General features: G+C 38.7%; 1 protein-coding gene and 1 pseudogene across 2 annotated transcripts; one reads left to right on the forward strand and one right to left on the reverse strand.

Annotated features, from left to right (window-relative positions):
• Window positions 1-30,738: 30,738 nt before the first annotated feature.
• LOC309815274 (heterogeneous nuclear ribonucleoprotein K-like) lies at window positions 30,739-32,596 on the reverse strand (annotated as a pseudogene). The gene has a single exon. The product of its transcript is annotated as a heterogeneous nuclear ribonucleoprotein K-like (transcript).
• A 21,671-nt stretch (window positions 32,597-54,267) lies between these two features.
• On the forward strand, window positions 54,268-112,406 carry RASSF6 (Ras association domain family member 6; the record flags this gene model as incomplete). Its single annotated transcript, XM_082639478.1, has 11 exons — window positions 54,268-54,456; window positions 66,200-66,298; window positions 85,202-85,280; window positions 90,024-90,163; window positions 96,843-96,940; window positions 98,273-98,457; window positions 101,634-101,735; window positions 102,070-102,121; window positions 111,921-112,039; window positions 112,136-112,233; window positions 112,331-112,406. The coding sequence occupies exons 2-11, from the start codon at window positions 66,234-66,236 to the stop codon at window positions 112,404-112,406; spliced, it is 1,014 nt and encodes a 337-aa protein (XP_082495604.1). The 5' UTR covers window positions 54,268-54,456; window positions 66,200-66,233.
• Between the last annotated feature and the right edge of the window lie 2,618 nt (window positions 112,407-115,024).

Raw genomic sequence — 115,024 nt, forward strand, 5'->3', positions numbered from 1 at the left:
TCCATGCCCATCCTGAGTATTGTAGGTAATAATTCCACTTACCAGTGCGGAATGATCGCAGGCTAACATCGTGTATGCTGCTTAAATCCCACAGATGCTATTTAAATCCACATCTCCCAGGGTGAGGGTTTGGGGGTTTCCCACCCCTTCACCTTCCTCCACAGATGAGGAAGCAGGATTTGCTGGGCACTCTCTCTCCTCCCTGAACAATATATTCCCTCTCTTATACAAAAGTGCCACCACCTAGGCTCACCCAATGGTAACTGTTACTGCTGCTTGTTAAGTTAGCTGTAACACAAAGGATTTGCTTGGACCATCTTGGAAGGAAGATGAGTTTGAAGCTATGAAGATGATTTTGAAGAGAGATGATTTTGAAGGGGAATGCTTTTGTCTTTCCAGAGTCCAACATTCCTTTAGAGAAAACAGCAGGTTCTCACCCTACCAATGTGTAATGGTAGCCAGGGGAATGTGAAAAAAAGAAGTGGTCTTTATCTATTTACCATGTCCACCTCATCATCTCATGGGCCACAATTTTTAACATTTTTACCAACCATTTGACATCTTTTTATTGTCTTCTCTTCTCTAAAACTGGCGAAATGCCAAGTTGATGTCTCAAAATTGAAGTGTCTGGATGTTGGCTTGCAGAGCTCTCAGAGGAAGGAACAACTGAGAACAAGGGCTTCAGTCATTTACCCACACAGGCAGCCCTGCTAGACAGCCTTCTCATGAACAAACTCTGAGCCCCGGGTGAAGAATTTTCTGGTCCTGAGAACTCAGAATTATAGACTAATAATATGAGCGCCCTGTGGGCTGGGAGAGGAGCTGTGTGGATCCCTCTCACCATAAAAGGATCTTCTTGCTGCTCAGTGTTATTTTCAACTGCATGATTAAGTCAACAGCACCCTTGGGCATAGCTTACCGTGAGGCAATGTTCAAGGTTTGCTTTTGTTTGTTTGCTTTTTGGAAGGGGGTCCCTTGCAAGTCAGCAGATGACCATTTAAGAGGAAATAAGATTAAATAAAATTAAATTACATGAAACTGAGGAAACTAACACAAATATGCAACTGAAGCATCCTTTAACAGAGAAAATGTTTATATTTATTGAATGCTAACCAAGACCACACTTAACAAAACCTTATGAGATAGATGTCGTTATTATATTAATTTTACTGAGGAAGAAACAGAGAAGGCACCGAGGGTTTAAATATTTTTCCCAAAGTCACACAGCACCTAGGTGGTGGGGCTTTGATTTAACCCTGAGCCTACAGGCTTAACAATTTTTTACCAGAGTTTCTCAAAACGCACTCCACAGGAAAGTAGTTCTACAAGATTCTCGGTAAAAAAATTATTCTAGTCATTTATCTTACCTTAATTCATTGCAATTCACCATTAACATTGTCAAATGAAGACTCTGAAGAGACCTGTTTAACTTAGTATTACACACACTTTCACAGACTTCCTTGAGCACAGCACACTCTTCTGCATAACCACCACTAACACCCCAGCAAACACACAGCTGCAGAAACACAAATCCACTGTGGTGGCAAAGGATAGGATCCCAGACTCCCTTCATGGTTTTTTTTTTGGCTTCAGATACAACATATCACAAAGAGGCTTGCTCCGTATTTCCCAAGTGAATCACAAAATAGAAACACTTTCAGGAGAATCTCTAAACATCTATGACAGATTTGTGTGTGTGTATCAGTGTATCTGTGTGGTCTTTAGCTTTACCTGGTTGGAACATCCTCCAGGATAGGCCAATCAAACTCTTAGTACATAGGATCACTAAGCAAAGTGCTAGACAAGGGTCATAACGGCTCTGTGGCTTCCTAAAAATGAAAAAATAAAAGTACAGCCAGCTGGCTGCCCTCTGGGGTCAGTGAAAGTTTCTATAGGCAGGCAACTATGAAATATTCAGCTAGTGAGTTGATAACAGGAAATGATAATATTTTGTGTTCATGGATTGGAAGAATTAGTATTGTTGAAATGTCCATACTCCCAAAAGCAATCTACAGATTCAGTGCAATTCCTATTAAAATTTCAATGGCACTTTTCAAAGAAATAGAAGAAACAATTCTAAAATTTGTACCATAAGAGAACTAAATAGCCAAAGCAATCTTGAGAAAGAAGGACAAAACTGGAGGTATCACACTCCCTGATTTCAAACTATACTACAAATCTTTAGGAATCAAAGCAGTATGGTATTGGCATAAAAACAGACACATAGATCTATGGGACAGAATAGAGAGCTCAGAAGTAAACCCACACATATATGGTCAATTAATTTATGACAAAGGAGCCAAGAATATACAATGGTAAAAGGACAATCTCTTCAATAAAAAGTGTTGAGAAAACTAGACAGCCACATGCAAAAGAATGAAACTGGAGTGTTACCTTACACCATACACTAAAATCAACTCAAAAATGATCAAAGGTTTGAATATAAGACCTGAAACAATAAAACTCTTGAAATAAAATATAGGTGACAACCTCCTTGCCATTGATCTTGGCAATTTTTTGGATTTGACACCAAGGCAAAAGCAAAGACAACAAAAATAAAAATAAACAAGTGGGATTACATCAAACTAAGAAGCTTCTGCAGAGCAAGGAAAATCACCAACAAAATGAAAAGGCAACCTACTTATTGGGAGAAAATATTTGTAAACCATACATCTGATAAGGGGTTAATATCCAAAATATAAGAAGCTCATATAACTCAATAGCAAAACAACAACAAAAACCCATCTTGATTAAAAATGGGCAAAGAACTTGAAAAGACAGTTTTTACAGAAAATACATGCACATATTCAACAGGTATATGAAAAGGTGCTTAACATCACTAATCAATTAGGAAATGCAAATCAAAACCACAATTAGATATTACCTCATTCCTGTTGGAATAACTATTATTCAAAATACAAGATGTAACAAATGTTGGTAAAGATATGGAAAAAGGGAAAGCCTCGTGCACTGTTGGTGGAAATGTAAATTGGTGCAGCCGCTATGGAAAATAGTATGGAGGTTTATCAAAAAAAATTGAAACAAAACTACCATATGATTCAGCAATTCTACGCCTATATATTTTTACAAAGAAAACAAAAACACTAACTCAAAAAGGTATATGTGGGGGACCTTCAAGATGGCGGAGGAGTAAGACATGGAGATCACCTTCCTCCTGACAAATACATCAGAAATACATCTACATGTGGAACAATTCCTACAGAACACATATTGAATGCTGGCAGAAGACCTCAGAATTCCCAAAAGTCAACAAACTCCCCACATACCTGGGTAGGGCAAAAGAAAAAAGAAAAAACAGAGACAAAAGAATAGGGACAGAACTGCACTTCTGGGAGGGAGCTGTGAATGCAGAAAAGTTTCCACACAGTAGGAAGCCCTTTCACTGGCAGAGATGGGGATGGGTGGGGGTGAAACTTCGGAGCCACCTCGGACAGCACAGCAACAGGGGTGCAGAGGGCAAAGTGGAGAGATTCCCACACAGGATCATTGCCGACCAGCACTCAACAGCCTGAGAGGCTTGTTTACTCACCTGCTGGGGCAGGTGGAGTCTGGGAGCTGAAGCTCGGGCTTCGGAGGTCAGACCCCAGGGAGAGGACTGGGGTTGGCTGTGTGAACACAGCCTGAAGGGGCCTAGTACTCCACAGCTAGTCAGGAGGGAGTCTGGGAAATTCTAGAACTGCGTAAGAGGCATGAGACCATTGTTTCGGGGTGCATGAGGAGAGGGGATTCAGAGGACCTCCTAAATGAGCTTCAGAGAGGGGCACAAGAGGTGGCTACCACTGCAGACACCAGAGACGGGCATGAAATGCTAAGGCTGCTGCTGTAGCAACTAGGACCTTGTGTGCAAGCACAGGTCACTATCAACACCTCCCCTCCTGGGAGGCTGTGCAACCCGCCACTGCCAGGGTCCCGTGATCCAGGGACAACTTCCCTGGGAGAACGCAGAACCTGCCTCAGGCTGTTGCAACTTCACACCAGCCTCTGCCACTTCAGGCTTGCCCCGAATTCATACCCCTCCCTTCGCCCTGCCTGAGTAAGACAGAGCCCCCTAATGAGCCACTCCTTTAACTCCCTCCTGTCTGGGTGGGAAACAGATGCCCTCAGGCGACCTACACGCAGATGCGGGGTCAAATCCAAAGCTGAACCCCAGGAGTTGTGCGAACAAAGAAGAGACAGGGAAATTTCTCCCAGCACCCTCAGGAGTGGATTAACTCTCCACAATCAACTTGGTATACCCTGCATCTGTGAAATACCTGAACAGACAACGAATCATCCCAAAATTGAGGTGGTGGATTTTGGGAGCAACTGTAGACTTGGGTTTTTTTTTTTCCCCTTTTCTCTTTTTGTGACTGTGTATGTGCATGCTTCTTTGTGTGATTTTGTCAGTATAGCTTTCCATTTACTATTTGCCCTAGGGTTCTGTCTATCCTTTTTTGTTGTTTGTTTAAGTATAGTTTTTAGCGCTTGTTATCATTGGTGGGATGGTTTTTTGGTTTGCTTCCTCTCTTTTCTTTTTTTCATTTTTATATTTTTCATAATTTTTTACTTTAATAACTTTATTTTATTTTATTTTATCTTTTTCTTTCTTCCTTTTTTTTTTTTTTTTCTTTTCTACCTTTCCTTCTGGGCCGTGGGGCTGACATGGTCTTTGTGCTCCAGCCTGGTGTCAGGCCTGAGCCTCTCAGGTCAGAGAGCCGAGTTCAGGACATTGGTCCACCAGAGACCTCCCAGCTCCATGTAATATCAAACAGCAAAAGCTCTCCCAGAGACCTCAATCTCGATGCTAAGACCCAGCTTCACTCAACGACCAGCAAGATATAGAGCTGGGCACTCTATGCCAAACAACTAGCAAGACAGGAACACAATCCCACCCATTAGCAGAGAGGCTGCCTAAAATCATAATGAGTTCACAGACACCCCAAAACACACCACCAGACACGGTCCTACCCACAAGAAAGACAAGATCTAGCCTCATTCACCAGAACACAGGCACCAGTCCTCTCTACCAGGAAGAATACACAACCCACTGAATGAACATGACTCACTGGGGGTAGACACCAAAAACAATGGGAACTATGAACCTGCAGCCTGTGAAAAAGAGAACCCAAATACAGTAAATTAAGCAAAATGAGAAGACAGAGAAATACACAGCAGATGAAGGAGCAAGGTAAAAACCCACCAGACCTAACAAATAAAATGTAAAAAGACAGTCTACCCGAAAAAGAATTCACAGTATTAATAATAAAGATGATCCAAGATCTTGGAAATAGAATGGAGAAAATACAAGAAACATTTTAAAAGGTCCTAGAAGAACTAAAGAGCAAACAAAAAATGATGAACAACATAATAAAAGAAATGAAAAATTCTGTAGAAGGAATCAATAGCAGAATAACTGAGGCAGAAGAATGGATAAGTGACCTGGAAGATAAAATAGTGGAAATAACTACTGCAGAGCAGAATAAAGAAAAAAGAATAAAAAGAATTGAAGACAGTCTCAGAGACCTCTGGGACAACATTAAATGCACCAACATTCAAATTATACGGGTCCCAGAAGAAGAAGAGAAAAAGAAAGGGACTGAGAAACTATTTGAAGAGACTATATTTGAAAACTTCGCTAATATGGGAGAGGAAATAGTCAGTCAAGTCCAGGAAGAGCAGAAAGTCCCATACAAGATAAATTCAAGGAGAAACACACCAGGACACATATTAATCAAACTAACAAAAATAAAATACAAAGAAAAAATATTAAAAGCAACAAGGCAAAAGCAACAAATATATAGAAGGGAATCCTCATAAGGTTAACAGCTGACAGTTCAGCAGAAACTCTGCAAGCGAGAAGGTAGTGGCAGAACATATTTAAAGTGATGAAAGTGAAAAACCTACAACCAAGATTACTCTACCCAGCAAGGATCTCATTCAGATTCGACAGAGAAATTAAAACCTTTACAGACAAGCAAAAGCTAAGAGAATTTATCATCACCAAACCAGCTTTACAACAAATACTAAAGGAACTTCTCTAGGCAGGAAACACAAGAGAAGGAAAAGACCTACAATAACAAACAAAAAACAATTAAGAAAATGGTAATAGGAACATATATATCGATAACTACCTTAAATGTAAATGGATTAAATGCTCCAACCAAAAGATATACACTGGCTGAATGTATACAAAAACAAGACCCATATATATGCTGTCTACAAGAGACCCACTTCAAACCTAGGGACACATACAGACTGAAAGTGAGGGGATAGAAAACAGATATTCCATGCAAATAGAAATCAAAAGAAAGCTGAAGTAGCAATTCTCATATCAGACAAAATGGACTTTAAAATAAAGACTCCTACAAGAGACAAAGAAGGTCACTACATAATGATCAAGGGATTAATCCAAGAAGAAGATATAACAATTGTAAATATTTATGCACCCAACATAGGAGTACCTCAAAACATAAGGCAAATGCTAACTGCCATAAAAGGGGAAATTGACAGTACACACTAATAGTAGGGGACTAGAATACCCCACTTTCACCAATGGAGAGATCATCCAAAATGAAAATAAATAAGGAAACACAAACTTTAAATGACACGTTAAACAAGATGGACTTAACCGATATATATAGGACATTCCATCCAAAAACAACAGAATACACTTTCTTCTCAAGTGCTCATGGAACATTCTCCAGTATAGATCATATCTTGGTTCACAAATCAAGCCTTGCTAAATTAAAGAAAATTGGAATCATATCAAGTATCTTCTCCAACCACAATGCTATGAGACTAGATATCAATTACAGGAAAAAAAACTAAAAAATACAAACACATGGAAACTAAACAATACACTACTAAATAACCAAGAGACAGCTAAAGGAATCAAAGAGGATATCAAAGAATACCTACAAACAAATGACAATGAAAACAGGATGACCCAAAACCCATGGAATACAGCAAAAGTAGTTCTAAGAGGGAAGTTTATAGCAATACAATCCTACCTAAAGAAACAAGAAAAATCTCAATTAAACAACTAACCTTAAACCTAAAGCAATTAGAGAAAGAAGAAAAGAAATACCAAAATTAGCAGAAGGAAAGAAATCATAAAAATCAGATCAGAAATAAATGAAAAAGCAATGAAGGAAATGATAGCAAAGATGAATAAAACTAAAAGCTGGTTCTTTGAGAAGATAAAAAAAAATTGATAAACCATTAGCCAGACTCACCAAGAAAAAAAGGGAGAAGACTCAAATCAACAGAATTAGAAATGAAAAAGAAGTAGCAACTGACACTGCAGAAATACAAAGGATCATGAGAGATTACTACAAGCAACTCTATGCGAATAAAATGGACAACCTGGAAGAGTGGATAAATTCTTAGAAATGCACAACATTCCAAGACTGAACCATGAAGAAATAGAAAATATAAACAGACCAATCACAAGCACTAATACTGAAACTGTGATTCAAAATCTTTCAACAAACAAAAGCCCAAGACCAGATGTCTTCACAGTCGAATTCTATTAAACATTTAGAGAAGAGCTAACATCTATCCTTCTCGAATTCTTCCAAAATATAGCAGAGGGAGGAACACTCTCACACTCACTCTACAAGGCCACCATCACCCTGACACCAAAACCAGACAAAGATGTCACAAAAAAAGAAAACTACAAGCCAATATTACTGATGAATATAGATGCAAAAATCCTCAACAAAATACTAGCAAACAGAATGCAACACCACATTAAAAGAATAAAAAAAAGAAAGAAAGAAAAAGAATCATACACCATGATCAAGTGGGGTTTATCCCAGGATTGCAAGGATTCTTCAATATACACAAATCAATCAATGTGATACAACATATTAACAATCTGATGGATAAAATCCATATGATCATCTTAATAGATGCAGAAAAAGCTTTTGAGAATATTCAACACCCATTTATCATAAAAACCCTTCAGAAGGTAGGCATAGAGGGAACTTATCTCAACATAATAAAGGCCATATATGACAAGCACATAGCTAACATCATTCTCAATAGTGAAAATTGAAACCTTTTCCAATAAGATCAGGAAAAAGACAAGGTGCCCACTCTCACCACTATTATTCAACATAGTTTTGGAAGTTTTAGCCACATGAATCGTAGAATGAAAAGAAATAAAAGTAATCCAATTTGGAAAAGAAGAAGTAAAACTGTCACTGTTTACAGATGACATGATACTATATACAGAGAATCCTAAAGATGCTACCAGAAAACTACTAGAGCTAATCAACGAACTTGGTAAAGTAGCCGGGTACAAAATTAATTACAGAAATCTCTTACATTCCTATACACTAATGTTGAAAAATATAAAAGAGAAATGAAGGAAACACTCCCATTTACCACTGCAAGAAAAAATATCTAGGAATAAACCTACCTAAAGAGACAAAAGACTTCTAGGCAGAAAACTATAAGACATTGATGAAAGAAATTTATGATGATACAAAGAGATGGAAAGATATACCATGTTCCTGTATTGGAAGAATCAACTTTTTGAAAATGACTATACTACCCAAAGCAATCTACAGATTCAATGCAATCCCTATCAAACTACAAATGGAATTTTTCACAGAACTAAAAAAAAATTATCACAATTTGTATGGAAACACAAAAGACCACAAATAGCCAAAGCAATCTTCTTTTTTTAACATCTTTTAGAGTATAATTGCTTTACAATGGTGTGTTAGTTTCTGCTTTATACCAAACTGAATCAGTTATACACATACATATGTTCCCATGTCTCTTCCTCTTGCGTCTGTCTCCCTCCCATCCTCCCTTTCCCACCCCTCTAGGTGGTCACAAAGCACCCAGCTGATCTCCCTGTGCTATGCGGCTGCTTCCCACTAGCTATCTATTTTACATTTGGTAGCGTATATATGTCCATGCCACTCTCTCATTTTGTCACAGCTTACCCTTCGCCCTCCCCATATCCTCAAGTCCATCCTCTTGTAGGTCTGTGTCTTTATTCCCATCTTACCCCTAGGTTCTTCATGACCTTTTTTTTTTCCTCAGATTCCATATATATGTGTTAGCATATGGTATTTGTTTTTCTCTTTCTGACTTACTTCACTCTGTATGACAGACTCTAGGTCCATCCATCTCACTACAAATAACTCAATTTCATTTCTTTTTATGGCTAAGTAATATTCGATTGTATATATGTGCCACACCTTCTTTATCCATTCATCTGTTGATGGACACTTAGGTTGCTTCCATCTCCTGGCTATTGTAAATAGAGCTGCAATGAACATTGTGGTACATGACTCTTTTTGAATTATGGTTTTCTCAGGGTATATGCCCAGTAGTGGGATTTCTGGGTCGTATGGTAGTGTTATTCGTGGTTTTTTAAGGAACTTCCATACTGTTCACCATAGTGGCTGTATCAATTTACATTCCCACCAGCAGTGCAAGAGTGTTCACTTTTCTCCACACCCTCTCCAGCATTTATTGTTTCTAGATTTTTTGATGATGGCCATTCTGACTGGTGTGAGATGATATCTCACTGTAGTATTTTTTGTTATTTGAAACCCCACATTTGTTTATTTATTTATTTTTGGCTGTGTTGGGTCTTCAATTCTGTGCGAGGGCTTTCTCTAGCTGTGGCAAGCGGGGGGCACTCTTCATCGCGTTGCGTGGGCCAATCACTATCGCTGCCTCTCTTGTGGCAGAACACAGGCTCCAGACGTGCAGACTCAGCAGCTGTGGCTCACAGGACCAGTTGCTCTGCGGCATGTGGGATCTTCCCAGACCAGGGCTTGAACCCGTGTCCCCTGCATTAGCAGGCAGATTCTCAACCACTGTGTCACCAGGAAAGCCCCTCATTGTAGTTTTGATTTGCATTTCTCTAATGATTAATGATGTTGAGCATTCTTTCATGTGTTTGTTGGCAATCTGTATATTTCTTTGGAGAAATGTCTATTTAGGTCTTCTGCCCATTTTTGGATTGGGTTGTTTGTTTCTTTGTTATTGAGGTGCATGAGTTGCTTGTAAATTTTGGAGATTAATCCCTTGTCAGTTGCTTCATTTGAAAATATATTCTCCCATTCTGAGGGTTGTCTTTTGGTCTTCTTTATGGTTTCCTTTGCTGTCCAAAAGCTTTTAAGTTTCATTAGGTCTCATTTGTTTATTTTTGTTTTTATTTCCATTTCTCTAGGAGGTGGATCAAAAAGAATCTTGCTGTGATTTATGTCATAGAGTGTTCTGCCTATGTTTTCCTCTAAGAGTTTGATAGTGTCTGGCCTTCCATTTAGGTCTTTAATCCATTTTGAGTTTATTTTTGTGCATGGTGTTAGGGAGTGTTCTAATTTCATTCTTTTACATATAGCTGTCCAGTTTTCCCAGCACCACTTATTGAAGAGTCTGTCTTTTCTTATTTTATATTCTTGCCTCCTTTATCAAGCATAATGTGACCATATGTGCGTTGGTTTATCTCTGGGCTTTCTATCCTGTTCCATTGATCTATATTTCTGTTTTTATGCCAGTACCATACTGTCTTGATTACTGTAGCTTTGTAGTATAGTCTGAAGTCAGGGAGCCTGATTCCTCCAGCTCCATTTTTCATTCTCAAGATTGTTTTGGCTATTGGCGTCTTTTGTGTTTCCATACAAATTGTGAAATTTTTTGTTCTAGTTCTGTGAAAAATGCCAGTGGTAGTTTGATAGGAATTGCATTCAATCTGTAGATTGCTTTGGGTAGTAGAGTCATTATCACAGTGTTGATTCTTCCAATCCAAGAACATGGTATATCTCTCCATCTATTTGTATCATCTTTAATTTCTTTCATCAGTGTCTTATAATCTTCTGATACAGGTCTTTTGTCTCCATAGGTAGGTTTTTTCCTAGATATTTTATTCTTTTTGTTGCAGTGGTAAATGGGAGTGTTTTCTTAATTTCACTTTCAGATTTTTCATCATTACTGTATAAGAATGTCAGAGATTCCTGTGCATTAATTTTGTATCCTGCTACTTTACCAAATTCATTGATTAGCTCTAGTAGTTTTCTGGTAGCATCTTTAGGATTCTCTATGTATCTGCAAACAGTGACAGCTTTACTCATGTCATTTGCAAACAGTGACAGCTTTACTTCTTTTCTGATTTGGATTCCTTTATTTTCTTTTTCTTCTGTGATTGCTGTGGCTAAAAATTCCAAAACTATGTTGAATAACAGTGGTGACAGTGGGCAACCATGTCTTGTTCCTGATCTTAGTGGAAATGGTTTCAGTTTTTCACCATTGAGGATGATGTCGGCTGTGGGTTTTTCATATATGGCCTTTATTATGTTGAGGAAAGTTCCCTCTATGCCTACTTTCTGCAGGGTTTTTATCATAACTGGGTGTTGAATTTTGTCAAAATCTTTCACTGCATCCATTGAGATGATCATATGGTTTTTCTCCGTCAATTTGTTAATATGGTGTATCACGTTGATTGATTTGCATATATTGAAGAATCCTTGCATTCCTGGAATAAACCCCACTTGATCATGGTGTATGATTCTTTTAATGTGCTGTTGGATTCTGTTTGCTAGTATTTTGTTGAGGATTTTTGCATCTATGTTCATCAGTGATATTGGCCTGTAGTTTTCTTTCTTTGTGACATCTTTGTCTGGTTTTGGTGTCAGGGTGATGGTGGCCTTGTAGAATGAGTTTGGGAGTTTTCCTCCCTCTGCTATATTTTGGAAGATTTTGAGAAGGATAGATGCTAGCTCTTTTCTAAATGTTTGATAGAAATCACCTGTGAAGCCATCTGGTCCTGGGCTTTTGTTTGTTGGAAGATTTTAAATCACAGTTTCAATTTTGGTGCTTGTGATTGGTCTGTTCATATTTTCTATTTCTTCCTGATTCAGTCTCGGCATGTTGTGCATTTTTAAGAATTTGTCCATTTCTTCCAGGTTTTCCATTTTATTGGCATAGAGTTGCTTGTAGTATTCTCTCATGATGCTTTGTATTTCTGCAGTGTCAGTTGTTACTTCTCCTTTTTCATTTCTAATTCTGTTGATTTGTCTTCTCCCTTTTTTTCTTGATGAGACTGGCTAGTGGTTTATCAATTTTGTTTATCTTCTCAAAGAACCAGCTTTTAGTTTTATTGATCTTTGCTATCATTTCCTTCATTTCTTTTTAATTTATTTCTGATCTGATCTTTATGATTTCTTTCCTTTGCTAACTTTGGGGGGTTTTTTTTGTTGTTGTTGTTCTTCTTTCTCTAATTGCTTTAGGTGCAAGGTTAGGTTGTTTATTTGAGATGTTTCCTGTTTCTTAAGGTAGGATTGTATTGCTATAAACTTGTCCCTTAGAACTGCTTTTGCTGCATCCCATAGGTTTGGTTCATCGTGTCTCCATTGTCATTTGTTTCTAGGTATTTTTTGACTTCCTCTTTGATTTCTTCAGTGATCACTTCGTTATTAAGTAGTGTATTGTTTAGCCTCCATGTGTTTGTATTTTTTACAGATTTTTCCTGTAATTGATGTACAGTTCCATAGCATTGTGGTCAGAAAAGATACTTGATACGATTTCAATATTCTTAAATTTACCAAGGCTAGATTTGTGACCAAAGATATGATCTGTCCTGGAGAATGTTTAATGAGCACTTGAGAAAAATGTGTATTCTGTTGTTTTTGGATGAAATGTCCTATAAATATCAATTAAGTCCATCTTGTTTAACGTATCATGTAAAGTCTGTGCTTCCTTATTTATTTTCATTTTGGATGATCTTTCCATTGGTGAAAGTTGGGTGTTAACATCCCCTACTATGATTGTGATACTGTCAACTCCCCCTTCTATGCCTGTTAGCATTTGCCTTATGTTTTGAGGTGCTCCTATGTTAGGTGCATAAATATTCACAATTGTTATATCTTCTTCTTGGATCGATCCCTTGATCATTATGTAGTATCATTCTTTGTCTCTTGTAATAGGCTTTATTTTAAAATCTATTTTGTCTGATATGAGAATTGCTACTCTAACTTTCTTCTGATTTCCATTTGCATGGAATATCTTTTTCCATCCCTTCACTTTCAGTCTGTATGTGTCCCTATGTCTGAAGTGGGTCTCTTGTAGACAGCATATATACGGATCTTTTTTTGGGGTCCATTCCGTCAGTCTATGTCTTTTGGTGGGAGCATTTAATCCATTTACATTTAAGGTAATTATTGATATGTATGTTCCTATTCCCATTTTCTTAATTGTTTTTTGTTTGGTATTGTAGGTCTTTTCCTTCTCTTGTGTTTCTTGCCTAGAGAAGTTCCTTTAGCATTTGTTGTAAAGCTGGTTTGGTGGTGCTGAACTCTCTCAGCTTTTGCTTGTCTGTAAAGGTTTTAATTTCTCCATCAAATCTGAATGAGATCCTTGCTGGGTAGAGTAATCTTGGTTGCAGGTTTTTCTCCTTCATCACTTTAAATATGTCCTGACAGTCCCTTCTGGCTTGTAGAGTTTCTGCTGAAAGTTTAGCTGTTAACCTTATGGGGATTCCCTTGTGTGTTACTTGTTGTTTTTCCCTTGCTGCTTTTAATATGTTTTCTTTGTATTTAATTTTTGATACTTTGATTAATATGTGTCCTTTCATGTTTCTCCTTAGATTTATCCTGTATGGGACTCTCTGTGCTTCCTGGACTTGATTAACTATTTCCTTTCCCATATTAAGGAAGTTTTCAACTATAATCTCTTCAAATATTTTCTCAGTCTCTTTCTTTTCCTCTTCTTCTTCTGGGACCCCTATAATTCGAATGTTGCTGCATTATTGTCCCAGAAGTCTCTGAGACTGTCCTCAATTCTTTTCATTCTTTTATCTTTATTCTGTTCTGCAGTAGTTATTTCCACTCTTTTATCTTCCACGTCACTTATCCATTCTTCTGCCTCAGTTATTCTGCTATTGATCCCTTCTAGAGAATTTTTAATTTCATTTATTGTGTTTTTCATCATTGCTTGTTTCCTCTTTAGTTCTTCTAGGTCTTTGTTAAATGTTTCTTGCATTTTCTCTATTCAAGATTTTGGATCATCTTTACTATCATTATTCTGAATTCTTTTTCAGGTAGACTGCCTACTCCATCTTCATTTGTTAGGTCTGGTGGGTTTTTACCTTGCTCCTTCATCTGCTGTATGTTTTTCTGTCTTTTCATTTTGCTTATTTTACTGTGTTTGGGGTCTCCTTTTCGCAGGCTGCAGGTTCGTAGTTCCTGTTGTTTTTGGTGTCTGCCCCCAGTGACTAAGGTTGGTTCAGTGGGCTATGTAGGCTTCCTGGTGGAGGGGACTAGTGCCTGTGTTCTGGTGTATGAGGCTGGATCTTGTCTTTCTGGTGGGCAGGACCATGTCCACTGGTCTGTTTGGGGTTGTCTGTGGACTTAGTATGATTTTAGGCAGCTCTCTGAGAATGGGTGGTGTTGTGTTCCTATCTTGCTAGTTGTTTGGCATGGGGTGTCCAGCACTGCAGCTTGCTGGTCATTGAGCAGAGCTGGGTCTTGGTGTTGAGATGGAGATCTCTGGGAGATTTTTGCCATTTGATATTACGTTGAGCTGAGGAGTCTCTTGTGGTCCAGTGTCCTGAAGTTGGCTCTCCCACCTCAGTTGCACAGCACTGACTCCTGGCTGGAGCACCAAGAGCCTTTCATCCACACGGCTCAGAATAAAAGGGAGAAAAAAAAAAAGAAAGAAAGAAAGAAAGGAAGGAAGAAAGAAAGAAAGAAATGAAAGAAGGGAGAAAGAAAGGAAGAAAGAACAAAAAAGAAAGAAAGGAAGAAAGAAGATAAAATAAAATAAAGATAAAATAAAATAAAGTTATTAAATAAAAAATAATTATTAAGAAAAAAATGTTTAAGTTAAAAAAAAAAAAAAAAAAAAACCAGATGGACAGAACCCTAGGACAAATGGTGAAAGCAAAGCTATACAGACAAAATTTCACACAGTAGCATACACATGCAGACCCACACAAAGAGGAAAAGGGGAAAAAATAATATATAATTTCTCCCAAAGTCCACCTCCTCAATTTGGGATGATTCGTTGCCTATTCAGGTATTCCACAGATGCAGGGTACATCAAGTTGATTGTGGAGATTTAATCCGCTGCTCCTGAGGCTGCTGGGAGAAATTTCCCTTTCTCTTCTTTGTTCGCATAGCTCCCGGGGTTCAGCTTTGTATTTGGCTCTGCCTCTGCATGTAGGTCGCCTGAGGGCATCTGTTCTTTGCTCAGACAGGACGGGGTTAAAGGAGCATCTGATTTGGGGGCTCTGGCTCACTCAGGCCGGGGGGAGGGAGGGGTACGGATGCGGGGCGAGCCTGCGGTGGCAGAGGCCAGCAGGATGTTGCACCAGCCTGAGGCGCACCGTATGTTCTCCTGGGGAAGTTGTCCCTGAATCACGGGACCCTGGCAGTGGCGGGCTGCACAGGCTCCCGAGAGGGGAGCTCTGTGGAGTGACCTGAGCTTGCACACAGGCTTCTTGTTGGCTGCTGTAGCAGCAGCCTTTCATCTCATGCCCGTCTTTAGGGTCCACGCTGGTAGCCTTGGCTCACGCCCGTCTCTGGAACTCCTTTAAACAGCGCTCTGAATCCCCTCTCCTCGTGCACCAGGAAACAAAGAGGCAAGAAAAAGTCTCTTGCCTCTTCAGCAGCTCCAGACTTTTTCCCGGACTCCCTCCCAGCTAGCTGTGACGCACTAGCCCCCTTCAGGCTGTGTTCTTGCCGCCAACCCCAGTCCTCTCCCTGGGATCCGACCTCCGAAGCCCGAGCCTCAGCTCCCAGCCCCCGCCCACCCCGGCGGGTGAGCAGACGAGCCTCTTGGGCTGGTGAGTGCTGGTCAGCACTGATCCTCTGTGCAGGAATCTCTCCACTTTGCCCTCCACACCCCTGTGGCTGCACTCTCCTCCGCGACTCCGAAGCTTCCCCCGTCCCCCATGTGCAGTCTCCACCCACAAAGGGGCTTCTAGTGTGTGGAAACCTTTCCTCCTTCACAGTTCCCTTCCACTGGTGCAGGTCCCGTCCCTATTCTTTTGTCTCTGTTTTTTCTTTTTTCTTTTGCCCTACCCAGGTACGTGGGGAGTTTCTTGCCTTTTGGGAGGTCTGAGGTCTTCTGCCAGCGTTCAGTGGGTGTTCTATAGGAGCATTTCCACGTGCAGATGTATTTCTGATGTATCTGTGAGGAGGAAGGTGATCTCCGTGTCTTACTCTTCTGCCATCTTCTCAAATCCCCCCCAAAACAATCTTGAGAAAGAAAAATGAAGCTGGAGGAATCAGGCTCCCTGACTTCATACTAAACTACAAAGCTACAGTAATCAAGACAGTATGGTACTGTCACAAAAACAGAAATATAGGTCAATGGAATAGGATAGAAAGCCCAGAGATAAACCAACGCACATATGGTCACCTTATCTTTGATAAAGGAGGCAAGAATATACAATGAGAAAAGACAGCCTCTTCAATAAGTGGTGCTGGGAAAACTGGACAGCTACATGTAAAAGAATGAAATTAGAACACTCCCTAACACCATGCACAAAAATAAACTCAAAATGGATTAAAGACCTAAATGGAAGGCCAGACACTATCAAACTCTTAGAGGAAAACATAGGCAGAACACTCTATGACATAAATCACAGCAAGATCCTTTTTGACCCACCTCCTAGAGAAATGGAAATAAAAACAAAAATAAACAAATGAGACCTAATGAAACTTAAAAGCTTTTGCACAGGAAAGGAAACCATAAACAAGATGAAAAGACAACCCTCAGAATGGGAGAAAATATTTGCAAATGGAGCAACTTACAAAGGATTAATCTCCAAAACATACAAGTTTCTCATGTAGCTCAATATCAAAAAAACAAACAACCCATCCAAAAATGGGCAGAACACCTAAACAGACATTTCTCCAAAGAATATATACAGATTGCCAACAAACACATGAAAGAATGCTCAACATCATTAATCATTAGAGAAATGAAAATCAAAAGTACAATGATGTATCACCTCACATCAGTCAGAATACCCATCATCAAAAAATCTACAAACAATAAATGCTGGAGAGGGTGTGGAGAAAAGGATACCCTCTTGCACTTTTGCTGGAAATATAAACTGATACATCCACTCTGGAGAACTGTATGGAGGTTCCTTAAAAAACTAAAAATAGGACTACCATATGACCCAGCAATCCCACTACTGGGCATATACCCAGAGAAAACCATAATTCAAAATGAGTCACGTACCACAATGTTCATTTGAGCTCTATTTACAATAGCCAGGACATGGAAGCAACCTAAGTGTCCAACAGAATAAAGGATAAGGAAGGTTTGGCACATATATACAATAGAATATTACTCAACCATAGAAAGAAATGAAATTGAACTATTTGTAGTGAGGTGGATAGACCTAGAAACTGTCATACATAGTGAAATAAGTCAGAAGGAGAAAAACAAATACTGTATGCTAACACATATATATGGAATCTAAAAAAAAAAAAAAAAGTGGTTCTGAAGATCCTAGGGGTAGGACAGGAATAAAAATGCAGACGTAGAGAATGGACTTGAGGACAGGCGGAGGGGGAAGCGTAAGCTGGGACGAAGTGAGAGAGTAACATGGACATATACACACTACCAAATGTAAAATAGGTAGCTAGTGGGAAGCGGCCACATAGCACAGGGAGGTCAGCTCGGTGCTTTGTGTCCACCTAGAGGGGTGGGATGGGGAGGGTTAGAGGGAGACACAAAAGGGTGGAGATATGAGGATATATGTATATGTATAGCTGATTCCCTTTTTTATATAGCAGAAATTAACACACCATTGTAAAGCAATTATACTCCAATAAAGATGTTAAAAAATAAATAAATAAATAAATAAATAAATAATGCAAATTTTTTTAAAAGATATATGCATCCCCATGTTCTTTGGAGCATTATTTATAATAGTCAAGATATGGAAACAACCTAAATGTCCATTTTTGGGTGAATGGATAAAGAAGATGTTCTCTCTCCCGCTCTCTCTCTCTCTCTCTCTCTCTCTGTATATATATATATATATATATATATATATATATATATATATGTGTGTGTGTGTGTGTATAATTATGGAAAATGGAATAGAGTATTATTCATCCACAAAAAAAGAGGGAAATCTTGACCTTTGGGAAAACACGGATGGACCTTGAGGGCATTATGCTAAGGGAAAGGCAAATACTATATGATTTCACTTATATGTGTAATCTAAAAAAAAACATAAGAAATGAAACAAAAGTCAAACAAACAGAGCTCGTGGCTACAGAGAACAGATTGGTGGTGACCAGAGGCAGGGGGTTGCGGAGTGGGTAAAATGAGAGGGGGCGTTAAAAAGTGCAAACTCCAGCTATAAAATGAATCTGTCATGGGAATATAATGTACAGCATGGGCAGTATAGTTAGTAATAATGTATTGTATATTTAACCATTGCTAAGAGAATAGATCTTAAAATTTTTCATCACAAGATAAAACATTTTGTAACTATGTATGGTGATGGATGTTAACTAGACTTACTGTGGTGATCATTCCACAATACATACCAATATCTAATCACTGTGTTGCATACCTGAAACTAATATAATGTTAGATAGCAATTATATCTCCACAACAACAAAAAGAAATAGGCCCTGTACCCATACATATTTTTTGGTTGTTGAAATAACATGTTCTTTCATACCACCTGGCAAATAACCTTCGCTCTTGTTCTCTGAGTGTTTCCTAGTCATCACAGAAACCTGAGTCACCCTGGAATTCCCCAGGATCCAGGAGCTAAAGGGTTAATGGTTAGCACAAATAAGCTCCAAGCCCTTGCTTCTGTATTTGGCCAGCATCTCTACCAGTTGCTAAATATTTTTAATATCAAACCTGCTCAGGATGTGAATTTCTTTTTGAAAAGTCTTTTGGGAGCCCAGAGGATGAGGTGATTAATTTCAACCCTGGAGATCTAGGAAGGCTATAGAAAGCAGTTGAAATGTGAGTTGAGTCTGTAAGTGACCAAAATAAACCTTTCTTCTTTTATCTAGTCGTTTTTGCTTTGATGTCTCTAATTACCTCTATATTAGAAAATAAAGCTATTACTTAGTTTTAAAAAATCATGTATAGGGAGCTTCCCTGGTGGTGCAGTCATTGAGAATCTGCCTGCCAATGCAGGGGACACAGGTTCGGGCCCTGGTCTGGGAAGATCCCACATGCCGCGGAGCAACTGGACTCATGAGCCACAACTACTGAGCCTGCATGTCTGGAGCCTGTGCTCCACAATAAGAGAGGCCCACGCACCATGGTGAATAGTGGCCCCCGCTCGCCACAACTACAGAAAGCCCTCGCACAGAAACGAAAACACAACACAGCCAAAAATGAATAAATAATAAACTAATTAATTTTTAAAAATGTATAAAGAAAAACAAAACCTAAGTGTCCATCGACAGATGAATGAATAAAGAAGATGTGGCACATATATACAATGGAATATTACTCAGCCATAAAAACAAATGAAACTGAGTTATTTGTAGTGAGTGGATGGACCTAGAGTCTGTTATACAGAGTGAAGTAAGTCAGAAAGGGAAAAATAAATACCGTATGCTAACACATATATATGGAATCTAAAATAAACCAAAAAATGGTCATGAAGAACCTGGGAGTAGGACGGGAATAAGGACGCAGACCTACTAGAGAATGGACTTGAAGACACAGGGAGGGGGAAGGGTAAACTGGGACAAAATGAGAGAGTGGCATGGACATATATACATTACCAAATGCAAAATCGATAGCTAGTGGGAAGCAGCCACATAGCACAGGGAGATCAGCTGGGTGCTTTGTGACCACCTAGAGGGGTGGGATTGAGAGGGTGGGAGGGAGACGCAAGAGGGAAGAGATATGGGTATATATGTATATGTATATGTATAGCTGATTCACTTTGTTATAAAGCAGAAACTAACACACCATTGTAAAGCAATTATACTCCAATAAAGATGTTAAAAAAATAAAATAGAATAAAAAGTAAAATTAAAAAGAAAAACAAAAAGTTCAACAGAAGTTAATCTTTGCCCTTCCAAAAATATATGTACCCTACAGCCCTCAGAGAAACAACAATTTTCATACACAAAGTCCTTACAGAGTATCAGAGCACACCCTGGTTTTTCCAAGTTGTGGGGATTTGGACAAATTGCACACCTCTCTTCACTTCAGTTTCCTTGTACTTAAATGAGATAATGAAAGTGCCATTCCAAATGGTAGTTATGAATAATAAGCAGGATAATGCATGTACAGTGCTTAACTCAATGTCAGTACATAGTAGATGCTCATTAAAGTTGGCTATTATTAAGACTGTCCGAGTAGTACTGCAGAAACCTGGCCTCAGGCAAGTCACTTCTTCCTTCCAAGAACCCTCTGTCATGTGATGACAGTTTTCTCAATAGGTCCTTGGCCAATTAAAGAAAGCAATGTGTGAAGGTGGCTTCATTAGGTGGGAACCATATAGGAATGTGTCAGGCAGCTAGTCTCAACCTGACTCAGGCTCTGACAGGAACAGGGTGGGTAGCCATTTACAGGACCTTCTGGTCTCACCAGTGATCAGATCATTTACTGAAACACAAATTAAAGTTCCCTGAATATGCAGGTCTCGGTACTAATCAGGAAGAGCTTTCTTCTCACCATTATGTTATTTACCAATGCAGCGGCAAGGTAGAAATTGTCTTCAAATAATAGTAAAAAATAATGGCTGAAATGTAGTGGATTCTTACTATACAGTCTGTGGGCTAAGCACTTCATTACACATTCTCAAATTTTATGCTTACAGTAATGAAGTAGTACTATTTTTCTATCAATTTTCTAGAAAAGAAAACAGATCTTTAGAGAGGTGAAGGAATCAGCCTGCGGCCGCACACCAGTTAGTGCATCTGTGCTTTGATCTGATCACAGGGAGTTTCAGAGCCAGTACTTTTGATAACTCTTCTGCAATGTCTAACTGGGTCAAACCCACTACCTTGCTGAAATAATTCATTTTGAGTCACCTACAAGAAGCTGTGTACATGTGATATAGATGCAGCTTTTCGATGACCAGAGAAATAACCAAGATGTTATCTTTTGGACCAGGACACACTGCTATGTTTCACCAACACTTTGCCTATATTTCATGGTTTCCAATGATCAGAAACTCTTGTGTTACTTGAGCAATGTCAACTGGATATTTCTTTGGTTAAAATATACTCTAACTGCATATGAACTGTTCATGAGCCTTCTATTCTCTAAATAGGGATTATTCCTCAATACTACAACCTCTGTCATCAACTAAACCATTAGAAATCCCAGTACCTCCTTAAGATGAGAAGCAATGATGAGGTCCAGGCATCCTAAAGTCATATGGATGTTAGGTGGGAAGATTATGTGAAAGGTAGTCAGATTATTACACTGAAAACAATGGAATTGACCCTAGAATTTAACAGTCCTAAAACTAAGAGCCTTGTGACTGAATTGGTTTGTTGTTTTGCCATTGTGAAGGGCTTGCCTCTCAACTGATTTTTTTTTTAATTTTGAAAATAGTACATTTTATATTTGACACATATGTAGCACTTCTGTATTGGGTATATGAAGAAATTCATAAAGAAAGTCCCAGCCCTTGAAAACTTTATATTTTAACCTGAAAATAAAGAAATTATAGGAAAGATATTTAAGAACATTTATAACAAAATACTGATGCAAAATGGTGATCACAACCACTGCTATACAGTTTACTTAGTCACCTATCTTGCATAGCCGAGAAATTTCTAAGTTGATGCCACTGGTGTACAGTCTCCATGTAGGATTGCTAAAGTTGTTATACATCTGAATTGGGATGGACACAAATGATGATACTCTTACTAACTTACACAGTGTTTTCTCTGTGGCAGACAATTCTTTCATTTAAACTTCCTTAAGCCCTACACCGTAGGGGAGGAAAGTGAGGCAGTGAGGTGAAAAGAGGTACAGCATCTGGGGTCATAGAACTTGCAAGTGGCAGAGTTGGGATTTGAACCCAGAAAATAGGACTCCAGAATCTTAGATCATCACTACCATACTCTGACTCAGTGTTACTCATAAAAGCTCAGCTTTAAGCCCAAGGCAATGGCTTCTCATAAGTAACCCTAGGGAGGAAGTTCGTGCTCTGGGAAGACTGCAAGAGCTACCCAAACTGAGAATGATGGAAGATGAACAAACTAATGGACCAGAATGACCAGCCCTCCTAGAATGGCCACTTACCAAGAGAGAGTGAGGGCAGGATGACCACCTAGGGACGCTTCTATGTGCAAATGCCCCTCTGGCCCTCAGTGTTCATGATTCGGGAGGAAAGAAGGGTATCTGGCACATGTGAACTTTCCTGAGCATTACACAATATAAAGTGTTGTAGCAAATCACCAATGGGGACTGAGGACACAGAAGTCACAGGTCTCTGTTTTCCAGAAAATTACATTCTAACGTTAAAGTTTACTGGAAGCTATTCTTGATTCTCACTTCCCTCAGGCTCTGCTCGTATTTCTGTAAATATTTCATTTTCAAGAAATTTCTAGTATTACACAGTGGTTCCATCATTTTCACACTGAGAAATGAGCTGACTGTCCACATTAATCAGTCAATTCCTGAAAACCAGACAAACAAGTTATAAGAAATCCTGCACCCCCAAGCCTTGCTGTGATTCAGACATAGCCATCAGTGAAGCTTAGGATGTGATGTGAGCTGGTTCCCAGAACTACTGATATCCCTCAGCTATGGACTCTGAGACCAATGTGCAGTAACGAGCTCGGGACAAATGGAGGGCTTTGTGCTGCAAAAAACAGTCTAAGCGCCACATCTACTCTGTGTGTGCCAAGTAATGCCAATCCATGAGTTGACTCTGTCAACACCACTTGATACATTCACCATAAGCTGGAGGATCATTGACAAGCTGCCTCAAGTATGGTCATAGGAAAATTAGGAGGTATTCATTAATGCCAAGACAATGACTTTGTCTTATAACTTTGCCAAGTTAACGTTGCATGAAGTCGTGTGTTTTGAGATTATTTTCAACACAACATTTATCATACATCTCCTATGAGCCAAGAAATGAGTCAACTTCTTGGAATACAAAGATTAATAAGACACAGTCACCTCCAGTGAAGAACTCGTAATACAGTATTAGTGGAAGCAACAAATGTCCATGATATATTAATACAACAGGAGCAAAATTTGTCCTCTTTCCTCTCTGATTTCAGATTTAAATTTGATGTTAACCTAGTCCTTGTTTATAAATAAAAATGTAATTTTGCCTTCTTGGTCTTAGATTTTGAAGAGAGCAACAAAGATCATACTGTTTTCAACTTCTAGGTGAAAACTTTCAAAAAGCTTATGGCAATGCGATAAGAACTCTTTTACTAGAAACAAAATTTCCAAGATACAAACTGCAGCCATTCTCAAGTAAAGAAATAAATCAGTTTGGGGATAACAAACCTGCTGATGATTCCCTGTGGGCCAATGTAATTGCCTAATTCGGAGATCATCTCAACAATGAAGAAGGACAACTGTTAATGGTGTTTTAAAGACCTACGTTGTCAATACACTAGCATATCCCACTTTTCCCTGCTAAGAGGATCCTGATTTGACCGTGTGTTCTCCACAATGTGACAATGTGAATTCTGCCCAGGGATGAATTATGAGAAATCTAAATCCATAATGATAATCCCATTCTTATTTGTCAGTGATTGGTTCAGGGGTTGACCTGCAATCTATTCCTGCTCAGTTAGATAACAGGGCAGTCAGCTAGGGAGTCTTCTAGATAGGACTTTTTTCCCTGATTAAATAGAGGTATATGATATACGCTGTCTTTCTATTAAGGGCATTGTCCTGTGTAGGTATGATACCTGTGCAGATATGATACTTGAAGTTTCCACAGTCATCATGATGAAACACATTGTCAATGTGACAGGATCAGGAGAAACTTGATAACATGGTCAAGCTGCATGGTGAAGCTGCATGGTCAAGCTGCTGAGCCATTCCTAAAACCATTATTTCATAACTTCTTGTTATGTGAGATTATAATAAGCAATGATTTATGCAAACAAGCAAAGTACTTTGTCCCAAACTCAAAGACAGAAAATAGGAAGGGCTGACATTTCAAACCTAGATATAGCTGACTCAAATGCCATTGGCTTGGTCGACTATGCCAGGCTAAAGAAGTAAAAAAAAAAAAAAAAAACAGCAAGAAAGTAAAAAATGGATATTAAGTATCCTGGCTCTCTCCTTTAAAGGCACAGCACTAACGTGATATTCCTGTGCCATAGCCTGGACAAGTCCCAGATCTATTCAGGAGTTGCTGCTTTCTTTACCAAAAGTCAAGGTCAGCTATGGGGCAGCTGGTAACAGTCTGACCAGTGGAGTTTAGCCAAATGATCCTGGACGAGACAGTTCAGTTTAAAGCTGCTTTGGGGATTCAAATCTAAATCTCAGCAGTATCAACAATTCTTAACAGTCTTCAGTGTAAACAAACACTGCCTGAATAAGCATTCTTCTTGATTTTTAGTTGTGCGTAAATTATCTTCTTTAAAAACTTTTCAGAGCAGTCAAATTTCTGAAGGTGTTCATATTATGTCAATACTTTTACAATTTTTTTCATGATAAAATTGTGAGTCATCTTGTACTGAAGACAGAGGTATATATTTTTCATAAGTCAAAATTACTGATATTTTTTTTTTTTTTTTTTTTTTTTTTGCTGTACGCGGGCCTCTCACTGTTGTGGCCTCTCCCGTTGCGGAGCACAGGCTCCGGACGCACAGGCTCAGCGGCCATGGCTCACGGGCCCAGCCGCTCCACGGCATATGGGATCCTCCCAGACCGGGGCACGAACCCGTATCCCCTGCATCGGCAGGCGGACTCTCAACCACTGCGCCACCAGGGAGGCCCAAAATTACTGATATTTTAAGAAGGGCAAAGCAGTTTGAAACATTCCTGGAGAAAGAATAATATTCTCCTATCATGGATAAAGATGACAGTGACCTCAGAAGTAAAAGCAATTCCTAGGAGAAATGTAAATCAGATCCACAATGAGATATCACCTCACTCCTGTTAGAATGGCCATCATGAAAAAGACAACAGATAGGTGCTGGTGTGGATGTGGAGAAAAGGGAACCCACGTACACCGTTGGTGGGAATGTACATTGGCACACACACTATGGAAAAGAGTATGGAGATTCCTCAAAAATTTTTAAATGGAACTACCATATCGTCCAGCGCTTCCACTTCTGGGTATTTATCCAAAGAAACCAAAAACACTAATTTGAAAAGATACAAGCACACTAGTGTTCATTGCAGCATTATTTACAATAGCCAAGACATGGAAACAGCCTAAGTGTGCATCAGCAGATGAATGGATAAAGAAAATATAGTACACACACACACACACACACACACACACACACACACACAGAAATGTTATTCAGCCATAAAAAAAGGAGGAAATCCTGCTGTTTGTGACAACATGGATGGAGTTTGAGGGCACTATGCTGAGTAAATAAGTCAGCCAGAGAAAGACAAATACTACCTGGTATCACTCACACATAGAATCTTAAAAAAAAAAATTCTTAGAAAAAGAGAACAAGTTTGTGGTTAACAGATGCAGGGTGTAAGGGGTGGTGGAATTAGATGAAGGTTGTCCAAATGTACAAACTTCCAGTTAAAAGACAAATATGCTCTAAGGATGTAATGTACAACACGATGACTACAGTTTACACTGCTGTATTGTACATTTGAAAGTTGTCATGAGTGTGGTTCCTAAAAGTTCTCATCAGAAGGAAAAAAAATTGTTTGTACTTATATGAGGTGACAGATGTTAACTAAACATATTGTGGTAATTATTTCACAATATAGGTATGTCAAGTCATTATGCTGTATACCTTAAACTTATACAGTGATATATGTCAATTATTTCTCAATAAAACTGAAGGGGAAATAAAGCTATTCCTAGGAAAGAGAAAGTATTTTTATAAAAGGCTTTTTTTCCCAGAACTGGGTGGTGGCGGAAAGAGAGAGAAAAATAAGCATCTGAGTGTCTGGCTGCTCAAAGTGTGGTCCGGGAACAAGCAGCAATGGCATCGCCTAAAAGAGTACTGGAAATGCAGAGGCTCAGGCCCCACCCCAGATCTATAGGATCAGAACTTGCAAGTTAACTAGACCTCAGGTGATTCACACGCACATTGTAGTTTGAGAAGCAACAGCTTAGAGCAATGATTCTCTAGCTTGGCTACACTTTGAATTTTCTGCAGAGCTTTAAAAAACGCATGGCTGGATCCAACTCCCGGAACTTCTGATTTAATTGTTCTGGGTTACGGTTGGGGCATTTAGGTTTTTCAAAGTTCCCAAGCAATTATAATGTGCAGCCGAGCATTGATTCAGTGGGCTGACAGTGGCATTCCAGTTTATTTGTTCTCCTCAGTGACACTAGGAAGTGTGTAAGTCTCTCAGTTTTAAACCTGAAGTGATGAGATCCTGTGACAAAAGAATGCTTTAGGATCAGATGTAGGACATTCAATAAGAAGTCATAGAATTCTGAGTGTAGACGTGCTTTACTTTATATAATTGATCTTTCCTTATAACTTACATGTTCAATGAATCTTTATAAATAAGAATAATTTTTGTGCTCTTTACATCTATTATTCATTGTGCTAGACAATTCTTTTTTAATCATTCCATAAACTCTTACAAAGAAGGTATTATTGTCCCTCTTTCACAGATTTGGAAACTGAGGGCTCAGAGATGTCAAGTTATTTTCCAAAGTCACATAAGTAATTTTCCAAAGTCACACACCTGACAAACAGTGATGTCAGGATTTAAGGAGTGGTCTTTCTGTCTCCAAAGCTGATGTTCTTTCCCTTGATCTAATTGTTTTCATATACTTAAGCACAAGTCATATTCCAAATTCATCAAGTTTGTCATTTCTGTAAATACATAAGATAAATCATTTTGAAAAGCAAAGAGCTATTTGAAGGAATCACCCTAATTCATCTACTTTATATATTATGAGGTTTATATAGATTTTTCAAAAGAATGTAGTCCAAGCTCCATCTTTAGCCCTCACTTGATGGGTTTTAAAACAATTAACCAGGGTTACTTCACCTCCTTTCTTCTTGCTCTCCACTGTCCCACCTCACCACTAGCTTCAATTAAAATGAAATTTAAAAGTTGCAAGCCAAAAGAAAATTACTTTGCTATTGCCATATGCTTATATTCAGCTATCCAATTACTTGAACTCATGGAAGTAAGCAAGGAATAATCAAAACTTTATTGCCCTGTATGGGTTTAGCAGGCCTTCTGTGGTGATTTTCCTAACAAGAAGCTATGGAGACCCAGTAAGATGCTGCTGGTACCCTGTATTCAAACCATTTAAGAATGAAATTTATCCTGCAAAGGAAATTCCTTATCACGAACACTTGGTGGGGGTTTTTTTTGGAGAATTTATATCACAATATGCCACAGCATATCACTTCTTTAGTACCAGACTGCTGGTCTCTGGGTCAAAGAACTGAGTTTACTTAAAATAAATTAGTTAACTGATAAAAATGTCCTAAAAATGGGAAGAAAAACCTCCAAAACATTCTGGGCAGCGTGCACATGCCCCAACAGATAAAACAATGCCTTAGAGAGTCCATCAAATGGCTATTTCACCTGCAAATATATTGTTCCCAATACTTAGAAATTGACAAGCACTATGCTAAGTGGTGTATATGCATCATTTCACTGAAAACTCATAGCAGCTCTACAAAGAAGATTCTACTAATTTCATCTTACAAATGAAGGCGCTGAGGCAAGGAGAGGTTAAGTGACGTGCATAAAACCATACTGCTTGTAACTGTCGACCTAAGAATTGAATGACTGCAACCTGTCTAGATCCCATGTCTTTAGCCCAATACTGCCACTTAGAGGTAAAATGGGATATCACTTCCAATAGGTCAAAGATTTAAAATGAAAAGTCCTGGACAGGCCTGACCAGCATCTATTCCCTCTGTTCCTCCTACCCAATAGATCTCTGACTTTCCTAAGGAAATATCTGGTAACCATGTAGTAATCACGCAGTAACTGTGATGTGAAAATGGACTTATCCATTTCCACAGTTCCAGTTGACAGTCAATCAGCCTATTCTCAAACCCCTTGCAACTATGGTCAATGTACCTTAGTTCAATCTGCCCGAAGAACAGGAAATATCATTTGATATGTAAGAAGTGCCACTTTCTACCCTGGAAATAGACAAGGAAGCCTGTCGCCCCTTCGTGACCATGCCTCTTTGTGACTGTGGAGTGACGTCCAGCTCGGGATAAAGCCAGAATGAAGAAACAGAACCAAGCTCTTAACCAAAACATGTCTGATGTGGGATTGTCCTTTGGTTTTCAGTTACAAGAGCCAATAAATCCGCATTATTGTTTAAATCCCATTGACTCAGGTTTTCTGCAACTGAAAGCTCTTCATTAATAAATAGACACCAACACTGTATACTTGGGTGTTTGAAATGACTTTAAATGAGGGATTTACTTTCTACATGCTATAGTTTTGTTTTGTTTTGTTTTTTGCGGTACGCGGGCCTCTCACTGTTGTGGCCTCTCCCGTTGCGGAACACAGGCTCCGGACGCGCAGGCTCAACGGCCATGGCTCACAGGCCCAGCCGCTCTGCGGCATGTGGGATCCTCCCAGACCAGGGCACGAACCCGTGTCCCCTGCATCGGCAGGCGGACTCTCAACCACTGCTCCACCAGGGAAGCCCTACGTGCTATAGTTTTAATAAGGGCTTCCTTGTGGACATCTTCCTGGGATAACAGATATAGAATTATATCCAGACCCAAGCAGTAATCAGATCATTTTTATGCAGCTTATCTAGATTTTGTCATTTGAAATTCATGATAGGTTCATAAGACTAAAGGAATTCATGCTGAGTCAGTCATATTACTATTCACCAACTTGTGTAACTGTGTGAAATAAAAGTTACATCAAACTCAAGGAAAACAAATTTTTTTTCCTAGCATTATGGGAGTTTTATTTGGAAGTGAACTTTTAACTATCAATACAAATGCTAAGATACTACACAAAACATCCACAGGAACTTTTTTCATCTTTTTTTGAATTGTTCACAAATATTTCCTACATAATCCAACATACAACAGAGAAATGGTACATCTCTTTCTTTCAATTTGCATACGATGGAAAAACAAGAATATATATATATATATATATATATATATATATATATTTTACAAAGTTTAGCTAATAGACACTACCAAGCTGACAGTTTAAGTCTATAGGTGAGAAATTATCTAATAAAAAACATCACTATTTATTTAGCATCAGTCACTTCCATAACCAAGTATTATTCTGATTAATAAAACTTGCCACCATTAGGCTTCTGGTATATTCTTATACCAAATACTCCATCTGTTGTATTGTCCCCCATCTTGGTTCTTCACAATTACAAGCAGAAAATCGTTGCAAAGTAGGGGCAAGTATTTGCAAAAACAAACAAAAATCGCCAGCTTATTATAAGCATGAATGTATGGTGGAATTTCCTCCCAAGCAATGGACTTTCAAATCACTTAAGAAATCACCAATGTGATTCCTTGAATATTTCGAATGTGTCAAGATATTTTGCCTTGAATGTGTCAAGATATTTTGCCTAAGTCAAACAAGAGATGTATTTATTTATATCCAACAGAGGACTGAAAATTAAACTTAGTGTTTAGTTTGGGGGCAGTTTGGGGGGAATTCAGCCATTTTAAAAATGACCGTCTTACAGATGAATGGATAAAGAAGATGTGGCAATATATACAATGGAATACTACTCAGCCATAAAAAGAAATGAAATTGAGTTATTTGTAGTGAGGTGGATGGACCTAGAGTCTGTCATACAGAGTGAAATAAGTCAGAAAGAGAAAAACAAATACCGTATGCTAACACATATATATGGCATCTAAAAAAAATGGTTCTGAAGAACCTAGGGGCAGGACAGGAATAAAGATGCAGACGTAGAAAATGGGCTTGAAGACAAGGGGAGGGGGAAGGGTAAGCTGGGACGAGGTGAGAGAGTGGCATGGACTTATATATACACTACCAAATGTAAAATAGCTAGTAGGAAGCAGCCGCATCACACGGGAAGATCAGTTCGGTGCTTTGTGACCACCTAGAGGGGTGGGATAGGGAGGGTGGGAGGGAGACTCAAGAGGGAGGGGATATGGGGATATATGTATATGTATAGCTGACTCACTTTGTTATAAAGCAGAAACTAACACACCATTGTAAAGCAATTATACTCCAATAAAGATGTTAAAAAAGGGGCTTCCCTGGTGGCGCAGTGGTTGAGAGTCTGCCTGCCGATGCAGGGGACACGGGTTTGTGCCCCGGTCCGGGAAGATCCCACATGCCTCGGAGCAGCTAGGCCCGTGAGCCATGGCCACTAAGCCTGCGCGTCCAGAGCCTGTGCTCTGCAATGGGAGAGGCCACAACAGTGAGAAGCCCGCGTACCAGAAAAAAAAAAAAAAAAAAAGTCTTAAAAAAAATGACCACCAAAAACAGGTTCACTAAATTTATTTGAAAAATCATAAAATGTTTCTTACAAAAGAGCATTACATTGTGCACACTGCTCCGAATAGATGCCAGGGACATATGGACTATTGTTACTTTTCCTCCCTGTCCCATCACCACAAATGTTACAGTGGCCACAAAGCAAAGTGTTCACAATAATTACATGGGGGGACTTTTTTTAAACCACCAACAATGAGCAAAAATTAAAATTCACTCACTCTGCTGCTGTTTCAAAATTTCAATGTTCGTTTTTGCACACCCTCCCCCAACCCCCAACCCTGTTTGTAAGGAACTAAAACATTTCATCTGGTGAACTGCAAAGATTTCGCTACACCTCAAATGCAGCGCACCCATGAAGCAGAGGAATGTTGGCTTTTTAAACAGAAGCAGATTAAAAAAAAAAATGCAGGACTCCTTCAGTTCTTCACTATTCTTAGAAAAACTTTCCAGAATACTGCTTCACAGTATAAAAAAGAAAAAAAAATCTTGCATTAGAATCCTTCAACATCTGCATACTTCTTCACACTGTTCTGCAGCAAATACTGTGCATTCTGTATCTGGTCTTGTGTTCCTGTAATGGTAATGATCCGATCTTTGGACCCTTCTAAAGGCTCATCAATTTTGATTGAAGCTCCTGACTCATGACAGGTTTGTTTAATCTGCTGACCACATTTGCCAATAATCAATCCAGCCAAATCTTTGGGAATAGTTACTTGTGTAGTAATAATAGGTCTACCAAGATCACCATATGAGCCACGACCCCCTGCATAGGAATAATCATGTCCAGAGCCACCCTGTGGTTCATAAGCCATCTGTCACTCTGATGGGCTCCATGTATCTATGGCAGAGTCCCAGGTTTCATCAGCACTGAAACCAACCATGCCATCATAACGGTCTCCAGGTCTCCCTCTTCTGTCATAGGCCATTAGCTCTCCTCCTCTAGGCGGTGGTGGAGAAGGAGGAAGATTCTGAGCTCTGCCACCACCCCGGCCACTTCGTCCAGAAGGAGGTCCTTGACGAGGGCTCATATCATCATAATCTCTTCTGGATGGAGGCATGGGACGCCTACCCCGACGAGGAGGCATTCTGTCAAAACTACCTCTTGCCCGCATGGGAAATCCCAAGGGACGTCCACGGCAGTCATCAAACATTGTAAAGCCACCATAATCATAGGTTTCATCGTAAAAATTGGGATCATACGGCTGAGAACGTCCTTTGATGGGAGACTCTGATATAAGATCAAGGATGATCTTTATGCACTCTACAACCTTAAAAGGTTTTCCTCCAGTAAGGACTACTCTGTCAGTGGATTGAGGACAACATTCCTGGAAAAGCTTGATTGTTGTCTGAGTGTTCACTTGAAATTCTTTGATTTTAGCACCTTTGACCCCAATAATTCCTCCAGCCAGACTCTGATGAATCAACAGTCTCAACTCACAGTCAAAGTTGCCTCCTTTATAGTGTTGGTAATTTAAGCATTCCATAGCATCAGATTCTAGCGGGAGCTGGCTGATTGCAGTGGGTGATGGCAACTGCAGGCCCTCTTCCAAGTTAGGGATGATTTTCTTCAGAATTTCTCTGTTGCAGTATCAGCACTGATACTCAATGTGCGCTCGGGGCCACTGCTGTCTGGGACTGAAACACTGGCATTGCAGTCTGTATGGAGAGCCTTAATATTCTTGCCTCCTTTTCCAACCACTGCCTCAGCATTCTTGCTCTGAAACAGAATGCATAATTCAACCATCTCATCAGTGTTTCTAGATCTTTTAAAAGCTTGTTCCTCTTCCATATCTTCAGCAGGGTGTTTACCAAGTTCGCCATTGGTTTCGGTGTTGGTAAAGGCTTCCTCTGGCTGTTCAGTTTCCATTTTCTTGTATTAAAGGGACACACCAATCAGTTATTAAATATATCCTTGCAGGGCAGAACTGAAGTGTTCTGGGAGGGACCAACTGACACCCTAGTGCTGCAGTAGCCTGTAGGCCGCAAATAAGCAGGAAGTAGGCAAGATGTCAAGGTTGATGCATCAGAGAAACAGGATAATGACACCTTTCATGGAAAACAAGCTTTATTTTCTGAGAATTTGGAGCAAATGTTATCAGTCATAGGTACCTTTTAGTCTAAGAACAGGAAATGATGTTGAGAAATAAAACATGACCAAAAGGATTGTTTCTCATTTTGTTCAAAACCGTTTCCTCCATGAACTTTTCCTCTAGGAATTCAAAGAATTACATAGATGGAGCATGACTCAGTCTCTCCACTGACCTCACTTATTGACAGTTGGGAATTTTGGTTTCCCCATGTCAGTACCCTGACACAGGTCTTTCTACTTGTTTACCTACAGGGAGCTGACTCAGAGGAAACCTCAGAGTTTCAAAATGCCTTACAAGCAAATGGCAAAACATGCGCCAGCTAAACAAAAACTGGAATGTCATCTTTCCATAAGCATTTCTATGTTTCTATGATGAATAAATAAATAAATAAATAAATAAATAAATATCACATTTATTAAAATACTTGGAAAGGAGGAAGATTGCCAAGCATTTAACAAAATTATTGTTGACCTATTACATGTCTAAAGAAAAAAATACTGAAAAATTGAGGAAATCTGGAGAGAAAATACTGTGTAAATTAGAGATGTGAACCTGGAAAGCTAGATTAAGATACATCAAGTTTACCTGCAATGTTCTAGCCAAGTTAAGTTGAAATTACTAATAGGTGAAGTAAAGAAGGTGTCACACCCTCCACTGGGACACCACTGTGGTTGAACATGCAGTGTGTGCTTCTCATTGTGTGAGGGAGAAATCACACCTTGGGGAGGGGGTATCTCATGAAAATGGCATTCATTCAGAAGAATTTATTTTTAGATTTGGACTTGCATTAGGTGATTTGGGGGGAGGGTTAGGAAATAGGGCTTCGCTCTGGGCTGAATGTTGTCAGAAAGTGGGGCAATTCTATGGTTGGGTCTCTTATTAAATCTTACCTAGACAGAGGGATATCAAGACTGAGGCTAAAACTGTAACGAGTAAAGAAGCAGCAGGCATGCTGATCAGCCTGCACAGCCGAATGTTTGATCATTTTTGTGGCTTAGCCCACATTCATGATTTACTCTGTGTCCAGCTGTAGTTATGAAGTGGTCTTATTTGTGTCTTGATCCATCAGGGTCACAGAGCAGCTTGTCTGATGTCAGTGTTCTGTGAAATTGTTTATTTCAAAAGAAGAACATGAAGATCTTGCTGGGAGTACCAGCTCAACTCCTGGAGGTTGGGGACAGCTTTTCTCTTTCTCAAAACCATACGAGATTTTCAGCATCAAATTATATAAAGCAATTCTTCCTAATAAACAAAGAAACAGGTCCAAAAAGACTGAGAAAGAGATCTGTAAAGTTATAGTGTGAGTGAGGAGAAAATTGTTTTATCAAGTTGACAGCCACTTTCATTAGACAAGCTGATAAAATTTCTCATCTTCATCATTCAAATTCAGATAAATTTTTTAAACTTTGTCAATGCAAAGTTTCAAAATTAACTAAATAAATTTTCTTTATGTCAAGAAAAACTGGGCAGAATTTTTAAGAGTCCACAAATACTGAGCTGGAAATATTTACAAAGCACGGGCTATACAGAAACATATTTTGATGTATGCCACAACAAACCTGCCTGACCCTTTTGAAAAGTGATTAGGCCGTAGACGTCAGGAGGTATAAAATTATACATGTGTTTTGAGTTAGTAACACTGATCATAAGGCTATATTCTTTGTAAATATTCTTTAAAAATAGAAAAATTACATGCTTAAGATGTTACCATCAAATTACTAGTGGTAATTACAGTTGTTTTTCTTTTTTAAAAAAGGTGCTGTCGGGCTTCCCTGGTGGCGCAGTGGTTGAGAGTCCGCCTGCCGATGCAGGGGACACGGGTTCGTGCCCCGGTCTGGGAGGATCTCACGTGCCGCGGAGCGGCTGGGCCCGTGAGCCATGGCCGCTGAGTCTGCACGTCCGGAGCCTGTGCTCCACCATGGGAGAGGCCACAGCAGTGAGAGGCCCGTGTACCGCAAAAAAAAATAATAAAATAAAATAAATAAATAAAAAAGGTGCTGTCAAAGGCAGTACTCTTTTTAATTATTTATTTATTTAATTTATTTATTTTTGGCTGCGTTGGGTCTTTGTTGCTGCGCACGGGCTTTCTCTAGCTGCTGCGAGCGGGGGCTACTCTTCGTTGCAGTGCGCCGGCTTCTCATTGCGGTGGCTTCTCTTGTTGCAGAGCACGGGCTCTAGGCACGTGGGCTTCAGTAGCTGCAGCACGCAGGCTCAGTAGTTGTGCCTCTGGGGCTCTAGAAGCGCAGGCTCAGTACTTGTGGCGCATGGGCTTAGTTGCTCCTCGGCATGTGGGATCTTCCCAGACCAGGGCTCAAACCCATGTCCCCTGCATTGGCAGGCGGATTCTTAACCACTGCGCCACCAGGGAAGTCCCTAATTACAATTTAATAGCATCCTAATTTCAAACAATAGGAGAAACAATAAATTTGCATCTAAGTCTCCTAGATTATCTACTAAGGCATAATTTAACTGATCATTACTGGAGGTGCTATGGCCCGTCAAAATCGTCCTGCTTTTGAGTCCAATGGGTCTTTTATCTCCACCTTATCAGTCATCGGATATGGGTAGGGCCCAGAAGGCTATGACCTTAGGTGAGGTCAGCTCACCTCGGCAGTTCACCTCAGCAACTGAGGCAATTTCTGAAGGGTCTGAGCTGAAGGTCATCTGCTCACAGTATTCCAGTAATGTTACTGAGTCCAAGCTCATTCTGCTCGCCCCACGACAGGCCGATAAATCTGGAGGTGAGGTGTTGGGGCAAGGTATAGCGAGTTTATTCGGAAAGCCAGAAGTCCAAGAAGATGGCAGACTAGAGTCCTAGAGAACCGTCTTCCCAGGGTCTGGATGCTAATTTCTTTTATAGATCAGAGAGCAGGTTGGTGAGGAGGTAAAGTAAAAAAGGCCATAAGTTTTGCAAATGTCTTCTGGTTTCGCCAGACTCAGGAGGGGGTGTGTTAATTTCTTCTTTCCTGCAGTCATTCACAGGTGAGCTGGGTCAGGATGTTCCTTGTGAGCTGAACAAAGGTATTTTAGTTTAACATTCAGGCAGAGGGGCAGGATGCCCTGAGACAGGCCATTATGTATGTTTATAGCTATAGTCAACATCCTTTTAGTGAGTAACTTGTAACAAAAGCAACAGAAAGCAAAGAGACAGATCTAATATGAAATCAGATTTGTTCTTCCCTATTCCAGTAGCTAAGGTGATGAAGGAGAACCTAGGGCACAGCCCATGTCCACTGCAGTCCACCCCTAGCACTGCCGGGATCCACTTCCTCACATACATAGAGGGAGCAGCTTTTCTAGGATTCTGGGGATCTCTCTTCCTAAGGGAAGCTTGGGTGAGGAAATGAAATGGGAAGAACTATGGTCCCAACCACTGCAACTGATATGATCTCCCTCCTCCATTATCCATTGTAGATTTCCTTTCTCTTTAGCTGGCACCTCTGCTTGTCTCAGAGGCTTCCTGGTGACATGATTTGGAAATTCGTCCTCAAAGAGCCTAAAGCCCTGATCACCATGATCTTCTCAAGGCAGGATTACTATACTGGTCTATTTTCCATCAAAACTGGGCAAGAGAATGCCAAGTGGCACCTAAGTGGATCACCTGAGTTTGATCCACTGGTATGGGAGGCTACATAACATCATATTCAGTCAGAGTCACATGTTCCACAAAGGAGATGAAGGAGTCAGCCCATGACCATGAGCTCTGCTTGTACTTAACAGAGTGCCTGGCACCAGGAAAGCTCTTGTCATCCTCAGCAAATGTGTGAGGGAGGAAAAGGAGCCTACTATGCAGAAATTGCTTAGGGGTATGTGTGTGTGTGTTTTGTTTGAGCTGAAGCATAGTAGGTGCTTAGTACATATGAATTTAATGAACTGTAAATACACAGTTTTTACATTTTGCAAAATACATTTTGCAAAATAAGGTATTTTTAACCATTAACATTCCCCTTGCTATCCCCAAACAGCATAAGAGCAGCTAACCTCCAACCATGAAGGAAGATGACTCCATATTAAAGGATACAGATTTTTTTCTATTTCTATGGTATTCCATTATACATTTTATTTCTATATTTCTATTGTGTTAATCCTTTATAGGGTTTCTAACCATCCTATATTGCCACGTCAGGCTCCGATCTTCAGGCTGGAGAAAAGGCTGATTACTATTCCTCCTTTATGTGTCACAACTGAAAAAAAATACTGTGAAAACAATAGTAGTATGGACAGGATAATTAGTTACTTTATTACTAGCTCAGGTGGAAGCTCAGGTAAGTCTCTTAATCTGTGACCTCTGTTATATAAAAAGCAGGCAGCTGGATCTCAGCTCCTTTCCATTCTAACAGATGTTTGTTGACAGTTTTTTCATTTAATGGGAAGTGCATCTGTAGCCTCCACACACACACACAAAAAGTGTCTCAGTCCCTGCCACTAGAGGACGCCACAGCCTAAGACCTGAGATGAGGTTGCCACTAAGGCCACTGCACTGCGGCTGCAGTGAGTTACCGCATTGTATTGCAATGCATTTTTTGCTGTATTGTAGCGTAATGTATTGCATTGAATTGCATTAGATTAAGTTGTGTCATATGATATGGATTTATATGGTATTTAATTGAATTGCCTTAGAGAACCTGTTCTCTATTTGCTACTACATTTTTAAATTGATGCCTATAATTCGTGCCCATAATCGTCATTTTCTTAAATCACAGTGGCTAAATTGAAGTACAATAAAGCATAATTCATCTCAAGAAATCTTCACCAGACTCACTTAGAAAGAGGCAGAATGTTCTAGTTGGAAGGGCGTGGGTGATCCAATCTATCTTGTTAACCATTGCCTCTTCACAGCCTAGAGCACTGCTTGCACACAGTAGGCTCTTAAGAACATATTTCAATGAATTACACACAGTTTTATTCCATGTATGCTATTATTGGGGTGAACTTGGGCAAATTATTTAATCCAGTATTTTTTAGAGTGGATCCACTGATGAGCCATAGTTGGATCATCTGGGTGTTTATTTAAATTGTTATTTCTTAAACTACCTTAGATATAATACTTTAGCACTCCTCTGAGCTGCTGGTGGTGGTCGTGGGAAATCTGCCTTTTTAATAAGCATCCCATGTGTAATTGAAGCTTCAGAACCACTGGCTTAGTCTACTTCTGGTCTCAATTCCCCCCTCCCATATTCATCTGAGGAATTAATCAATTAACTAACTCATTTCTTTGATGCAAATATGTCTATGGAGTCATCACCACTTGTAAGGGATGGAAAATGTCAGGCCTCACGCTGCAGAAGCAGAGCACAGTCAGGGAAGAGTGAGACGTGGGCTTTCTCCTGCCCATTGCTTCTAGTCCCTGCCTTGCTCAGCCACAAGCAGCAGCCCTGGATGTGAAGAAGAGGGAACACAGGGTCCAGCAGGGATGGTGGAGGAGGGGTTTGTACACAACCTTGAAAAAGAGAAGCAGCAAACAACAGTCAAGGCTCTACTGTATTCCAAAGGCTGATCCCTGACCAGCAGCAGAGCATCACTTGGGAACTCATTAAAAAATGCAAGTTCTTGGATTTCACCAAGGACTGACTGAATCAGAAACTCTGGGACGGTCACCCAGGAGTGTAAGTTCTAATAAGTCCTCAGATGATTCTGATGCATTCTAAGTTTTGCGAACCAGTGCTCTGTCTGTATGCAGTGCCCCCAGGGCCAGCTGAACCTGGGGCACCTGAGTCCCTACCTGATTCCCCAGCTGAAGCCTGGGCCCCTGTTGACCCACATATGCAGTGGTCTCCATGCACAGTGGCTGCAAGGTCGTGCTTTTCCTTCACGGATCAAACGGTGTTTAGCAAGATGACCACCTTGGAAAATCTCACAGACCCTTAAATAAGTATTAATATTGGCATATTAATTCATCTGTTAATTTTATCAATCAACAAATAATTTTTAGTGTCTACTGTATTCCAGGCACAATTGTACCACTCAGATTATAGTATGGAACTGAAGAGATGAAAAGCCCTGTCCTCATGGAGTTTATAGTCAGGTGAAAGGAAATGAGCAGTACACAATGGCAAAATTGAAGAGCACTAAGCGCTGCGGAGTCCTCACTGTTCATTGCAGCACTATTCACAGTCACCAAGACATGGAAGCAACCTAAGTGTCCATCAGCAGATGAATGGATAAAGAAGATGTGGCACCTATATACAATGGAATATTACACAGTCATTAAAAAGCATGAAATAATGCCATGTGCAGTAACATGGATGGACCTAGTGATCATCATACTAAGTAAGTCATACAGAGAAAAACAATTATCATATGATATCTCTTATATGTGGAATCTAAAATATGATACAAATGAATTTATTTACAAAACAGAAACAGACTCACAGACACAGAAAACAAACCTACGGTTACCAAAGGGGAAAGTGGGGAGACGGATAAGTGAGGAGTTTGGAATTAAGAGATACACACTACTATATATAAAATAGATAAACAACAAGGACCTACTGTACAGTACAGGGAACTATATTCAATATCTTGTAATAACCCATGGAAAAGAATCTGAAAAATATACATATACATATCTATATACATATATATTTGAATCACTTTGCTGTACACCTGAAACTAACATATTGTAAATCAACTATACCTCAATAAATAAATAAATAAATAAATAAACTAACTTTAAAAAATAAGTTCAATGGAGGAAGTAAAGCAGGGAAGGGGGATGGGTGGTGCCAGGGCGGGGGGGTAGGCATGCAGTTTTAAGTGGGGAATCTCTATGGAGGTGACAATTCAGCATAAACTCAAGATAAGCCATGTGCATGTCTTCTCTGGGAGGGATGTATGTCAGGTAGAGGACATAGCAATTGAAAGCACCCTGAGGATGATCCAGAGGCCAGCATGGCTAGAAAAAAGAGGGTTGGGTTGCACTGGTGTATACATTTGTCAAAGGTCATCGAATGGAACATTTAAGATTTGTGTATTTCATTATACCTAAAAAAAAGGAACAATTTTGGTTTATACAGCTATATTGAACTCTAGTTAATAATGTTAATGATATGCACACAAAGGTGTCTGGGGGTAAACTGATTTCTATAATTTATTTTAAATGGATCAAAACATAAGATGATGACGTAAAATGGATAGATGGAAGGATGGATAAATAGATATATAACTTAATAAACAAGTATAGGAAAGTGTTCATTGTTGAATCCATGGAGTGAGTATATAGTATTCATTGTAAAAGTCTTTCTACTTTTCTGTATATTTGAATTTTTTTATAATAAACTGATCAGTCCAGGTTTTCCTACCCCAGCACTGGTTCCCATGGAGATTTCTGCTCGTGGGTTTCTGTTCCAGCAAGTTGTGATTCTCTGTACATGCCTGTTGGTCTAATCAATTTGGGGGAAGTGGTTTGATTGTGACCTCACTTCTCTTACACATCTAAGAAAAGATGTTGCATTTTCAGTCTGTTCAGCATTTTATTTGTTAGGACAGAGTGGTGACTTCCAAGCTCCTTACATGCTAGATCAGAAGCCAGAAATCTCTATGTTATTCCTTAGATTTGTGACTGAGGCCGTGAAGAGTAGGCCTGCTGGTGGCAGCTGAAGGGCCGCCTTCATAGGGGGACTCTATGAGGCTTTGGACATGAACAGTACAATTGGGGCCTGGTGCCAGTGTGGCCGAGAGCAGGAACGTCTCTTGTGTATCTGCTGACATATGCACCACTTTGGCCCTTTCACAGTGACAGTGTTGGAAACCTCAGGATAAAATACTCAGGCTTGGGCATCCGACGCTTCACAAAGAAACCCAGCAGCAGTGGAAGTGGAGTGGCCTCAAATGGTTGTAGATAGGGGTCAAGTTGAAGAAAATGGAGAACTGAGTTGTGATCCCTAGAGAAAGCTAGAAGCCCTGAGGAGGGATATTGCCAGGGCCGAGTTCTCGTGCTGTGTCAGTAGAGAACAAATGGTAGTGAAATATGAGGTTATACTTACCCCAGGTTGAGCCACATTTCACCCTCACGAGTGTTCACCTCTCCTTACAGAGGTTTCTGGGTTAAGACAAATGATTAGAGCAAAGAGAGTTTCTGGGTTAAGACAGAGGTTTCTGGGTTAAGACAAATGATTAGAGCAAAGAGAGTTAGGAACACAGCAACTCTCAGTGGCAGCAAAGAAAATGTGTTGAAGTCTGCAGCGTAACAATCCACACACAGGTCAGATAGCAACATGTGTAGAAAGGAAAACTGGTAATGTGTGTCCTGCAAGTGCAGCCTCAGTATCACTGAGCACCGGTGTCTGCAGCCTCAAGTTCTCCAGCTTTATAAAGAATGGCAAAGAAACCAGACTCAAAGTAAGAGATTGGCAGGAACAAGGGCACCCTCTGGCTATAACATTGCAATGGAAATGTGAGCCTCTGAGGTTCAGGTTCCAGGAAGCTGCACCAATAGGAGCCTGAAGTTAGGAAAGCCAACCTACTGCTTCTGATGACAGCTGATGTGGAGTTAGAGAGGTGCTGATGGGTTAGCTAATCCCTTCTTGTTCACTCAAAGCCTGGGGATACATCTTGAGTCCCAGCCTACAAGAGCTCAGCCTTCTGCAAGCAAAGGTGGCCATGGGACCTTGGTCTGGATACAGGAAGCTAAACTGTGTGCAAAATGAGGCAACGGTTTCTCAACTCCCTTCCCTGCTATCTAGCTCTTTACCTTTTCCTCAGGCTTTAATTATGCTGGGGTGGGTGTCAGGGGATGGGGCAGCCGGGAAGATTGATGTGGATTGATGGTCACACGTGAAATTTGGAGGAGGAAGAAGAGCTGCTCCCCAAATAACCCTCCCACTTCTTTCTCCCTCATGCACTGACTATTAAGAAACAACACTACGGGGCTTCCCTGGTGGCGCAGTGGTTGAGAGTCCACCTGCCAATGCAGGGGACACGGGTTCGTGCCCCGGTCTGGGAGGATCCCACATGCCGCAGAGCGGCTGGGCCCGTGAGCCATGGCCGCTGAGCCTGCGCGACCGGAGCCTGTGCTCCGCAACGGGAGAGGCCACAACAGTGAGAGGCCCGCGTACCGCAAACAAACAAACAAAAAAAACCAACAACAACACTAGTCCCTGGAAAGATGCTGTCGAAATTAAAACATTCTTCCAGGGGACTTCCCTGGCAGTCCAGTGGTTAAGCCTCCGCTCTTCAAATACAGGAGGCGCAGGTTCGACCCCTAGTTGGGGAACTAAGATCCTACATGCTGCGCGACGCTGCCAAAAAAAAAAACTTCTTCCCTTTGTCTATGGCCCTTAATAGCTGCAGCATTTGAAAACTCATGAAATTCAAAGCCTTTTCAATTATATACAACACTCTAAGAAGTTTATACACATCTTGATACCAAGATTATGAAAACCTTATGTGGGTGTATTTATTCATATTTATATACGTACATAGGTGTGCATGTGTATATGTTGGAAGGGGGGAGGGGCAAAACTGGCAACTTCTTCAGGCATTAAAATAATAGCTAACACTTACACATATGCTTACTCTGTGCCAGGAACTGTTCTAAAGCCTTCGCACATTCACTCTGCTTACTCATTTAATCCTCACAACAACCATATGAAGTAGATATTACTGTTTTCATCATTATCCCTATCTTACAGATAGGGAAAAAAGGACACACAGAAGTCAAGAGTGAAGATGGGATTTGGATCCATGTTATTCGTGCTACAGGCTCTGGGCTATAGGGGCTCTCATCCTGGGGTCCATTTAAAAGGCTGGATGGGTGAGTCTTCCTAATTCTACAATTCAATTCAATTCCACTCTTACTGCTAAAAGAGATTCTCTACAGTTGTTTCCTTGTTCAGACCTTTGCTTGCAGGAACATGTTGGGAGATTGGAACCTTTGCCTGTAGGATAGAAAATGACAGATTAGGGGAACGGAATGTCACATTTCCAGACATGTCTGGGGAAAAAAGATTTAGAACATCGAGCTTCTTTGACCTCTTCCCTCCTTCCTTTCAACCATGCCTTTTAGACATTCCTCTTCTCACTGACAGGCATCTTACATAGTCCAAGACCAAAAGAAAACACCCCACTTTCTCCCTAAACTACAGGTCTGCTGGGCAATGCAGGGACTGAGACACATTTGTCTGCCAGTAGCCCATCACAAAGGTCAAGCACAAATAAGTGTTAAAGACAAGGTTGATTTGATTTACGTGATTCAAGAAATGTCTTCATCTCTGCAGCAATTATGTTATAATAACTGTAGCCACCATCTAACTAGTAGCCACTATTTGTTGGGAATTATCTTAGGCTCTCACTAATCCATAAGATAGCCCTCTACGGTATTAGCTCCAGTTCATAGACAAGGAAACTGAGGCTTCTGCATTCTCCTTGACTGTCTTCACTCCATCTACCTTTGATTTTTCTGTCTTTTAATTTTCCCTTCTCCCTCCTGTTCCAGATCTTTTGCACATGCTGTTCCTTCTAAATATAATACTCTTCCCCCAACCTCCTTTAAATTATGATACAGTTTAGAACTTATCTAACAGTGTAATTATACATTCATTAGTTTCATTTTAAAATAATGTCTGCCTCCCACTTGATACTCTGAGGTCCATGAGAGCAGGGATTAACAGGTGCCTTTGTTCACCATCATATCATCAGAAATTTGTGCAATACCAGGGACATGATAGGGACTCAATAATAGAGGTTACACTAATTAGTTTGCTCAAATTGGCAGAGCTAAGAGTCAAACCTACTTCTGCCTGTGTGTGTTGCCTCTAACATATTCGTGACATTTCACAAAAAGAAATCAACCTTAAATTAATAACCTAAAAAGAAGTGCCAAGGAAAAGGAGCTAGGCAAACAGTTGCACAACCACAATTGCAAAACATAGGTCTTGGGCTGAATGACATTGCAAAGTCTTCAACTTTTGAGTTCATGGAGATCCCCTGTCCTTTCTACCTGACTTCTCTCATAGTTACCTCTCCACCTGTCTATCTAGCAATCTGTGGCTTAGGTTCGCACCACTCTTCCTACCCTTTCCTTGTCCCCGATTAATTGCTGTTGCCTTCAGCCTAAGTTTGTCATTAGATATAGATATAGATATAGATATATACATACATATACATATAGACATATATGTCTATGCTTTCGGAAAGTATTAAAATGGATTCTTGAGTCACATTGGAAAACAAAAAACTTCAAATTAAACTTTTTTCATTGGCCACAGTCTACTTTCATTTTTCATGTAGCTCCATCCTTCCATTATAACTCATAACTTCAGTCTTGGAAGCATCACTTTTGAGATCTTTGCCCTCTCCTGTTCACACATCTGTAAATAGCAATAACAGCTCCTATTAATTGAGCAACTATTATGTGAAAGGCACATGGTGCTTCACTTACCTCTCCTTATATAATATGACTACATCTGAGGTCTCTATCAAGGTTCTTATGTCACAGATGAGGAAACTAGGGCTCCAAGAGTTTAGCTGGTCAAGGCACAAACGCAGTATGAAGCAGGACCAGAATTAAAATCACATCTGATCACAGTGTCTGTGTTCTTTCTGCCAAACTGCAAAATGGCCAAAACATTTAACTCAATTTAAAAGAAGTAATAAGGTGGAAGCGTGCACTCGGATCCTTAGGCACCACTTTCCCCTTCGTGAGTAGAGCCTGGGTACAGAAACTCACCATCCTTTGCCTGATTTCATCAAACAAGCCTTCTGACAGGTCTCCAATCCTCTAGCTTTCTCCGGGCTTCAGTCTCTCTTCTCCAGCATGACCCAGCCATGGAGCTGAAAGGATCTTGGTGTTCTGGCCAGGTGTCAGGCCTGAGCCTCTAAGGTGGGAGAGCTGAGTTCAGGACACTGGTCCACCAGAGACCTTCTGACCCCTCATAATACCAATCAGCAAAAGCTCTCCCAGAGATCCCCATCTCAAAGCTAAGACCCAGCTCCACTCAACGACCAGCAGGCTCCAGTGCTGGACACCCCATGCCAAACAACTAGCAAGACAGGAACACAACCCCACCCCTTAACAGAGAGGCTGCCTAAAATCATAATAAGTTCACAGACACACAACCGGACACGGTCCTGCCCACCAGACAGGCAAGATCCAGACTCATCCATTAGAACACAAGCATCAGTCCCCTCCACCAGGAAGCCTACACAACCCACTGAACCAACCTCAGCCACTGGGGGCAGAAACCAAAAACAATGAGAACCACGAAACTGCATCCTGTGAAAAGGAGACCCCAAACACAGTAAGTTAAACAAAATGAGAAGACACAGAAATACAGAGCAGATGAAGGAGCAAGGTAAAAACAAACCACACAAAACAAATGAATTGGAAATAGGCAGTCTACCTGAAGAAGAATTCAGAGTAATGATAGTAAAGATGATCCAAAATCTTGGAAACACAGTGGAGAAAGTGCAAGGAACGTTTAACAAGGACCTAGAAGAAGTAAAGAGCAAACAATGATGAACAACACAATAAATGAAATTTTAAATTCTCTAGAAGGAATCAATAGAAGAATAACTGAGGCAGAAGAACAGGTAAGTGACCTAGAAGATAAAATAGTGGAAATAACTACCACAGAGCAAAATAAAGAAAAAAGAATGAAAAGAATTGAGGACAGTCTCAGAGACCTCTGGGACAACATTAAAAGCACCAACATTCGAATTATAAGGGTCCCAGAGAAGAAGAGAAAAAGAAAGGGACTGAGAAAATATTTGAAGAGACGATAGTTGAAAACTTCCTAAATATGGGAAAGGAAATAGTCAGTCAAGTCCAGGAAGAGCAGAGAGTCCCATACAGGATAAATCCAAGGAGAAACATGCCAAGACACACATTAATCAAGCTATCAAAAATTAAATACAAAGAAAGAATATTAAAAGCAGCAAGGGAAAAACAATAAATATCATACAAGGGAATCCCATAAGGTTAACAGCTGATCTTTCAGCAGAAACTCTGCAAGCCAGAAGGGAGTGGCAGACATATTTAAAGAGATGAAAGAGAAAAACCTACAACCAAGATTACTCTACCCAGCAGGGATCTCATTCAGATTCTATGGAGAAATTAAAACCTTTACAGGCAAACAAAAGCTAAGAGCATTCAGCACCATCAAACCAGCTTTACAACAAATGCTAAAGGAACTTCTCTAGGCAGGAAACACAAGAGAAGGAAAAGACCTACAATAACAAACAAAAAACAATTAAGAAAATGGTAATAGGAACCTACATATCAATAACTACCTTAAATGTAAATGGATTAAATGCTCCAACCAAAAGATATAGACTGGCTGAATGGATCCAAAAACAAGACTCGTATATATGCTGTCTGCAAGAGACCCACTTCAAACCTAGGGACACATACAGACTGAAAGTGAGGGGATGGAATAAGATATTCCATGCAAATGGAAATCAAAACAAAGCTGGAGTAGCAATTCTCATTCTCATCAGACAAATTCTCATCAGAAAAAACAGACTTTAAAATAAAGACTATTACAAGACTCAAAAAAGGACACTACATAATGATCAAGGGATTAATCCAAGAAGAAGATATAACAATTGTAAATATCTATGCACCCAACATAAGAGCACCTCAGTTCATAAGGCAAATGCTAACAGCCTTAAAAGGGGAAATTGACAGTACACAATAATAGTAGGGGACTATAACACCCCACTTTTACCAATGGAAAGATCATCCAAAATGAAAATAAATAAGGAAACACAAGTTTTAAATGACACATTAAACAAGATGGACTTAATTGATATTTATAGGACATTCCATCCAAAAACAACAGAATACACTTTCTTCTCAAGTGCTCATGGAACATACTCCAGGATAGATCATATCTTGGGTCACAAATCAAGCCTTGGTAAATTTAAGAAAATTCAGAATTGTATCAAGTATCTTTTCCGACCACAATGCTATGAGACTAGACATCAATTACAGGAAGAGATCTGTAAAAAATACAAACACATGGAGGCTAAACAATACAGTACTAAATAACCAAGAGATAACTGAAGAAATCAAAGAGGAAATCAAAAAATACCTAGAAACAAATGACATTGAAAACACAGTAACCCAAAACCAATGGGAAGCAGCAAAAGCAGTTCTAAGAGGGAAGTTTATAGCCATACAGTCCTACATCAAGAAACAAGAAAAATCTCAAATAAACAACCTAACCTTACACCTAAAGCAATTAGAGAAAGAAGAAAAAAAAAAACCCTCGAAGTTAGCAGAAGGAAAGAAGTCATAAAGATCAGATCAGAAATAAATGAAAAAGAAATGAAGGAAACGATAGCAAAGATCAATAAAACTAAAAGCTGGTTCTTTGAGAAGATAAACAAAATTGATAAACCATTAGCCAGGCTCACTAAGAAAAAAAGGGAGAAGACTCAAATCAACAGAATTAGAAATGAAAAAGGAGAAGTAACAACTGACACTGCAGAAATACAAAGGATCATGAGAGATTACTACAAACAACTATATGCCAATAAAATGGACAACCTGGAAGAAATGGACAAATTCTTAGAAAAGCACCACCTTCCAAGACTGAACCAGGAAGAAATAGAAAATATAAACAGATCAATCACAAACACTGAAGTTGAAACTGTGATTAAAACTCTTCCAACAAACAAAAGCCTAGGACCAGATGGCTTCACAGGCAAATTCTATCAAACATTTAGAGAAGAGCTAACACCTATCCTTCTCAAATTCTTCCAAAATATAGCAGAGGGAGGAACACTCTCAAACTCATTCTATGAGGCTACCATCACCCTGATACCAAACCAGTGGTTAAATATGAGTTGCAATGTAGAATCTGAAACGATGTCAATGAAGTGTTTTTTTTTTTTTTTTTTTTTTTTTTTTTTTTTTTTTTTTTGCGGTACGTGGACCTCTCACTGCCGTGGACCCTCCCATTGCAGAGCACAGGCTCCGGACGCGCAGGCCCAGCAGCCATAGCTCACGGGACCAGCCGCTCCGCGGCATGTGGGATCTTCCCGAACCGGGGCATGAACCCGTGTCCCCTGCATTGGCAGGCAGACTCTCAACCACTGTGCCACCAGTGAAGCCCTCAATGAAGTTTTTTAAAAAGTCCAAGTTCTAAAGTCTTTGTTTTTATTTTAAAAGCAATTAAATGTTTCTTAATTTAAACAGGAAATGATGGTTTATTCTTCAAATTCAAGAAAAATGTTGGGATTTTTCCCAGAGAATTAATGTTGTTATTATAATTTATTAAGATCTCTATGGCAAAATTCCCAAATGTAAAATGTATTTATTTTAAGCTTTACATATTGGAAAAATAATTTATCCTGTTGCCTTATCAATGCCTGGCTTCCTTTTTAAGGCGATTTCTAGTTAGGTTTTTATTGCGAGTCCGCTCATTGTTTGGAGCTCCTCTGCTTCCTTTCTTTACTTCATTTAGTGCGTTGCCTTGGCTTCCAGTGCAGCCTCAGATACCTAACAAGGTGTAGGCTATGAAACAAACTGGTATGAGTGACCCACAGCAATTGGGTCATAGTGTTAGAATCAAGCAATTTGTTGTTCTCTTTGTATTTTCTTCCAGTTGCAATCAGCTCTAAATATTTTTCAGGAGTGATTTAGTGGGATGTAGAAATGACCCATTCTAATTATACACATCTCTTTTTTTCTCCTTTTCTGTGCCATTTCTATGGGTGATTGTATCCCTGCAGCAGAATTATATTAAGAACACATTGTGATGGACATATATACACTACCAAATGTAAAATATAGCTAGTGGGAAGCAGCCGCATAGCACAGGGAGATCAGCTCGGTGTTTTGTGACCACCTAGAGGGGTGGGATAGGGAGGGTGGGAGGGAGATACAAGAGGGAGGAGATAATGGGGACATATGTATATGTTTAGCTGATTCACTTTGTTATACAGCAGAAACTAACACACCATTGTAAAGCAATTATTCTCCAAGAATGATGTTTAAAAAAAACACACACATTGTGATCTTAAGATTTCTCTCACTTTCCAAGTAATAATATATTAGTGTGTACGCATGTTCATGTGTGTGTACATGTGTGAGAAAAACACCAGATGTATCAGTTAGCCTGTGCCCTGAAAAATACCACCCTAAAACTTAGTGGCTTAACGCAACAGCCATTATGCAGCTCATAGTTCTGTGGATCAGCAATTTGGGCTGGGCTCAGGTGGGCAGTTCTGCTATTCTCAGTTGAACTCTGTTACGGGTCTTCAGTCAGCTGCAGGTTAGCTTACTGACTCTCCTTTTAGGCTGTCAGCTGGGGTAATAAAACAACGGAGCCAAGGGTCTCTCATCATCCTACAGGCTAGCCCAGGCTTGTTCACATGGTTGTTCAGGGCCCCAAGAGCAATAAAAGGGTATGTGCCAGTGCACAACTAGTCTTCAAGCCTCTGATTACATCACTGGGTACTGACCCATTGACCAAAGCAAATCATATGGCCAAGCCCAGAACCAGTGTAAGAAAGTCCTTCCAAGGGATACAGGGAAGCAGGAACAAATGAGAGCTATTATTGCAGTCAAACCACCATTCATTTCAACGTCCTAAAACAAAGCATCAAACAAGAAAAGTATCTACTTCTAGGATCCTTTAGCCCCTAGACCTGAAGTCATTAATTGCTAATATGGAGTAGCCTACTGGCCTAGGAGAATTGCCAATGACAACGGAAAATCGTGAAATCACTAAATGTAAATAAACTATTTATGCTATAGTGAGCAGTTATTTATGTATCACAAAGCTAGAATAACCCAGAAAATTTTAGAAATAAATGATGATCAGGTTATACTGCCAGATGTTAAGTTGTACTGTAAAGCTTTTATAATAATATGGAACCAATGCCAGTATAACTAGATAGGTCAATGGAACAAAGTATAAATTCTAGAATCATGTTTTAAAATATATATGCCCTTAGTACTAGATAAAAGTATCACTTCAAATCAGAAAAAAGTATGATCTTGATTTTTTTACTCAACACGTATTTATTAAGCCACCATGAATTGCTCACGAACCAATGTTTCTTTAGCCTTTGACATGGACCTGGCATTGTTCTAGGCACTGAGGACAGAACACTGAATCTAGAAGTCAAGGTCCCTGTTCTCTTAGATCTTATTTTTAATGAGAGGAGATGTAAAATAAACAGGTCACCCAAAACAATAAATATATATTCAATAATAAACAGAACAGCAAAATACATTCAGATAGTGATAACAATTGCCCTTAATGCAATAAAACAGGGGACTCTGATAGAGAAAGACTGGAGGGTTTATTTAAATAGAGTGGTCCAATGTTCATTGCAGCACTATTTACAATAGCCAGGACATGGAAGCAACCTAAGTGTCCATCGACAGATGAATGGATAAAGATGTGGCACATATATACAATGGAATATTAGTCATAAAAGAAACGAAACTGAGTTATTTGTAGTGAGGTGGATGGACCTAGAGATTGTCATATAGAGTGAAGTAAGTCATAAAGACAAAAATAAATACCATATGCTAACACATATATATGGAATCTAAAAAAAAAAAAAAGGTTCTGAAGAACCTAGGGGCAGGACAGGAATAAAGACGCAGATGTAGAGAATGGACTTGAGGACACGGGGAGGGGGAAGGCTAAGCTGGTACGAAGTAAGAGAGTGGCATGGACATATATACACTACGAAATGTAAAATAGATAGCTAGTGGGAAGCAGCCGCAAAGCACAGGGAGATCAGCTCAGTGCTTTGTGACCACGTAGAGGGGTGGGATAGGTAAGGTGGGAGGGAGGGAGACCCAAGAGGGAGGGGATATGGGGATATATGTATACATATAGCTGATTCACTTTGTTATAAAGCATAAACTAACACACTATTGTAAAGCAATTATACTCCAATAAAGATGTTAAAAATAAATAAAAATTAAAAATAGAATGGTCATGGGAGGCCTCTCCGAGGAGTAACATTTGAGGAGAAAAAAAAAAAGAAAAAAATGAAATAAAGAAGCCGTGACAAGAGCAGAGCTTTCTTGGCAGAGACAATACCAAATGCAAAGGCAGTGAGGCAAGAACCAGCTTGGTGTGTCCCAGGAACAAAACTCAAACCAGGACAGCAAGAAAGAGTCAGTATCAGGAGAGCAGAGAATCAGTAAGGTCAAAGATGTAGGGAGTTCAGATCTAGATTTTATCCCAGATACAGGGGACAACCGGCAGAAAGGTTTTCAGCAAAAGAGATGAAAGGTGGCATTGTGATCTGGTTTTTGTTTATAGGAGATTACATTGGCTACAGGTGGAGAATGGACTATTGTGGGACAAGAGTACAGCCAGAAAGACCAGTTAGGAGGCCATTTGTAGTATCTGAGCAAGAAGTGATACTGCCTAATCTAGCAGGTAGTGGAGATGCAGAGACTAAGATACAACTTCAAGACTTGCTGGGAGTGGAAGGATGGAAAGAAAAGAATCGAGTGACTATTAAACATTTGGCCTGAAGAAACAGACTGACAGATATTGAGAACAAACTAGTGGTTACTGATAGGGAGAGGAGAAAGATAGGGGTAGGGGATTAAGAGGTACAAACTACTATGTATAGAATAAATGAGCTACAGGATATGTTACACAGCACAGGGAATATAAGCAATATTTTATAATAACTTTAGATGGAGTATAACCTATAAAAATTTTTAATCACTATGTTGTACACCTGAAACTAATATAATATTGTAAATCAACTATATCTCAACTATATAAATAAGTAAGTAAGTGAATAAACAAATAAAACTCTGGCCTGAGTTAACAATGAACCTGCTAGTCATGTGCTAGGCTTTGGAGATAAAATAGAGCAGAAGACATAGTCCTTACCTTGTGGAATTTATAATCTATAATTAGTCAATAAATCCTACTTGGTTAATAACTAATAATTTTTAAAAATTAATTTAGATTTAAATATCACAGTTGTTAGCATCATAAAGTCCAGATGGGTTGAGATGTTAAATTTAATAGATAATCTCTAAATAAATAAACTAGAAGAAAAAAATATATATATATACTTTAAGGATGGGAAAGCTTTTTAACACTGAGTTATAAGCAATAAAGAAAAATAGTAATAAATTTAATAACTAAATTTTTAAACTCTCGTAGGTCAAAAATTATCATAAACAAAGTTAAAAGGCAAATAATACTGGGAAATATAGTCACAGCATATATGACAATATGTTGATGTGATTAATATATAAAGAGATCTTAGAAATCAATACCGAAGAAATGAACAAAGAGTACAATAAACAAAAAGCAAAAATGCAGGGTCAGTCTAAATGTGAGTTCAGTCTTACAGGTAATCAATAATATACATATTTAAAATAGGATATGATTTTTTTACCTTTCAAATAGGGAAATGTTTAAAAGAAGAAAAACAATCCAAGAGTTACTCCAGGAGTATAAAATTGAGAGACACTTGAGAGAAATTCTATGAAAATGTGCATTACCTTTCATCTGGCAACTTGATTTTTTGAAATGTCTAAAAGGCATAATTGTGGTTGTGTGCAATTGCATACAAATATTTACTACAGCGTTGTTTATAGTAATATAAATTTCTCAATAGGGAACTGATTAAATAAATAATGGTATATCCATATGGTGTAATACAGTGCAGCTAGTTAAAAACATATTGCAGAAAAAAAACTGACTGACATGTGGTAAATTGTTCATAATATGTTTAATGTGATAAAAGCAGGTTATAAAACAATAAGCAAATGTAATAGCATTTTGGTAAATATCCATAGAGAAAGTATGTCAATAAAGACATTCACCAAATTGTTCTTGGTAACTATATTTGAGAGATGGAATTGTAGGTGAATTTTTTCCTCTACATATCTGTGCTTTTCATATTTTCCACATGTGCAATTATGTATTTTTTATATTACAAAATAAAAATTACATATTTATAAAAGGTTAAGTACTCCAGAACAAAAGGAATCACTGAAACTAGTGAAAGGAAACCAGTTGAAAATGAATAATCGGAATAAAGGTTTCAAGGATGCTTGCAGATAAAAAAGGCAAAACAAGGTTTCTCTGATACTGATAATAAAGAAATGCAGACAATGGGAGTGGGGCATGGATTTGAACAAAGACATTCTGGAGCCTAGGAGCTGTGGACGCTGCAGCTGCTGTTAGTCATCATTCAAAGGTCAGTCCATACCAGCAGTCACAAATGGGGGGTTGTAAGGCCAACGTGGCCATCAAATGAATCCCCACAGGTAATACCAGGTCACACTGTCCTCATATATGAGGTTGTAGAAGGTTTGATTGTAATCCAATAAGCCCAGTTGCCTGTTCAGTTTATTAAAATAGCCCAAGGAATGATCAGTCTGATCATCCCTGGTCTCCACACACCGCAAGTTAACTAGATAAACTGTCTGACCTTTCGAACATAGAGAATCCTTAAAGTTCTATATCAAATATGTAACCTGCAAATCTAGAGTGACGGTCAGTCTGTTAATTTGACATTTGAATACACAGGACACCAGAAATCAACTCTGCCTACTCAACTCATTGTAGGAATTATATTTAATTCCTTTTGAGGGCTCTGAGGTTTATTCTTGTAAAATAACCTTTTTTTTTTTTCATGATCAAAGTGCTTTACACAGGAAACAGGTAAAGTACCAATGATACCAAAAAGTGCATTTGTGTGAGTGTAAATAAAAGCACTATTTCCAGAGTATCTGTCATCTGGTTGTCTCTAATATTTTGGTGCTCTTTTTTGGGGTCTGATTTTACTAATTTTAAGTAAATTTGGTAGTTTTCAAAGAGGGAGCTCTTTTTTTTTTTTTAACTGTCAGTTCCTTTATCCATTCCTTTCTTTTTAATTGAGGTATAATTGACATATAATATTATACTAGTTGCAGGTATACAACATAATGATTCAATATTTACATATATCATCACCATAATAAGTCTAGTTAACTAGACTTTAGTGCCTTTTTTAAAATTAGAGGTATTAAGGAAAAGCAGTCTCCAAACACAATTCACTAGGTAGTGACTAAATTACTATTCATTTCCTCTTGTATACTTTTATTACAATAGTTTTGAAATTTTGATATCTACCAGATTCTTCTGTGAAGCTTATTTAAAACATACTAGATCTACTAGATCGGAGTATCATAGGTGCTGAGGCCCATGGGTTATGAGTGTTTCGCAAGATACTGGGTGGCTCTTGTTTGCTCTGAGCGGGAGAACCACCGCTCTGGGTGAAAAGGTGCCAGTAAGGAAAGGAGGTGGCAAAAGAACAAGGGGGGAAAATTAAGAAATTTCTGATTAAAAGAGAAGATTTTCAAAAGAAAGACAAGTGAATAACTACATTCAGTCCTAGTCGGTGTCATTTCTTAAAGACTATTTCTCTACAGACTAGAGAGGAGAGATTCGAATCCGGCCAGTTCAGAGGTTAAAGCGTTAACCAGCATGTCAATTCACTTGTCCTCAAGATGTGTGACAGGGAGCAAAGGAGAGTTCCTATCAGTGGTTCCGAAGAAAGAAAGTAAACACTCCCAACATGCACTGAGGCACAGGGAGTGGCTCAGGTTTCTAACACCTCCCTGCTGTGGCGAAAAGGAGTAATAATTAACAGTTTCTTGGGCTTGCTGTTCGTGGGAGGGACACTGCCAGGCGCAGAGGGAGCCCCTCCCGGGCAGGAGCGTGTGCGCCCCTCCTCCCGCGCTTGTCTCCGACCCCGGCTCCACCTCCGGGACAGGTGAGCAAGCCCTGACTTTCCAACGAAGATCAGAGTTTGGAACTGAGCAGGAAAACACACTCTCCGGAGCAGGTTCAGCTCAACAACGAAGGTAAAAATCTCCCATTCACAGTGTAGCAGGTGAAACATGGGGGTAGGGGAAAACAAAAACCCTCTAGTCTACTCCCTGAGGTCAAGTTGAGGGCAAGTTGTTAGAAAGCAAAATCCATAGGGAGCCAAGTTTGAAGGCGTGCATGTGTCAGAGCAGCCCGAAACCCGGACGTATTTTCCTTTTGATTTTTTCAGAACACCCTTTCCTGACCAAGGTAAGCATATGGGGAGGGGGGAGGGAAAAGAAGGGAGGGCTTGAAGGTAAGTGTGGCCATCAAACCCTCCCCCCTTTTCTGACAGGTGTCGAACTCAAGTTCTTCACCCGGAATTGTGGTTTGCCTGGAAAAGATACTAGACTCCTGCATGACTTCCCCCTTTCCCTCAGTACCCTTATGGTTACAAGGTTACGTTCAACCAGCAGACTTGAAAGGTCTTTTTAATTGCGGTTCAGCTAAACTTTTATTATTTTCCACAAATCAACAGAGACTTCACACACACACACACACACACACACACACACAATTGAAAAGGATTTCTGATATAATTTAAGACTGCCCCAAACAATGAAAGGATAATCATAATTAAATAAGAGTCCATGAGTTAAGGGTCCAATTCTGAAGCAAGAGAGCTATAGGTTCAAATCTTGGCTTTGCCACTTACTGGTTTGGCCCATAGCAAGTTACTTAACCTAGCCAAGCCTCAGTTTGTCATCTATAAAATAAACGTCATAACAGGATCTGCCAATAGGGCTTTGATGGGAATTAAACACTTAGCAAGCCTTCTATAAATAGCTATACGTAGTGCCTCCAATTAGCATTAAGAAATTTGCAGCTCTGCCAAAGGGTCCATGTCAAGGAGGGTGAGTGAGCTAGTGAGACCAGACAGTATGGGGGTACCGCAGTTGAACTGGTTTCCAGTGAGTGGGTCCAGGACACAAAAGCAGATGGCAAGTGGGCAAAGCATGACCTCTGAGTAGCAATGAAATTATCTGGCTTCTTGCCACTTTTCCAATAGAGTATGTGGTGGCAAATTCAAACTTTTTGCTACTCAATTATTTTTACTTTGGAGAAGTCTCACTTATATGAATATGTTATTTCTAACAAGAAACAATAATTTCATAATAGGAGAGAAACACTCAACCCCCTGCTGTAGAACCCATCAATTTTGAGTTTTATTTATGAGAGAGACTGCCCCTGAATAACTTTGATAAAATTAGACCATATAGTCCATGTTCTTACATTGTAGCACATATTGTATTGTTTGTATTAAAGTGATATGGACTTTTATTTGTGTTTACGGACAAAAAATATAAACGAATGATACCTGTGTTTTGCTGGTCTTTACCAGTTAAATTATAGGGAAGTGAACTTACTTTATGAAATTTTCTTTAAAGGGCATTTTGGTTAATGTTGCTGATGGTTTTATTAATGTGTATAACTTTGAGGAAGTAATAAACTTAGTAGGTGTGACTAGCAAAGTATTTCCAATTATGACATTTTATCTTTTTATTTTATTCATATAAAACAGTTAAATGCTTTGCAATTGATCCTAGCTTAATATTATCATTGTTTTAATGGATTCAAATTGCAGGGTTGAAAATCTGCAAAGTATGTACTGTGTTTTTGTTTTGTTTATTTGAGTTTTACTTTGGTTTTTTTTTTTTGTTTTTAGGGCTAGAAGGAACTTTTTTTTCTTCCAGTTTTATTGAGATATAATTGACATACAGCACTGTATGAGTTTAAGGTGTACAGAACAATGATTTGACTTACATACATCATAAAATGATTACCACAATAAATTTAGTGAACATCCATCATCTTACATAGATAAAAAATTAAAGAAATAGAAAAACAAATTTTTACTTATGAAAATTCTTAGGATTTACTTTTTAACAACTTTCATATACAACATACAGCAGTGTTAATTACATTTATCATTTTGTACATTACATCCCTGGTACTTATTTGTCTTATAATTGGAAGTTTTACCTTTTGACTACCTTCATCCAATTCCCCCTCCCACCCACCCTTATAATGGGATAGTGACTGGAGAATTGGAGATAGAATTCTAAAGCCAAGTAAACTGAACTGTACTATTATATTGTCCTCCGGGGCTTGACTGAGTTTAGTGTAGTTTAACTAAAAACTTATAAAATAATCCAATCTATTTAGAATAAATTATAGTACCAGTGTTTACTAAATAGTTTTCAAAGAGGAAATATGCCTTTATGCTGAATAAATATTGTTAGAATTTAAACAAGTTATCAATATTTGATTTTTGTATTCCTTAATAGGCATATATCTAAATAACAAATGGTGGCCCCAACTGAGATAAATCCATTAACCATACTTGAGAATAATTTGAGACTTATTTATTTAACCACATAACCAGTTATAAATCTTCCTAAAGTCTATTTTAGTATACAAATGTTTTTCTGCTATTTCTAATGTTTATAAAATTTTGTGATAAACTATTAAATGTTTTGGTCAATCAGAAGAGATAGAAGTAATCAGCAGTGATTAAGCAAAAATTAACTTTTCTTGGTTACATTTAAAATAGTATAACATATATGTAATATGTCTTTTTAACATGTAATTCAAGGTTTCATATTTGATACTTGTTTTAACTTCCTAAAGTAAGATGCATCCTATTCCTTTCATCAAAATAGAAATCTAGTGCTAATAGTCAATTTACTTGTACAGATTCTTTGGTTACAATGCAGACAGGGAATTTAGGATTGTTAGAGATACATGGGCTTCATATAAAAGTTTAGATTTTTAAAAATAGTCAAGTAAAGGTCAATTGAAAATACAACCTCTGAGAAAGAACTTCTTTTGAATGTTCTCTCTTTTCACTAAAGTCTAGGTTTAGAGAGGGTTGGATCTGTTGGGAAAAAAATTAGTCTTTTAAAGCTATCAAGTAGAGTGATTTCATCATTTCATAACATCGTCTCAAGTACCAAACGAACCAATACTACTGCTTTCAGTAGTTGAACATGAAGGTTTCTCTCTCTTAAGGGATGAGGGTGTTATCTTAGTAGCTGAGACGGTTGAAGGACATCGCCGTCATTATCCCAGAGTCTAGGAAATGGAGCTCAAGAGGAGGGCTGATTCTTTTGCAGCCAACAGATGAACAGGAAAAACTGAGCCATGGCCCCTGTGAAGTCAACCTTAGAATTTCCTCTTGGAAACCCAGATGAAACAGAAACTCTTGAGCTGTGCCATAGAAGCAATTCCAGAAGAAGCCATTGGCAGATGGAGTAGCTCCTTCCCAGACTGAGTGGTGGCAAGATGCCTTGAGTCCTGAATGGCTTCCAACTAGCTCACTTCTACTACTCCTGCTTTTCTCACCTCCCTGAGGGCACTCTGGGGAGAATGGAGCACAGGGCATTAGCGCCATGTAAATATGCAATAGCATACTAAAGGTTTGGCATTTCAAATTAGATTCCACTGGACTGACGGTGATGGTATACTCACATAGAAACCTAGTTGTTTGATATTCATCCTGTTTATCCTGTCTTAAATTCAAGCACTGTAATACAGTTTTGTTTGTATCTCAAAACAAGCATTCCCTAACTGCAATCAATATCACTTAATAAAATGACAGTGATTATAGTCCAACGCTCAACTTTTACCATCTCTGCAAATGACACACATTCTTTAGAAAAAATATAGAGCCAAATATTTCCCAGAAACCACACTTTTCTTGACTCTTTTCCTGTTTTCTAAGAATTGGATAACGGTTAGAATTATAGATGTTTTGTCTTGTTTCCTTGAAGTGATGTAATTGTATACGGGTCTACTCTTCTCTACTACAAGGTTCCACGTCAGAGCTTAGAGAAAACAGATTTATTTTATAGGTAAATACATATTTGTAACTTTCCATTGCTTCTTCAGGCCAAAATAATAAGTAAAACAAAACCCACTATGCATACAGCCTTTAGTCTTAATTCATAATTGAAATACACACTGGCTATTCTAATGTTATACTCTCTGTTCTTTTTTCTTTTTTTGGAATTTTTATGGTGTGTGTTATTAAGATATGTTCCTCGTATATGACTTAGAAAGTACATATGAAATCAAAAAGAAAATAATTATCACTCAATTTCATAGCTCTCAATTTTACTGTTAATATTTTTGTACATCTCTCCACATCTTGAATATACAGATATTCATAATTTTATATATGTATTCTCTACATACTTGCATATATACATTCACTCTAGGAGATACAAAAATGAAATGAGCAATCATCCTCTTCTAGAGGAAATCAGGTAAAATAAAATATGATTAGGGAGAGAAAGTAGTAAGTAATTAGAAAGCTGCAGATATTTTGCTATCAAAGTTCAAAGGCAGGAGAAATTCTCTTTGGCTGGAAGACCCAAGGAAATTAGCACATGTATTTTTTTTGGTTCATTGTAAAATCATGACCACTTTGACACTTCCTTCACTCAGGGGCTTCAGGAATCAGGAGCTGCAGATATAGATGCAGGCTACACTTCCTGGCTAGCACAGCAGCAGCACAGAGAGGGAGCTCATGAAATATTTGTTGATATACAAAGGAGTGAGCCAAGTTTCCCACTTTTAAACAAGCAACCATTTAATTAATCCACGTTTGGACCAAGGAAGGTACTTTAAATGAGCGGCACTTTTGAGTTCACTGAGCTTCACCTCCCATCCTCTGGCCTCATTCTGGCCAGTCCAGGCAAGCCCACATCTAGGCAGGATGCAGAGCAGGAAGAGGTGAACCACTGATGCTCTCAGATGCTCTCTGTTCTCAGCGTTGCCCAGATACTGGTGCTGACTTATTCTACTTTCTCAGGTTCCTGAACCCTGCTGCCTGCTCAGACTGATTCTATCTTCCTGGTCTTCTCTCTTCCCTGTTGAGCCTCCAAGGTCTGTTCAAGCCTAGACCTGCCTAGTACTTCTAGGACTGTTTATTTCTCCAGGATTTAATTACTTGCCTGTTTAATTCCATATCTCTTGAGCTCTAGTCTGTCTGGACATAATTAAAAAATAAATAGCCAAACATTAAATAAGTGATCTTATTTCATACACAATCTAAGTAATAAGCTCTGGCCCCAGGATGGGAGAGCCCTGTACGATTATCCCTCCCAGTGAAGTATATAGAGTTTTAACAACTACCTTCCTCCTCAAGTCATAGTTTGTTCTGTTCTACCAAAATAATTGTGAACATTCAAAGTAAGACCCTTAGGCTTCTAGACCTGTAATTTTTCTTTTGTTAATAAATCTTTCTGTTAATCATAACCTCTGGTTATCCTCCTCTTAAGCCTTTTGAGGTAACTAGCTCAGACTCTTAAATTTACCAAGTCTTTATAACTTAGAGGATATTCACAAAGGCATTACCAGATTTTAATTTGCAGTGAATCATGGTTAATGGGAATGCAAAAGGGAAACTTTTGGAATTCATAGATCTATTTCTCACTTCAGCAATTAATAATAAAATGGGACTTTTACTAAATCACATTTTTACCTTTCAGGTATTTCAATTGTTTGAATATTTTGCTTAGCCAACTTTTGGATTCAGACATGGTCGATATTATTTCCTATTCAATTAGCATATACTGCTTATGAAGACAAATTTTATCCTATTTTCATTTTTCTTTCATAATTTCCATTCAACTGTCCTTATTTCTAGGGTCAGAGAATAATGTAGGGGCTTTTGAAATTGTTTCCTTTTTAATTAATTAATTAATTAATTAATTTTTGGCTGCACTGTGTATTCCTTGCTGTGCACAGGCTTTCTCTAGTTGTGGTGAACAGGGGCTACTCTTCGCTGCACTGTGCAGGCTTCTCATTATGGTGGCATGTCTTTTTTCAGAGCATGGACTCTAGGTGCTTGGGCTTCAGTAGTTGTGGCTCACGGGCTCTAGAGCACAGACTCAGTAGTTGTGGTGCATGGGCTTAGTTACTCCATGGCATGTAGGATCTTCCCGGACCAAGACTCGAACCCATGTCCCCTGCATTGGCGGGCGGATTCTTAGCCACCAGGGAAGTCCCAGGGCTTTTGAAATTGTTTAATCACATCTTCTGAAGCTAACTATGATTTGCTTCAGCATAGGTCATGAGTTTGACAATATAATTACATAGCGATTTTTGCTATCTTTAATGATACCTTAGCTAATTTTTTTTTATGAACACAAATAGAATGGAGCCAATCAGGAAGCCACTGCCATGATTCTTCAGCCCATCACAGTCAATTTGCACTTTGTGCTTCTTCAGTTCAAAATATCCCCGACTTCTAGTCCCAGCTAAAATATCATATTAACTCTGAGGTCAATAAAAGTTTTATTAATCGTAATTAGTCCTTTGGGTCACAGCTACAATTTGACATTTAGTCAGTCACTCAACAAATATTAATTAAATCCCTTCCATGTTCTAGGCAAAATTCTAAGAACTGGATGTACACAAGTAAACAAAAAAAACAAACAAAAAAGCCCACATCCTAAACAGTTCATGTTGTAGTTGGGGAATACAGGCAATGTAAATAAATAAGATCCTTTCAGATACTGATGTGTACCTAGATGAAAATAATGTGATAATGACTGACTGAGACTTGCTTAGGGAAAGCCTCTGAGAGAAGAGACCCAGGGACTGAGATCCACATCATGGGAAGCAGGCAGCCACGTGAAGGTCTGAGGTAAGGTGCTCCAAGTAGAAGGAGCAACAAGTTCAAATCCCTGAGGCAGGAATGAGCTTAGGGAGTGACTGAAAACCAGAAAGAAGGCCAATGTACTGATAGATGAAGTGTAATCAATGAGGGAAATAATGAAGGAAATGAATACTGAACAGATTGACAGGATCTTGGGGGTCATCATAAGGAGGTTATATTTTATTCTAGTTCATTCTTGGAAGTCTTTGCAATGTTTTAATCATGAAATGAGAAGATCTAATTTGCTCTTTGAAATTATCATCCTGGATGCCATGTGGAGAATGGAATATGGGTCATGATGTGGGTGCAGGGAAACCAGTCAGGAGGCTGATGCAATAAACCAAGAGAACGATGGTGGTGGGTTGGCTCAGAGTGGTAGCATTGGAAACAGAAGCTTTGGAGTTACCTATTGGAGGTACCAATAGGACTTACTTTCAGACTGGAATCTAGTTATGATGAAAGAGGAAAAAATAAGACAGAGTTTTAGTTTTGGTGCCCAGTTGGGTAGATTGGAAAGAATTGTGGAGGAGGGAGTTCTGGAGCATGGGAGAAAGTCAGTGATTCTGGTTTGGCCATGTTGACACTGAGATGCCTGATAGACATCCAAGTAGAGATAAAGTAGGTAGTGACATGAGTCTGGAGCTCAGCAGAGAGGCTGGGATGGAACTGGATTAAATTAACTGGAAGAAAGTGTAGTTAGAGAAAAGAGGATGGCTGAGGACAGACTATTAGAACTAGCCAGCATTTTATATAAAGGAGGAAGCAGTAGAGAAGACTAAAATGTTGAGACCTGTGAGACCAAGGAAATAAAGTAAGGTTGTGTGATTGCTGTTTTGTCTCAAAAGTCTCCAAAAAAAGTGTTTCAGAGGAGGGAACAACCAAGTCTGTCAATTGCTGCTAAGAGGCAGAGAAAATGAGGAGAGAAAATGAACCACTTGGCAAGATATGGGGTGCTGGAATGTGGAAAGAGAGGTACAGGAGAAATAAAAGTATAGAAGTAAAGAATAGATGGTAAATAATGGTAAATAATTTGGATCCAGGAGGGAGAAAGTTACGTTTGGGTAGCAAGGTGACCACCTGGGGGTGGGGGTGGGGGGTGGACCTCACTAGGGAGCATCAGTAACTCTTTCTGAGGATGATTAGAATGACAAAGTCTAGGGGCAAAACTCAGGTTTTAGAAGCAAGAACAAAGGCTATATAACCAAACAGCCCAGACCAAATCTTGTGACTGAGTAATTGGGATCTGTTGGGCTCTTGGAGCTTGCTGTGTCTCTGTCCCAAGGGAGCCTAAAATGCCCTTGTAGCTTCTGACCTATACAGTTAATTTGCCTGGTTGGCTAAGCTTCTGTCTCTTCTGTCATGAGTCCTCCACAAAACCCCCTTCCAATGATGTGCTATCAAAGAGGATGACATTCCCAACTAGGGGAGCACCACTCTTTGAGCAAGAGGATATGAGTAGAAAATTAAATAAGGTATAAATCAATCATGACACTACCAATGGACAGCAGAAAGCGGCATCACAGCAGTGTAGAACAGGTCATGGGGAGATTGATACGATCCCACTTGAGCAGATACTAGAATCTGCAATGATGAGGGAAAGGGAAATAGTGAGAAGAGACTTGATGACACGTAATTCCACTAGACTAGAAGGCCTGGTATTAAAGAAAGCTTCAATTTTGAGTTTGGAAATGTAGGTTTGGGTGAAACTGCAGAAAACTTGAGCATTAGGTTAAGAGACTTGGGCTATATTTGCTAAGAACGAGATCCCAAGGTTTGTGAACAAGATGATGTGATGATCAAAATGGTAAAAGCATAAAGGGAAACTAGTCAAGCATTCAGCTTGACTATTACATTATGCCTGTTGAGATGTGCTCATAGCTCACTATAAGGAAAAACTATGCATCAGGATTTCGTGATGATAGCTTTTCTTTATCTTTTTTTCTTTCTCTCTTTTTCCCTTTCTTTCTTTCTTTTTTTTTTTTTGCTGGTATTCTCCTTGAGAAAGAAAACATAGAATGTCTTTCACACAGCTTACCCCAACCAAAATCAAAATGACCTGCTTCAGAAGGAAAAGGAGGAAATTCCTCCCCTTTTTTTAAAAAATAAAAAAATTGAGTTATTTGTAGTGAGGTGGATGGACCTAGAGTCTGTCATACAGAGTGAAGTAAGTCAGAAAGAGAAAAACAAATACTGTATGCTAACACATATATATGGAATCTAAGAAAAAAAAAAAGTCATGAAGAACCTAGGGGCAAGACGGGAATAAAGACACAGACCTACTAGAGAATGGACTTGAGGATATGGGGAGGGGGAAGGGTAAGCTGTGACAAAGTGAGAGAGTGGCATGGACATATATACACTACCAAACGTAAAATAGATAGCTAGTGGGAAGCAGCCACATAGCACAGGGAGATCAGCTCGGTGCTTTGTGACCACCTAGAGGGGTGGGATAGGAAGGGTGGGAGGGAGGGAGATGCAAGAGGGAAGAGATATTGGGACATATGTATATGTATAACTGATTCACTTTGTTATAAAGCAGAAACTAACACACCATTGTAAGGCAATTATACTCCAATAAAGGTGTTTTAAAAAATGGAACTTTTCTCTCTAGCCTACCTTTTTATCCTGGCTATAGCTCCTATGATTCAATAGGCTTGAAGCAATGATAATTAAATATTCTATTTCTGCAAAATGGAATGACTAGAAAATATTATATAAAATCTCTGGTCACACCCTAATGCCATTTATATGAAGACATAAATGAGGTTATTACTCATGTCTGACCACAGTTTCCAGAGCCTGAAGGAGACTGGAAGGATGTTACATCACACTTAATCAACACTGCAAGTCAGAGCTTGATTTTGGCTGCCTGGTAAATTCGGGCTGTGTTTGTGAGATGGGACAGGGTTCAATCAGTTTGAATTCAATTGCTGGAATAGAAGGAATATGTTCCCTTGCACAGAATCATACAGGAGAGAATTTCTTCTAGAAATACTCCAAAAACAGACTTACTAAACTGCCTGATCCTTCCTTGCCTTGGGCCACAGTTTCTCTAGTTTTTCAGTTTACACAGTACATTTTCCTTTTTTCTGCACACCGCCAAACATGGCCCTAGGATTTCTTCCCTACTTTAGCTAGCTTGTATTATCATGTTGCCCCCCAAAATTTCAATGATTGCAACATGCCTCTTTTTGGGTCACATAAGCCTTTGGGAATTTAATATATTTTTAAAGAAAATAACACTGAGCTGCTATATAAACAGGAGTTTAAAACTAAATGAATTTTTTTCACAAGTCAATTTTATTTTACAAATAAAATTTGGAAATTTTATTTACAAATATAATACGAAGACATATTTTTTCTCAAAAATTTCTAGAAATTTTACTATAAAATATAACATCAGGAAGGCTTCAGAAACATTATTTCAACTAGACAGAATTCCTCATGGGCCTTCTCTTTTTTCCTTTTTACACTTCTCAGTAAAGCATAAGCTCTGCACCAGGAAGCAGCAGCTTCAAACACCCTAAGCCCATCTGTGCATTTATAGAGAGATGGAACAGGAGGATAACTTTTTTTTTTTTTTTTTTTTTTTTTTGCGGTACGCGGGCCTCTCACTGCTGTGGCCTCTCCCGTTGCGGAGCACAGGCTCCGGACGCGCAGACTCAGCGGCCATGGCTCACGGGCCCAGCCGCTCCGCGGCATATGGGATCTTCCTGGACCGGGGCACGAACCCGTGTCCCCTGCAGGCGGACTCTCAACCACTGCGCCACCAGGGAAGCCCGAGGATAAATTTTAAATCACTAAAACCTGGTAGTATCGGAACTGTGGATAAATGGAAAAATGAAGAAAATTCTTAGCATGTATTCCAAATCAAATACTAAAAGTTCAGAAATAGGACTCCTTATAAAGGGAGTTATGCCAAATTCAGAGATACTGGATCCCTGCGTCACTGGGAGCATGGCTAGTACAGCCGTGAACTGGGAAGTGATTATCAGCACATCTTTGATCCAGGATTTCACTTATAAATTTGCAAATCAGTAGCATTTATCATGGGCCAACATTGCAGTTTGTTTTGTCCTTTGTTAGAAATCTTGCTCCACCCCTGTCTGCCTTTCTCTCTCCCCTTCTCTATCACACAGTTGTCAGTCTCTTGAATTGATTACCAAGGGGAAAACCATATGTCAAGCTATGTATTTCTGGCTCATCTAGTACTTCTTCATATGCCCTCTTTATCATCTTTCTTTCGATGGTCAAAATTAAATTATATGTTCCTCTTCCTTTACTACTATTTTCCATAGATTATATGAAGAATATAATTTTCAGTTTAAAATGGGAAAGTGATATCAAAAGAGAATAAAATAGATTTTTCTCAAAAGCATGTATTGAGTAATAAGAATGGAGTGAAACACCTAAACATCTTAAAGCTATATGGAGGCGGGGGAGGGGGTGGGAGGGGATGGGAAAAAACAACACAGTATTACTTGTTCGAAAAACAAATTATCCTGTGAATAACCATGAAAAGCAGGTTTAGAGGATGCCATTTAGAAACCCACTCAAAGTGAGTTGTAGTTAGAACTCTGAACTTATCCTCAAAATTAATTCCCTTTGACATAGGAAAAAAATCTTTTAAAAGAATCTTAGAACAGACAAATTTATAGAAACTCAAACCCTTTTCAAGCTGCAAAAACAATGCTGGAAAGAAAAAAAAGAGGAAACCCTAAAGACATTCAGACCTTGCTTCAAATTATTTGTTCCACTACTTACTAAGTGAAATGGAAATAACACCCCTACTTTGCTGGCATGGTCTGAGGAGTAAATGAGATAACATCCATCAAATGGCCCACAATCAGAATGTAAGATCCAGAGCAGGCACATGGTTAAAAAAAAAAAACTCTCTTTCCTCCTGGCCCCTCCAACCCAACCCTCATGCCCATACAAAAAACACTACTTAAAAACTCTCCCCAAAATACTTTTACACAATAGGGACACAACAAATAATTTCAGTTTAAGGCAGAAACTAATTGATGAATGCATCACAGGAACATATCATTAATATTATTCTAATGTTTTAGGGTAGCCTCAGATGATCTCAGAAAGGGGGAGAAAATGACTATGATGGCTCACCACTCCTCTTCTTGGATCTTCATCAATGAGAGGACATTCATTACCAGGTAACTGTACACCTGTATTATATGTTATTCTAGTTATCAGTCATTTGTGGATTACACCTTATGTGTATTACGCATTTTGTCATTCTAAGCTTCATTTTGAAAGCTTTAACTGTATTGGAAAAACTTGGAAAATGGCATCATTACATTTTCTAATTTTTCTCATTTGCTACAAAGAGAGCCCAGTGAATTAAAAGTTATAAAAATTATGAGGGCTTTGTAAAATATTTCAGAAAATATGATATAAAGAGTGCCTAAATTTGGGTCTTCCATAGGTATTATAATAAAGTCTAAATGTGTATCAATAAAAAAAGCATGATGTATGACCCACAAGATCAATGATATGAATCATCAGTTGAGACACTGAATTAGAAATTGAATAAATATGTTCCTAAAGACTGAAAAGCCATAGCCTATCATGGAACAATCACTCATATTTCATAAATAGTGGTCTAATTTCACCAAAAGCTAAATTTCTATTTTAATAGCTGTCACAGTTCTCAGGAACAGCATTAAGTAAAGGATCCGGGGCTCCTCATAAATAATATATCCAAAGAATTAGCCTATGGGCCTAAACCAGGCTTTCTTGGCCTCTCCTTCCCTCCGTTGCTCCTCAGGACATACTTCATTTTTACTGTCTCCCTCTTGATGTTAGATTATGCAATAGATGGCCAACAGCTATGGCTATTTTCTTATACACAACAGACAGCATCTTATGCTAGTTTAGGAATAATAGAGCAGGGATTTGAAAACTATAAGAGTAAAGATAAGAGATAAACCTGGATGAGCTAGAGCAGAAACTGAAAAGGGAAAAGACACAAAGGTAAGAAAAAAAACAAGTCACCCTGGAAAGTGATCCATGTCTTACAGGGAAGAGAAACAAAGCCAGATAAATGACAGAGGAAAGTCGTATAAATGATGCAGGATTGCACAATAGGAAAGCAAAAGGAATAAATATGGTCAAAAATGGAATTAAAGCTACAGCTGAAGGATAAGCATGAAATATAAGAGGTGGGAAGAAGGCAGGAAGTAAAAGATAGAGGAGTTACTCATTCATTCCCCAAATACTTATAAACTGCTTCCTAAAAGCAGTTTATACTCCTGTGGACCCTGAGCGTTCAGTAATGAATGAAACAAAACGCTTACCCTCTTGGGGTTGCCTCCTACAAGAGGGATACAGTCAAAATGTAGGATAAATGTAAAACAAGATGCACTCTTAGGTGCTGAAAGATATGAAGAATAAAAATAAAGCTGGAAGGGGAGAAATAATTGTGGGGGGTAGAGAGCAGTGAGTTATGATTTCATATAAGATGGCCAAGGAAGGCCTCAGGAAGGAGATAGCAGTAGAGAAAAGCCTGAAGGAGGGAAGCTAGTGAGCTGTGTGGGTATCTGGCTGGGAGCCTCCCAGGTCCCCTTCCAGGAAAGGGGACAACAAGTTTACAGCCCTGAGGCAGGCACACACCTGTAAGGGTGCAGGAAGCTGGTATGGGAAAGTGAAATAGGGAGGACAGTAGGAGAAGGTGAGGTCAGAGACAGAATGGCACCAGAATATGTAAGGCCTCATAGGCCACTGAGACTTTGTCTTTCCCACTTACAAGATGAGAAATCATTGAAGATTATTGAGTACACGAGTGACTGAATCTGTCTGGCTGCTGCTTTAAGAACAGACTGAAGAGGAGACAAGGATAGAAGCAGATAAACTATCGAGGAGCTGATAGTCCAGGGTAGAGATGATGGTGGCTTGGACCAAGGTGGCAGCGGTGGAGGTGGGGCAAAATGGTCAGATCCTGGGTATATTTTGAAGGAAGGAACAATAGGATTTCCTGAAGGATTAGATGTGGGTATGAGAGAAAGAGAATGATTAAGGATGATTCCAAGGATTTGGGTCAGGAAGAATGGAGTTAATACTTTCTGACATTATAAAGACTACAGGAGGAGCAGGTTTGGGGTAGGAGATCGGGAGTTCAGTCCTAGACAAGTTACATTGGAGACTGACTAATATCACCAAGGGAATAAGTGTGATAGAGAAGATTCAAGGTCCAGGGTTAGAAAAGAGTGAAAGGAAAAGTAGGAAACAACAAGGCAAGGCAGTAGTACATTGGATGGAAAGTGGGCAGAAGGAATGTGGACACTGAACAGAGAGGAGGGGCAGTGACAGAGTGGGTAAGTAGAGAAAACACCACTCGGGGATGTCAAGGTAGCTAAAGTGTTGCTGGAGATACAAGGAGAAGAGGGAAGTTGAGAAAATGGAAAATTGAAATGAAAGGCAGAAATTAATTTTTAAAATAAGTGCAGATGACTGATAATGAAAGTCAGAGAAAGTAACATCCATATGAAACCAAAGGGAAGAGAGACAGGAAGATCCTAGAGAGAACTAAGAGATGGACATGGTAACAGGATGGACATTGTTGAGAGAACCTGAAAGATGATGGTTTGGGAAGAGAAACTGATGAAAAAATCATGTGAGTGATCTGCAGGGGAAGCAGCAAGCAGGCAAATGAGATTCAAGATAGAGGGATGATGGAGAAGATGGGAGAGACTGTGAAGAAAGGGAAGAGGCTCACGAGAGAGTGACAGAAAGGGCAAAACAGGGTAAGAGCCCAGCACAGCCCCAAGAAGGTCCCCCTACCACAGTGCCTCCCCCCAGATAAAATTACAGAAACATTGAACAAAGGTGTCTCCAAAGACAGTAGCCCTGGGTCTACACCAGTGTTCCTTTTTGCGTAAATGCCTTCTGTGCAGTGTAAGTTTAACCAGCCAGGAAAACAAATTTACCACACTGGGAGGCAAGTTTCGAGAAGAAACAGTACACGGCATAAGAGAAGAATGTACGAACCCTTGTCAGTATTTTCCTGTTATTCAACTCTGCTTGACTCAGGTCAGCCCATGGAATCCTGATTCTCATCTCCCACCAGCCCCGCCCTCAGTGCATTGCTAAACTACTCCTGGGGCCACCTCTCAGTCTGAGGTTGCAATCGTTTTCTTTTCCATCTACTTCAGCTACACAGCTGCTCTTCACCTCTTGGATTCCTGAGGAAGCAAAGTCCTTTCTCACCAAAACCTTTAGATTTACCCTTATGATCGGATTAAAAAGCACCCTAAGCAGGCACTGCATAATCCAAATAGCAATTCACAGTCCCCTTCTGCACTCACTGGCATCTCCATGACCTCTCTTCCCCTATAAAGCCTCAAGACAAATGTCATAGAGAAGTCCCAGCGCCCTCCCTAACTCATGTCTGCTCCAAGGGGTGGTCCTGTTCTTCCCAATCCTGCTATTTGTTCACATGTGTTTCTCTTTATTCTCAGTCCTTGAATCCTCTGTTTCTCTAGAACAGCTTTCTTCCACCTTCATGAAGCTCTTTGTTCTGTTCTTAATTGGTTTATGTTGATCTCATTTGTAGCCATGAGCAGCTGATGGTAACTTCTAGTCCTGGACACCACATTCCTGTTATTCATCTGTGTATTCAAGTATTTTCACTGAAATAAACACCTATTCCATACACTGGTGGTTACCAGGGCAACTTTTGTTTCCTTTGTAATATTTTATAGTTTCCTAGTCTCAGTTCCTCACTTTTCCCATGAAATCCTCCCTGAACTGCAGTAAGATTTTAATTAGCCTGTTAATTACTTGTGTATTTGTTCTTTTCAAATATTTACTTCCTAATTATGAAAGTATGATTATTTTATAAATTATTGTATTTTATATATTTATATTATAAAAGCTGAGAAAATATAGAAACATATAGATTGAAAGAATAAAATTATCCGTAATCTTACTACTTAGAAAATGTACTGTTTAATTTTGTCATATTACCCATATTCTAAGGATTTTATTTTATAGAGTTGAGATCATTCTATATCTTGTTTTACACACCTGGAATTATATTACAAATATTTCCCCATACTATTAAAATAATCTTCCTAAAGATGATTTTAATGATACTATATCACTCAACAATATAGAAATGTCATAATATAATTCCTTTAATTTTGACCTTCAAGATGGCTCCAATATTTTGAATACACAAGGACTAGTTCACAGAAGTGTAATTACTGAATCAAAGTATACAAGTAAATCTAATGTTATTGTTACAAATTAACTTTCTAAACTAGTTTGATGAGCTGTCTCTCCCACCAACAGCTTAAGGCTTCTTATCTTGTCTTTACTGCCTCATAACAGATGCTTGGTTTCCCAAGGTAGAATGTAAGCCCCTTGAAGGTAAGACTTAATTATCTTTTGCATCCTCTTTCCCAAGGTGAGGTACCTGGATGCCCTTGATACATGAGATGATTTTAAGTTAAACGTAAATAATTGGTTTTTATTTGAACACTCTTGGAAAGCATTACAAAAATATAACTAGCACATGAAATCTTTGATTTCACAAACATTATTTCTCAGGACAGATAAAAGCTTACTTAGTAACCAAGTTACTAAGTAACTTGGTTGGGTTTCTGTCACTCACAACCATGGGTCCTATAACTAATGAAAACACCCATCCTGAACCACATGCTATCAGAACACTCTCACTTTCTAATGTATTATATTTATTTATTTTATTCCCCAAATAAGACTGAAAATTTAAGGGGAGAGTGTAGTGTTTCATATATAATCCTGCAAATATTAATGCAATAAGTAATATATAATTGTTGAATAAATATATAAAAAGAGGAACATCAACTAGAAAAATATTAAGTGATAACAGATTATACTGGGAGTTAGCCAAACTCATAAAAGCAGTACATGAATAATTAGTTTTGAACAGCACATCCATAGCCCTCAGCCAGACTGTATCAATCACTTTCCCACAAAATACCTTGAAGCCAGCATTTTGTAATTTTTTAATCGCTGAAAATATTTTTATACATATATTCTAATCATTTAGAATATCAGAAGAGAAAGAAAACTAACAAAATTTGAGAACCTATATGCATTCCCATTTTATAACTGGCCTACAATGAAATATGTTAAAATGAAACCACATATTCTGGGGGAGGATATTTCCAAAGTGTCTGCATTTCTAGTGACCCTTATTTTGTGTCATATTTTGAATTGACTGAATTGGGCACTTGCAGTTTATCTTCTATACCACAGAGACCCTTTCAGACCCTAGTATCCATGTATTATTGGCATTCCAGGTGGTAAAGTAAAATAATATAGCATTTACGCAAACACTGGACTAGAAGATAGCGTTCCTCAAAATGTGGTCCAGGGGCCACCTGCCTTCCGATCAAGATGCTTATTAACAATGCAGATGCTGCGCTCCGCCTCAGAGCTAATCAGGTGATTCTGATGTATTACTGGAGTCTAGAAACTACTGCTCAGAGGAGGAAAGGCTTAAAGTTTGAGAACTTCTACCCACCTGAAATAAACAAAATTTCTGGAACTCAGGGAATCTTTACAAAATAGTCACCAAAAATTATAATGATACCATTGACTACCTATGATATCCAGCTTGTCATAAACCCCTCCATTCTTCATTTATTCACTTAAGTAGTTATTCAGCTCCCATTCTGTGATAGGCATTGTTCTGGCAAGACAGAACTCACCAACTTATTAAGGGATATTTATTTTCATGCCCAGAAATACATGAAAAAGCTGCAAATTAATAGGAAAATAGACCTTCCTTAATGTAAATTTTGCTTTCAGCAACTATATGATCCAGGAAATAAGAGGTATTGATTTAATAGCACAGTAAGCAATATAACATTTATGTCTTACTCCTGGATAAGAATTTTCTGAGTTTAGAAACTTCCCTGAGTGAAGGGTGTTGGCATAAGTTAACTCCATGCTCAAATGATTAAGATTCCAGTTGCTGTTTCCTTGCCTGGGGTTGTCACTGCTTTGTTGCTTCACGTGGTAAATATTCTAAGTGAGCTGAGTATTAAAAAAAAAAAAAAAAAAAGTGGTTCCCTATGGTTGCTTTCAAAGTGCTTTCACTTCAGGTTTTAGGCTAAAATCAGGGCATTTTAGGCGTGAGTAAATGCCAATCCTGAATTTGAAAGAAGAGTTCAAATCCAGTTTTAGAATGTAGATCAGATTTCACTCTCAGAACTTGTTAGATTTTTTTATTCTCTTACTTAGGAACCTAATACAAACCCTTGCAGGCTGCAGCTCTTCCAACAGTGGCCACAAGGCACATGTGCATTCCTGTCCTTACTAACTAACCTTAATTAGCATGATGTAATAAATTTGAGCAGAAAGTGCATCACTCCAAACAGTTCCTTTTGCCAAGCATGTTGGCCAGTACCCTTTGCTGAAACAAAGAAAGCAGCCACCTGCACCTCTGAGCACAAAGAGCCAGTGTTCCAGAGGCTGCGTCCTACCTGGCGGGCAGAACCAGAGGGCAATGTTTGCCCAGGTCCCATGGCCTGGGTCTTCTCTGGATCAAAGGAACGGGCGCAAACACTGCGAGCCCCAGCATGCCCTGCAGGTAGGTGTATAAACACAGGGCACCACTCTTCTGAAGACCGTTGGACTTTTGTCTTTAATGAAGGATAAGGGAGTCCTCCCTGACATAGTTTGATAAGAGTCAGGATTTTAAAATAAGCTAGGGCAAAAAGTTTGAGACATGTGTAGGACCATCTCCTTTAAAAATGAGGAATCTTGGGCTTCCCTGGTGGTGCAGTGGTTGAGAGTCCGCTTGCTGATGCAGGGGACATGGGTTCGTGCCCCGGTCTGGGAAGATCCCACATGCTGCGGAGCGGCTGGGCCCATGAGCCATGGCCGCTGAGCCTGCGTGTCCGGAGCCTGTGCTCTGTAACGGGAGAGGCCACGACAGTGAGAGGCCCACGTACCGCAAAAAAAAAAAAAAAAAAAAAAAAAAAGAGGAATCTTTTTCTATGTGGGAGTTTTTCTTTTAAATTTATGTAAACATTCCCATTATTCATGTCTGGTGACCTAGTAAAAATTCATTTTTATTGTGAGAAATTGGATATCACAATTTTACATAAAGGTCAATAATATCACCCCCAGACTAGTGAAAAGGGTCATTAAGCTTTATGTCAGATATTTGTCAATGAATATATATTAACAGTCATTGAGCATACCAATATGACTGCTATTCACAATAAAATTTATCTACTCCACATTTACCTATTTTATCACTTTAGTCCATTAAAAAACAACAAGATCATCTGTCTGCCCAATACACACTGAAAATGTTTCAATAGTCTGATGAGGTCAAAATTCAAAGACTCTAGAAATAGATGACACAGAGTTTACTTGAATTTCTGGTCATGTTAGCTATGCTGGTAAAAGATCTTTCCCCTCTAAATGTTGCTCAGCATTCAGTTTTCTATATTTTATTCCCTAAACAAACAATTGCTGAGAGCAAACCATTAGCTGACTAGAAGCTGGGGTAGCAATTTTGAGCAAAAACAGACAAGAGCCCTACTCTCATGGAGGTTGTAGTCTGAAGCCACAAATCTCCAACTTGAGCCTTTATCAGAATCTCTGGAGGGCTTGGTAAAATAAAGATTGCTGGGCCCCATTCCCAGAGTTTCTGATTCAGCAGGTCTGGAGTAGAGTGAGCACTTGCACATATAAGTTCCCAGGTGGTACAGATGCTACTGCTCTGGAAATCACAGTGAGACCACAGCTCTAAAAGCCTGGTAACAAAATGAGGTCAGTGTTCAGAAGGAAAAGAACCAAGTTCTACGAGAAAATAAGGATCTAGCCTAAGCAGGGAAGTCCAGAGATCTGAAGGTGAAGCAAGCTAACAAGGTTAAGAGAGTCAGCAGGATAGCACTCCTGACACAGGGAGCCAGCCTGACATCTTCACAGCCAGAGGGAGCACAGAGTTCCAGCCAGTGAAAGTTCCCAGAATGGTTGAGGTGCAGGACACAGGAAAAAGCATCTCTGTAAAAGAGGCTAAAGAGGAAGAGAGACCAAGCAGGACTTTACCTGCTGTGATAAGGATTTGGGGTTTTTATACCAAGAGCAGTAGAGAGACATTTAAGGATGTTAACCAAAGCAGATGATATGCTTATGTATGTTCTACATACTTTGGATAGAGTGTGAAGAGTATATGGAGGATGCCCAGAATAGAAACAAGGAGGCCGCTTAATATGTTTTTTCCAGTGTAAAGAGAATCAGTGGTCAAAGTCACGGTGGCATTACAGAAGAGCACCATAAAAGCCCTGTAAGGAAAGCCCTGTCTCTAGTTCACGCTCACGTAGACGGCCCCGAGGATCACTGACCACCTGTTGTGTTTCAGACACTCTAGTAACAATCCCGATGGTCCAAGTGGCTGAAAGCCATATCAGTCCGAAAGCCTTAACAGAATAGTTTCCCCATCTCAAGGGAACAAGGGGCATCAGACTGTGATGTCAAGGTAATCATCCTCAACAAGCACAAAATTTCCTAGCTGTTCATACACAAAGCGTGTTCTTTTACAGTCAGCCTGCATCTGCTCCAATCATGACACATGTTGTGTGACACATCTGTGTTTACTTTTTAACTGGCTTTAACAAAAACTCTATAGGGCACATATTAGGGAGACCTAAAAGTTTAAATCATGGAAAAATGAGAAACAAGATCCTAACGGAAGCTAGAAACCAACGTAATTGTTTCATTTCCCCATTTCTACACCCAGCCCCACAGCAAGTCCCATCATCTCCACCTCCAATATCCAACCACTTCTCACCATCTAGTCCAAGCCACCACTCTCTCTTGCCTGGACAACTATAAGTGCCTCCTAATTGGGCTGCCAGCTTCCATTCCCTGTCCCCATAATCCATCCTCCCCCAGCAGCCAGAATGTCTCTTTACAATGTCGTCACAGCATCCTGCTTGAACCCTTCAAAGCTTCCTATTGCAGACTCCTTAGAGACTCCCAATGCGATCTAAGGCCCAATGCAATCTGGCCTGGAGAACCTTTTGAACCTAATCTTGAGCCATTCTTCCCTTGTTTTTCTCCTTTAAACATGTCAAGCTTAGTCCTGCACACAAGATGTGGCACCGGCATCTCTTGCTCGGGACACTTTCTTTGACTCTTCACAGGGCAATAGCTCCTTCCCATTATTCAGGTGTCAGTTTAATATTTCAGGCCTCCTGATCACCTTTTCTAAAATGTCCTCTTTCATCTGCTGCATCACAGGATGATGTTTTCTTGTTCTTATGGCACTTACCCCTATGTAAAATCAACATATTTCTTTATTTGCTCTTTTGGGTTTTTTTTTTTTTTTTTTTCTATCTTCCTCCTCCAGAAAGCAACTCCCATCACTGCAGGGGCCCACTGGTTTTAAATATTGCAGTCTCCCCAGCATCTATTACATTGTTTGTTACATAGTAATCCCCCAATAAACTTTTGTTGATGATGAGTGAGTATGGGAGTATCAGCATCAAGGAACTAAATCAGGACTTTAGTATTTTGGCTTGACATATGTCACCCTTAAATACTGTTTCATACCTAGTGGCAAGGTGATTATATCAGGGCTTCTCTTCATTTTAACATACATGCAAATTTCCTGGGGATCTCGGTTAAAATACAGATTCTGATTTCTAACAAGATGCCTCCCAAGTATTCAGACAATATTTGGATAGGAGTCACCCTTGAATCCCGTGATAGAATAATGACCTCCTAAAGATGTCTACTTCCTAATCCCCTGAACCTGTGAATATTTTACGTTACGTCGCAAAAGGGAATTAAAGTTGCAGATGGAATTGAGGATGCTAATCCATTAGCATCCCTTAAATTTGGGAGATTATCCAGATGGGCCCAATGTTATCATAAGTGTCCTTAAATGTGGGACGGTAGGAGAACTATGTGAGAAGATTCCATGTCAAAGTAATGGAGTGGGAAGGATTGTATAGACACTGCTGGCTTTGAAGATGGAAAAGGGAGCCGGAAGCCAAGGAATGTGGGTAGGCTGTGGAAAGTGGAGAAAGCAAGGAAATGTATTCTCCCCTAGAGCCTTCAAAAGAAGTACAGCCTTGCTGACACCTTGGTTATAGCCAGTGAGACCTGCATTTGACCTGTAGAACTGTAAGATAATGTTTATGTTGTTGAAAGCCACTAGGTTTGTAGTAATTTTTTACAGCAGCAATAGGAAACTAGAACAAACCTCCTCCCAAAGAATGTCTGCAAGGACAGTGTTCTCTGGCCTCTTGGTTCAGTAACAGAGGAGGAAAGGGCAGAAGTGTTAGCAGGCTGGTTATATGTAACTATTTTAGTTTCAGTTGGAATGTCCACCTATTTCAACCTGCAACCTGCGAGTTGATAGACTTCCCTTCCCCTAAAAGAATAATATCACCATGATTCTCAGCATCTTGAGATCTAAAAGAATGGATCTCAAAAGTGTGGTGTCTGGACTAGCAGCATCAGAATCACCTGGGAACATGTTAAAAATGCAAGTTCTGGGGCTTCCCTGGTGGCGCAGTGGTTGGGAGTCCGCCTGCCGATGCAGGGTACACGAGTTCATGCCCCGGTCTGGGAAGATCCCACATGCTGCGGAGCGGCTGGGCCCGTGAGCCATGGCCGCTGAGCCTGCACGTCTGGAACCTGTGCTCCACAACAGGAGAGGCCACAACAGTGAGAGGCCTGCGTACCACAAAAAAAACAAAAGAAAAAAAAAAAAAGAAAATTCTCAGGACCCACACCAGACATAACTCAATAAGAAACTTTGGAGGTGCCACTCATGATCTGTTTCAACAAGCCCTTCAGGTCCGGTTTTAGAACCATTTATCTAACATAGCACATCTACCACTGTGTTTCATATTGTCCACACATTCAGGGCACGTAATTTTTCTGTAGTTTTCAAACAGCTTTTTCTTGGGCACTAAATATTTCTTTGTTCTCTCCAAAACCATCAGCTACAACAAGAAACAGACTATTCCATCAAAGTGGAGGTAGTTTCAAGTCCCTACTTTGGATTAGAATATAATATAAAAATCAGTACCGATTTGCAAATAGTGTCAGGGCTGCGAGCCAGAGACCATACTTCTCTGTGTTTCAGGCCAGAAAAGGAGATTGTAGGGCATAGACTTCCCCCATTCTTTCTCCCCTGTCCACAAACTGCTTGGGCTGCCCTTAGGAAGTCAGCTGCATGTGATAACAGAAACCAAGGTCTGATGCGGAAGCTGCTCATTGCAGCCGCCAACTGGAATAATAGACTGTGAATTTTTAAAAAATCTTTTTCATAAAAATCTTCAGAAGCCAAACCATAGAGGGAAAGAGAGTAGATAAGCGTCTTCCTTTATCTGAGGTTGTTAGAAAACAAGCTAGTGTGTTAATATATAAAATCTGATAGTTACACTTATAAAGGAATTCTCTTCAAAATCAGATATCAGTTCTAAAGCAGAAGCATGAGCATTTTAATAAATGATACAATCCTTCTTTGCCTCTCCCTTTTTATCCCCTCTTCCATGTCTTACCAACATCTAGTGACTTTGTTCTGAGTAGATACAGCTCCTCTCTTAAACCGTGGAGTTTTCATAATCAATAAAACATTTTGGGGGGTTTTGTTTTCTATCAACCGACTAGCCATCAGTCACTTCAAATTTCTTTTTAATATTGTGAAATTATACCTTAATCTTTAATTCTTTTGCTCTTATCTGAGTTCTAGGTGTTAAGGACCTGAGAGAAGTTGATGGATCTATTTATTAATGGCTCCAGAGCCATTGTTTACAGGGGTAATCTTAAAAAGATGTATACCTTGGAAAATACAAAAGTCACAAAATGGCCACAAGCAGTCAGAGGGTGGTTATGTGGTGGAAGTGAGACAAGCCTAGTTATATTACCTTATTGATTAGATTACTAATGGATTTCAGGAAACTCCCAGGTCCTTTTTTTTTTTTTTTTTTTTTTTTTTTTTTGCGGTACACGGGCCTCTCACTGTTGTGGCCTCTCCCGTTGCGGAGCACAGGCTCCAGACGCACAGGCTCAGCGGCTATGGCTCACGGGCCCAGCCGCTCCTCAGCATGTGGGATCATCCCGGACCGGGGCACGAACCCATGTCCCCTGCATCGGCAGGCAGACTCTCAACCACTGCTCCACCAGGGAAGCCCCCCAGGTCCTTTTTATTATCAATTGTCAGCACTGACAGAGACAGGGTCTAGAATAAAACTGCTTGGAAGAAAAAGGCAAACAAGTCACAGGCACCATCATCCCAACCACCAGCAATAATTAATGATACTTGAGCAGAGTTGCTAAAGATGTTCAAAACCCTTCCTTTTCAAAAAGGGCAGCCCTTTGAAGGAAGTCAGGAGAGTTAAACAAATTCAGGGCTCCCTGATCATTTAGGTTTTGCATTTTTGCTTCAATCGAGATAGCCCTTCCCTTCCCAGCTTCTCAGTATTCAAACTGTGGAACCCAATCCCTTCATTTGCAATGGAAATGAATAACCTACTTTGCTAGCTGAAGAAAGTCTCTAAGCAAAGATTGAAAAGCAGTCTTCTTTCCTCATCGTTTGAGCCAGGAGATGAGGCCAAAGACAAAAAGAAATGGGGCCGTAGCCACTTATGAAAGAGGGGCGGCAGGAGTTTGCAATTTTAATTCCAGGATTCAAGTGGACAGTAACAAAGGATAACGGGGGTTAAGAGAATCCTGCTCCTGCTTGCAGACGTCAGTGATATGGAATGATGGTTTGTCTTGGCAAAGAGCTTAATGATAAGGCTTTACTCGTTCTTTTGCCCGCATATTTCCTGGTTCCCCTTTCCAAAAACATACGGAAGTTCATATTACATGTTTATGGAAGAAAAATGATGAAAACATTATGACTGTATTCTGCACTTACTATATAGAGTTTGAAAAGTATACAGAGCTACAACACATAAAATAAAAAATCACAACCGTAATTCCCAGAAAATGATCAATTTGCTATCTTTACATGTTAATATGTTTTTTGTAAAACTAATCCTGAGTTAAGTTTTAAATTCAGTTTTTTGAACCTGACATTAAATAGTTAATCTCAATGCTAAAATGTAACATTATGAACAAAATTGGGAGGGGCGACTGTGTAAGAGAGCAAGCTAGCATTTTTATTCTGCCTCAATTTCTCATCTTTTTGAAAAGACTCTTTCGAATGTTTTAGGTTCCTGCTCTTGAACATGGCAATACCCACAGCAGAATGCTGTCTCTAGTGCTGCTATCACTATCTGGTTCGGTGGCTGCCTGGCTGGGAGCCTGGACATTTTTCAGCAAGTCTCCAAGAGGCAGAAATAACACAAACGCAGGAAGCACAACCATGGCCAAATTTGCCTTTGGTGACTACATTGGGTTGTATTTTCCACTGAAGTTTATTTTGTGTCATGTGGCAATCTCTGAAGCTTGTGTTGGGCTACAGCATACAACAGTATTTCTGGTTTGCCTTTGTCCAAATTGTAAGAATCACTTAGCAAAGAATGAGACGGGGTTTTCGGGTTTCCAGGAAAAGGATCAGATAGCCACTGAATTATGCTGTAAATCACTACTGAAATGAGGGAGAACTCTTATTACAACGAAAATTTGACATTCATTCTGTCTATGGATGCAGGGCATAACTCATTTCCACTCATCATGCTGTCCAATATGTCAATGCATATTACAGTTTATAAAATTAAATACAAAGTGTTTCTTCCGGCCAAATAGCGTGATAAGATTGAGGAACTCCTCTCTTGCTCAGCCCATTATTCATGACAAACGTCAGAATGTGGGTAATTCCCATCTGCTGAGCAGATGCAATTCAGACCACAAAGTGCAAAGTACACCTAAGCATTTTACAGTCAACTCTGGATCCACTTTTACTCATTAAAACTGAGCTGGGAGACTTACAGGATCAGGGAACCTTTAAAGGAGCAGGAACCCTGGCATCATCCCCCTACACCTGTCGCCCCCCCCATGTTAAGTCTTTCCCTGGTTAGCACTCACCCAGGAGCTGTAGTGACTAATTCTGGGTGTCCATCTGCATCTATCAGGGTCCCCTCTCTGTACTGTCAATGCACAGTGCCAGCTTCTGTCCTGGTGAAGCTTAAGATTCTATGTGTTCATTTAGTTAGAAGTCCAGTTTACATGGAAGTTTGCTATTCCTTAGTTTTATAAAAACACTATTCATGTTATATATTATGTGATAATGGTTTTTTTAAATCCTTACAATATATTATGATACAGTATTTCATGTTTGAGAAAACCAAGCTCTTCTTAGAAAATCAATTTATGTATCACACATAAAGTATGGCTTTATGCACACATAAAGTATGGCTGTTTGTACCATGCCAACTTCTTGGGTGTCCCTGTGGCTTCTAGACAAATTTGCAAACTGAGAAGGCTGGATATGGAATTCATTTCTTATCACCCACCTTATAGCTTTGTTAGGGCAGCTGAACAGTTGCTAAGCAGTCTGATCTAGGCTGGTGGGGGACTCTTTGGGGCTGAGAGGGAAAAGTACACAGATGATTTTTTTCCTTTTTTATGAGATAGGGAGGTCCATAGGTAACATTTAAGTTAAATTCTAAAAAATACATTATAATTAGCACTGACAAGTCACCATGTATATTAAATCAGTCTTCCCTTTCCTGACTAGGGACTGCCTAGATAACACTTTAGTGGTGGCCTTTGGATCTCCTAAACCAAATAATCCCTATACTTATTTTAGGTCTCTTCTAGACTTTAGATTCTTCTGTACATGAGGGACATTTGAGCACCTTTCCAAAGAACATAGCCTTGGCTCTCCACCCCAATACCATTGCAATTGTTCCACTCACCTTGCTGCCTCCGTGTTGTTTTGTCCTGAAATCTGTCTCCCATAAGCTCCCTAGTGGCCCTTAGGAGCATCATACCTTACACTTGCCTGCAACCTCCACTAAGTGCCCATTGCCTGCAGGGTGAATTTTAAGCTTCTTAAAATGGTTCACAAGGTGCCTGCCTGCTTCTTCATCACTCACCATTCCCCATTTTACATGTTCTACTCTTAGAGTCCCAACTCTTTGAGCTTTTGCCACAAAAACTACAGAAATATCTAGAATGTCCTTGTTAATATTTTCTTTGCCTGGTAAGCTTCTCACACTCTTCTTGCTTAATCCTTCCCCTCCAGAGTGCACAATAGGCAGCATCTATTCCCTCAAGCTCTCACCCACCTCAGTGTATGGCTGAGGCCTCTTTATTGTGCTCACACAGCAAACCATTAGGACAGGTCTTCTGTTAGAGGACAAAATTTGAATCAGTCAGCAGATAGGGGTAATCAACTTGACAATAACTTCTTCAGCTCTTTGTGCCCTTAATGCCAACAAGTCGAGTTCGAATGTTGCAGGCTACACTTTACCCTCATGTTGTAGTAACCCATTGCTTCAACAGGTGCATAAACTAATCATCTCCAAAAGTTCCTCTGGTAAAATCCATACGATTAAAATGTGATGAAATTTTAATATTTAGAATGCATACACCATTACTATAGTTGTTCATCTAACTTCTGAATTTTCTTTTCTAGTTCCTCACTTTATTGCACCATTAACTTACCTAATTTTATCCCAACACTATTTTACTGAACTCTTTTCTTCTTCCACATGCCAAAATCCTTCAGAGTTTCACTGATAGTCAGAAAGATCCTGCCTGTGGTGAGAAAAATATGGAAGATTTCTGTGGTATTTAGTTACCCTGTGTTACACATGGTTTATAGGTTGGCCAATTGCCTCTGTAAAGTGTCAGATAATAATATTTTAGGCTTTGTAGGCCATATGGTTTGTATCACAACTACTCAACTCTGCAGTTATAGAAAGAAAGCAGCTATAGACAATAGGCAAACAAATTAGTGTGGCTGTATTCTAATAAAACTTTATTTGCAAAAGCAGGTGGCCTGGGACCACAGTTTGCTGACTCCCTGGGTCATTTGGAGACTTATTTCTGTGCAGAAAGATTTAGTCAGGTTTTTTCAGATATAGAAACATTTTCCAAGTAGCTTGTTTCCAGAGAATAGTCTTTCTAATCAAACATGGTCCTGAGGTAAATACTTTGAAGGATACTTGTACCATACCTTACCATGCAGTTTTATCAGAAACAGAAGCTGAGGGAATAAGGTTATGTAAAGATTCATTTACTTTAATGACAACTCTCACAGCTCAGCATATCAGGAGTTGCATCCCAAGTGAACCGGAAATTTCCGTATGCTGCCCTGGCACCCAATAATGAGAGCTATAAAAGTGTTCATGCTCTTTACCAGTATGTTAATTTTAAGGAACTATTCCACAGCAATGACTCCAATGAAACAAAATCCCTTGTGTGCCCAGTGATGTTTAGAACAGAATTCATCAACACTAAAATTCTAAAGTAAGCCATTTGGGAAACGGAAAAATAACATGGAGGAATTCTGTAGAATTTTTTTTATGTGGTATTTGTGTGGAGTGTACTGATCCTTGGAAATGTGTGCATTAAAAATTACAAGTGAGGGCTTCCCTGGTGGCTCAGTGGTTGAGAGTCCGCCTGCCGATGCAGGGGACACGGGTACGTGTCCCGGTCCGGGAAGATCCCACATGCTGCCGAGCAGCTGGGCCCGTGAGCCATGGCCGCTGAGCCTGCACATCCAGAGCCTGTGCTCTGCAACGGGAGAGGCCACAACAGTGAGAGGCCCACATACCGCAAAAAAAAAAAAAAAAAGAAAAGAAAAAAAATTACAAGTGAGAAAAGTCAAGTGGAAAGTATGTTTACCTGATCTCAAACATAAAAATCAATATACATGAACTCTGTCATTCATTATTCATTAAATGCTTATTGAATAAGCACCCACTATGGGCAAAGCTCTGCTCTAAGCACTGGAAGACAGCAATGAATAAAATAGACCAAAATTCCTGCCCTCACAGAGCCAAGTATTCTTATGGGAGGGAGGCAGGTATTGAAGATCAAAGAGATTTTAGCAATTACTATATCTGGAAGTTTAATATCATGAGATGTCTCCCCCATAAAACAACTTATATAAAAAAGCTTTCCACCTGTTGATATGTTTGGTTTTATTTTAGGAATAAGACTTCTTCTGATCCTTTCATTCAACCAGTGTTTGTTGAGTTCTTACTATGTGCCATGCTCTCTTCCAGGCACAGGAAACATAGTGTGAACAAAATATGGAAGCAAGCCTAGTCTCTTGGAGCTACAGTCTAGTGAAGGAGACAGAATATAAGATAAATAAATAAAATATATTCAAGGTTAGATGGTGACCAAGGGGCAGAGTTAAGGAGGAAAGCAGGATATGAATGTTGGGAGAAAGGATACTTTCAGATTTGGTTGTCAAGAAGGACTCCTTGAGCAGGTGACTTTGGAGTAAATACCTTAAAAAAATGAATGCACTAACAGTGTGATGGCGTGGGGGAGGTCATTCTGGGCAGAGGGATCAGCATGTACAAAGACCCTGGGGTGAGAATGTGCCTGGAGTACTCAAGGAACATCAAGGAGGCCAGCGGCTAGAGTTCAGTGAGTGAAGGAAAGAGAAGTAGAAATGAGATGGAAGGTGTAACAGGGATCAGATCACAACTGGCCTTTGAAGTCATTGGAAGGATATTGGCTTTTATTCTAATGATGAGAAGATATTGAAGAGCTTTGAGTAAAGGAGAGAGGTGATCAGGTTTGTTTTAATATAACTCCTGCTGTTGAGAATAGACAACAAATACAGGGAGGCTTTTAGGAGACTGTTGCCATAATGCAGGTTAGAGAAGATAGCTTGGACCAGCAGGGTGAGTGAGAGCAGCATCTTGAGCTGTGGTAGCACAAAGGGAGGATGGAGGTGTGGCAGGAACCAGCATTCCCGTTGCCAGAGCCCACCTGCCACAGAGGGTGAGATGCTCAGGAGCAACAACCATTCCTGAACTGTTGCTGTATCTCCAGTGGAAAGCATAAAGTCAGGCACATACTAGGTGCTTAAATTAGGTTGATTAAATGTTGTAAAACAAAAGAGGAATGTGAAACGAAATCTGTTTTACAGCTGTCTCCTGCTACAGAACACTCTCCTCACCACTTTGTCTGCAGTCATTTTCCATCCTTTGGTTATTTATTTATTTATTCTCTTATGAAAATATTTTAATTGTTAACTGTCAAAATAAAACTAACTCAAAATTTTATAAAACAACAACCCCAGGAAGAACTTGACAACAGAGAGGACAGTAGAAAAAAAGTTAAAATCATCTCAAATCCTACCACCCACTAGAAATATTTTGATGTATATACTCCAGAATTTTTTTTTTTTTGGCCACATTACATAGCTTGCGGGTCTTAGTTCCCTGAACAGCGATCAAACTTGGGCCCTCGGCCATGAAAGCCTGGAGTCCTAACCACTGGACAGCCAGGGAATTCCCTTTTACTCCAGAATTTTAAACAAAGAATATTTTTAAATGTCGGTTTGTTACTGTCAGATAAAAAGAACCTATACTTACACCATGTGGAAAATAACTCCTTCCTTGTTTATCAGGAAAGTCTTTCAAAATAGCACATAAATTAGCTACTACACATTGTATATGCAAAACTATGTGTTTATATATAGGATTAACCCACTCCACCCCGTGCAGGGAAGCCAAAGCTTTCATCAGGGTTTCAAAAGATACTGTGACTTAAATGGGTTGAGAACCACTGCTTTAGATTATAAATTCAATTCAAACAGCTCTTTGCAGCCAGTCATTTCTTCATTAAGGAAAATTTTGAAGGACTTATTAAAAATCAAATTCAACTTTGAAATTCTTAACACACATCTTCACTAAGGGAAAGTAACCACCTAAGACCAGATTTTATTTGTTTTACTTTGATTATTTATTTATGAATTAACACCTTCAACATTTGTTGATGTCCTAAGAAGGCTTCAGTTTTCAATGACCTATATTAAAATGATAGAATAGTAAAGATTCCATTGAACCATTTTTTCCTATCTCATACCTTTCTGAACTGAAGGCACCATTATTGCCTTCTACCATTAAAGAGCCTAAGACTGATTGTAACTGAATGTAATATTGTTTTTTTAGGGAACAACTTAATTCTTTATTGAAGACCTATAACATCTTTTATAGGAACCAGAAAAATCTGCATATTTTATATGGACAGGTAAGCCCATCAAAGAAATGCAGTACAGTTTGATTCACAGGAGAAAAAAATCCATAAAAGTACAGAGAAATCAGGATAACTTGGAGTCCATAATGCAAAACGTCTGGGAGAAGCGGGTGAATCTTTAACTTGATCATGATTTTTCAGTTTTAGACTATATTGCAAAATCCTAGTCCTGAAACATCTGTGACTTTCCAAGTGTTTTTTAGAATGGGAAAACATTTAAAACAACTTTAATGACATATTTGCTTTCTACTTTAAAAACGGAGTATGAACATCTTTTGAACAGCAATTCCATTAAAAATCTATCCTAGAAACAATTCAGCAAGCATTTTTAAGGTTGCAACTGGCAGGCTACTGTACAAAGTGGCCTTAGATTGGTTTTTTTAATGTCTCATCCTCCACAAGCCTTCCTACTCAGTCTTGTATTCTAATGGGACTCACTTCACATCTTTACAATATCTTCCTGGTCCTAGGGAAAATTAGAACTTTCTACCTACGTTTCAGATCTTCAAATGTGTACAGCATTGACTTTAGGCCACCATTGGCTTAAATCTGCAATTGGAACAGAAGGAAATTTATAAACCTCTCTGGCCTTTACTAGTGAGCTTAAATGATTTAGTTTGATTGGACATTTCAATTACCTTCCCAAATATAATTTCTTACAGAAGTAGGAAATAACTAATCCCTTTATAAAGAAATGGGCCTAAATTTTTTAAATGGCCTAATTTTAAATTATTTCAATATTATCCTGTATCTTAGATTTCTCATATAGGTAACTGTAAAAATATAAAATTTAAGAAAAGATCAAAACTTTAAGAAAATGATTTTATATTTTAATTCAGTTGTTTCCATAGAATTCATGATGTTAAGAAGTTCATTTCCTTTAGGAAAATGTTTGAATTTTGATGTGACAAGCATATAAGTTGAGGCATGTCATTTCCTATTCTGTGAATCAGTGCTCAATCTGCAAAAGTCATTTGATTATTTAGAATAAAGTGTCCTGTCTTACATAATTTTTTAAAACTGTATGAAGTAAAGTATACAGTGAGAATATCAGATTGCTTAATATTTCCATCTTTACTCACCACCAATAAAGTTAGAGTCTGGAATTTTCCAAGTCTCTGACTTAGTTACAATGATGGACACTGTTAAAAGGGGCAGTCCATGGAGAATAGCGTGTAGCTTTCTAAATCTCTGATTAATTAACTCAATGAATATTTATTGTATACAACACAGCAGACATTGTTCTAAAAGCTAGAGACATAGCAATGAAGAAACTAGACAATGTCCTGCCTTCATGCTGCTTACATTTTAGTAGTCAGAAAAGAAACAAAAAAGTAAACTGTGTATCCAATGGCAATAAAGGCTGTGGAGAGGGACTTCCCTGGTGGCACAGTGGTTAAGAATCTGCCTGTCAATGCAGGGGACATGGGCTCGAGCCCTGGTCTGGGAAGATCCCACATGCTGCAGAGCAACTAAGCCTGTGCGACACAACTACTAAGTTGCCTACTGCAGCTACGTGCTGCAGCTACTGAAGCCTGCGCACCTAGAGCCCGTGCTCTGCAACAAGAGAAGCCACCGCAATGAGAAGCCCATGCACCGCAGCAAAGAGTAGCCCCTGCTCGCCGCAACTAGAGAAAACCCACGTGCAGCAATGAAGACCCAATGCAGCCAAAAAAAGAAAGGCTGTAGAGAATAACAAAGCAGGGAAGAGGGCTTAGGAATCTAAGTGGATGGGGAAAGAGGAACATTTGACCAAAGACTGAAAGATGTCAGGGAGCAAATCTTGTAGGAGTCTGTGGGACACACATTCTAGGCACAGACATATCCAGCAGCCCAGTAAAGGTCCTGAGCCTGGCTGGTGTAACTGAGGTACGGTGGAGAAGCCAGTGCAGCAGGAACCTTGTGGGAATGGGGTAGTAGAGAACAAGGAAGCTATAGAGAGAACTGAGAAGGGGAGAGCACCAGAGCATGTAGGGTCTTATAGATCATTGTGAAGGCTTCAGCTTGTATTTGGAATGAGATGGAAAGCCACTGAGGAGTTGTGATATTATCTAAAGATTCATTTTAAAAGGATCTCTCTAATGAGCTTATGGTTACCGGGGGGGAAGGGGGGAGGGATAGTTAGGGAGTTTGGGATTGACATGTACACACTGCTATACTTAAAGTGGATAACCAACAAGGACCTACTGTACAGCACAGGAAACCTGCTCAATATTATGTAACAATCTAAATGGGAAAAGAATTTGAAAAAGAATAGATACATACATATGTATAGCTGAATCACTTTGCTGTACACCCAAAACTAACAACATTGTTAATCAACTATACTCCAATGTAAAATAAAAAGTTAAAAAAGTAAAAAATAAAACGATCTCTCTAGCTACTAGGAATACATAAAGGGGCAAGAGAAGAATGAGGTAGACCACAAAGAAACTATTGCAATAATCAGGCAAACAATGACAGTGGCATAAACTAGAATTGTGGTAGTACCCATGGTGAGTATAGCCATATTGGGGATATATTTTTAAGGTAAAGCTAATAAGATTTGCTAACATATTGGATTTTGAGAGGTTAAGTATGAAAGAAAGATTAATGGTGACTTTAAAAATGTTGACCTGAACAACTGGAAAGATGGGGGTTCTATTTACCAAGATGGGGAAGACTGGGAAAGGAAAATATTTACAGGAAGAAAGATCAAAAGTTAATTAGGAACATACTAAATTTGATGTCAAGTTTGACAACTGAAGTTTAGGGGAAGGTTTGGGCTGTATATATAAAGTTGGGAGCTATTAGTTTAGAGATGGTGCATAAGGATCATTGAGATCACCAAGGGTATTGGTGTAGATCTAGAAGAGAAAAGGCCTGAAGATTGAGACAATGAGATTAGATAAGTATAAACAAGCCTTCAGGGATAATTTATTTAGTTAATTTCAAAAGGGATGATTTCTTTTTTTTAATTAAATTTATTTATTTATTTACGGCTGCACTGGGTCTTCGTTGCTGCGCACGGGCTTTCTCTAGTTGCGGCGAACGGGGGCTACTCTTGGTTGCAGTGTGCAGGCTTCTCACTGTAGTGGCTTCTCTTGTGGAGCACAGGTTCTAGGTGCACAGGCTTCAGTAGTTGTGGCGCTCAAGCTCAGTAGTTGTGGCTTACGGGCTCTAGAGCACAGGCTCAGTAGTTGCAGCACACAGGCCTCGTTGCTCCATGGCATGTGGAGTCCTCTCAGACCAGGGCTTGAACCCATGTCCCCTGCATTGGCAGGCAGATTCTCAACCTCTGCACCACCAGGGAAGTCCTATAGATGGTTTCTGAAATTAAAAAATATTCTGATATTCCTTACATGAGAAAACCTCATTTTCTGATAATAGTTGGAGTATTTCTTCTTGAAAGCAAAAGTTAGATAACCTCAGAAGAGCAGTTATTCTATGAGTTTTTGATATAAGGGATTCATTGTAGTATAATTAAGCCACGACAATATGTTATACATCAATAACTAAAATGTAGGCTCTGCATCATGTACTACCCTTTCAGAGAGCAAATTATGTTTGGCTGTTAAGGACAACTGATTGGTACCTGACCTCACAGTGATCTGAAATATGAACTCAAAAGGGGGGAGAAAGAGCAAAACTTTGTTTCAGGAGTGACTCCAAAGTAGGTTTGTCAGCCAAAGAAATAATAAGCAATAACATTTATTGAGCACTTTAAATACGAGGTCCTATGAATCAAGGATTGTTATGATTTCATTCTTCAGAAGAAGCAGCCCAGGTTTATAGGTTTGACCTCTTGTCCAAGAGAACACGCCTAGGAAATGGCAGAGCCAGAGTTCAAACACAGGTCTGTCTGATTCCAGAGTCTGGAGTTTTCATTACACTCTCAAATAATAATTGAGTCATTTATGTTTATATTTATTATGTTTTCTGATTATTGATTTTTCATAATAACAAGTAGTTATTGCATGTTAGAGTAGTTATTGGATAGTTGGAATATTCTTTCTATATTTCCCAAATTTATTATAATAATAACACTACTTTAATAACAGACTTTTACATATATAAGAGAGAAATAAATTAGAAAATACATTCTATGGGAATGTGCTTTGGTATTAATATCTACATCCACAGGATAAATAAGTGTTCAATCCTGTTTACTAATTTTTCTTTGCATAGAATTTCCTTCTTTTGTTATAATAGTTCCAACTTAAAAGAGATTACTCAAGTGCTATTGATTTTTTTCAAAAATATAATTTGTTGTGTATTTTACAGTGTTTTTACATACATTATTTCACTTCTTCTGCATACGTTTGTGAGCTAAATTTTTCCTGTTCAGAAATGAGAAAATAGCCACTAAACTAACAATAGCTGTTCTTCTGAATTCTACTTTAGAACAGTTTTTAATTCTGCTTTAATTTTACACTAAATAGAATTAGAGAATTAAAATTCCACTTAATTGAAGAAGCAGAGTTCAGAAAATATTTTAGCGTACTGTGCCCTCTGGTGGGCATGTCATTACCATTATGACTTATAATAGCTGGTTATAGCTGTTTTCAAAAGTAAAAGAATGTTTCAAAAGTAGAAATGTTTTGTAGATAAATTTAAAAGCCAAACAGTCCCACCTGGGAATTTATTTTTTATCTATTAAGATGTCTTACAGACTTCATTTCTCCATCTTCAGTTAAAACATTTGCCTTCTATAAAAAATACAAAAACAGTGTTTGTGATGATTGGTTTCTTCCCTAGACTGACGATGGTAAACTAATTGTTGAAGGAACGCTGGACATTTTCTGGGGAGTAAAGCAGCCTATACAACTGAAAATACAAGATGAGAAGCAAATCCCTTCTTTCACTGTGCTAAAGTCACCAGATGTCTTTTCCAAAAGGTGAGCTACCTTTTATGATTTTAGTTCCTTAGAAAATGATCTTCATATTTACCTTTTTTGTGTGCCTCAAGGATGAAAGCTCTAAAATTTATATACAACCTCATTTAATTCCTCATCAACTCTAGGACATATGTGTCCAGAAACCAGGTCTCTGAGATGTTAGGTAGTTTGTGCAAGATCCCCAATTACCATGAAGCAGAACTGGACTGGACCTCAGGTCTGTGGGCGCCAGCTCTGGCTCTTGACCTCTCTGCTGTATTCCTTCTCTTCTGGGAGACTGCATTCTTTCACTAGAAAAAACAAAATGTAAAGGCAAGATTTCATTAGCCCTGGTCTTATCACCAAAAAGAGGGGGATAAAATTTAAATTTCTCCTCTTCTTAGAACAAAGGGCTTTTCCGTTGTTCTGGAGTTTTCATTACACTGCTTTCTGGAAAGGAGACTTAATTATGTTCCATCTGATTGCTGTGTCCTGTTAGGACCAGGACAAAGTGCATGTGAAGTACAGTAAATGCACAAAACAGTACTCTGTGTGGGTTTATGCAACTGTACCTTGAATACATAAATTGGGCTGAGATATATATTTTAATTATCCTTAACAATTTTTAGAAAAATTAATAAATATTCCCAAGGAAATCACAGATATAAATATTGTTTTCTTCCTCTCTCCCTTCTCCCCTTCCTTTTTAATCCTTGACTTTCTAACACATCTCCTTTTCGCGTGTACTTGGAGGTATCAAGCGTTCTCTGCATCCATCCTTCTATCCATAACTAGATGGGCTGGAGTTCTAGCAGGAGAGAGGATGGAGAGAGAGCAGCCAGGACCTTTTCCTCAATCTGACCTTTGGTCATAACAGAGGAAAATCAGGTATCACTTTGAGGGAAGCCCCACTTTTCCTTTGGGGAAAACACTGAAGTCCCACTATGATTTGCACCTTGCCAATCTTTCTCAAATGTGAGGTTCCAGCAATTCTGAACATTTTATAATTCCCTACACATGTCATGCAGTTTCTTAGTTTCCTGACTCTCTGCCTGGAAGCCTATCTGCTTCTCGACATCCATTTGCTAGACTCTTCCACCAATCCTTTAAGATTCAGGTCGGTAACACGTTCTCCAGAGAGCCTTTTCTGACCCTGTAGTAGGTGCCCTGACAACTTTTCTATATCCCTTTCAGAGCACGCCATTAACTGTATTTTTATACCCCTGCCTCCCCCTCTAGCCTGTGAGCTCCTCAAGGGTAAGGAGCATGCTTTATTTATCTTTATCCTGGTGCTCAGCAATGTGTCGGCACAAAGAGAGGACTCAGAATTTAGTATCAAATGAAGCCCACAGAATCCTGGTGGTTAAATTACCTCTGCTCTGTTGGGTAAACTGTCTCTCCATCTACCACTTCTGATTAGTCTCCCATCCAAGCTAATGAAGGGCAAAGGGCCCAGTACTTATGAAGAGCAGAAGAGAAACCACAGACTTAGGCAGCCTGATGAAGCCCTGCATCCCTCACATTCAGGTATTAGAAGATTGATGGGGCTAATGATTCTAAATGATGAGGAGCATCATTTAAAAGTAAAAATTACCCCTGGGCCCTGCTTTTAGGAAACTGTACAAGATATGAATTTGGCAGAATTAGCTATCATTCTTCATATTACCTAAGAACTCATTGCAAAGTTCTCTGAGCAGCCAGCTCTTTCTGATGCATTTAAATTATTTGAATCATGAATGCTTGATTAATATGGAACACTATGGGAAGATGTCAAAGAGTTGCAGTAAGCTACCTGTATTAGCACATTAAGCTATCACGATTTTGAATGGATATCCCAACATATTTTCTTTAATTTCTCAAATTAAAATTCAAACCCTTATTCCTAGAAACACTGAATTTGAGGATGAGTTTCAGAAGCCCAGGTAGACAAGGCATATTGATGCCTTTCCATATTCTGTGGCAGATTATAAATTAATCTCCTTATGATGTGACTTCCATAGAATCCATTTACCTTTTCTTATTGTTTATCAGAACAGTGCTGTGAAACAAACATAAATTATCTCCTTTAGTTTAAAGCTGAGAAAAAAAATAATAAAGTTGAGAAAGACTACCCTAGAAAACTTTGCTTGCCCTTTACCACAGTAATGAGATTTACTGGGAGAATATTTGAAGTGCAGTGTATCAGATTTTTCTGGTGGGTAAGAATTGTCAGAAAAAGATCCTTGGTCTCTGATTCCCTAGTGGGGTGCAGAACCACTTTGTTTCAATCCATTCCTAGACACCCTCACTCTGGTTGCCACCCTCAAGGTGGTATTCGTTTAAACTCTGAGCCTTGAATGAAATTGTGTAAGGAAATGGACTATTCCCTCACTCCCTAACAATTCTTATTGTTCTCTTTCCCACACTGGGTTTCTGAGGGCAGGACTTATACCTCTACTCTCTCAGGATCACAGATTAAATATCTCCAGTGGATGGATATGGAACGTGGAATGAAAGACGTGGAAGTTGTGTACTCAGCTGCAGGAAGGGCTGCAATCTTTTCTTTCAATTCACCGTTGGGGAGAATCATCAGTTTGTCAAGCTAGTTTGTTTTAGTTATCTTTGAAATGAGTCACACTGAATCAGCTTAATGGGAGTGGTATACGTTTAAAAATAAATCAGGTTGAGCTGTGACCACTTGTGATCTTTTATGGAAACAATTCTACGGACAGTACTTTGATCTCTCATATCTGGTCCAAGTATTTTGTTTTGGAAAGTTTTCCAAAAAAAAAACAGCTTTATTGAGGTTATGTTTGCTTGCACCAGTTTTCATTTCTGCTTTTAATGTCTTTCCAAAGTCTGCTTTGACATGCGTTGGACAAGTCATGGCAGAATGGCATAAAGAGCAAAAACTGGACAGGTATACATTTGAATGGCATCAATAGTGTTTTTTCTTTGACCATGTGGGTAGAGAAGTGGCCGCCTTCTATGTGTCTATCAAATTTCTACCTCCTATTTATTTTGCAGCTCATTAGAAAACCTCCCCACAGTTTAAATTTGCTAACGATTTATATCCTGAAGCTTGATCAGGGCAACGCTAACAGTCCTGTGCTTAAGCAAGTTAAACTGTTTGGTAGTACATGAAGTCCCAACGAGTTTTCTTTGGAAAACTTTGGGTAACTGCCTTCAAGCTTAGTCACTTGCACAGTTGTATGTGGAGGCGCTTCAAATTACACAATCCAGAGCTGAAAACGGGTGGGTTTTGGGGTGATGGGGGGGTTGTTTATTTTTGCTAAGATGGTAGGAAGAAAAATGGGCCAAACACTGACCATATTGAGGCATGTTTGTTTCTCTGTATTTGTGTGACACCATTAAGCTGAGAGAAGGTGAGGACAGGGGTGAAGTTGGGCAGGATTACCAAGAATTTATAGCACATCACTGGTCTGGTGTGCTTGGGCTCTCTCATCTTCCCCCATGGGAGATAGCATTGGGGTGCTTTGCATTTTTAGTTGCCATTTTTCGTTTGTATTCTGTCTTTTCCATTGCCAACACTCTTTCTATGACAATCACATCTGCCTTTTTAAATTAATCTTCTATAGATTGGGGAAAATTGATCATTTTATCTATCATAAGAATAACTAGAGGGCTTCCCTGGTGGAGCAGTGGTTGAGAGTCCGCCTGCCGATGCAGGGGACATGGGTTCGTGCCCCGGTCCAGGAAGATCCCACATGCCGTGGAGCGGCTGGGCCCGTGAGCCATGGCCACTGAGCCTGCACGTCCGGAGCCTGTGCTCCGTAATGGGAGAGGCCACAACAGTGAGAGGCCCATGTACTGGAAAAAAAAAAGAATAACTAGAAAAGGGAGCCCTCCTACACTGTTGATGGCAATGTAAATTGGTGCAGCCACTATGGAGAACATTATGGAGGTTCCTTAAAAAACTAAAAATAGAGTTACCATATGATATTGCAATCCCACTCCTGGGCATATATCCATAAAAGATTAAAACTCTAATTTGAAAAGATACATGAACCCCAATGTTCATAGCAGCACTATTTACAGTAGCTAAGACTTGGAAGCAACCTAAATGTCCATTGAAAGATGAATGTATAAAGATGATGTGGTGTGTATATATATATATATATATATATATACACACACATATATATATATAATGGAACATTACTCAGCCATAAAAAAGAATTAAATAATTCCATTTGCAGCAACATGGATAGACCTGGAGAACATCATACTGAGTGAAGTAAGTCAGACAAAGACAAATACCAAAAATATCACTTATATGTGGAATCTAAAAAAAATGATACAAATGAACTTATTTACAAAACAGAAATAGACTCACAGACACAGAAAACAAACTTACAGTTACCAAAGTGGAAAAGTGGGGGAGGGATAAATTAGGAGTTTGGGGTTAACAGATACACACTACTATATATAAAATAGGTAAACAACAAGGACCTCCTGTATAGCACAAGAACTATATTCAATATCTTGTAATAACCTATAATGGAAAAGAATCTGAAAAAGGAAATATATGCGTATATATATATATATATATATATATATATATATCTTAATCACTTTGCTATACACCTAAAACATTGTAAATTAACTATACTTCAACTGAAAATAAAAAAGAAAAAGGAAGAATAACTAGAGTCTGAGTCAGGACCAAAACAATTCTCCTTTGAGTTAAAGTTATTGCCTAAAGTTCTTGAACTTTTAAGACATTTATTTTGACTGGCTATATTCTGTATACTACAGCTTACTAGAAAATTAATAAACAAATATATTAGGATTATCTTATCTATGTCATAAGGCTTTTATTATGAAGCTCAAATGATATAGAAGTTGTAAAAAGACATCAAAGGAATTCAGAGATCAAGGAAGAAAAGGACCATGTTTATTCATATTTGCTACCACTAGTATGAATAAGCATTTTTTGTTACTGTTGCCACCAGTGACATTAGGGAAGAATTAATGCCACAGATTCCCTATGGGTGAATATTTTTTGGTCATAAGGAAAACAGACATTATGGAAGAGACTCTTGGTAGGACTAAGACTGGTCCCAGCTACAATAGTGTCTATTAACCTAGAGACATCTAGGAATATCTTGGATCCCTAATGGCTCCTGACCCATCATGAAATAGATACAGATGATGGGGATTATTATGAGGATGACAATGAAGATGAGGACAATCACGATAGTTTTTAACACATATTGAGTGCTTACTATGTGTTGGGCACTTTTTCAAGGATTTTACACAAATTAACTCATTTAATCTTCTCAATAACCTCATCCTACCTCATACTATAATCATCCCCATTTCATAGGTGAGAACACTAATGCACAAAGAAGATAAGTAGCTTATCTAAAACCAGAAAGAAAATAACAATGAGTGTTGGCCCAACTGGTAAAAATAAGCAGTTGCCCAGTTTTATGTATTCTGGGCATTAGACTGCATTGAAAATTGTTAGTGCCCTACATAAATCATGATCTTCAGAAAAGAAGTTTCTCATACACTTTCCTCCTTTATAAATCGCATTCTGTATAGTGCTCAAGGGTCTTAAAGACAGGCTTTATATCATTATATTGGAGTCACTTTACCTAAAAACGCTTTGAATACAACAGGAACTTAATGCAAGTTGGTAGAATAAACACTTTGTATCTAAACTCTCCTAAAAGCATTGTGAGATATCTGTATAAGAATGGATTCTGTATGGTATTAGGGAGTGTGCTAATTTCATTCTTTTACATGGAGCTGTCCAGTTTTCCCAGCACCACTTATTGAAGAGGCTGTCTTTTCTCCATTGTATATTCTTGCCTCCCTTATCAAAAATAAAGTGACCATATGTGTCCATCGACAGATGAATGGATAAAGAAGATGTGACACATATATACAATGGAATATTACTCAGCCATAAAACAAAATGAAATTGAGTTATTTGTAGAGAGGTGGATGGACCTAGAGTTTGTCATACAGAGTGAGGTAAGTCAGAAAGAGAAAAACAAATACTGTATGCTAACACATATATATGGAATCTTAAAAAAAAAAAGGTGGGGGTTCTGAAGAACCTAGGGGCAGGACAGGAATAAAGATGCAGACATAGAGAATGGACTTGAGGACACAGGGAGGGGGATGGGTAAGTGAGAGTGGCATGGACATATATACATTACCAAATGTAAAATAAATAGCTAGTGGGAAGCAGCTACATAGCACAGGGAGGTCAGCTCGGTGTTTTGTGACCACCTAGAGAGGTGGGATGGGGAGGGTGGGAAGGAGATGCAAGAGGGAGGAGATATTGTATATGTATAGCTGATTCACTTTGTTATAAAGCAGGAACTAACACACCATTGTAAAGCAATTTTACTCCAATAAAGATGTTTAAAAAAAAGAATTATATTGGTTTCTACTAATTCCATTGGCACATATGTTTTACAGAATCTATATAATCTTGTGGTTCAGTGTGTAACTGAATTATTGTGTCAAAACATGCTCAAAATCAGTACAAGAATTATTTAAAATGCAAGCTGACTACTCTGGTATAAATATAATTTTAATAATATAAAAAATTGTTATAACTTAGGATGATGTGTCTACCTATAGAGGCCCACAGCATTATATTAATACTGTAAATCTGAAAACCATCCTATGCCTTTTTATGAATAGAATAATATCACTTACAAGATTTATTACTTTTCAGGGGAATGACACGCTGGGGAGAATTTGATGATCTTTACCGCATTAGTGATTTGGACAGGACTCAGATTCCAGTGTCTGGAGCAACAGATTCCCAGGAAGGTCAGTATCAAAATCTTATTAAGGAGGAGACTTTTTTAAACTAATACAAAGCATGAATCCTAAATGTTTTTTCGGAAATTCAACATTTTATATACCGTTACTTATTAAACCCTTATTTTATATTAAAAAAATATATTTTAGGAACATACTAACTTAAGTCACTACAGTGCTCATATGATGTTTAAGAACCTTACTTTGCTATATAAAAACATTATTTTTTAAATTACATCAAGTCCCTTAGATTTACTAGATTAGGGAGAACTGATGGTTTGAATAAAGTTTGTGTACATAAAATTGTTTTATATTTTCCCCAAGGATTAGGATCATTTATTATACTCAGAAGATTTCTATGTTAGACCAAGCCCTTCAGATTGAATTTTACATCTTTTGAGAAGCTGAACATTTCGGTTAATAGATATTTATATAACATTGCTTCTCAGAGGCAGATATACTGCCTTCACTATATTTGATAGGGTTGTTACAAGCATTTATTTAAAAAAGAGAAATCTACTTGAACATCAAGTGAGTTCATTATCAAATTTGACAAATGAATGGAAAATGCCAGCCCCTATGACATGTGACAACAGTAATCATAATAATGATGATGTGTTAGTAATAATATTAGTATCTGTCATTTACTGAGACTCGGGCATGATATCTTACATTTTACACGGATTTTCATTTTCATGTAACATGTAGAGATCCAAGGAGAAGATGATGACTGAGGCTGGGGTGGGGTTCACATTCCCAGGATAGTGATATTACCAAACTGACTTCAGACTGAACAAGGGTATGGTGCTGGCATTATCTTCATGAATCTACCAACAACTTCCAATGTTTAGCTTAATTTTTTTTCAAAGCATTCTCAGTTCAGTCCTCTCTGCTGTCTCTATAACAACTCAGATTTTGTAACAAGCATGATGCTCCTTCCTGGATTCCCTTATTTTTGTCTTATGGCCTTTTGGCATCTTTTATATAAGGGTCCTTATAATTAGCCCTTTGACAACACTCATCTAAACATAAGGGAATCCCAATCTCTTGGTACCAAAGATACAATAAAAATACATTTTTATTTAAGCACCAGTGCTAGAGAAAGATGAAGTATCACATGCTTATACTCTAATTACAATATAATTAAAATTCCAAGGTAAAATAGAAAACAAGTGTCACCAGATGGCCCTATTCTTAAAGAAGATCATTGTTATTTTCTGTTTAAAAGCGTTATAGCCCATTGCTTAGCTATATAATTACTAAGTATGTAATCAAATCCACCCATGATGCAAAGAGGTGAGCAGCTAAATTATATGGGCTTATAACCTTTATTCTCCCCAGATTACTTATCTTATCACAGTAGCACTCTGAAGCTTCATGCAGATGAAGAACCTGAATCCCCATTGCTCTATAGAACCATGAGTGAAGCAACCTTGGTGAGAAAAAGGATGAAGCCTCCGATGATGGATAGAAAGGACAGACGGAAGCATAGGGCCTTTATTAACGGACACTTTTATAACCATGAAGTGAGTTACAGTTTCATTAATGTCATTTAAAAGAATGTTGTCTATTGTGCTAACAATATCACTCAATTCAATTTTTTTTTTTTTTTTTCTGTATGCGGGCCTCTCACTGTTGTGGCCTCTCCCGTTGTGGAGCACAGGCTCCGGACGCGCAGGCTCAGTGGCCATGGCCCACGGGCCCAGCCGCTCCGCGGCATGTGGGATCCTCCCGGACCGGGACACGAACCCGTGTCCCCTGCATCGGCAGGCGGACTCTCAACCACTGCGCCACCAGGGAAGCCCTCAATTCAATTTATAATTTAAAAAAATAATAATGTCTTTAGATATACTACTACTATTATTATTGGGTACTCTCTATGTGTTAAGCATTAAACTGTTTTGATGGATTATCTCATTAATCACTAAAACAATCCTATGAAGCAGATACCATTATGTTCCCTACTTTATGTATGAGTTAACTGAGGTTCACAGAGGTTACACAATCCATCACTGGTCACACTGCTTTTAAGTAGCAACTCTGAACCCGAACCCAGCTTCTGTCTGATGCCAGAACCCAAGTTCTTAACCAACATGATCAGTGAACCCTAAGTGGCAGGCCCTGTGATACACACTGGAAATATAAAGATGACTCAATTGATGCCTTTGCCAGCATGGAGCTCAGGGCTTGGGCAAAGAAACCGATACATCCTCAAATGGTATTAAAATATGTAAGTGCTACAAAAGAGATTGGTTCAAAGCACATTCAAACATTAATATTTAAATAAAAGGAAAAAATCAGCTATAGACTTGTTTATTCTGATCAATTAAATTTTCCAGGTCTTATACATAAACCCATAGCAGTTTTTACACAAGTGCCATTGTAGTTTATACTATTTGCATTTTGATTTTTTTCACTTAATATGTGTTAAATTTATATGTGCCTTTCTATAGTATTTATAAGACATTTAACTTGGCGGAAGGTAGGAAACACATCATGTTTTTGTAGAACTCAAATTTTTCATGTCATGTACTATAACGATCATTCATCCATTCATTTAATAAATACTTAAAAAGCACTCACTCTGTGCAAGGCACCACTCTAAGCCCTTTCATACAAAATATTGACTCATTCATCATAAGCTTTTTTTCTTTTGGACTTTCTACATTTTTCCCTTTTTTTTTCATCCCTTGGGAGAGTATCCATATGTTCCTTTGGAGACTGGTATGGAGAAATCTCCCTTGTGAATTCTCTGTTCAAATTAGACATTTTTCTGGCTCAAGAATTTCCTCCTGGCCAAAAAGTAACATTGACAGTCCCCCAAAGATATGCAACTACCAATTGTCCTGGTTTCTTCTTCTCCTCAGAATTATGCTGTATGTCATCAGCACTTGTGAGGTGATTTGTGTTAAAGTAGGCTGTGAAAGCCACATTATTCCAAATGAGCAGCTTCCAGATGGGATATGCGGGGCTAAGAATGAAATGGGCACTAAGTTGACAGCACAGCATCATAGCTGAATGCTTGGGCGTTGCAGCCTGATGGCCTGATTGCAAATTCTTGCTGAGCAAATAAAAAATTACTCAATCTCTTAGCCTTCATTCCTTCATCCTTCCTTCTTTACAAGGCTGTTGATGGGATTAAGTGGAACGAGGTGAGTTCAGTACTTAGCATAAGTATCTGCACGAAGGAAGAACTCTGTCTACATTAGCTTTATTGATATTGATTGAAAGATCAAGTGGAACTAAAGATATTTCACACAAATATCATTCACTGCAGTATAATAACTAGCAGAAAACAAAACCCCGTAACCCAAAGCACTCTATCAATGTGTATGCAATGATGGGCATCCAGGAATTTAAGTTGATATAGTTGTAAGGTATGTTTTTATATCATGAAACCTCTTGATAATGCCTCCAGTATTAGAGGCTTATATTGTGATGCAGTAGTCCCAAGAGAATACATTCCAAGACTCCCAGTGGATACCTGAAACTGAAGATAGTACTGAATTCTATATATACTATGTTTTTCCCTATACATACATACCTATGATAAAGTTTAATGTATAAATTAGGCAAAATAAGAGGTTAACAACAATATCTAATAATAAGGTAGAATATTTATAAAAATATACTGTAAAAAATGTTATGTGAATGTGGTCTCTCTCTCCCTCCATCTCTCTCAAAATATCTTATTGCACTGTATTCACCTTTGTAAGGGTGTGAGATGATAAAATACCTGTGGTATGATGAGATGAAGTGAGGTGAATAACGGAGGCATGGTGATGCAGCATTAGGCTACTCTTGACCTTCTGACAGTATGTCAGAAGGGGGATCATCTGCTTCAGATGATCCTGGACCATCAAGCCATGATGACGTCGATAGTTGGCTGTCAGGAGCAGACATTGTCAATGGTTGGGGATCTTCGGCCGGATGGAGTAGGATGGTGCAAGATTTTATCATGCTACTCAGAATGGCACACAATTTAAAACGTATGAATTGTTTACTTCTGGAATTTTCCATTTAATATTTTTTCATCTCTCTCAGGATTCTATTCATTTTAAAATAGGAATAATGATCAAATAATGAGAAAAATTTTATGGTTATATGTTTCTTATGATTTTTTTATGGTGCATTACTAATCCCCAAGAGGAATGTGTCAGACTTATCTGACCATAGAAATCTTTTACCAAGTATTATCTAAAAGGCAGACTCTTGATTAGAGCAATTTGCAGGAAATATTGTTCTAGATATTCAATTAGCAACACTTTTACCTCAATCCTCAGTTGAGATATAGGCTGAACCATATGAAATTGCCAACACTGGACCATTTCTGACCAACCAAAAAGGAGTGATTTTATACAGTTCAAACTAAAACAATTTAGAGCAATTATTCCCAACCAGGAGGGAATTTTGAAATCTTAAACTACACTGAAGAATGGTGTGACTATCTAGTGAAACTGTTTTGAACATTCTCAAATGATGTTTTACCTAACTTACTCTAGAAAAAATATAAAGCTGCTTAAAAGCATACATAGTACAGTATTCAACAACAACAAAGAAAGTAAAAATAAGAAAGCAAATTTTTAAACTGACGATATTGGATTTTTTGTCCAAAGGAAGGCCAGGTTCAAAATATTGACTCTTGTTAGTTTGTCACGTTAAGTCCTTAAAATTATATCAATCTTTTTTTTTTCTCTTTTAGACATCAATTTTCACTCCAGCCTTTGGATCAGAAACTAAGGTCAGAATAAACAGTAATATGAGAACTGAAGAAGTAATAAAGCAAATTCTCCAAAAATTTAAGGTAATCTTTATCAGTGAACTGAGCTATAAATATCTTGTATATAATTTAACTGTAGACACATAAATGAATTTTTCTGAAATTAAATGTTCAGTTCCAAAGAATTCTTTCCTATGTATGGTTGACCCTTGAACAAAACGGGTTTGAACTGCATGGGTCCATTTATAATATAACTGGACTGTGCCTGAGAAATTACATTATCCCCAGAAAGCAGAAAAGGTTTTATATCTGAAAGTAAAAAAATGAAAGTGAAGAAACATATATAATTTGTGTCTGGTTGGCTTGGAAAGCATTGACAACAAAGAATTCATGTCTGTTCTTTCTTTTCCACTGACAGATTGAAAATAGTGCCCAGGATTTTGCACTTTACATTATTTTTGCAACAGGAGGTAAGAAAGCTTGGTGGTTGTTCTTACATGACTCCAGTGTGTTATTGTTTTCTGACCATAAGAAAGGCAGAAAAGCAGTTTACCTCCTTCTGTGGAAGAACGGGAGGGAGGGAAGGAAGAAGGAAGAGAGGGGGAGTGTTTTACATTATTTGTATTTCACAATTTCAGAGGAAGACACCCTAAGATTAAGGTATCCTAGAAGAGTTTATAATACAAAAGACTTTGCTTGTTGGCCAGTCATTAAATTATCTGAATGACGATCAAAGAGCACTGGATAATAGGTGGAAGGTTCCCAGGAATTGTTAGGCATTTAAGTTGACCTCTGTACTTCTTTCTTTTTCACTTTCCCTTATCATTCTAGCTCTTACTAGAGCCATCATTACATAGCATTTCTTCCTCATCTTTCTTAGCAGATTGTCTGACACATTGTGGGAGTGTTCTCTCTTCCTCAGTAGAGAAAAATGTGCAGAACTTTGTGGTGGAGGTAAAAGTTTAGCAGCAGGACATTGGAAAGAGGCTATATGTGGGGTGCTAGGAGTAGGGAGTGAAAGATTAGAGAAACCCTAAAGCAATACTAAAATGAAATTTTTGAAAGCCTTAAAACTGAAAAAAATTTAAATGTTAAATTATAAAAATAGCTCAGGTTATAATTTAAGTATCAGAATGTTTGAGCCAGAAATTGAATAGAATAAAATAATACATTTTGATCTGGAACAATTACAAGAAAATGAAAGCTGGATTTCCAAACACATACCAAATTAAAGTCCTTATAAATCAAAGCTTAAATATAAGAAATATATTACATTTTTGAAAATTCTAAGAGTGTGTGTGTGTGTATTCATTCTAGTTGTTTTAGAAAAGAACGAAAAGGTAGAAACATTGAACTGTATAAAAATGTATTGATAAAAGATACAAACATTATGAAGAAGGGTCACAATGAAAGCAACTGTAGACATATAAACAAAGTTTTAAAATTGATTCAACTATCAACTGCTATGGAAGAAAATCACAGAGATAGGCACCACTGAAGACGAATTGGAGCAGAAGCAGAAGAACTAGAAGCAGACCCTGTGGTGTCTTTCTACCCTGCTGCCTCTGAAAAAGAGCCCAGCAAATAGTTAAAGACCCAGAGTGAGGGCAGAGACCAGAAGCAAGAAGAGCTACAATCCTGCAGCCTGTGGAACAAAAAATACATTCACAGAAAGATAGACAAGATGAAAAGGCAGAGGGCTACATACCAGATGAAGGAACAAGATAAAACCACAGAAAAACAACTAAATGAAGTGGAGATAGAAAACCTTCCAGAAAAAGAATTCAGAATAATGATAGTGAAGATAATCCAGGACCTCAGAAAAAGAATGGAAGCAAAGATTGAGAAGGTGCAAAAAATGTTTAACAAAGATCTAGAAGAACTAAAGAACAAACAAACAGAGATGAACAATACAATAACTGAAATGAAAAATGCACTAGAAGGAATCAATAGCAGAATAACTGAGGCAGAAAAACGGATAAGTGACCTGGAAGACACAATGGTGGAATTCACTGCTTTGGAACAGAATAAAGAAAAAAGAATGAAAAGAAATGCAGACAGCCTAAGAGACCTCTGGGACAAGATTAAACCCAACAACATTCACATTATAGGGGTCCAAGAAGGAGAAGAGAGAGAGAAAGGACCTGAGAAAATATTTGAAGAGATTATAGCTAAAAACTTCCCTAACATGGGAAAGGAAATAGCCACCCAAGTCCAGGAAACGCAGAGAGTCCCATACAGGACAAACCCAAGGAGAAACATGCCGAGACACATAGTAATCAAATTGGCAAAAATTAATGGCAAAGAAAAATTATTGAAAGCAGCAAGGGAAAAATGACAAAAAACATACAAGGGAACTCCCATAAGGTTAACAACTGATTTCTCAGCAGAAACTCTACAAGCCAGAAGGGAGTGGCATGATATACTTAAAGTGATGAATGGGAAGAACCTACAACCAAGATTACCCAGCAAGGATCTCATTCAGGTATGATGGAGAAATCAAAAGCTTTACAGACAAGCAAAACCTAAGAGAATTCAGCACCACCAAACCAGCTCTACAACAAATGCTAAAGGAACTTCTCTAAGTGGGAAACAAAAGAGAAGAAAAGAACCTACAAAAACAAACCCAAAACAATAAAGAAAATGGTAATAGGAACATACATATTGATAATTACCTTAAATGTGAAAGGCTTAAATGCTCCAACCAAAAGACACAGGCTTGCTGAATGGATACAAAAACAAGACCCATATATATGCTGTCTACAAGAGACCCACTTCAGACCTAGGGACACATACTGACTGAAAGTGAGGGGATGGAAAAAGATATTCCATGCAAATGGAAATCAAAAGAAAGCTGGAGCAGCAATACTCATATCAGATGAAATAGACTTTAAAATAAAGAATGTTGCAAGAGACAAGGAAGGACACTACATAGTGATCAAGGGATCAATCCAAGAAGAAGATATAACAATTATAAATATATATGCATCCAACATAGGAGCACCTCAATACATAAGGCAACTACTAACAGCTCTAAAAGAGGAAATCGAGAGTAACACAGTAATACTGGGGGACTTTAACACCTCACTTACACCAATAGACGGATCATCCATACAGAAAATTAATAAGGAAACACAAGCTTTAAATGACACAATAGACCACATAGATTTAATTGATATTTATAAGACATTCCATCCAAAAACAGAAGATTACACTTTCTTTTCCAGTGCGCACGGAACATTCTCTAGGATAGATCACATCTTGGGTGACAAATCAAGCGTCAGTAAATTTAACAAAACTGAAATCATACCAAGCATCTTTTCTGACCACAACACTATGAGATTAGAAATCAATTACAGGGGAAAAAATGGAAAAACACAAACAATATGTTACTAAATAACCAAGAGATCACTAAAGAAATCAAACAGGAAATCAAAAAATACCTAGAAACAAATGACAATGAAAACTCGATGATCCAAAACCTATGGGATGCAGCAAAAGCAGTTCTAAGAGGGAAGTTTATAGCTATACAAGCCTACCTCAAGAAACAAGAAAAATCTCAAATAAACAATCTAATGTTACACCTAAAGGAACTAGGGAAAGAAAAACAAACAAAACCCAGAGTTAACAGAAGGAAAGAAATCATAAAGATCAGAGCAGAAATAAATGAAATAGAAACAAAGAAAACAATAGCAAAGATCAATAAAACTAAAAGCTGGTTCTTTGAGAAGATAAACAAAATTGATAAACCACTAGCCAGACTCATCAAGAAAAAGAGGGAGAGGACTCAAATCAATAAAATTAGAAACGGAAATGGAGAAGTTACAACTGACACTGCAGAAATACAAAGCATCCTAAGAGACTACTACAAGCAACTCTATGCCAATAAAATGGACAACTTGGAAGAAATGGGCAAATTCTTAGAAAGGTATAACCTTCCAAGACTGAACCAGGAAGAAATAGAAAATATGAACAGACAAATCACAAGTAATGAAATTGAAACTGTGATTTAAAATCTTCCAACAAACAAAAGTCCAGGACCAGATGATTTCACAGGTGAATTCTATCAAACATTTAGAGAAGAGCTAGCACTCATCCTTCTCAAACTATTCCAAACAATTGCAGAAGAAGGAAAACTCCCAAACTCACTCTATGAGGCCACCATCACTCTGATACCAAAACCAGACAAAGATACTATAAGAAAAGAAAATTACAGACCAATATCACTGATGAATATAGATGCAAAAATCCTCAACAAAATATTAGCAAAGAATCCAACAACACATTAAAAGGATCATACAGCATGATCAAGTGGGATTTATTCCAGAGATGCAAGGATTCTTCAATATATGCAAATCAATCAACGTGATACACCATATTAACAAATTGAAGAATAAAAACCATATGATCATCTTAATAGATGCAGAAAAAGCTTTTGACAAAATTCGACACCGATTTATGATAAAAGCTCTCCAGAAAGTGGGCATAGAGGGAACCTACTTCAGCATAATAAAGGCCATATATGACAAACACACAGCAAACATCATTCTCAATGGTGAAAAACTGAAAGCATTTCCCCTAGGATCAGGAACAAGACAAGGATGTCGACTCTCACCACTGTTATTCAACATAGTTTTGGAAGTCCTAGCCATGGCAATTAGAGAAGAAAAAGAAATAAAAGGAATACAAATTGGAAAAGAAGAAGTAAAACTGTCACTGTTGGCAGATGACATGCTACTATACACAGAGAATCTTAAAGATACCACCAGAAAACTACTAGAGCTAATCAATGAATTTGGTAAAGTTGCAGGATACAAAATTAATGCACAGAAATCTCTTGCATTCCAATACACTAATGATGAAAAATCTGAAAGAGAAATTAAGGAAACACTCCCATGTACCACTACAACAAAAAGAATAAAATACCTAGGAATAAACTTCCTTAGGGAGACAAAAGACCTGTATGCAGGAAACTATAATACAATCATGAAAGAAATTAAAGATGATACCAACAGATGGAGAGATATACCATGTTCTTGGATTGGAAGAATCAACATTGTGAAAATGACTATACTACCCAAAGCAATCTACAGATTCATTGCAATCCCTAACAAACTACCAATGACATTTTTTACAGAACTAGAACAAAAAACTCTTAAAACCCCAAATAGCCAAAGCAGTCTTGAGGGAAAAAACCGGAGCTGGAGGAATCAGAATCCCTGACTTCAGACTATACTACAAAGCTACAGTAATCAAGACAATATGGTCCTGGCACAAAAACAGAAATATAGATCAATGGAACAGGATAGAAAGTCCAGAGGTAAACCCACACACCTATGGTCAACTAATCTATAACAAAGGTGGCAAGGATATACAATGGAGAAAAGACAGCCTCTTCAATAAGTGGTGCTGGGAAAACTGGACAGCTACATGTAAAAGAATGAAATTAGAGCACTCCTTAAAAACATACACAAAAATAAACCCAAAATGCATTAAAGACCTAAATGTAAGACCAGGCACTATAAAACTCTTTGAGGAAAATATAAGCAGAACATTCTTTGACATAAATCACACCAAGATATTTTTTGATCCACCTCCTAGAGTAATGGAAACAAAAACAATAATAAACAAGTGGGACCTAATGAAACTTCAAAGGTTTTTCACAGAAAAGGAAACCATAAACAAGACGAAAAGACAACTCTCAGAATGGGAGAAAATATTTGCAAATGAATCATTGGACAAAGGATTAATCTCCAAAATATATAAACAGCTCATGCAGCTCAATAGTAAAAAAACAAACAACCCAATCCAAAAATGGGCAGAAGACCTAAATAGACATTTCTCCATAGAAGACATACAGATGGCCAAGAAGCACATGAAAAGCTGCTCAACATCACTAATTATTAGAGAAATGCACATCAAAACTACAATGAGGTATCACCTCACACCAGTTAGAATGGGTATCATCAGAAAATCTACAAACAACAAATGCTGGAGAGGGTGTGGAGAAAAGGGAACACTCTTGCACTGTTGGTGGGAATGTGAATTGATACGGCCACTATGGAGAACAGTATGGAGGTTCCTTCAAGAACTAAGAATAGAATTACCATATGACCCAGCAATCCCACTACTGGGCCTATACCCAGAGAAAACCACAATTCAAAAAGACACATGCACCCCAATTTCATTGCAGCACTATTTACAATAGCCAGGTCATGGAAGCAACCTAAATGCCCATCGACAGATGAATGGATAAAGAAGATGTGGTACATATATACAATGGAATATTACTCAGCCATAAAAAGGAATGAAATTGGGTCATTTGTAGAGACATGGATGCATCTAGAGACTGTCATACAGAGTGAAGTAAGCCAGAAAGAGAAAAACAAATATCATATATTAAAGCATATATGTGGAACCTAGGAAATGGTACAGATGAATGGGTTTGCAGGGCAGAAATTGAGGCACAGATGTAGAGAACAAACGTATGGACACCAAGGGGGGAAAGCAGCCAGGGGTGGGGGGGTGATGAATTGGGAGATTGGGATTGACGTGTATACACTGATGTGGATAAATTGGACGACTAATAAGAAAATAAATAATTTTTTTAAAAAGAAATAAAAAGATACAAGCATTATGAAGAATATCAGAAAAATATTAATACCTACAATATCAAAAAGTTCTTGCAGGGCTTCCCTGGTGGCGCAGTGGTTGAGAGTCCGCCTGTCGATGCAGGGGACACGGGTTCGTGCCCCGGTCTGGGAAGATCCCACATGCCGCGGAGTGGCTGGGCCCGTGAGCCATGGCCACTGAGCCTGCGCGTCCGGAGCCTGTGCTCCGCAACAGGAGAGGCCACAACAGTGAGAGGCCCGCGTACCGCAAAAAAAAAAAAAAAAAAAGTTCTTGCGAAATGATAGTGAAAGGACAATCCAATACAAATAAAGTATGATAAAGCAATTCAAAGAATAACAAAGTAACCAATAAATATTTTTAGGAAAGCCTTAAACTCAAGGAAATACAAGTATTAAAGGAAATGCAGAAGTTAAGGAAATGTAAATTCAATCCTTAAATTCAATGTAATATTATCACCTATGTCTGGTGTGGATAAGGGTAAAAGCATATGTTCTTGCAATTCTGGTGAAGATCTGTCTGTCTACTTCCTTAAAATTCATTCTAGCAACATTTGTTAAAATCCACAGTATACATATCCTTTAGCCCAGCAATTCCACTGGTTGAGAATCTGTTTCACAAAAATAAAAGGACTACTGACTACAGATTTATGTGCAAGCCTATTTATAATGACAAAAAGCTAAAGGCCAAGTTACCCATCATAGAGGAATGATTTAATAAGTGATTATTTATTATGCAACCATTAAATGAGTTAGATCCATACCAGTTGAATGGAAGGAATTCTATAATATACATTTAATTAAAAATGCAAGATGCCTATAACTGTATATAGTATGATCCCATTTTAAAAAAAGAATTATAAATCCCTATTTATATATGTAGTTTATATGATCACATGATCAGGGAGAAAGGTATGGAAAGATAAATACCAAGCCATTAACATTGATTACTTGGTTAGGGGGTTGGGGAGATACAGAAAAGACAATGGGAAGGAGAAAAAGCACAAAAGGAAAAAACAAATTATGATTTTTAAAAATATATGTGTACAATAAAAATAGCAAGTGTGATACGACCACCTTTATGTATTTTTTGTGTGTGTGCATAAAGAGATATGTGAAGGGATGACCACAGAAAGTGAAAAGCTGCTTATCCTAGAGTTCTGGGATTCCAGGTGATTTTTACTCTCTGCCTTATTCTTTTCCTCATAATTACAGTAGTATGTATGTTATTGAGGAATAATTCAGAATAACTGACAAATATAATTGTATATATTTGTATTGTGTACAATGTGATGATTGGACATACATGTACACTGTGCAACGATTAGCAAGATCAAGATAATCAACACATCCATCAGCTTACATAGTTAACTCTTTTTTTTTCTTGGGCTAAGAATGCTTAAGATCTACTCTCAGCAACCTTCAAGTGTACATTAGATCCTCAGAAATTATTCTTCTAATAACTGAAAATTTGTACTCTTTGACCTATATAATGTCCTTTCCCCTCCCCAATATGTATGCTATTTTTAAAATCAGGGGAAAATGCTTATTTTTACTGTAAAATGTAGTTATTTCAGTTTTACCTGTGAAAATTATGTTTTCTTTTAAAATGTGTCAAAATTTCTTATACATGAAATCCAGAAGTGAAGATAATCATAACTAGGACCTTTTTAGGGACCAGGAATAGAGAAAAGAATGGAGCTTATAGCACCTGTTTAGGTAGTAATGTGGAAAATAGATGGCTGTGTTTTTTAATACCTTTTATCTACTAAGCGCATGATCTATAACAGTGTTTCTCAAATTGTAGCACACTTCAGAATTACCTGGAGAGTTCATTTAGAACACAAATTCTCAAGCCCCTCCAGATCTGAGGACAGTCTGGGAATGCATATTTCTAATAATTATCCCAGGTGACCATGAAGCAAGGAACATTGCCCTATGATATCAAGAATGAAGCAAATTGAGGATGCAAAACCAAGTTAATACAAGATGTAAAGGTCAGAAGAGGACTCTGGTGGGTTAATGACAGGAGCTAAATTATGGGGTTCCCCATTGCTTCAGAAAAGGTAGAGGAATTAAAGCAATGAACACTGACTCTGTGGACATAGGAATGGATGTCACTTTAATTGTGGGGAAGCTGGACTTCTATGTTCTAGATCCTTTCTTGCCCTTTTTCCTGGGGTAGGTCCAGTCCAGGGGATGAGAACAGTTCTGACACTTGGAACTTTTAAAAGCCCAAGGAAACACATGATACTGTAGAAAGGACTAACTGGTCCACGTTTTTCCCTTCAGTCTACTTCAACAGAGCCAACAGGTTATTCTTTAACCATGGAAGTCAGACCATGTCACACCTCTTCTTAGATCCTCTGATGGTCTCTCTTCTGACAGTAAAGTCACAATCTTTGTGCTGGTCCCATTACCTCTTCTCTTCATCATTTAACAACCCTCCCCTCATCTCCATGCCAGCCACCCTGTTCCCTTGCTGCTCTTTCACAGCATTAGGCATGCACTGACCTCAAAGGTGCTCTATTGATTTACTTACCCTTTTGGCACACACTTCCCCTAAATAGCTTCATGGTTCCTCTCTCATCTCCTTCAGGTCTTTGCTCAAATGTTACATCTTCAGTGAGGCCTTCCTCCACCACCCTACAATAATTGCAAACTTCTCCCCTGCACACACATATTTACACATGTGCATGCTTTCTACCCGCTCCCTTGCTTTATTTTTTCCCCTGAATACTTATCACTATATGTGACATGTCTTATTTATGTATCTTCCTTATCATCTTCTTCTCCACTAGAGTGTAACGTTCATGAGGGAAGTGATTTTAGTCTGCTTTTTTCTGTAGTGTACCCACTACTGAGAACAAGGCCTGGTACATAGTTGTAACTCAAAAAATGTTTGAGGAAGGAAGGAGGAAAGAAAATGAATGTAAAGGCACTGTGTCCTAAAATGAAATCACAGATGTGAAACTACTTCAGCAGAAAGCTAGAAGTATTTTGTGGTGGCAGTATTTGTGACTTTTGGAAATTTGAAGTTCTGGGACTATACCAAATAGGAAGTTATTTTTTTCTCATCTCATTATTATGGTTGAATGGATGAAGTCCGTAGTTTAATGAAATAATAAAAAATACCCCTGATGCGAATAACAATTCTGAATATATTTTTAAGAAAAGCCAAGGATTGGACGTGGGGTGAGAGAGAAATGAAGAACTGAAGATAATTACAAAGTTTTGGATCTGAACTACTAGAAAGATAGAATTACATTAATGGAACTAGGAAAGATCAATAAATATTTGTTGAATGAATGAAAAATTGTAAAAAAATTTTTAGGAGTGTTGCATGATAAAAGGCATAAATGAGACTGAAGATTTGTCTGAACATCCAAACCAAAGGCAAAGTTGGCATTCTGAGATAGAAAGTCAAACCCTGAAGGATAGCAAGAGAAAGAAGTCCATTTTTAGTTCATTTAAATGTTTTAATTTCAATTTACTTTTTTGAGTGAGTTCCTCCTGTTGTATGTTCTTTTTAGGTCTTTCAAAGTGAGCTGAAGAAGCAAAATGAATGGACAAATTATGTTGCTTTTTTTTTCTCTAGAATGGACTCCTGACTGTAGTTGATTCTTATTTTCATTTGCAGAGCAGAGACGGCTAAAGGAAACAGACATTCCGCTACTGCATAGACTCCTACAGGGACCATCCAAAAAGAATGCTCGCATTTTCCTCATGGATAAAGATGCAGAAGAAATTAGCAGTGATGTACGGATGCCATTGCCCTGAATCTATCTTTGCCCTCTCCTCACTCAGCATCTCTCACACAAATGCTCTGCTTTTTTTTGTTTGTTTTTCTTTCAGGTGGCTCAGTATATTAACTTTCATTTTTCTCTCCTGGAGTCCATCCTTCAAAGATTAAATGAAGAAGAGAAAAGAGAGATTCAAAGAACAATAACAAAGTAAGTTAAGAGCTTGCACACTGGGTGCTTCGTTCTTTAATAGGTTCAAGGCACAAAATGTGTCCAGTTGTTAATACTCTTTTTCTCCTTATTTCAGATTCAGTACAGAAAAGGCTATCATACTGAAATGTCTTCGAAGTAAACAGGTAATAAAAACAGAGACAACAGTTTAGCAATACAGGTCACTATTGCTAAAACACTTCAACAAAATTAGAAGGGTGTTACAACTATTTGAGTGCATAAATTCTATACTTGCATTTATACAAATATATGTGAACTTGAATCTGTAGGAAATTGAATGTGGAAAAAGCTTGTCTCCCTTTAAACTGAAGAGGTTAAGTAGGGTTCACAGTTGGACTGAAGGAACTTGAATTTAGTTTCAGTAGCTGGAATAAGCTTGGATACTATGTATTTCAAATAGTTTTTATAGTAAAACACTCAATGAACTTGAATTTAAATGGCATCTTCAGATGCCATGCAGCTTAAACTTATTTTAGCTTCAACTGTCAAGAGAACTTTCATCAACTGACTCTCAGAAATGATTCAGAAGTAAAAGCTGCCAGCTCTTAAAATAAAAAATCAGCACATTACTACCCCACCAAGGAATCTGATGGTGATGGTGTTTCACAGCTCCTTAAACTCTAGCCTTTTCATAAAATCTAGGACTATCTTTCTATGGATATGTGGCTTTGGGCTATCTATAACATCAGAGCTATCTGTCCTTTGGGATGGAAAAGATTATAGACTCTGTTAAGAAATCCAAATTGTAATTTTCTCAACCTAAGCCCTTCTTTTTTTTCCCCCTCTGTTCTACTGATGACTTTCAGAAGTGTTCTTAAGCTTTTCTTTTGTCAATTGAACTAGTTTTCTTTATTTTTTCCAAACAAACATATCACAGAGATTTAGTGTATTTTGTTGGCTAGGCTAAGACTTGACCCATGATAACCATTTGTTGCTGAAAGAATATAGAAGATAATGCAAAGCTGTGGTAGCCAAAGTTGGGCAGGAAATCTGGAGCTCTGCCCTTTTTCTCCAAGACAACTCATTCTACAAAACAACACTCAGGGTCCATCAAGTACACTTAACCAATCTGAAAAAGCACTGAGAATGCCACAAGTATCATCTATGATTTTATTTATGAACTCTATATTAAAAGGGAGTTTTATGCAGCTCTTTTCCATTCCACTACTACTTCTATTTGCATTCCTCATAAGCATTGGATTAAACTGATTATATTACGCACACTATGGGGTAAGGTTGAATGTAATAAACCCAGTTGGAAGATCAATTAACAAAATATGAAACATGTTTAAGACAAAGGTATTACTTCTCAGTGTAACCAAATCCTAAACCAGACGAAAGTAAAAGTGTGCTGTGAGCTTTTCAGTCCTAGGAAATCTCCTTTATTGAATAAGACATGGGCTTGCATCTTCATCCTATTATCTATCAGTTAATAAGAAAATCCCATCTCACAAAAATAAAGCGAATGTAATGGTTAAAATTCGGTATGCTTATTTAAAGTAGTGTCAAGTATCTGCCATAAACATGACAAAAGATTCATCTTTAATATATTGAAAGTCTACAAAATGCATTTAAAAATACCATGCCTGGATAGAATAAATAAGACATATGGCTTGAAAAGTAAAATTGCAGAAGAGGAAATGCAAATGGCTACTAAGTATGTGAAAAAAGTTGTATCTTAATAGTGATCAGTTGTATTAGTCTGTGTCTAATCAGGAGACAGAAACCACACAGTCATTTAAACAGGCGAAATTTAATATAAAGAATTACTTAGCGGTGATGATAGAGTAATTATAAAAATGTGAAGAGAACCCCAAAGGGTACCCTAAGCCTGAGGAAGAATACCCCACAAAGGAAAAGCTTGGAGAGAGGAGCTGAGAATTCATTGGAGAAGGTGTGGTTGCAGCCCAGTGGATTGGGGAGACATCCTCTGGTTGCCCAGGACACAGCAGGGCCACAGTCATAGGCCAATCAGGAACAACCCTCTGGAGTGTGGATCAGGTGGGCAGGTGAGCAGAGGGACTTGGGGCTTCTCTGCAGGCACAAAGCCAGATCACAGAGTGTCGGTGCCTGGAGGTCTACAGGAAATAACGTCTGGGGGAACAGGTAAGCTGAGGCTGAAGGGTAGGCACACAAATGAAATCAGGGGCACTGCTGCCAGTGCTGCTAGGACTGGGGGGCTGCAGGGGCCATCTCTGCAGGAACCTAGTACAACTCTGTGTATGCCTTGGACTGTGGCATCTTTGAGGCTGCATGGGACAAAGGTGGGGTAAATGGCTTACCAGATGATCAGCCCCACAAGGCACTCTCTGAGAGCATGCACCAAGTTGAGAAGGTATGGAGAGTAATGATCTGAGCTAGGACACAGGCCTCTACTGGGCCTCCAGGCCATGCCACCACAAACCAAATCAAAAGGGGTTGGAGGAACACAAGATAAAGAAAGCTGCACCCTACAGGCAACTAGAACTGAAGAAACCACTCTGGGTAGAGCAGTGAAGGAAGAAAGTCAGCTTCCCAGAATCAGGAAAGACCAACTTCCTCCTACAGTGTTTCTCCAGTGCCCCTTACTGACAAAGCATGACATCATGTAAGCTGCAAAGGAAGCATATAGAAAGGCTCCCATGTACATTTTCACAGACAACAACAACGTGAATTTGGAGCAGAGACGCAATAAAATAACTGGCATGTCAACAAAATGCAAAGCAAAGGAAAGTAAAATTCATCTATTAAAGAAGATTAAGAAATGATAATACTAAATACTCAACAAATT

The sequence above is a fragment of the Mesoplodon mirus genome (assembly GCF_964341445.2).
Source record: "Mesoplodon mirus genome assembly, chromosome: 2".
In the NCBI taxonomy this organism is placed as follows: Eukaryota; Metazoa; Chordata; class Mammalia; order Artiodactyla; family Ziphiidae; genus Mesoplodon; species Mesoplodon mirus.